Source organism: Pagrus major, chromosome 20 (genome assembly GCF_040436345.1).
Source record: "Pagrus major chromosome 20, Pma_NU_1.0".
In the NCBI taxonomy this organism is placed as follows: Eukaryota; Metazoa; Chordata; class Actinopteri; order Spariformes; family Sparidae; genus Pagrus; species Pagrus major.
Genome location: NC_133234.1, coordinates 8,814,018 through 8,958,196, shown reverse-complemented (window position 1 = coordinate 8,958,196; position 144,179 = coordinate 8,814,018). Strand labels below are relative to the sequence as shown.

The 144,179-nt window shown below is 41.0% G+C and overlaps 1 long non-coding RNA gene across 1 annotated transcript; it reads right to left on the bottom strand.

Annotated features, from left to right (window-relative positions):
• Nucleotides 1-41,199: 41,199 nt before the first annotated feature.
• On the bottom strand, nt 41,200-138,510 carry LOC141016071 (uncharacterized). Its single transcript, XR_012180574.1, has 5 exons — nt 138,412-138,510; nt 134,370-134,500; nt 129,630-129,773; nt 63,580-63,780; nt 41,200-42,704 (listed from the first exon to the last, which is right to left on the bottom strand). It is a non-coding gene; the product is annotated as an uncharacterized lncRNA (long non-coding RNA).
• Nucleotides 138,511-144,179: the final 5,669 nt, after the last annotated feature.

Sequence of the window (144,179 nt, the reverse complement as noted above, 5' to 3'; positions counted from 1 at the left end):
TGTGATTAGCCAGCACCTCGTGGTCAGAACGGACCATGTGCTACACTGATAGGGAGAATGATGTCAATTCATTGCTGCAGAGCAGATATTTAACCATCCACAGACACAGAGCTGCATTTGACAGCTCTGAGTCGAATGTTAGCTCGAATTTTATAAATCAAATAATTGATTAGATGTCAATTATTGTGTAATAAACTATTTTTCTGACTTTCTGACCATATGTTCAGACAGTAAGTTATATGTAAACAAGACATTTTGGACACGCATCACGCAAATGAAGCAATTCACATTCCTGCCAATGGTTTCTTTCCCACTGATCTACAGGTTGCAGGAACGTGCCAAGAAATGCAAGAAAGGTATTGCATCAGTAAAGAAGAGGACAGTAAAGAAGAGCTAGTTAATGCAGATGTAAACAATGCACATGTCGAGCCTTAAAGAGCAATTAGCTTTGCAAATGTTTTATGAGAAAGGTAATGCACTCAGCATGTTTGCTACATGCATCATGGTGAGTAACACTGGATGTAAACAGAAAAGTACTTTGGTTACAGAAGTCAACTTCTGGCAGTGTTAGCTGTCATGTCCTTGTGTCTGTTGCTGCTGTAGCGCTGAGAAATCACAAAAAACTCATGGTTACTAAGCAACTGCTGGCCAGACTGAACTTTTCTTTTCATTACATTTAACAGAGCATGCTTATATAATGTAATCAATATTGTTTCTGCCTTTTTAGGCGAGTCTTTCTCTATGATGAACATAAAATGTTCAAAGATGATTTTGTTGTCGGGTGCTGTTTCACATTGTGTGAAGAATGACCCAATCCATCATTCTGAAGGCTGGAATTTATTCAATCCATCAAAAGCTTTATTGTCAATCCAATATGAGCAATGGGGTCCAAACATAAACACACAATTTTCAGCCAAAGTTGTAACGGTTTTGATTATTTCTCATGTGAAATTTGACTTTTTTTTATTTTTCACTGGCAGCAGAGGAAACTGATGGCAGGATGTAGCAATATCTGAATCAGGATTGGTAGAGAGATTGCATGTTACCGCGTCACTGTCAGTCAAATCTGATTAAACCCCACCCACACAGACCTGATGAAGCAGATTAGCTTTGTTCTAAGTATTAAATAAAAAAAACAAACAATTATTTTCTCCTCAAACTAACTGTGATTGCTACATATTTTATTCATTACTATTTGGTGTTATGGTGAATTTCTTAAGATTTAAAACAGTTACATAAGGTAATACTGATAAGTGAAGCTGTCAATTATAATTTTAGCTCATTTCATGCAGCCCAAAGTATTATTCATTTATGAATTCCATGTGATGACTTTTATTGGCTCTCAGTGGCAACAGCAAAAACACTGAAATTCCCGTTTTCCTGTTTCAAATTGTGGAGGATTTGCAGGTTACAGATTACAAGCAACAAAATGCCCCTCCCCTCACCCTTCCCTATGGTGGGAAAATGTAGAAGGCCCTCTGTAGAGCCGGTGTTTTGGGTTTGTCCATTCTGGGCTACTGTAGAAACATGGTGGTGCAACATGGCAGACTACGTGGAAGAGGAACCACTCCCTCTGTAGGTGTGAAAGGCTCATTCTATGGTCAGAAAACACAAAGCTTCTTAGTCTCAGGTGATTATACAGTAATGAAAACATAACTATGAATTTTATATCCCCTTTTTGCAAATCGATCGCCCTAAATCCTGCACGCTGAACCTTATAATCAAAAGGAACCAATCGTTGAAGCAGCCAAAGAACTGAGGAGTTAGAAAGACAATAATTTGTGCATTCATCTATCTGTATCATGAAGGTGGAAGATAATTCACTGGTGCAACTTGCATTAAAATGACTAACTGTTTTCATTTGCTTCCATTTGTTTCGAATGTTTTGCCCAAAGTAGCAGCGCTGCCTTCTCAGGGTCAAGCCAATTTATTCCACACAGCGTGCTCCGCCTGACTTCATGATAGTTCAGCTTACTAATACAATAATCCATAATTCAAAAGCTTGAGGGAAATGACTGCTACACTTGCATATTCAAACCCTCATGAAGCCACACACACACACACACGCGCGCATGCATACACAAGATTGATTTGTCCTACCGCAGATAAAGCCTGCTGGGGAGGTTTGTGGTCCCTGTGATTGCACATACATGAACACACGAGTATGCTGCTTATGTAAACACTTATTGGTAGCCAAGGAAACAGAGGGTCAGCTGGTTTTGCTAACCTTTCCCTCCGCAGGCTAGAAAGTGCCCAGCCCTCGTTTTGATGCAAGAATAAGAGAATAGGCTATTCATATGCACACCCATGTTTTCGCAGAGTTTGGGATGTGGCCTTGAAACTCACCAGATGATGGAACAACTCACCCAAAACAACCTCTGTCCTCGTGCGACCTGTGCATGGCAGAGGGCAGTGGCAGCCATGTTAGAGGGCTCGGTGCTATTAAAATGTATCAGTGGGCACGAAAAGTAGAGCCTGAATTTAAACGGGGATTCGGTATATTTACCTTATTTGTCCATATCAAACTCACCTTGTATATTTCATCATATTTTTACACTTCTATGGTTTCTTCTCTCCCTTCTTCTGAGCCATAAAAGTACCAAAAGTTCATGTAGTATTTATATACATCTGACTGATATATATCTACTCAAAGAACTTAAATATCATGATGTACCCTCCTCTCCTGGAGCCCTGCCTTCATGAATATAATATGTGTCTGACAAATATGTGCATAAAAGCCTAATCCAATACATCCTTCCCTTGCCCGTACAATTTAGCCCTACCCCTCTGTTTAGTGCGTTCACGCCTAGTGTAGGGTGTCCCGATCCTTGTTGGGATGGAGGGGTAGGGCGAAGTGTTCGGGGTACATGGCCCTCTAAAGGAATATTTCAGAGTCACACGTCAAACTGAGGGTTATAAGAACTCTCTGTGGTTTCGATTTATAATGGTTCTTTTCTTCACACAAAAACATAAAACAATCACTACTAGTTAGCTGATGTCTCGGTAGCTAACTAGCTAGCCAGCTAACTAGCTAGCCAGCTAACGTTATATTGTTTTTGCTGATTTGCGAATGACAGTCCGGCATTTTGACGTATTTCAATGTGGCGTAATAAAAACAGCAATGGCGAGATAATACTTGATGCGGTATGTACAATTAGCTTTCAGTAATAGTATTTTGAGAGGGATGTTGCTTGTCGCTGTCACAACTGGTGTCACAATTTCAGCCAAACTGCACCAGATTGACCGCTGAAGATACTGTGCTCGCCTGATGTTAACATTAAAGCTGCACGTACATTAAGAATGGGTCAAAACACCATGTGTAGCTCATTGTTTCGGCTGTATGGCCCGTTATTAGTTTGGGTCAACCGTACCGCTCTCATACAGATTCTAGCAGTAGTAACAGTTCTCAGCAAAAAAATAAATAAAAATAAAATTAAATCTGATAAACCCACCGAAACCAACTGCCCATCACTACACTGCAACCAGATGCCAAAAGTTAGCAACTAGCTGGTAAAGCAGACTCCATAAGGATGCTAATGGTGCTCAATGACTGCTGGATGTTTAAAGAGGCAGTTACAGTCGTGACAAGTCTACAGCTTGGTCTGCTGCCTCAAATAGCCAAAAAGCACTAGTGTGGTTATAGAAGAAATAAATCATGCTGGGAAAAACTCAAACAACAATTCTGTTATTAATGTGGTTTCTGTTATTGCAAAAGGACTGCAGATTCATAGCAGATGAACTGGGGTGACAACCTGTCGATATAAATATATGAATATAAACACACACACATACAAGATCGTTTTTGGACACTATTAGTCTGACCAACAGAAGCCTGAGGCCAAATCTCCAGTTTGGCCATCGGTCAGTGTGTATCTGCAGATGTGGTCCCTGCAGGATTGTGAGGTCTGGCCAGTCCACTCTGATGTTTGAGGCCAAGCAGCGGCCCACTGATATAGAAACCATGTGTGATAAAATGTCCCAAACCATCAACATGACATCACCGTGCTCTAATAATCTCTGGACGGCCCGCCTTCCACCGCCCCCTCCATCCACCCGCTGTTGTTGTTTTGTTTTGTTTTTTTTACCGTAATTTCCCAAAAGAACACAGACTAAGCGCACATGTTCAATCTCAGCATCGGCCTGATTTACAGTTACACAACTTCACACCTGGCTGCAGCCAGCACAACAACATGCGTCAATGCAAAACACCGATGTCTTCATTGAACGTGAGCTTCCAATTTGATTGAGAAAGGAGCATTGCTCATCAGCTTAGTCAGCGCTTCCAGGAACCAGAAACATTACAGTAACAGGTTGGCTTCGCTACAATCTGACACTGTCTCAGAGCCAAACATACAGTAACTGCTACCTCAGTGAGGTCCGCCATCAATACCACACACACTGCATCACACGTCTCTTGCAAGCAGACCTAATGCCCTCGTCAATATGTACTGGAGGATGGACTTCTCTTTCATCATATCCAAAGGACTGATACTATACACGAACATGTGATTAGTATATTTGGTTTATCTAGAACTTTAGTTAAGTTAAGTTAACACAAAGCAAACACCAAGTCTATTAAAGCTATTGTTCTTCCTTTCCAATTTGGTGCCCCAGAGTGGAAGTGCAATTACATAATAATAAGTGTAATAAAAGAACATTTGGGATGAAACATCGCGTGCCTGCTGTAGACAGCTGCTGTATCGATTAATAGAAAAAGGAATCTGCAGCGTCAGGCAAACGTGTGGAGGAAAACTATTTAACGCAAAAAATAAATTATCTGCTCACAGCCTCTGTTTCCAATGACCTCCAGGGGGTCGTCCACAGGCAACGTTACATCATGCGAAAGGCCTTATTAGTTGTCTCAGTTACAACGGCTTCGTACTGCAGAGTCTAACAGTCACTAGGCTGTAACCACTTACTGTCCTCCAGTCAACAGTGCTGCTGCTCCACATGGAGGCTGACTTAAGGCTTTATTGGAGGCTTTTCAAGGCCAGGGGTTGAGCCAGTAAGCTAAACAGATGTTCTCATAAAGCAAATATAATGGTGATATGTCCAACCTCTGTGTCAGGGAGGAGGTGGAGATAGATTGATGGATTGTGGACGGGAAGGAAAAGATCGGAGGGGGCTGGATGCAGAGTGCCAGAGATGTGGATCGATGGACAGACAGATGATGGGAACGGAGGATCCTGAAGAAGCTCTGCGTATCATCACGGACGAGGAGAACAACAGGAACGAGAACAGAACAAGCAGATAACGGTCAACGCAGACATAGTCCAACACACCTACACTGTTCTTTTTTTCTCTGCCCCTCTCTTCTAGCTTTTTCTTTGGGATCTTTATTTCCCCGGGCTCTCTTCTCCTACCCACACACACACACACACATATAATCACACACACACTCGCAGAACTACAGGCCCTGTTGAACTTTCTCCCCCAGGTCACGCGGTGAAGGAGGACAAAGTGGTATCTATGTTCTGCAGTTCATATTTGTGTTGGAGGCGCCACGCGGCCTGAGCTCCATGTTAGCTTGAGGTAATTACACCTATACACCACCAATATCCCCTCCCATTACTGCACACTAATGGGCCTTACTGCTCGCACACACACACACCAATACAAATACAATCACAGTCACACACACCACTTTGTCCGGGCGCTAGGGGCCAGTGACAACATCAGTTAGCTTCGATCCGTCACGTCAACGTTGCTAGTGTTTTTTCTGCGGTCAGCCTCAAATCCCCAGCAAGATTTCTACAAGTGTGTGTGTCAGAGTGTGTGTGTGTGACAGTTTAATGAGGGATTTCTGCTTGTCACAGTGTTCATAAAAGTTACATTTTATGTTTTGACCTTTTTTTAATATTCTTCACCTAGAAAGCTGCACAGAGGAAGAGGAACGGGACAAAGATCCCACTAAACTAGTGGTGGAAGAAGTACTCAGACTAGTAAAAGCTACAATACCATAATGTAGGATTACTTTACAAATATTATTACTACACTATGATGAATAAAAGCCCTGCATTCAAATTTTTACTTAGTAAAAGTACAAAAGTACATTCTTTTTTTCTATATATACTGTTGGGTAGCTTGTGACTTTTACCCCGGGGATCATCTTCTCTAATACATGAATATCAGTGTCATATTTTTACTAAAAGTAAAGATACAGTGGTAAAATATTACTTTGGTAAATCTAAAAGTCACCCATGTGAATAGCACTTGAGTAAAAGTATCTGATATTAAATGTTTTCAAGTATCAAAAGTCATTTTCTGGACCAGATTTCAGGACCAAAACTGAAACTTAATGATGGACCACAGGCCAAGAGCACGCACCTATTGCATTGTCCTGTGTTGTAAGGAGGTGAAATGGTACTGTATGGAAGCCCTGAGAGGCCAAAATTGTGAAAGACAAAAAGATTCTGGTGATCCAAGTAAGACTTAAATTGTTTTCGCTCTGGTGTTTATGATTTAAAAGACATTTTCCTTTTTTCACTTGCTATTCAGGGTCCTGTACTAGGATCCCAAGTTATCTGAACTGCCTGACTTCTGCACAAAGTGTCACTCACACACTGCTTAGATTATGTAAAATAATTAATAATTATTAGGTATCCTTGAAGTGCATATTATCTCACAAAAAAACTTAATAAAAACAAAAGCAAAAACTGTGTTTCGTATTTTATTTTATAAAAAGTTTTAATTGTTGTCGTGACAAACATCTGGGAGGCCATCTGGTGGGCCCAGCCCTGCAACCAATTATCTGCTTGGCTGATTATCAGGTCCAATATTCAGCATTTTTCTGATTATTGGAATCAGTTTTTTTTTTTTTTAATATCCAATTGTATCAGGAAAAAGACTCCCGCACAATGTCCACTTCACTTGCGATTAAGTTTATTGACAACAACGTTTTGGTACTTAGACCTTCATCAGGTTATCTCAATCTAGATAACTTTTTCCTGATTTTGTCGGCCTTCGGTCTTCTCCTAGGCACCTGTCGACTTTAAGGTGTGCAAAAGCTGCACTCTGTAATATCCAATTGTATAAAATAAATTATTTTTAAAATGCACCAATTTGGCTCTGATGCAGCATGCAATCTGAATAGTAACTAGTAGCTGAAGTTAGAATAAATGTACTGGAATAAAAAGTACAATATTTGCCTCCAATTCAGTGGAGTGGAAGTATACAGTCAATGGAAATACTCAGGTAAAATAAAATTACCTCAAAATTGTGCCTGATTACAGTACTTGAGTAAATGTACTTAGTTACATTCCATCACTGATTATTATCACATCATAATTTATTTGTTGATGATATATTGTGACATTAATCTAAAATACATGTAATAAAGTCAAAAGTATAATATTTGCCTCTGACATGTAATGGAGTAGGAGTAGAAAGGAGAAGAAAACGAAGGTGTGCCTCTAAAAACAGCACTTAAGTAGATGTTGCTCTCCGCAAACGCACTAAACCCAAGTATACAGTGATACATCTCTTAACAAAAATGATTCTTGATTTTAGTTTTACTTGAAAAAGTCAGACTTATAAAATAAGAACAACAGTAGCAGCAGCAGTGGTCGAGAATGCTTGTGTCATCCCTCTAACAGCACGAGACAGGTCGTGAATCTTTATGAATTCATTTGTCATCTGGGGAAACAAACTGGAACAAAGAGCACGAGTGATTCTCGATGCGCTCGCAGTTGCCAGCATCTCATTCTTGGACTCCTCCAGAAATAAACCCATTTGATGACTTTATGAACTCTGTGCTTTATGGCCGGGGAAGCTCTGATCAGGTAGTAAATAACTGATGATTTATGCAGTCGGATCCCATCGCTGCACCTCTGCGTCCCCTCCACAAGTGGGGGATCAAAGCCAGGTATGTGCCGAGGTTCAGCCGCCCGCCGTCTGATATCTGTCAGATTCATTCTGGTTGAGCCACAGCAGTAGATCATATCTAGATGATGCTCCCTCGGCAAATACTGTGTGTGCAAACGCTCTGATAAAAACCTCATCTCATATCTGGGCAGCCAGCGGTGGCCGACTCAGTTCTTTAAGAAACTTCTGGCTTTGTTTAAGCTCGGTCGAGCGGTGCGCTTCTTGTTGCCATCGACATTCTGAATATGCATATTTTCACACACGCACACAGCACTGACACACTCCCACTCTCACAGATGGAAGCGGAGCTCTGAGGCGCTCGGATGTGAAAACAGGTTGGAGACGGTGGGGTCAGACTTTTACATGCTGTCTAATGGTGAATCCAGCTGACTGTAACTGATCCACTCCACATAAACAGTAAAACACACGCCACACACGCACATTATCAGGCATGCATGCGGACCGCAGACTATTGATACGCGCAGCTACTGAACAGAACGAGAACTCCTTACAGATGACATGCTGAAGGATATAAGATGCATTTATTATCTCCATGACAACTTTGAAGTGGAACTGTTCTAAAACTTACAGCTATTGCCCGTCACCTCTGGATTGTATGGTCTGTATCCAAACGTCGGGGTGTGCAGCCAGCTCTGCACATTAACTCTAACAAAGTGTTGATCCAGCACTGAAAGATCTGAGCCAGGACGCGACTCAGCGCCTCTTTGAGCTGCATGAGAAAAGGCCCACAAACACAGTCGGATCCTTAATTGCGCTCTCGTGTAAATAAATCTCACGCACTAACAACAAACCGGTGGAGGTTTTCTCTCTCCTCTGTTTAGTCGTGCCCCTCCGCTGTGAGCTCTGGTTAAAGTCAAGCGGGAGACGGTGAGGGACGTTCAGATCGCAGTAATAACAATAATATAGTGTGATCATGGAAACTGCAGAATACATACGCTGCTGCACACGCACAAATTGAAAGGCGTCGGTAAAAGATAGAAAAACTTTTAAGCTGAATTAATGAGCTGGATGTCCTCACAAAGATGTAGGCGTTCTCATAAAAAGGGAAAAATTAATTCCATCAGTGAAATGACTTCTTTTGAAAACCTTCTGACTGGACTGAACTGTGTTGCTGCTTCTGAGGTTGCTTGGTGATCATTTTCACTATCAATCAAAGTTTCCCAGAGCTCAAAGTGATGTCTACAAATTGCAACAAAAAGACTCTTCCTTTACTATCAGTTGTTCAACGATATCCACACTGTTTGCTAACATTACCATCACTGACATCGGGCCAGCAGAAACTCTGCACAGCTTCCATTGTACCTGCACCTCGGGCCGTGAAAAAATACGTATAAACCTTTTTCTCTAACTCTTATTCTCTCATTTTTCTAAATGTAGCACTTGAAGCAATTCAGCATATTTGATGGAAATCAATGTAATGTGACATAATCAATCAATGATTTCACAAGTCATTGATCAAAATAGCTTGAAATGGGCCTTCCGTTACTGGTTTGTGTTCTGTCCTGAGAGTAATTCTTTGAAAATGACACTGAGGGTGTTTCAAGCCTAAGATCCAATCCTATCTATCCAGGTTCGAGCTCCTATCAGTTCATCTGAAAGCCTGTATATCCAGACTCTATCAGGTTCTCTTCATCGTACAACCAAAATGAGAAGCAGATGTTACATGTGTGTGAATGTTTGCATGTGTTTATGCATGTTTGTGAGTTTGGAGACAGGTCTTATGGAGGCCAATCACACTCTGGTTCGGTCTCCGTTGTCCGGTATCATCAGTCTTGTCACTATTTGGTTTAAAATCCTGCATTTTATTGACATATTGTATTACTAATCTGCAGTTAATGCGGTTAGCACTGCCACCTCACAGCAAGAACGTCCTGGGTTTGATTCTTCTGGCGTTTCTGTAGAGCTCGAGAATGACCGGCAGGCGCTGCCAACTGCGTTCGCTGGAACACACGACCGAACCGGAGGTAGCGCTGGGATAAGGTCACACCACAGCCAAAGCTAATAATAGTTAATGAGCTAAGACCTCAGTCAGACAACAAAACAGAGCAGCGCTTTATTTTTTTCCCCCCTTCTCAGTCTGCTACATATCCTCTATCAACTTCCTCCTTCTTTTATTCCATCCTCTTTGTCTTATTAATGCCTTCCTACCAGCGTTTTAGGAGAATGCTGTCTGACTATTATACAGCACATCTTTTGATTTATTCTTTTAATCTCAACCAAGGTAGCTTATGTTTCAAGAGGAAATTAATAAATGGAATTCCATTTGAAGCTCAGTTAATTTTATTGATCTCAATCTTAAAAATGGTACAGAAGCACAGTCACCTCTGGCAGGGAGGTGATGTTTTCAGCCCTCTGTGTTTGTGTGCTAGTCATGATCTTAATAACTACTGATCAGATTTTAATGACCACTGCAACCCTTGATTCAAGATGGGCCAGTAAACAACATGGAAAAATCGTAAGGACTTCGCAGCTGTCCAAGTACATTTTGGTTTGCTCTGTATCGAGCTGAGGTTCTGGAAAAGGCCCGTTGCTCCTTGTAGAATTATTGCTGCGCTCACCTGATTAGCAAATGTTTTTCATCTTATAAAACTTTATAAGCCTGTTTATATAAAGAAGGCCACAGCTTGTGCGAACACGAATGCTACACGAGCAAACGCATGAAGGGCTTTTTCTACAATGACGACCACTGTAAATGTCTGATTTATTCTTTTCATTTCTTCTTCCAGTGACACAGGCATTAGTTGTTTTTTGCTAAGAGGCTTACGGTGGCTTATGGCGGTATTCATTTCAGGTGGAGATTAATAAGTGCAATCCCTGAACATTTGATAAAAAAGCAGTTTGTTTCACTTTGCCCACAGGAGGTAAATGTAATTCCAATAAGAACACATCACTATTCTTCATATGATTGTCAGGCCATACACTGTATTGTGCAATTAAGTGTACATGCTAAAGATTGCAGGTATAAATAGGTTCAAATGTGCTGTGCTGAAACAGTTGAAGTGAAAGCGTGTATTCAGACCTGCATTAAAACTATGCAGCTGTTTACTGACTAGAGGAAAGTTATAAGATTACTTGTAACTTTTGGGATTAATACTTGGATTTATTTTCCACTCCTGTTTATCAACCTACGGCAGCGATCCATGGAGTTGAACTCCATTGTCGGGTGTTTATGTGACTGCTGACTGGTGCTGGAGGGGAAATTTACTTTACTTCATGAACAACATTAGAAAAAGGAGAGGGGGGAAGAGGAGAGAGAACCGGAGTCTCAGGTGAGTGCTGAATGTAGTGAGATTTGACCTGAAACACACACACGCCCTCAATGTGTGTAGTTGCTCGCTAGCTTAGAGCTAATGTACAGTAATCTGGCTGTTTGGGGCAAATAAACAGAAATGATCTGACATGACTCGACTTCCCTCTGCCTGAAGCAGCGACAGGCGACCACATAAAACGCACCGTGGAAACATATAGGATAATGTTGTTTTAATAACCTTTGAATGCAGAATTCTTACATATTGTATCTTTAAGTTATCTCTTACCAGAGATAAAAGCAACTTCTGTGCTAACGTACTGGTAAATTAGCATCGATATAGCATACTATATACTGTTCTCATCTAAAGTACGCTGAAAATTGAAAAAAGCTGTTGTGGGTTCAAAGTCAGCAGTAATGGACCATTTTTACCTTCAGTTCACATACTAACCAATCTCCCACAGGAGTTTACCCTTTAACTTCAGCTTTATTTGTTGTACCTGGGAATTCATTGCTAATTCTGAGATGTATTGAACCTCTTAGACTGATTCCTGTCCTTGTTTTTGTAGCCCTGGCCTCATTTTGCCTCATTATTTTCAATGGAAATAGTGCTCTGTTACGGTGGGCTCCTGCCAAGTGCTAGAAGTTAAAAACACTTTAATGTTTAACACAAAAAAGCACTTTAAGTTGGTTTTCAATAGTTGCTTGGCAACAGCAGCATTGACCGGCACCTCCACAGCCTCGAACACGCTCCTTTTAAGCCAAAAGAAAGAAGTGGCCAGTGGAGACCGAGGCTAAAACTTCCTGTCAGTGAAGGACGTTATATGAGGTGGAAATCCAGGTCGCGAGGGGTTGGAATTGAAATGGAAGTAAAACTGAGGGCACACACATGCACTTCTAAATGAGGGCAAATGTGAAATAGGAATTTTATTGCGGACGAATGAAAATCGCTGTTTTCTTTTTCCTAATATATTTTTGTAAAAGAAAACTATGTGTAATTGCACAACGTAGAAGCAATATTCTGTGTTGTTGTGTTCCTCTGGGCTTTTCAGATTCTCCCAAATTGCTGGTAATTCATAGATTCCTGAGTCTGTGCACAGTTTTTTGCATTATGCATTAAAGTATGTTCTCTCTAAACCCATGGGTCAAACCCATTAAGCATAAACTCTTGGCGTCCACATGGCACAGTGATGTAGCCCGACCACCATCTCTCATTATAATCCCAGCCTTCCTTTCCCTCATATCCTTACAGCATGCTGGGAGTTGTGTTTCATGCCGCTGGAGGCCGGTGCTCATTTCGAGGCAGACATCAAGATTTCCCCCATTGATTTTTTTGCTGTGATAACTTACTCACAAGGTGACTAAAGCGGGGGGATCAAGTGCGCATGTGTGCTTTATACTGAGTGTAAGTTTGTTCATTTCACTGCACACGCACATGTGGAACATAATCTGGCAGGATAACGCGCCGTATTAAAGAGGATCCAGACGAACGACCACCCGCTGTGCAGGTAGAAACCTGAGCAGGTCATATAAGATCTACGTAGCACTGTTTCCAATAATGGCTGTGTTCACACTGCAGCTGAAAATGGCTCAATTCTGGGTTGGTTTGCCCCCTAATACACAATATTCAATAACTCTGCAAAGAACATTGCATTAGCCTCCTCTACACAGTCAAAATATTGCATTTCTAACGTACTTGATATGTGATAAGAAACTGGATAAGTGGAATTCATTTAACATTGTTGTCATGAGTACATTTTAAACCATTCACCTTAAAAAATCAATTTAGAATAATACACAAAATGGACATACAAACAGATGGGACTGATATTTGTGTTCGATTAAGACCTGAAGGTTTATAGCATACAAAAACATATACAAATGTTTGTTGAGATATTTCAGTCTAGTGTGCTGGACACTGACTGAGCTACTTGCTAGCATGACTACAAACATGGGCGTAGGTCTGATGTCCCCTGTAGGATTTTGGAAGTTGATGATAAAGGATGAACACATTCTTCCTTTCACAGATTAAAGGTTACATTTATAAATAAAAGGCACCTTGGCTTAGTTCAGTTTTCTGCCTTGTATCACTATTTTCTGATGGTGGCTAACTTTAGCTAATGTTAGCTAACTTTACACAAATATGTGTATCTACATGTAACATTGAGTTATTCGCTGGCATTATTAGGCCTACTATTATCTATTTACACCACTTCTAAGTCATTTTTTTAGCATTTACCTATCTGAATGGCCAGCAAAAACTACACAGGTTAGCTTTAAAGTAGCATTAATTTATTTTTTTGGCCACTAAATGTGTTAGCAAACAGAAATGTTAGCATTTCTTACGTTAGCAAGTCCAACACATCTTGCATTACAAGTTAAGATTGACATTTACAGATAATAAAAATCACCGTGGCTCAATTTAATTTTCAGTCTTGATTGAAGACTGACAATCTTGTCAGATTGAGGTTAACTTCAGAGGTGGATAACATTTCTCCATGGGGTTGTTAAACAAGTGTGCCCTTTCACCTTACATGTACTTATTTAACCCATAGCACTGATTAGTGCAGCTTTAGGTCTGTAGTGTAACTGTTTGTTTTGATGGGAGATGATTAAGGGTTGCTACCTCCACGTTAACTTAAGTTCACTGTAAATATAAAGAGCTTTCATAGACGGGGTCTCTGTGGTTGGTTGACACTGTAACTCTTTTAAACACCAGCTCAAACCTCTCCATTTCTGACCAGTCACTCCAAAATTATAGCCATATCATGTTCACTATCTGCTTCTGCTGGTTTAGGTTAATCTGACTTTGTGCTCTGAGTAAAAGGAATATGTTTATTTTCATCCCAGACCCGGTGCACGGAAAGGAGAAGTCAGTGCCGACACGTTGTAAACACCCAGATTGGACGTTTGATTGAATGGTGTCACTGAAACCGGACCTCTGCGTAATGATAGGCAATCACTTCATTAACTTAGTAGAGTACATGATTCAGAGACGCCAGTGGAAACCGGTGATAAAACCCAGACCTAGAGCCGACGCACCAAATATATACAAATGCATACAAGCCTAAACGCATGTGCAACCATCCCATACGTCCACCGTAACGGTCGGAACAAATGTGTAAGGTTTGTTTGACCTTCAACCTGTTCACTGATCCAGCTCCGTGTTTTCAGTAGTGGGCCTCCTCTTCCAGTAAACTCTCTCCTTTTCCTTCCCGTAACGGCTACTTTGTGTATACATGGTCTTCAAACCACAGAACGGCACGTGACGGAAACTGATGCAAGAAAAAAAAAATTGAAGATGGAGTGACTAGTCATGTATTAACTGGAAAATAAAATGACATGTGAAACATTTTGTCTGGGTCTTAAAATACAATGGTTAGAAATGGTGAACATGCTGAATCGATTATCACCAACTGTAGTCCTGCCATAAAAGGAAACCTTGCCATAGTCCTGCCTCTATTGTTTTTATACTGGGAGAGCAATTGAAGCTAGTCAGGATCTGTTTCATCGACATACCTGCAAACTGTCAAAAAATCAAGCCCAAATCCCATCAATTCCAATATGGTTTTGTATAAATGCTCCTGATCAGTGTGTGGTGTGACCTCGGTGGCTGGGTCATTAGTAAGCAGCGTGGCTATTGGCTGCCTGTCGCAGCAGCGGAGGGTTATGGCTCCTGCTAAATCTCCTGGGAGGGCTGTAACAGTGCAGAACAACAATAGGGCCGATGCTGTGTTTAGTCTGCGTCTGCGGGGGCTTACAGCAGATTTTGCACTTTGAAACGAGACCCCGGCTTTCGACCAAAGACTTTAAGACTCTCTTGCAGCTAGCTTATTACATCTTAGTTTACTTTTCATCTGTGTCCAAGGCACACACAAACACCATCACACCCAGACCAAAACCAGAAGCATAGGTTGAAATTCAGTGCTTCCTAATCTCTGCTGGCCATCGCTTGATGCTGCTTCACTGTATGAAAATGATTGGGGTGGGGAAGAGGGACTGAACCTAATGCTTCATTTAAAAAAAAAGTATTACCCTCCCCACGATTATTAATATTTTCTTTGGATCCTCCCCTGACTTTAAAAAATATCACGTTACCTTCTTCATCTGAATGTCCTGAAAGTAATATGATTAGTGACTGCTGAACTCAGTTTGCTGTTAATAACTGAAGGTGCACAAAGAATTTGTGATAGTACTAATTTAAACTGATTTTTAAGTGATAGATTAATATAATAATAGTCGTCACATATCACCCAAATCACGCAACATAAGTGGAAGTAGAAGTTGCCAAAATGGTGCAACCTTTCATTTCAAAATCAATAAGCTGTTATTAGTCACTTCAGACCCGAGAGCTGTCACCGTCACTTTAAATGACACATTTTACATCACAGTCTGTTTACAGTACTTGGGAAGTACTACTGCATATGTAAAAAAGTTGTGTAAAGCGTTAGCCTTAAAAGCCTGAAGTGATGTCACTCAAGGCTGCATCGTTTGGGGCTAAAGACGACAAGTTTAAACATTTTTTAAATATTTGGCACTTTGAAGTTAGATAGAAGCTAGCTTCTAGCCTGCTGCTAATCTCTGCTAGAGGCTTAAACCTGAATTTCTAAACCAAATGACCTCTTGCCAGGTTGAACTGTGGGTAACGTAGGCAACAGGTTTTGACATGAAATATGAATGTGTGGAGTAAAAAAGATGATATATCGGTTTTGTTACCAACATCTTGTCCATGTCAAAGGAAAATAAAGTCTTGATGCACCTTTATGACCTGTTATGCATGTAAAGTCCATCTTTGTGATACAATACTTGATCCTTTTATTTTTCAAAATAAAATAGATTCATCTCTCCCCTAGAAGGTGCTGCGTAGCTACGCAGGTATGTATGTCAGACTGAACACACACACACATACAACATTAAATACTTGTCTCTGTCAGACATCTTTTGGTTTCTGTGGCTTCTCGGCAGCCCAGAAGAGCCTTGTCTAAATAAATGTCAACTTGCGACCAGGGTTTTAAAACATCCACAGCAGTAAACTGAGGGAGAATCGGTCTTGTCAATCACGTCACACATCCGCCTGCCCCGGGGTTACGAGCGACGACTCCGGTGGGCCCACCCCCACTCCCTCCGTCCTTCTTCCATAACAATTGGGAGGGATGTGGAAGTCCAAAACACACAAATGATCAGGTGCTGAACATTTACAGCACTTGTTTCTTTCAGCTCAGCTCAGGGTCTCACAGGGTAAAAGCCAAACCGCTCCTTTTTTAGTATTTTTATTTTTGTAGGACAGTTTTCAGTACTCGGCTGATTATTTTTAAGGCTGGGGGAGTTAAGGCTTCTGTCTGACTTCTGGTGAAGAGCCATAATAAAGCTCACCTTTATCCCACAGCTGAACCAGAACAAGAATGGATGGTGGATGATTACTGTTAGTTTGTTCATAGAAAGGTCTTATTGAATCACTGTTAGGGTGTGGTTAATAATAGCATTAGAATAATCTAATGACACCGTTAAAATCCAATAATCTGAATTTAACAGAAGTTCTAACAAGCTGTAATAAATAAGAAAGTCACACAATTGATGATTTAATGTATCTGCCACTTTTTACATTTTTAAATTCTGAGTGAAATTTTCCTAAGCACAATCCATACACCATCCAAAATCACATTAATCCTGTTAATGAGCCCACTGTCATGGATATAAATGTGGAGGACAAATAATACAAATACTTATACACTATGATCCAAAATGATCATACAGTTGAGCTAACTGTACCCAGTGAACTGGCGACTGAGTATATGTTATAATTGTGATCTGCCAATCGACCGCAGATAAAAATGATCTCTATCTATCGGAGTACAAGTAGATGAGACACTGACCCACAGTCGCTATGATATTGAGGGTTTTTTCCACCAACATGGAACCATCTCGTTCCAGTTCTCACAGCTAATTTAATCATTCCGACTCAAAATAAATTGTTTCATAACTCAAACATTGGATCCCAGTTAGAACCGAAAAATAACATGTTTTCCTTGTGTGTGCGTACCGAAGTGGGCCTGCTGCGTTACGACGGTTCTGCTCAAAACAGGTGGAAACGTGGGATGGTTTGGTAGATAACTCCAAGCACACATTGAAATACACAACATCAGGAATGTTATTTATAAAAGATCCAGATAGATTTTCTAGTGACAGGATGTAAATGTATTAAATGGGTGTATTTATTGTGCCACCTATGCTTCTTTACAAACACGAAAAACAAAAAATGTACATGCTGTAACCTGGTATCCACGACCTCTCCGATATTTGCCTGCAGCTTTTCTGTTAATAAGCGTACAGGGTCACATCTTCGATTCTTCTTTGCAGTCCATCCATCTTCTCCATCTCATCAACAGAACTCCACCTACTGTCACATGGATGTGGTTAAATTTGGGTGCAAAACCTGACGTACCTCATTTTGCAAAGCTCTTGTGGAGGAAATGGTCACATTCTTCCTTCCTTCATGGATCTAACTGTCAGATCGAATCGTGTTATTAGTTGAGTTCAGTGTTGTTTTATTGTCCTACGGTGAGATTAATACCCACTATATGGTTTATGTTCAAATGTATCAACGGTCGGCTCGAAATATCCGCTATCCGCAGCTTCAAACGTGTATAAACAAATATGTGGAACACACGCACAAAGTGCACGCTAACAGCCGCACACACTCATGCATGAAGACAACAAACAGGGAAATTACTACCAGACGCACAAACGTTTGGCCTGGCAGCAAACCAACCGCCACTGGAGGTATTTTATACTGAATATCAAGCTGGCTGATCGAATAGTGACAGTGACACCAGCCATGTCGGCCAGGAGACAAAAACACACATAGAAACCTACACCGCGTTCACATACAGCATCATACACACTCTGAATCTGTGCCATGTCCAAGTTTAACTGAACCCTGATTAACAGTGTCACTCTAAATCACAGGCTTGATTTCAGCACTAAACCAGACCTGAGGCTGATTGGAGACGCATGAAGAAAATGACTTGAAGAGGGGGAGAAGGGGGGGAGGACAAGGACAAGAGGGAAGTGGTGCAGAGACAAAGTTTTAAAAAGGAGGGTAGGAGGAAGAGCAGGGGTAAGGAGGGGAGATGGATGAGATTGAATAAAATAAAAAACAAAAAGAGTAACAGCACACAAGGACTTCCTTCAGCACGTCATTTTGTTGTCACTGAGAAACAGTTAAACCAAAACACGTTTCTCTGTGATATTTCCAAAGAGTCCGAAACGTTTACTGAGCAGTAAAACGTTTTTGACGTGAATCGAAGTTGACGTTCTGAATTTAATTAGACGCCGTGAGTTTGCAGCGACGGTAGCGGCGAGTGTTTGTCTGTACACATGTTCCTACTTTATTGTGAACTCCGCTGACCGCGTTTTAAAATGCGCACAGCAGTTGGGCCAGAACCAGGACGCCAATAAAACTGGTCCAGGTAGAAGGAGGAGAGGGAGGAGGAGAGGGAGAGAGGGAGGGTCTTGTGGATTAGCTGTTCGTGAGGTCACAAGTTAGATTCCAACAGAACCCGGACCAGTGTGAGTCCAACATCAGGAAACTCTGTCCGACGACAAGTGCTAATTGCTGCGATGGTTCGGCACTTCATTTCCCAGAGGTCACCTGGGTTGTTCCATGATAGATGTGACATCTCTCTTCCTTTAGTTTAGTTCTCTGTTGATCATCACGCACAAACAGTCTAGCTACTTCTTCTGTTAATACCAAACTTATAAAGTTAAAAATATCTTCTTTTCCGACTTCTCAGAACATATGAATCACCTTCTGTCACTCAGCAGTACAGGCTGAAGTGTTAAAGTGAAGCTCCACAGCCAAACACTGAACAGGGACAACAGTGATGACAGCTGGTTGGTGCTCGTGACAATCAATATCCAAAGACAATGAAAAGAGTAAAGTGTGAAAGAGATGTGAGCCGAGAGGATAACATATTAAAAAAAAAGAGGAGGGGAAAGACCGGCAACAAGTAGGAAACCTCCGGTAAATGCGTCATTCTGGAAGGTGACACCTCTGGACCGACGAAAGGTTCCACTACACAGACACACATACGTACTCGCACACTTGTGTTTGTGTTGCTATGTGTTTGTTGGGCAGGTTGAGAGGTGTGTGTTGTGTGAAAGGACTGGCAGACTTCTAGAAAAGACCTGGTGACTATGTTTTGCGGGTATATAGGTGGGGGCATGGGTGTGTATGGAGTGGAGTGAGTGTGTGTGTGTGTGTGTGTGTGCGAGGGCGTATGAGGGCGTGTGTGAGGGTGTGGTACGTTAAAGTGTGTGTTTATGTCCTGGTGGCACGCAGCAGCCGTGTGCATAAATAGGAACATGTCAATGGTAGGTAGAGTGACGGTGATGTCATGGGTGTTTTTCCAATATGTGTGCTGCTGTTTGTCTGTGTGGGTATTCGTGGGTGTGGGTGTGTTTGTGTGTGTGTGTGTGTGTCCTGTAAGGATTTGCAGCGTCACTTCAACACTCTTGTTTTCCCCTGTTTGTGTATGAGCCATAACCCATCCTGCCTCATCCTTTTCTTTCTCCTCACAAAGCTTTATTGATGATCAACTGAAGACTGCAGCTCACTATGACTGATTTATTCACTTATGTCGACAGAATTTGGTGAAATAATATTGTTTTGAGTGAAGACTGCCATACAATATAGAAACCTAGCAAAGTTTCAAACAAAAAACTTAAAGTTGAGACCATTCATTTTAGATGAAGATGGACGATATAACAAAAAGTCCTCAAAAGTCAGGCCAAAACATCTTGATTGTCTCCTGGTAGCTCACACGTGTCCTTAACGGCTCTGTAAAGACACACAGAGTTTAAAAGCCTGCAACTCCTCTCCAGTTAGTTAGAGCTGAAGAAGCCTCCAGGATGAGAGCTGAAACGTCTTCAAGAAGCACTTAAAAGTACCATGACCTGGATGAACCTTCTTCAACGTATTTCTTAAGTATACTGTAGGTCATAAACCCTGCCCCTGGGTAACGGGCTAAATTAAAGAAATCAAAATCATTTTTTTCTTATCATGATGACGTGTCTAAGTATTCATTTTTCTGACAAAGTCTGATTTTAATTAGTTATTTGATGCTATAAAAATGTCATGTGACGGTTGAGCAGGATATTTAGGTGTTTAAGCAGCGACGGTTGCTGCGTTTCCAGAAAAAAAAAGTTTCACTCTGCGCACGCTCAATTCTATCTCCACACTTCCTGACGTTGTAGCCCAACTGTCTAATACAGGAGAACACCTGGTTTGCCTTACTTAGCCATACATTGAAAAAGTGTTAGAAGGTAGTTATAGAAGTTGTTGTAGGAGTTAAGTCTTGCTTAGTAAAATATTTGTTTTTCCATGATTACAGCAACCCGTTGGGATGTTTGCCAGATGCCGTCCCCGTCCCTCGACCCTCACTGCTTTAAGTCCCTATTGATAACGCGGCTCCACCACCCGATCACCAGCGTTGGGATCATTACTCAAAAAAATCCCCACATATCCTAAGGAGGACATGCACAAGATCTTTTTTTATGCTCTTTAAATGGCATGTAAACTGCATTTACACTGCAAAAACTCAAAATCGAGTACGTTTGTCCGAATTCTGGTCAAAATTCTCCTTATCAATCACAAGAAAGGAGCATTTCAGTGAGCTGAACTAAAATGAAAAGATTTTCCTTTGGCAGTTTTTCTTTTTTTAACTCTTTTTTACTAAACAACTGGTATTCATAGATTTTTTTTTTTGAAGTGGCATTTGTTTCCACTGTACTGGGCCAACTCACTCGCTCGCCCGTTCAGGAAACCATGAATTTATATAAGACTACTCCAGGTGTTCTTGCTTGTTTATCACTAATGCAGTGGTTATATGTCACGAGGAGGGGTCAAATACGAATGTGAATACAGTAATGCGTTACTTCATAGCGTGTTACCTCCAACACGGATCACTACTGCAGCGCAGAGTGGCTCCGAATGACCTCACCGACCCAAGATGGCTGCGTCTGTATACAGGATATTCTGGCTTCATCTTTGAACGGCGGGAGGAAGTGGGGACGTGTTGTCCATCTTGATATACGTCAGCGGTTGAGAAAAACAGCAAGTGGGCAAATGTCTTAAAGGTCATGGTGAATTCCAGAGGTGAATCAACTGCATACAAAGTCAGTGGACTGATGTGAGTGGACTGTGCAGTATAAGCAAAGCAAATTGAAGTAGAAATGTTTGAATGAGTCAAAAATATTTCAGCTAAAGGCAAACATTTGCAAATCTTTAACTTTTATAATAATACATAGACAAAGGACGAAAAGGGCTGTGAGTTAAAGAACAGCAGCGTCACATTCTTATATAATGACCAAAAGTCAGACACTGATTATGTTTGTTTATATATTTCACATATTTAGTCCTTGCCATGTTGTTTTAAAGAGCAACAGCATGTGCCAATCTGAATTCAGATCAACCTCGGCCCTACAGGAACACTCACGTCTTGAATGAAAAGATTAAATTGAATATAATTATTTTGAATTATTTGACTTATGTTTGATGTAACACCATCAAAATGCCAATTTTGGGTAGCTGGGAACATTCACGTGTGCTTACACACCTCTGCAAACGTCCACAAACTCTTAAGACACAAAATTAGCATTTCAAACCACTGCTTTGTTATCATTTGGCGCAGCTTTGTACTGCCCCAGGAAAAAAAACTTGTTACGATCCTAATGTAGATGTGTGACCCTTAATGGCAGCCAGTGTGGGAGCAGGCCTCCCTTGTTGTGCTGGCATGGCACCTCCAATCAGCTGCCTGTAAAGCTGTCAGTAGGACCCTGGAGGTACACAGCACTGAGCCCCTGTTAAGTATCCACAGATCACCCTGCTGGTTTTGTTCCTGAAAAACACAGTGTTTACATGCTCTGAGGCATGTGGTGTGGGGTAAAAGAGGTGGAATTAAAGCAGAGGGTGGAGCAAGAGGACTTAGAGAAATACATGTTGCATATAATGTTGCTAATCTCCTTTTAAAAGCCGTATATCAGAGCTGATTTTGTTTCCCAAAGCAAAATATAGGCCCCATTAGTTGTTTACCACAGGGCGCTCGAGAGGAATTCCACAATATGGAGGTCATTACCTTTGGTTTCTATCATGCCCTCTGACAGATCATATTTCTCCCAGCGTATAATCGTGTCTGCCTGCAGCTAATTATTTGTGTAAACCTGAGCAGGCTACTGCTGCTGGCTTTTATGGGATATATTAGTTATTTTAAATGACGTTGAGCACAGCAGGAAAACAGTAACGGGCAGTTAAAAAAAGGCTGACACTTGGTGTGTGTGTGTGTTTCTGATGGTTTTGGGGTTAGCTTGAAAGCGATGCCACACAAGTATCGGGACTCACAAAGTGAACTAAAAAATATTGGATGAAACAGACGTGTTTACCTGAGTAATAACTGGGATTATGAATAGAAATAATAACGCACTTTATTGCTCCTTTAAATGAATGTAATGGAGGGTTCAAACTTTACATTTTCCATTCCACTTTAGCCCTTTTCAACTTCTTCATACAAAAGCCTGATCATCTTTGTCATAGCTGGTTAAGCCAGTCCGTCTCCATTACTTACTTTAAATGAAAGGTGCTTTAATCACTTCCATTTCACCGACACTTCAACTGCTTTCACACGTTACGCAGCAACTGACACAAACTATTTTTATACCTCAACTTGTCAGTTCAGCTACTTTAAGATCTCAAAGAATCTGAGCTTATTTAACCACTAACCTGCCCCCCCGACACTTCAACTGCTTTTATTCTGAAAGTGCTTTCACCAGTTGCAACACTACTACTCCACTACTCACATTTTTGCCGCATCCATCTTCATTTACATTTCTTCTTTCAGTAGCTGCGTTTACACAGACAATATTCCGATAATATTCAATCTGATTGAAATCAGATTCCAGCGTAACTCTTCACATGGACACGTAAAAACCTGATAAAGATGTTTGTTTACATACCCCCAAGCATTTAATCTGAATTTTTGACATTTGCAAAGTGGTTTCACCCGCTGTGAAGCATCTAATCTGCCGGAAACATAACAGAAGAAGTTGTTTTTTTTAACTTGCTGTTAACTAGTAATGAGTACACCAGGAGCCTCAGACAACGTGCCAAGTCATGTTCGCCAATCGTCACTTTCCCATTAGATCATCCATAAGTACGTCTTGGTCGTAACACTTTTACCATTTTGACTTTTAGCCTTTAAACATCAGCACGCTGCCTTCAAACTTCTCCAGCGGTTCTTGATGTGGTCAGTGGTTTGGTGGACCGCGGCTTTGTTCATCTTTTCAAAGACTTGTTTGAACAACTTACGAGCCTTTCCAACCATCGAGGAGTTCAACAATCTTTAGCTGCTTTAAGTCCTCCAACAGATGAGTTTATCACAGACCGCTTTCTTTTTGCTCCCGCCATGTTTTTGTGCCTCCGTCACAATGACCTTACGCCCACGTGGGACAAGCATGTGCAGAAAGAATATATTTGGGCGTTTATTCTGATCATTGGTGCAATATTAAGGTCCATGATAACACAGCTAGTGTCTACACTTCAAACCCTTTCATGTCTGCTCATCCTGTTGTCTCCTCATACACTTTTAACTACAACTACTTTCACTACTTACACTTCAGCTGGCATTGTCTTTCAGTTTACAGCCTACACCTGTACTGGCACTACTAGATTTTGAGACTTCCACTTCAACCGACACTGTATTCACGACTTCTGCTTTAGTTGACACTTCAACTCCTTTCAGTGTTTGAGATTGAAATGACTCTTTCAGCAATCAATCAACTGGTATTTCCCTTCACTCAGCACTAACACCCTCAGCTCCTTTCAACAATGCTCTTCCAACTTTTTTCCCTATTTGTATTTCTATGGCCACTTCACTAACTTCAGGATTTCAGTGATGTCAAATGTTTCAATGGGAAAACTGCAGCAGCGACCGCATGTAGATTGTGTTTAGAAAATGCAACCGCTCATTTGACCATAGTGGGAAAAAAAGAATAAAAACATTACATTCATCATTCAGTATATCCTAAATATGGAGGTTCCACTCTGTAAAGTGTTATGATTGTACCCACTGAGAACTTGTAATGTTGTATCTCTTCCAAAGCAGATAATTTATTTTATTTTTATACCATCAATCAATTTGTCAGAGTAGGTGTTCCTTTTTCCATATGGTGAACATCTCATTTTAAATGCAACGTCTTGTATATACTGAAAATATAAAACATTTACACGTGTAAAATCACATCAGAAGAAGCCTGTGAGAAGCCGGAGAGTTGTTGCTTTTTGAAATGTGGTTTGGTACAGAGCGGAGGTGGAGTCAGATAGACAATCTGCAGACCTGTGCAGGGCACCACCACAGCGTTGGTAACGCTGCCAGCCAGACTCAGCCTGTGGCTCCGACCTGGCATCAGGGCTGCAGAGAGACCCAGAGCAGTCGCCTTTCATGTTGCTTTCACAGGCTTAGCTCCTACTTGACAGAAAGACATTAGCAGTCATTACCACCGCGCCAGAACCTGCTATGAAGCGATGTCTGCGCGTGTTTGTTCATTTTACGATCAGTTCTTCTCTCCTGTTACTGTGGCGTGTCACTTCACGAGTAGCTGAAAGGTTTGTCACTTGGTGAGGTTTCCATTAAGTGCGAGCTCCGTGCCAATTCAAATGCGCCAGCCGTTGACACACTGTAAACACACACACACACATGCAGAAGAAACCAGCAGGCATGAATGTTCAGCCAAAATGGGATTCTGAAGGTCAACACTGATACGAGTACTTCTGTGTTGTGTTGTTTGTGTTTTGAACACATTGGCAACGTTGCCGACGTGTTCACTCACATTAACCATAACCACCATCATTTAGCAATTTATCTATTAGTTTTAGCTACGGTAACAGCTAAAACCCTACCACTTATCCATTTTCTTTAGCTAACTATTTCAACCACTTATTCATTTTTAGCTACTTTTAGCCAAAGTAGGCTAATGGCAAAGACATTGCTCGCTCATTATCATTAGCTAACCTAGGCTAATGGCTAATGGCTTTAAGCTAACTTTTTCAAGGCTAACATTTCAATCATGTAGGCTATTCATTAGCTAGCTTTTTCGCTAACGTCATACCAGTTATCCATTAATTTTTTGTCAACTATTTCAACCACTTTTCTGTTAAATTCAAACAGACTATTTCAGCCATTGATCCATTTTAGCAAAAGTAAGCTAATGGCTAGAAGTCATTCCACTTAACCAAAAGTTTTTGCTAACTCTTTTGACCATTTCATTAGACTTAGTATTTCACTCACTTGTCAGTTAGTTTTAGCTGACTATTTCAACCATTTAACCATAACGTTTAGCTAATTTGAACAGTTAATACTTCTCGCAAGGCCTATCTTTTTCAACCATGTACATGCATTATTCAAGCTAAATGTTTAGACCCTTGCTAACTATATTTGCCACGCACTCTCAATCTCATATCATTACAGTGTTCAGGTGTTACAGTTAACTCAATAAATGTGCTAATCTAAATATAATTTATAGTTTTTTAGTTAGTTCAGCTAATCCACAGTCTTTCCATTTGGCTACCGGCTGCTGCTGAAGTGCTCCCTGATAGGGATTTACTGCTGTACATGGTCCTAGTTGAGGGACTAATCACATTATTGTAGTTTTCCAGATTAAACAAGCTCAAATTGCCGGAGATGATGGATCAAACCTTGGCTCGGCTGTGTGTTTCCTGTGGCCTGGAGTCTTCTGGACAAAGAAATGATGCAATTTTGTATCATTTCTGAGAAGTGATGCTTAGGTTTGAGGATATCCTAGAAATTCAAGCCTTCATAACATTGGCACAAATACAATTCTTAAAGATCGCCAGGTTTACATTCTCAGAGGAGGAAAGGTCTTACACAGATCAGTGTTCTGATGAACAGCTAGCGAAACAGATCCAGTGAGCTACATACGACTTCCCGAACCCCCAAGTATATAATGTCAATCCCAGCATTTGATAGTGTTTTATTAGGTGATTACTCCTGATTGGCAGGTGTTACTAAGTGTTTACCAGTAGATGCAAGTGTTACTAGGTTGTGTTTGGAGCGTGCACAGACAGAAATTAACAGCTTGCATCCATTCTCCCACTATACTGTGCATGAAGAAAATCATTCCCAGGCAGCGAGCCACCCCAGTTGAAAATAAAGAGGGATGAAGTGAAGATGGATGGAGAGAAGCTTGCAGCCAAGCCTGTATCGCCTGCAGGAGAGATAATCAGAGCTCCTGCTCCCAAACTACTGAGTACTTTCTCTGTTTTTCCTGTGTGGCCGGGCCAACAGTAACACTCATCAGGAGGGGTGGGGCGAGCACAAGTACGAGTCAGATAAGGCAACAGACAGAGTGGTGCAAAACGTGTACGTGATGGTCTACACAGTGAGACACAAATAGAGAAAACGGTCCGACGTTTTTATGTAATCCAGTTGGTTTTGCGCGAATGTGGACAAGATTTGTGCACACACACACACACACACACTCACACGTGCACAGTCAGAGCAATAACACTGTCAGCGTCAGCAGTGAGACAGGCAGGATCGCAGCCCTGCCGCTGTCTGTCTGCCACCTTGTCATATAAATCTTTACAACACAACGTACTGGCACACGCTGGGGTGTGGATGGATGTTCCCTCACTGTGTGCACAGATGGTGTGTGTGTGCAAGAACTGATTCATAATCGAGACCATATAAACCTGTGTCTGTCAAGAACATGTAATTGGTTGTGTGTGTGTGTGTGTGTGTGTGTGTGTGTGTGTGTGTGTGTGTGTGTGTGTACTGACACTGACAGTATTATTGGGCTGGTCAGGACAGCTCGGGATGCTGAGTGATGTTCAGGCCAGAGGTGCTGAAGGACGGGGGGTATGCTTAAGTGAAAGCTCTTTTCTGCTCTCATGTGGCAGCAAGTCCATACTAGAGTTTTACTAGTGTGTATCTCAGATCATTTGAACTACTGACCTATTCATCTCTTATAATTCCCTGCACTGCAACAGGGAAACCACTTTTGGCGATGGTTCCGGCAATTTTACTGATCCACAGGTCGCGGCAGTAACGCACCAAAACAGGTAGCAAGACAGCAGCAAAACTTTTTTAATTGGATTTTGGATTATCGCCGAAAATAAGCTCTGTAGCAAACACAAGTTTATGATACTTACAGGTTTTGTTCAGCAAGATAACCCTCACAGATAAACGCCACCTTTCAGATTTTCGAAATGTAAATTAAAACGCTAGCAGCAAAAAGCTAATGTTAGGCTATAGACGGACTACATTGCGATCACAGCGACATACTACACAATTACTATACACGTTTCGGCCTGTAAAGACGGACTAGTGAGTTGATGAGCCTAAGCGTTCGGTGTGATGACGTAATGTCCCGACAATTTCCGTAGTCTCATTTAGCCACTTGTTAGCGACTGCCGTTTTTCAGACACGTAAGCGCTTTACAGTTCAATTGTGGGACATTTAACGATGTATTTTATGTCGTAGAACATGTTAATCTCTTTAGCTTGGGGTAACCACGGAGCTTATTTCAGGCATTTAAACAAAAACCCGTTCAAAAACCTCACTGACTTTGAGACAATGGAACCGGAAGTGCAAAAATGTGAACTGATTTCTATGTTTTAGGGCTCATTACTACACCGCTCTACTGTGCAAGCGCAACACAGATGCTAAGTGCTAGGCCTCCGGCTCCAAGTACACCTGATGTTTTGGTTTGTGCGTGAAGCAGAGGCAGATGGAATGGGGTTTTTAACAGTTAATGAGTACAATGAGATGAATTTAAAAAAAATTGTTTGGTGAAACAGTTCAACACTGTTTCAGTATAATTGTACTCTGTCTCACATTTTAAATAGTTCATGATATCTTAAGATGTAGTTGAAGAAGAAGTTGGAGGAGGATTAATGAGCGCCAGTAATCCATTGTTTCTCACTAAATAGGCAGAATAGGGACTTCTAGCGGACCCGTGTGACGTGTGTCATTAAATTACAGCAGCTAACAATTTAATGAACACAGTGAATGGTTGTTCGTCTACCGGCTGGGGAGCGCTTAAAGCTGGGGTCGGTAAGATGGAAAAACCGTCAAGCCCAGGCTAGATTTTGAAAGTATCCAGCCGAAAAATCCCGCCCCCGCACTCAGGCCTATATCCACAGCTACTCCCCCCAAACCATGAACGTGCACTGTCTGACGGAGTCCCGAGTCTTCACGAGTGTTGGGAAGAAGAGTGTATTAGTGCATCGTTTTCATCACGAGTGATGGGCGGAGTCAGGTTGACAGGTTGATAGGTTGACAGGTAGGCTGCACTTACAATATCTTCAGGCCGCTAAAATTGATTGGATGAAGTTGTTACAGCCCTGTTGCTGCCACAGACCATGGATTTTTTTTCCTTTTTTGTCCCCAAAGCATTTCATATTTTGATTACTGTCTGGATGTTAATTGATTTAATACATACATTTATCTAATCAGTCAAGATTAAATCTTTCTTTTTTTTTTTTTTTTTTTAATTTAGTTTTTATTGACATTCTGCCACAAATATGACATTTATTTCCATTTAAAATATTCGTCACAAAATCAGCATAAATGTCTTTTTTCTAGTAATAAAAGAACACAAAAAACAAAACTAAAACATGAACATTTAGGGAGTTAGGTATGGTTACTATTACATATACAGCCTATTCATCTCAGGTTAAGCAAGTCAAAGTCCGGTCTGCGTGGTGTGATATAGTCTATCCATTTCTTCCAGCGTGAAGTAAACAAGTCCTTCTTGTAATTCAGATCTGCAGTTAATTTCTCCATTCTGCATATATCCATCGTAATGTCCATCCACATGGTCAATGTTGGACTCTCATGTGAAAGCCATTTTCTCGTAAGTGCCTTTTTGCCTGCCACCAGCAAAATACTAAATAAATGTTTGTCTCTCTTTGTCCATCCTTCAGGCATGAGTCCAAAAAAAATAACTTTGCTTTGCAAGGGCAGGTGACTCCCAAAAATGTCTTGTATTGCCTTATGTATTTCCTTCCAATAATTTTTAATAACATGACATTCCCAAAAAACATGATAATGATTTGCATTCATACTTCCACAATTTCGCCAGCAGGCTGGGGAATTACCTTTATAATGAGATTTTTGGTAAGGTGTAATAAAATATCTAATCAGGCTCTTCCAGCCAAACTCCTTCCAACTCTGTGAGCTGCTACACTTCCATTGATATTCCCAGATTATTCCCCATTCATCCTCTGACAAATCTATTCCTCCTTCCATTTCCCATTTTGTTTTAATGTACAGGGTTGAATGTGCTTTCTTGTTTATAAGCCCTTTATATAAACCTGAAATAATACCTCTATCTTTGTTCGCACCATATGCCCTTTTAAATACATCTAACAGCTGTTTGCTCGATTCTGATATAAATATCAACTTGTTACTGATAAAATGTCTCAGCTGCAGGTAGCGGTAAAAGTCCTGTGCCTCTAGAGCATATTTCTCTTTAATTTGTTCAAAACTAAGTAGTGTATTTTCCTTTATTATCTTACATAAAGCTGTTAATCCTTTATTTGTCCATTCCTTGAATCTCATATCTAATTTATTTGGAACAAATTGTGTGTCATATGCACACCATTTAAGGACCACAATATCCTCTTCTAATTTGTATTCTGTTATTACTGTTTTCCATATTTTAAGTGTCAACTTGAACCATGGGTTTTCTGTATTTTTTATAAATTCTTGAAGGCTGCTATCGGCTATAAGTGCTTGTATGGGAATGGAAGTCAGACCCTCTTCAATATTTTTCCACTGAGCATCGTAGGAAGGATTACACCAGCATATCATAGGTCTCAGTTGTGCTGCCCAGTAGTAATCTCTAAGGGAAGGAAGGCCCCATCCTCCTTTTGCTTTTGTCAATTGGAGGGTTTTAAATCGGATTCGAGGTCTCTTACCTTGCCATATGTATCTGGACAACATTTTGTCCCATTCATTAAATTGTTTTTGGCTTATTTCTATTGGTAAGGTTTGAAATAAGTACAGTAATTTGGGTAGAATGTTCATTTTAATTGAGTCTATTCTTGAACTGAAACTTAAGTATGGGATTAGATTCCATCTTCCTATATCCTCTTTAATTTTTTTTTGTATCGGTGAATAATTATATTGCAATAGTTCTGTGAGGTCCTTCGGTATTACTACCCCCAAATACTTAAAATATTCTGTTTCCCACGCTAAATTATACTTACTCCTAATTTCACCTGGTGGCCTGTAGTTGTATTTAAGCAGTTGTGTTTTACTTATGTTAATTTTGTATCCTGATAGTCGGCCAAAGTATTCTAATGACTGCATTAGTTTGGGTAGGGAATTTGTTGGTTGACCCAGAAAAATCAAAATATCATCCGCGTAGCAGGCCAATTTGTGCTCTTTACCCTGAATGTTAATACCTATTATTTCTTTGTTTTGTCTTATATATTGGGTTAATGGTTCTAAATATAATGCAAATAAAAGTGGTGAACATGCACATCCTTGCCTTGTGCCCCTTTCCAAGATAATACTATTTGATAAGCTGCCGTTTACTTTAATTCTAGCACTGGGTTTATTATATAATGCTTGTATTGTTTTAATTATAGTTTCGTGTAGGCCAAATTTATGTAAAACTCGATAAAGGAAACTCCAATTCACTGAGTCGAAGGCCTTTTCCGCATCAATACTGATTACCATAGCTGCTATTTTATTCTTTTGGATATGATCAATGATTTGTAATGTTCGTCGTATATTATCTTGCGTTTGGCGTTCTCGAATAAAACCTGTTTGGTCATTATGTATCAGATTAGGTAAGAATATTTCTAGTCGTCTAGCCATAATAGATGTAAATAGCCTGTAATCTATGTTGAGAACCGATATAGGTCTATATGATCCACACTCTAATTTATCTTTATTTTCTTTTGGAATAGCAGATATTATTGCTTCCTTCCAACTGGGTGGTGTTTGTGCTTTCTTTAGAGCCCAATTCAAAGTAGGAAGCATCACCGGTATTAACTCTTCTTTCAGCTCCTTATACCATTCGGCTGTATAGCCGTCTGATCCTGGTGATTTATTTGATTTGAGTTTACTTATTGCTATTTTTAGTTCTTTTTCTGTTATGTCCTCAATCATTATTTTATTCTGTTCTTCATCTAACACTGGTAATTCCAGAGAATCCAAGAATGTATCTATTTCAGCTATGCTGCCTCCTGCCTTTTTAGTGTAGAGAGTCTTATAAAATGTTTCAAACGCTCCCAAAATTTCGTTTAATTTATTTTTTGTTGTTTTAGTCACTGGGTCTTTGATTTTATGTATTGTGTTCTGTGCTATTTTCTTTTTAAGTTTCCAGGCCAAAACTTTCATTGATTTGGATCCGCCTTCGTAGTATCTTTGTTTAAGAAACATCAGATTTTTTTTTATTTCATGCGTTGTCAAATTATTAATTTCGTTTCTTGTTTTCGTAATTTCCTCCAATAGAGCCTGTGTTGTTTTCTCTTTATGTTTTTTCTCTAATTCTTTTAATTTATTTTGTAATTCTCCCAATTTCTCATTTCTCATCTTTTTTTTATAGGAGGATATGGCTATAATTTTACCTCTCAGGACAGCCTTTAGGGCATCCCACAGAATGGGAGGGGATACATCCCCCTTGTCATTCATGTCTAAATAGAAATGGATCTCTCTTTTCATCTGTTCTTTAAAGTGAGGATCATTGAGCAGGCTTGAATTTAGTTTCCAGTTGTTAATTTTTGGTTGTAGGTTTAGATCTACGGACAGGTTTATAGGCGCATGATCACTTAAATCTATTGTCCCAATTTCACATGTGTTTATTTTATCTTTGTCTCTTCCAAATATTAGAAAATAATCTATTCTTGTGTATAATGAATGGGGTGAGGAGTAATGGGTATAATCCCTTTGATTGGGATGCAAGTCTCTCCATATATCAATTAAACCGACCTCCTCAAATAATGTATTAATTTTCTTAACCATTGACTTCGTATTCTGTGATTTCCCATTGGAAGTATCCAGTTTTGGTTGTAGATGTATGTTTAAATCTCCCCCACAGATTAGAAGGCCTACTGTCTCTGATACCATCATATTAACAACTTTCTTGAAGAAATGGATATCACTTCCAGGTGGCGCATATATATTTAGCAGTGTTATCGGTTCCCCCTCGATGTTTCCTCTTACTAATATAAATCGTCCCTCCCTATCACTTATCTCAGATATTTTTTCAAAGTGTACTTTGCTTGATAGAAGGATAGCGACTCCTCTCCTTCGTCCAAATTTATAAGAAGAGGAAAACACGCTTGTAAAACCCATTCTTTTTAATTTCTCATGTTCCTTAAAGTCCAGGTGGGTTTCTTGTAGATATACTATTTGTGCTTGTTCTTTCCTCATTTTAGTTATTATCTTATTACGTTTTATTGGATTTAACAAGCCGTTTACATTATATGAAGTAATTTTTATCTTGCCACTAGCCATAATCTATTTGTTTGGATGCTTTTGAGATAGCATAACCTGGTGCAATCCATACACTCCCTGAACAAAAATAAACAACCATTATATGAACTTTAGAGCTGTATAGAACGACAGCTGTAGAAAAAACCTTAAGTTGTCTTTGAACAGATACAGAATATAAAGAAAATATGTTGACTTCCAACTGTGGGGTCATCAATATGACCCTTAGCAAGCCCCGATGAAAGGGGGGCTTTGAGGGGGGGCCTCTCTCACCTGTAGGTGAGAAAGGGCCTTCATGTGCTGTCTGACCGCTGTCCATTCTTTTCACAGCACAGATAGAACACCCGACGATTTTAATTGTCTCTGTTGCCACATATAGTTCCTATATTTAAGATAAAGAAATCCCTTATGCGTCTCACCATAACTGTCTCTTCGGAGACATCTTAAAAAAAATAAAAAATAAAAAACATCTCACCGTCGGTCCTCATAATATGTCAGTTTTTCGCGTCCTGTAATCACTCCTGTTCCTGTCGTCTGAATGCTTGAAGTCTCTCCTTGTAGTCTCGGGTCCGATCTTTATTCACCTGGCCCCTGGTCTTTCTGGCTGTGCGCCACGAGAGATGTCGGATCTGTTCCAGGAAAGTCTCCGGGCGTTTGATGACCGTTACCGGGAATCCCCTCTTTGACATGTCGCTGGTCGCCTCCTCCACCGAGCCGTATAACACAGTTCCCTCCGGATAAAATACTCTCATCTTTGCTGGGAACGGGGTTTGGAACCGGATTTTCTTCTCCTTTAACACAGATTTCACCTCTGCATATTCCTTCCGTTGCTTCAAAACTTCAGGTGCATAATCATGATCCAGGTTTACTTTGTTTCCCTGATATTCAAACCCACGTTTCTGCCAGGCTAGTTTTAATATTTCTTCTTTTGTTCTGAAGCTGGCCATCTTGGCAACGATGGATCGTGGCGCCGCACTTGGTGGGGGCTTTGGCACCAAAGCGCGGTGCGCTCTCTCAACTCGTAACTCAGCTGATTCGGGCAACTCCAGTTTATGCCTTAGTAAACGCTCCACAAAAACAACCATTGACGGTGCGTCGTCTTCCGATCCCTCTTTGACTCCGTGTATTCTAATATTTTCTCTTCTGGATCGTCCCTCCAGGTCCGTCAGCTTGGCATCCATTTCAGTTTGCAGTTTAAGCATCTCAGTTACTGCTTCCTCATTAGTTTGTATTCGAGTTTCGGTGTCTTTGATCCTTTCCTCAGCTTCTTCCACTCTTGTGTTTGTCTTATTTATTTCCTCTCGGATTCCCTTCAGTTGCGCATCATTGTCTTTTCTAAATTCCCTCAGTTCTCTGAGTATCAGCTGACCTAGGTCCAGACTTGCGTTGCTAGCTTGTTCTCCTTCGTCTGTTAGCGTGTCATTGTCCTCTATGGCGCTGCTAGCAGGCGATGTCTGGTCGTCTCCGTCTCTCTCTTCTAGCTCACTCTCTGTAGTTTTCTTTTTGATTTTGGTTCTTGGCATCTTAAGCCCCTTACTTTATCTTTACTTTGGTAATAGTCTTTACGAATTCGAGTCGCTGTGGGCTATTTTTTTCTCAAACGTCGGGAGCACGTTCTCCTATGCTGCCATCCTCTTTCGTGCCAAACCGGAAGTCCAAGATTAAATCTTTCAATGTTATCCAAATCAACTTTGTGTTTAAATGGACAGAGAAGCAATAAATGATGTCATGATCATTTATAGTGATGACAATCTGAATGAGTGCCATAAAACAAGATGGAAATGATTATTTCAGGGAGATTAATTACAGTGACCTTGATGTTAAAACGAGTTTGTTGTTGTTTGTTGAATAAGGAGACCTCGGGACGTCTCCAGCCGTGTTTGTGGCAACAAACGTGTGCTGTTGATACGCCGTCTGATGTTAATTCAAACTCTCAAACTTCTATTTTAGTTTATTTAGCCAAATTACCAAAAAAACAGTCAAACAGCCACCAGATGCTGTGTTGTGACTGGCTCAAGCGGCCACAGATAGATCCAGGGAGAGACACCGAAAATGCACTTGAATGAACTCATTTATCTGGGTCCAGGTAGGTACTGGGCCCCACCTACCAATTACCTTCAAGAGAGGAGCACAACCAAACAGGACAGAGGGCCATCACAGCCTACGCATGCACGTCTCTGTCCTGTTACAACGTAACCTGAATCACGTCCAGGAAACAACCCAGAAATACAGACTGCAGGTAGAGACAGATGATCGGCAGCAGTTCCTCATGCTTGGAGAGCCGAGAGTTACAAAATGAACCTTCTCATATTCAGCTATTTGTCCTCAACTTGTACGTCACTGAGACATGTTGAGCTTTTTTTGTCTCTAGAAGCTGTGAAACTAAATACATGAAGGGGTTATCCAGAATTTACATAAGTAGCTTGTTTCCGTAGTAGTTGCTGCTGTCTGCTCAGTCTAGTGTGTAATAAGCTGGCAGTGCAAGGAGAGCTAATGTAAACACAAGGTGATAGAGGGGATGATCTGAACTTGTCTGTACAAATCACAACCCTATCCAAATTACCACATTACACACACACAAACACACACACACATACACACACATTCACATTTAGTTACAGTGTGTACATATAATGGTAACAGCTTCGACCTGCAAGTTTGTTCCAATTGTGTGTTTGTTTGAGACAGATAGACAGACAGAGAAACAGACAGGATTGTAAAATGAGACGATAAGGTTTCTCTCCAGGAGCAGTAGACAGTAAACAGTAGACGCTGCCATAGTAAATTGTAAATGTATTATAGGATGGACAGAATGAGGCTGCAACATCACATGCAAATGTGTACGACCAACCCACAGCTGTGAACAGTATTTTTATCATTAAGAATAAAAATATGAAATTATTTTGCCGTCAGATGCCAGGAACACCAACTTTTGGAGTTCAGTCCAACATTTCTTTCTACCAGACATCTCTACACTGTAAAATATAATCAGTGATATTAAATCAACACTTCCTTTTGTTATTAAGTCTGTAATTAGAAAAGTTTGTCAGTTTAGACCCAGGTGAGCTCCCGATTCTTCCAGAATTTATGATCGCATGTTGAAAATCGTGCTACTAAAACTGCTAAATGTCCAACTGATGATTGACATAAATTATCAAGTCATTAATTACAGAGCTGCAATCAGTTTTGCTTCTTTTGTGACCCGTTTGAGAGCCATGAGATGTTGTTCCTAATGATAAGGTATGACAATAAGAAACCCCAGAATCCAGCATAATGGACTTCACATACTTATCGGTCTCAGACAATGGAAATGTACTGTTTTAAAATCTGACTTTGCCAAGTACAATTGTACTAACCAATAACTGTTACGTTTTTACACGACAGGCAAAACAGGGAGTGAAGTAAGAATGTTTTTTTTATTGTTCAAATAGTTTGAAATTGAAATGAAATTAATCTTAAAGTGAATTTGCAGATTTCATCGACGCGGAGAAAAGCTTCATTCAAGATCTGAAGTCTGAGGAGCAGACCCAACTTGTCGCAATCAGCGAAAAATATAAGTACAAATAGAGGAACAAGACTGTTGAAAGGATTTGTCCGACAATTGATTTAATTTAAAAATGAGTGTTGTTAATTTTGGCTGGTCCATCAGCTTTTTGTTTTGTTGTTTGGGTTATTTGTCGCTGTTGATGTTTTTTGTTTTAAATGCATTTTCAATGTATTTTTTTTAGCTGTATTTATTTAGTGGCGAACCGGAGCACCCGGAGAAAACCACACGTGGACATTATCAATTCACCCTATATGCCCTGCCCGAGTCAGTGATTGAACTCAGGATCTTGCTGTGAGGCGACAATGCTAACCACTGAGCCTCTGTGCTGCCTGTGATGCTGATGGCTGCTAACCTTCCGCATAAGAAGCAGCTGAAGGTGTCCGTTATCTTTCCGACAAGACGCCATAACCAGCTGTTGCTCTTAGCATTGGTCTCACTGCTATCCTCTGATTCATCTGTCAGGGAGACAGATGGCATCTGCAGCCTGCAGTGAAGGTTCTCTGGTCCTGCGTGACTGACACTAGACTCTTCGGGATCTGGCATTTGAATGCAGACAGAGCTCTGTGGGCGGCTGTGAGTAAAGAATGGATGCTGCAGGACCTCCAGTGGTTTGATGCGCTGAACAGGGTCCAGCTTGAGCATCCTTTTAATCAGGTCCACCAACAGGCGCTTATCACTCTGGTGTTCTGTCTCTGCCATCATCAGCTGCTCAAGGTCGTCAAGACACGTGAGGACAAAGCTCCTTGTATCACTGGATCGGTACCCTGTATCACTTTCGAACTCCATTGGTGTCTTCAATCTCCAGCGCTGCTTGCCGTTGGTCTGTCTCCTAAAATAAAAGTCAGTGCCACTCACGCTGTCCAGCAAGTGATCGGGTGGCTGGCCTTGGGTTTCTACAATGAATCTCAGCACATCGTATTCACTGTCCCCGGGGTACATGGCGTACCCTGTAGCCATTTCTACAATCGACAGGCCCAGAGACCACATATCTATGGCCTCATCAAAAGGAAGTTGTAGCATGACTTCTGGTGCCCTGTACCAGGTGGTCTGCACATAGGCATCGTCCTTAACTTCAAACCTCGGATGTGCCAGGCCAAAGTCAATCAACTTGACTCGTAGTGGGTGCTGATTGCTGTCCACGACCATAACATTTTCAGGTTTGAGGTCCGCATGAACAATTCCCTTGGAACTCAGGTGGGACAGGGCTGTGGCCAGCTGAAGAATGACTGGTTTCAGCTCTCTCATGGGAAGATTCTTAGTCCATCTGTGCAACCTGTAATCATGCAGGCTTTTATCCAGGAGCTCAAAGTTAAGACAGATGTGATCCTTATGGAAGAAAAAACCATTCCACTTCACGATGTTGCAAGTGTCTGGATCCAGACACCGCAGCCGCTTCAGCATGGCAACTTCCAGTCTTGCCTGTTGAGAAATTTGGGGATGGTTGTTGTTAACCTTGATGGCCACCTCTGTACCTGTTACAGTATTGAAGCATTTGGTTACTAAACCAAAGCCACCCTCCCCAAGAAAGTCCATCACTTGGTGGGACTTTCCAAGTGGGCCCCCTCTTCTTAACTCGAGTGGCTCAGGTGTTCTCTGCATTGTCAAGCTGAAGGATGATTTGTTGTGTCTTTCAAGCTGTAATCCAGAAGTGTAAGAAGATACCATGTTCTCACTAGTTCTTCTGGCAATCAAGTTGAAGGTCTGTGTGCACTGATAGACTCTATATGCACCTCTCAGATACTATGATGTGAACATTCTATGACATCAAAGCACATCAAAGCAGGTTCTGGCACTGTCACTGAACATTCTAATGTGTGTGTGTGTGTGCATGTGTGTGTGCTGCAGCCTTGTGTTCTGAGGAGGAGGAGCTAATGCCCGGCACCTTGTCTGAATCATATACATTATCCCTTCTACTGCAGTGCTAATGTGGCTTTATGGGGATATATCTACATATAGATAATTGATATGTCATATGTTTTACAAGGCTGCAGTGGACATGTTGACCTCCATCATGCACACACTCACTCAAGACAGGAGAACATAATCAGACACACACACACCCTGTTTGTCTGAAAGATACGGACCATCTAAGGATTATATTCAACTCTTGTAAAAATACACAGAAAAAAGTGGCGGCGGGCTACCACCAATGAACGCTAATTGTGTGTGTCGTACCTCTTATAAAGAAGCAGTTCACCCATTCATGTGTAGCTGTTATTGAGCGGCTCGCGACCCTTGTGAAAATGTTATGGTAGCAAGGCTCTGGATTAGGTGTCAGCATGGGGGTCTACAGCTACTGGAGGGTGGGAGGGGTGTCCGACGCTGCTGCTGATTGCACTGAAAGAAGTGAGTTAGTGAGTGTGTTGTAAAGCCCGACTCTAGACTCTGACGATTTCATGACCATTTAATAAAATCAATGCAAATGTAATAAAATTATGTAATACACATGAACGGTGTGATTTCTGGGTTACAGGGAATGCTATTAGGCACAAATGGCACAAAGACAGTACACGTACCAGCACTTTTACATTGCCGTCACCATTCTGGAGTACTTGTTGGTGGTTCTTAGTGTTAACACTGTTACCGCTGCTATTGTTACATACTGTGTCACTATTTGAGATGCTATGGCTAGTACCTTTTGTTGAGGAACACTGATGTCTACAGGAAATGTAGCTCAGCTGTATACCTGCGATGTGCTGTGTTTGATGCAAAGTTTTTAATCATGATATAATTCTGTTACAGTAGCAATATACAGTTCAGGTGTTCTTGGAGACATGCAATTTTCTTGAAAAACACACATTGTAATTAATGTAAGCCTTAGTCTCAACCATCTACATGTGATTGCCTGTCAGCAGTCAGTCTGTGGCCAGTTTCAGCGGCGGCCCCGTCAGCAGTCCACATGGTGGAGATGTGCCGTCAAAAATCTCCCCTCTCGCTCCTCGCCTCTCTGACTGCTTAAAACCCCCCGGAGGAAAAGCCTGTACGAAACAGCCAGACTATCAGACTCCAAGAGCACCGGGACCCCCCAGCCCTCATCATTTCCCCCCTCCGCATGAGTCAAAGAGCCGTTCTTCTCCATGCCAGCTGACTGCAGGAGGAAAGAGAGGAGAGCAGGGGGCAGAGGCCTGGGTGGGTGGAAGTGAGGGGGGGTTGGATGAGGGAAGTGATAGAGGGGAGAGTGGCTGTGAACATTCAGTTTTTAGCATCTAGCCTCGGATCTCTCCAGATGGGTTTTGTTCTTTGCTAACTGACCTTTTGCTAATCCACTCCTCTGAACAGCGATTGTCCGATCCTAGCTTGGCAACCACAACTAGATATATTCCAAAGCAGTGTGTGTGCGGCTGTTTTAAAAGTGATTTTCTGGATTTTCATTCATTCATTCAACCTTTATTTAAATCCTGAAAAGTCATTGAGGGCAAGGCCTCATTTTCAATGGTGTCGAGAGCATGAATAAAAAACAGAATAGGTGCAAAAATGTGATAACAAACAGAAACAACGAATATAATAATCACAGATGGAATACACAGAATGGGTACATAAAAATGATAACAGATAAGAAGCAATATGACAGAATACCAATAAAACGGAAAAAAAGTGCTTGAAAATGATAAGAAACTGCAAACGAACATGACAAAACACAAATAAAACAGAAGTGCATAAAAGTTAAATGGCAGACAACCATACAGGACAGCGCGTAGTTAAAAAGTTACATTGCGTAGTTTGAAATCAAAGTCTTAAACTGACCTATAGGTAGTTAAAGAGTCACACATTACTTCAATAACTACATTAGTTTGTTGGGTTACAGGTTAAATAAAAAAAGAGATACTACTAGCACGTTCATTGTGTACAACAGACCATACTCACATGGTGACCGTTTGCCTCTGATGTCAAGCTAAATGCTTAAATGCTGAAATGATGTTTCCGTGTTCCAGGTTGTGCACAGAGTAAACGGTGTTGCGGTGATATTAAGTGGTTAAATGCTAATGTTGGCTCTTGTGTACCGGAAGCTAACGGGTTATCGTTTAAGTGAAGTTTCATAGTCCACAAAACATTTCTGGAGCTTCACAGCAATAGAGCTTGGCTGCATCTGCTAAACAACTGAATTAGCAAAGAGAAAAAAAAGGAAAACACAAAATGGCTACATCTGCCATAATCAGAGGCTTCGGAAGCCTCAAGATCCCCAAATAATTTTTTAAAGAAGTTATTTACAACCTTAACGAGCAGTCGAGTTTGTGCATGCACTTCAGTTGGCTAACACTTTTAGCTTAGCAGCTACAGTGAAGATTTTGGCTTTAAAAAGGGTGTAAATCACCATGGAAACCATGAATTGGGCATGTCATTCACATGGGCTACCGTAGTTATGATTAATGAAACGGGATGAACATACTCATTTCATTTTGCTGTTTCGGGACAAATTTCAAGGTGACACACAATAAAAAAAAAAAGTTGGGCATGGAGCCATTTAATGTTTTCAATGGATTGTTATTTTTACTTTTTAAACAAGTCCCCATCTACTTCAGTTGTTAAGGAAAATGCTGCGACGCTGTTTTGTTGTGAAGCTCCAGAAATGTTTTGTGGACTACAAAACTTCACCCGACTTTCCATCAGCATGGGGGTGAGGAGATAATGACAGAATTTTCATTTTTGGGTGAACTTATCCTTTGAAAAGTCGGCCAAAGATGGCGTTTTTCAACCAGCTAATTGAGCTAGCGTTAGCTTAGTAAGCGAGGAAGCTACAGCTGCAACAAAATGCCAGCAACAGTGGTCATTTCAGCCAGCAAAATCTGTAATCGCAAACTGAAAATAAATTGGAATTGGGATTATTTCTACAAAAATGACAAACCAACATCCATTCCGTCAAATATTGCAGCTAAAGATGCTGTAGTGAACTCATACCACAAGCTTCTGCCTCAGTCTTCAGTAACACACCCACACACCCACCCACCCACACACACACACACCCACCCACACACACACACACACACACTGAGCCTATCCTCCATTTCCCTGTCTCACATCACATAACACCTGAACCTCACACACAAACAAACACACACGTCCAGAGTGTTAAAGACGAGACCCACCTGCTAATTGCTCAGACAGTCTGGCTACTGTAACAGACACATACACATGCGTAGCACGCGCACACACATAATTAATGAACACACGTATTACCAGTGCGCACACTTGCCACGTGCGCCTTCCACACACAAAGTGAGGCGTTTCCTCCCCCATGGGCTGGAACATGTTCCCGCAGCACAGTGCACCCTCACAGCCCTCTGCTGAACAAGCAGCACTATTTCTAATAAGCCAGAAAAATAAATACGGAAAGTCAAATTATACTCTGACTCATATTGCATCGCGTGTTAAATTGTCACACAATGACAAGTCATTCACATGGGCTACCGTAGTTATGATTAATGAAACGGGATGAACATACTCATTTCATTTTGCTGTTTCGGGACAAATTTCAAGGTGACACACAATAAAAAAAAAGTAAAATGAGAAAAGCAGCAAAGAGAAACATTCATTTTTGACTACTAGGTATGTGGAGTCAGATGAGAGGGCTGTGTGTTTGGAGGAAGGGGATGTTGGACGAGTGAAACTCCAGAACAGGATGCATCAGGGATGTGTCAAAGCTGAGCCTGATGGAGTAACTGGCACCCTTTAGGCATGTAGTAGCACCGGGACGCACACACAAAAAAAACACAGAAACACATTTAGCAGAGAGACGGGCAGGCGTCCATCACTCGGGACACTCCTCTCCTCTCCTCTCCTCTCCTCGCCATGCCTCGCCTCGCCTCGCCTCTCCGGCCCTGGCAAATTAGCAGGAATTTGTTGGGGAGGGCCGATTGTTTTCTCTTTAAACGGGGCTTGTTTTCGCTGGGGAAGTCTCTCTCTTGCATGAATATTGTGTGAATGGAGGTGAATGGAGGCCTTCATAAGCTGCGAGGTGGCTGTGGTCTCCGCTGCCACGCTGCCAGCCACGCGTCCTCTCCCCACAACTCTCGTGCTGATTGGCCCCGCCTGGAGGTACGAATCTCCAAGGCCTCTGTTTCAGCATGAGTCAAGCTGCAGAATGACTTTGGTCAAGTCGGTGTAAACAGCTGGTTTACACTTGATTGTGTGGGTAAATCTCAGCTGTCAAAATGGGAATGCGTGATGCTTCACACACTAAATCTGAGATAACACTTAGGAGATGTAACTATGGCAGTTAGATGGTCAGTTAGATTCTGTCAGTAATCTTTGTTTTCATTTTGACTAAACCTTTACTGAAACCCTTGACTATGTTTAACTATGACACTAACACTGACCGAGGCGTTTCACTTGGCCAACATTAAGTATGATTTGGCTCGGTCCAGTCACTGTGTTGACACACAGTTACATCCACTTTGCTGTGATTCACAGGGCTGAACCTCGGATGTTTTAATAGAGCCAGATATGGTACAATGAGTCAGACCTGCTCCCTGTTTGTCCGAAACAGTTTGTCCCGTCGACTGCAGCACTGAGAAGAAAAAAGAAATCAGGTCAAACTCATTGAAGTTTAACATTTCTAAAACTTTAACCATCCATGTCTTCCCTTCCTTGTTTGCTGGAATATCTCTCAGTGTGTTAATAGACCTCAGCTGCTTCTCCGACGCTAAACTCAGACAGTGAATTGGTAATTTAGTGAATGAGCAAATAAATACAGCGTCTGTGTGGAGACCACAGGTAGCTGTAACTATCCTCAATGAAACAGTAGTGGGTTTGTGAGTCAGTCTGTTGTATTACTGCAGAGTAGAGAGACATGAAGAGTGTTTTTGTGAAATGTGATAGTCTTTTATTAAAAAGGGAACTTTTCTGCTGACGATGGCACCTGTAACCATGGTAACTGAACACACGAGAAATGCAGACAGCTGCAAAATCATTCATGATCACAAAAATAAACAGAGAAAAAACTTTACTGACAATAACTAGACTAAAACTAGACAAAAATCAAATGACTAAAATGATAATAAAGCTGTTATATACACATTTTGTCAAAGCTCAGAGTAAAATCAACTAAAAGTCATGTGACTCATTAACACTGCACTGCACCACATGACAACACATTTCTTTTTTGAGATTAAGTTGAAAATAGAACACTTTATAAAAACCCATCATTAATAAATAGTGAATAAATAGTTAATATAGCTTCAGTTAATACCAATGTCACTGTTGAGAAAGCAATGCAATGCTTTATAAACCATTTATAAAGCAGCTGTAAAAGTTTATTGCAACTTTTTGACTGCCATCCTGACAATGTTTATATATATTTATCAACCATTAACGAAGTATTACAATCATTAGTTGGAACTTTACAATAAACAATTGCCTCAAATAATTTCATTGTTTAATCTGAGCTTTGTGGGGGTCTCTAAATGAACTAACCCAAACCCTGACTAATGTTTAGGGCGGAGATAGATAAACAGGCTGATAGCAGAACTGTTCTGAGACAGAGAGTGTTCACGTTTGATTTTACTATCCGTCCTGAGTGATCCGATGTACAAAGCACTTCAGGCACAGAAGCAGAAGGGACGCACTTCAAACACAAAAAACAGACTTTCACAACAACAGAAACATGTTAATGTATTGTATTTAATGCCAAATTTACAGGAAGGAACAAATGATTTAGAATTTGCTGAAGCCGTTTCACAGGTTGGTTAACTTTCTCCTGGTGATGCGACAACTCTTAAAAATCACCCCATTTGTTAAGGGAGTCTGGGATATTGACGTTACTAGTGACTTCACTTCAACTCTTCAACTTCTTGCAACAATTGTGTCACATAGATCACGACAACAGTTATTTAATTTAAATATGTAAAGGTTTGTGAAACCAAAAATGGATATTTTTGACAGGAAGTCGGGACATCTCCAGCTGTGTTTGTGGTGACCAAGGCAGGTCTTCTAAGTCAAAACATGGTCTTGGTATTCGTGGTAACCCCCAGAACAAGTGGACCTCCCATTCTCCCTTCAAAAGCAATATGCTTCATTTCTCTTCGCTTCACACTCACATACTCACCTGGGAGCTGCCCAGTAACCACAGCCCTCTGCTGCTGGACACTGAGCACTAATAGAAGGTTGAGTGCCTTGCTTAAGGGCAACACACTTCCTTCAAACACACACATACACACACAAACTCACACACACATTTCCCCGGCCTGGTTTTCGCAGCTTTTCTTGGCGTCTCAGCCTCGGCAATTCAAGTCTGACATTTCTATTAATCACATTCACATCCTCGCTGAATCTCCCTTTCTTCTGCTCGCTCCAGTTTTCCAGGAAGAGTTGTGTATCCACTGTCATGTTCTCCATGGTGATCATCCCGTGTGTGTGACAGGTGTGTTTACACGGAGGCTCTGAGGCAGCTAATGAGAAAAGACTCAGTGGAACATGACGTTTTGAGAGATTTATGGATATTTTTCTCATAATGTGACACACACAGAGCGGTGCACGGAGTCAGTGCTGTCAGTGCAGGTGATGTCTGTGTGCGTGCAGAATAGAGGCCGCTCATAAGTTGATAGAGAACGGAAGGCGAAATGAATCTAAAGAGGTGTCACTGGTGTGCATTTGCCCGTGTTCACTGTTTATTCTGCGTCTTCTCAACTGTGTTTGAGGGCACTTGTGAAGACCAATAAATGTGTGCATGCTGACCACACGTGGAACGTGTCCACGGCAGTGTCATCTATCTCCACAACACCATGTCTGAATCACAGCGGTGTCTGGCCTCATGTCTGTTAAAACACACACCCGGCTCTCACTTCCAGTAAAAATCCCCAAAACAAATACACAGCTTCTTTCTCAATCTTCACGCTAGAAGCTGACGAGACCGCCAGCACATGTGTGCATCGTTTCAAGCCCAGGTTCTGCTCTGCCATTGGTCAACACTGTCCGATCCGAGCTTACTCATCGGCGAGCCAGACAAAACTGGCCTGTCACGGGTCTAACTGCTGTTGTAGTTTACTGATACCAAACGTTACTAAAACAACCAAGTTCTGTTTAAGTTCGCTTCTTCTTCGGTGGCATCGTTGAACAGCAATGTAGAGCCACAATGATGGCCAAGTAAAGATATAAAACCAGGTCAGTTTCCTAGCCGTGACAATGACATGTGAGGTGAATATATTCTGAACACTCAGTCCAGTAGGTTCAGTGTTCCCAGAGTGCTCGATGGTATCACATGGGCATTGCTTCTGTGACCTATAGGCATTGTGGGTCAACATACTTGAGAAACTGTAATCAAGTACACATTGAAAAAGTAATTACATCACTTTACTTATTACTCAGCAGCAAAGTAATGCATTACTTTACCTTTGTTACAGTAGATCCCAATCACACAGACTTGTCACAACAGGCGCAGCAGTTTTAAAAAACACCTTGGAAGAGCATGTACTGGGCAAACAGCGTGCTGCACCTGTGGCGTGATCAATTGTAATTAATGGAAAATGAGGATCAAGTCTACAACTTGTGCTGAAAAGTTGAGAATACTTCAACTTCCAGCGACTTGTCCCAGTGTGATTGGCCGCTTACTCAACTCAGCTCCATCAAAGCAGCCTTAAAACAAACCCCAAATACTCCTTGTATCACATATTTTCTATTTCAAGTAATGTTAGAGATCAAAAATGAGACAGAGTTTTAAAAAATAGAATGATTAACTGATCCTCCAGGAGCTAGCTTCGCTTTGGTGAGTGCACACTGCTCTTCAGAAGTCCCAAACTCAGCTGCAACAGGTCACACACCCTTAAATCCATCCACAGCTAATGTATCAAAGCGAAAACATCAGGAGTCATTCAGAACTGTAGACCCTCAGCCATCTCTGCCTGATTTTAACCTACGAGTATGTGCTCTGCCTGTGATCACAGGATTGGTTGCATGCATGTACGTTGGTGTGCAGCAATTGAGAAGGAAATAGTGCTAATATAAAGAAGCAATTTTCAGTTTAAGCAAGTCTTTGTGTGGCGTAATAAAACTAAGATGTGTTGTTTGCTGACGCAAACAGTAAAACGAACATTTACAGTAAATTACAGTGAATGTGTGGCGACTGGTCTGGACTGACGTCAGATTCCCGGCCTGACTTATTATCCCAATCTGACCCCAGGGGGCACGTGGAGTTGGGTTTCTACACTAGGCAAGTTCAGTTTACTGAAGACAGGTGTTGCAAATTAGCATCTGCTATAAACACTATGATACAGCTGTTTCAGTTTGTTTATGTATATTGTATCTATCCCTATCAATAAACAGTAAATCAAATAAATAAGAGGGCCATTGATTGTGTTTAAAAGCTTTAGATTTAGAATATTTACCACAGATTTGTGTCCTCAAAGGTCAAAGTGAGCCTCCATGCGCATGGTCCTTACAGTATACACTGCAATATAAAGATGCATTATGAATTTAAGATATGCTATATAACTACTGCGACGAGCCCATGTTATTGTCAGTTGAAAATAATGATGCTGTCAAAGCTGAAGAGAATAAAGTATTATGGAGAGTATAAGGCATAGTAAAATATTAGTGTATGAAAGTTTTTGATAGTAACTGTGACTATTTAATAATGGAAGAAGTATCTATAATTCTATAGTATTTATAATTTTGGACTGCATTTTTTTTAAAAGTAAAACTCAACCATATACATGAATAAATTATATTAAATATACTGACGTATTAAAACTAATTTTCCAACGATAACTGTACTTAAGTAGCCTACAAATATTTACATGTATGTACTGTATAGCCTGCTATGATTTAAAAAAGAGCTACTAACTAGTAACTATAGCAACTATATTTTAAAAAATACATGTGGTGGAGTAAAAGTACAATATTTTCCTCCAGAATAATGGATTGTAAGTATAAAGAAACAGAAAATGGAAATACTCGAGTAAACTACAAATAGACCATATTAACATGGCGGCCATTTTAGGAGCTCAAATGTCGTACTGCTGTGCTCCAGGTTGCAAGTTCAATACATTCTGAAAAATTATTATCATTTCACTGCTCCCTGATTGATCAGTAACTAAAAAGTCAATGGATGGTGAATACGGGAGGGACGTCGGGCAATATTTCATTGGTAAAACAACATTTTTGATAGCCCATTAGCTTTAGCTTCCATTTGACGTCAGCTACCATTAGCATTCAACCACTTCCATGCTGACATTACTTTATGATAGTGTAACACTAGATAGAAAAAGTGTTTATTAATTCTCAAATATCACCACACATTTATTTAGGCCTGGGAGTGAAACGCGCTGGATGTAATCAAACAGTAACATTACCTAGGAGGTGGTTGAATGCTAACGGTAGCTAATGGATTGTCAAATATGTTGTTTTATCTTGAAATGTGTCCCGACGTCCCTCCAGATTGTCACTATTCATCATCTTTCTGTTGCTGATCAGTTGGGAAGTGGAGAAATGATAACAATTTGTCGGATTACCTACGATTACAGGACCCTAACCTGAAACACAGCAGCATAACACTGTGCCAGCATTCAAGCTTCCCACCCTGAGCATGATGTCAGAGAAAAGTGGCCACTGAGAGATTATGGTCAATAGCCCATAAGTATTTGAATAAATGTACTTAGTTACATGACATCGTTGCTAAATTATTAGCAGTGATCTATTGCCATACAGTATAATCATATTACGATATTATTGCTATTGCAAGATTTCTACCTCAAGGCTCTAAAAGTAAACATTTGGTAATCTAATGACCTTCATGTAAATAAAATGAACTTTTCTTTTCAGAATGACAAACACACTCAAAGGGCACATTTAACAGCTCACACATTTGAAATCTGACCCAGATCTTTGACTTCATTCCCAGTCTGAGTCGGTCTGATCCTCACCACTCCTGGACTGTGTGTCTGCCTCCAGGTGTTTCACTGTGACCCAGTCCATCCAGCGCTCAGTGTGGCAGCTGCTGCAGCTGGGCCACTGCAGGAACCAGCTGTGTGTGTGTGTGTGTGTGTGTGTGTGTGTGTATGTGTGTGTGTGTGTCCGTCCGTCCAGCCAGCTGTGAGAAGAGTGAGAGGTCTTTTCCACCGTAGTCAGCAGCACCTGGGCCAGCTCAGGGCAGCAGCAGCAGCAGCAGCAGCAGCAGCAGCAGCAGCAGCCAGACCAGGCCACCCAGCTTATCCTGTGGCCTGTGAGTCCCAGACTGTCTATTGTTGTTTTAAGAACAAATCCCCCTCAGGTACGGTTACACTGCTCATCAGTCTGCTATGTTCCTCCGCATTCCACAAGTTCGTGTGAGATGAAGTCTTGAAACTCACTCCCTCACCTTCCCTCGACCTGCTCCTCTGATGGCCTACATTTCCCAGAATGCTGTTCAACACTTGGTTGATAAAAGCAGGTCAACAGTTTTTGATAAGAAAAATAAGAAGCTGGTTTTGCTAATAAGAGAAATTTGCCCTGATTTGGTTTTTGGAGTCACGGGTCGACCGGGTACAAGTTTGGTACACCAAAAAAACAACAAAAGTCCAATCATCAACACTTCCTTTTCTGAAATAGAGGTTTTTTCAAACCCTTCTGATTTAAAAAATGACAACAAATTTACCTTCTAACTTGTACCTTGAAATGCATAAAGCTAGGTCTCTTTTCATTATTTTTTAACGCTGACAGTAGTGCAAGTTACAGTTTGTTCCACCCAGTGTCCACCTGAGATAGTAGGTACATCCTGTAGTACATTAAGCAGTTAACAGTGAACATACATTTTAATGTTGTTATATATTATGCAGGGCAGTTAAAAAAAAAATGTAAACATGAGGTTAATGTCAATTTCTTCGGTTAGCCATTTAGCATCTAGAGGCTTTTTAAAAACAGACACAGACACATCTGGGTGATGCTGTCTAATACACTATGTGTGAGCATGTTTGAAGTGTTTCCACTCACATGCAACTGTGAAACATCAGCGACACACACTCATCTGATCCACCACTCGCTCTCGCTTTGAAAGAATCAGTTCCTCTATATAATAATCAGTCACAGTGTCTTTCTCTTAGTCTTCTTTTATTGTAATATCTTTTTCTCCTTCTTCTTTTTTTGTTTAATAGTGGTTGGAAAACAGCTTAGGGCCTGTGTCCACAAAGCATTTTTGCCAGCGTCTTTTCTCAATTGTTTTCAATGAGGCACGAGCGTCTGCAACATCAGGCGGCCACCTGGAGAAAAGGCACAGCTTCGAGTTGAAAATTTCTCAACTTTTCAGAAAGGCACTGGTGATGTCACCATCGCTCTTTTTCTTTTTCCTGGCCTAGGCAATAATCTTCACCTTATTTTCTGTTTTTGTCTCCATATCATGTCACACACCCACATCCTCCTTGCTCTGATGTCAAATAAAAAACAAACGGGGCAGTGTCGATCATACAGCGGCGGTTCAAGATACTGTCGCACTGTGTTTCTCTGCCCCCCCCCCCAAAAAAAAAATGCTATGCGGACACCCCTTATTGGTGCATTACTGCCACGTGCTGGATTGGAGTGTGGATCAGAACAGTTTTAATCACGCCCATTGACATAAACTCTCATATGACAGTAAGACGTATTCTGACAACGACAGCTGTACCGTGACCGTTCAGGATGAATCCATGTCCAGTACACCACCAATATTTACATACAATAAAGCAAGGCCTCAAAAGAATCATTTTGGTATCTGCTCCAAAACTCTGTTTCAGATGATACCCAGTCCTACGTCTCTTATGGGTAACTAGCATTGTGCTTTAATGAGGCTTCTGTCCCCTGTAGAGAATTTGAGATGGATTTTGCTTTAACTTGTACAGGATGGCAGCTGTTATATATTGTATCCTAAGGAGATGATGACTAACTCTGAGTTTTTGTAGCTCTTTAAACACACTCTCCCGGGCATGACTGCTGCTAGATTACTTTAAATCCAATAACTACGCATAACGTCCCTCTCTGTGTTACTTCGAAATACTTCAGGTGATGAAATGACGGCCTAAACCCAAATTCCAGGAGTGTCTCTGCCCTTAAATGCATCCCTATAACAAAACGCTGTACTTGAATCACACCTTCAGTTCAGGGGAGCTACAGGCCTGCTGCAGTTGAAACAATTTAATCTCATTTCATCCCTCCTGGTGGAGAATTGTTGCTTGAAGCATGCAGAGGTTAAGGCAACTTTTAGCACCACCAAGAAGCCGTGAAAACCCTTGCTCAGGGAAAGAGCAGCCTTACCTCAGGATCCGAGCCCCCTCTCTCTCTCTTCTTTTACCTTGGATAAGCAGAACACAGCCCGCTATTCACGTCACATCTTGCCAGTAGCCATCACCTCGATGGGAGCCAGTGCTCCGCGAACGCTCTGGTGTTGAGTTCCACCAATAGGGACAGGTTACCGGCTCCCACTGCCAACAATGTCCGTGGAGTGCAAATGTTTATTTAAAAAGTTATGTTCGAGTATTGATTTTATTTCATTTTCCCCTCCTCCTCGGCTGCCTGCTCTTGGCTCAGGTAAAGTGCCTGTCCATCATGAGGTTTTCCCGCCGGAGCCAGGCGTGTTGTCTGTCTCATAAAAGCCGCTACTATAGTATAATGTAGCCCCCGTGCCCCGAAATGTCCGCCTTCCTTCTCCAAGCACGCCGAGCTTCCACGGAGGATGTGTGTCTGCGTGCGTATGCGGTGTGTATGTAGTGTGTGGGCCCCGTCCAAGAAAAATATGTTAGGGGGCCTCACTTCTTATAATAGTCTGGACATAGAATATCTCACCTACTGGTAGGAAAAATATTACAGTTAACATTAATACCTGATATGTCCCCCTGCCCACTTTTCTTATTTTATACCCTGACCCTGTATTTGTATTCAATTAGCTCTAAATGGGTTTATATTTAATATATGGAGTCAAACTAACATTCTCTCTTCCCAAAATATATAAAATAAAATATATTATCTTTCGCTCTTCCTGTAAGAAGGGCTGCACACTGCCGGCTGCAGCAGGTTGCTGGGTTCTGAAATTGCGCCGTCGCCCCACACACGTGACAAGAGCCAGACGTCCTGTCACCCTTTTGCAGACAAAAGAGAACTTTCTAATATCTTGATGAATGAGCTTCTGTATATTTGAGTTTTGAGATGAAATTGGATGCTAGGTATAGTGATTCTTGTGGGAAAATTCAATCCAAAGATCCTGTAATGTGACCAAAGGAAACCCAAGAGGTGAAGAAGAGAAAAAAAAGAGGGATGGCAGGTGATATTTCAAATTTGAGAAAACGACTTAATAATAGATCTTTAAAAGGTCTAGTGTGCAGTGTTTCAGCATGTTCTCACTCCCAACACGTGAAATACAGCCACTTGGTCAGTGGCTCCAAACTATGTTGCTCTCCCTCCCGCTCTAGCGTCAGTTTTGCACGTGAAGGAAGGGCTCCACAGTCAAGTTAGCAATATTATGTAATATGTAATGTTTGGTTAGACTTTCAAAATAAAGCTTGAGGTGAAACGTCTTCAAGAACCTGAAACAAGTCCATTTGCTTACAATTATTATGACCTGGATGACTGAGAACCTTCATCAACATCTTACTTATTAAACACTTATTATGACTCATTTGACTTTTGGACTATTATTAAGGTTGTCGTTGCACTGGTGAGGTTTAGGCACAAAAAAAGGAGCGCTTCAAAAAAATTATGCCAGAGAGGTAGCGTCAGAAAGTGTAGGGCCACTGACCAGGCTGCTGTATTTGAGGTGTTGGAGCTAGAACTGCCTGAGTATGTCGTGGCATCAAGCTCTTCGGTTGCAGATTACAACAAACTGATACCCCTTGCCTCCCTCCTCTCTGGAGCCAGTGTTTGGTTTGTCTGTTCTGGGCTACTGTAGAAACATGGCGGCCTCCACGGAAGAGGACCCACTTCATCTGTCCCAGCTCAACTCATCAGTTATTTTTCAAAGCAGAAAACCACAATGCTGCTGATGGCTGAGTATTGATTCAGACGTCACGTGATTAACAGAAAATACAGAATATGAAATGTCGACCTCTTCTGTTAATTCGAACCAGTGAGGGTGGGACACCTACGGCTTGCCAGGTATATTTCATGTGAAAATGTTGCCTTGTGTACTGCCTTAATTAACCCTTCCTTCTGCATGGTGACCTCACTAAAGCAATCCCATGACTGGCTGCTTTCACATACATGTAAATTCAAGTTAAATCCCTTCACACAGACTTTCTCTGTATGGCTTCGAGGGCATCGCTCATTGCGTGACCTTCATGGATCTCCTCCTCATTATACATCCTCCCTGTTTGCCCACAACAGCAGAAAACAGCCAAGATCAACTCCACGCTCAGAGACAGTCATTTACAGCCATGCCAGCGCCCTGTTTTATTGTGCCAGTGACTTTAATAAGTTTGGAGGACTCTTCCAAGAGTAATCCTAGAGGTCCTGAACCCCAAACTTCTTCCATGATACCATTGTCTCACGGCCTCAGTGCGGCACAAGGGGAAGTACTGTTAGCCTGGCAGCAGGGCAGCGTTCAGGTCCCGCTGTGTATTTTTAAATGCATAATGTACAGTACATAGAGGTGCAAGCATGCATTCAGGCGTGACTACAGTACGTGCATGTAGACATACACTCCTCCATGTACACTGCACATAAATACTGAATATTTCTATCCTGAAAATAAAGACGAACGAGTAAGTAAGCTGTTCTTTTCTTTGGACGGGGATTTCAGTTTTTCAACCATCACACACTATCACACCGATCGCTTTTTTAAATAAATCATTTTGAATCAAAACTATTGCATTTGCAATCGTACTTCCCCTTCAATCTGATTAGTTTACTTGTTTTGGCATAAATACGGAGCACAATACTTCTCATATCTGAGCACTGGCTCATGAATTGAGCAATTACGGCAGCAAAAAATTGCTGTTTGGTCTGCCGCTGAAGCTTATAAACCTATCAGACGGGGTATTAAACAATCTGAGCGTCGCCGCGATATGCCCTCTTTGCTTCTCATTTTCCACAACATTTACAGTGAAAACTGTGTGAGAATCCTGAAACAGCTCGAGAAAAACTGTTGCCAAGTCAACCGTCTGTCAGTTGTAGACAGTACTAAAAGATCATTTTGTAATCTGTGATCACCAATAATTTGTCCAAGAGACAAGAAAGACTAGCACTGTTACTGACCTATTTTCCTCTATTAACTACAGTAGCCTGTACTTTTTCCACAAAAAGCTTGAAGGGCTGATACAAACAGATGATAAATGAGATGAATGCCAATGCTTCCTCATAAACATACTTGATGAATGGTTCTGAAACATTTTCGTGTCAAAGACACCTAAATTTGCACAAATCAGCCCCACCTTATAATAATTTTAATGTTTTATTACAGAAAGTTATAAATATTATAATATAATATAAATATTGAAGCTCTGCAGGCTCATGTATTAATAGAAACAGTGACTACGTGATACGAAGACGTCAGTAGGTTAAATAATTATTGTCAAATGTGCATTCAGTCACTGTGATGTTGATATGTCAGTGCAGGAGATACTTCTTCGAGCAGTATCTTACTGAAAATATCAAAAAGGCTGTTTCTCAGGAGTCCTTGGTGCATACATATATTGAAAACAAACGAGAAGAAAATGACAACGTCTCAGACACTCTCAGTCTGTTGATCAGAGTACATAGGTGCCTTTTTTCTGGCATGGTTTGCTCCACTTGTCTCCCTAGAGGTCAGTCAGGTCAGGGAGTATTTGTTTGAAAGTTATTAGTTTTTTGTGTTATTACATTTATTTCACTGAATGTCATTATTCATCTTATCAATGTATTGTCATACCTAACAGGTTGGATGAATTGGCCAATACTATCATTATTAGACAGATACTAAAACTTTAGTTTTCTCTTTATAAAGACTGGATGCTGTAGGCATGGAGGGGGGCAGCTGACATGGGACATGAACTGCCTTAACTTAAGACTTCACTCGGCACAACCTGTTACTTGCCCAAGACAAAATGACTTGGGACTTGCTTGAGACTTGGACCAAATGACTTGAGTCAGATGTGGGGTAATATCTGCACATTAAAAATGAACAACAAAAGACTGCAATCATATCAAGTACTCAAGTGCAGTTTGTTGATTGGTGTCCATATTTCAGTTCAGAGTAGGCCTACATGTGAGGCATGCACTCTTTGCCTGGCATGGTGCGGTCCACTTGTCCCTTCAGGAGTCACTATAAATCAAAACAGTTATTCTCAGTGATCATGTTTGTCCTGATTGAAGTGACCCCTTCCTGACGGAGCCCACTAACAAAGCACATGGGGGGGGGGGTTATTGAACGATTACACAAGTATCAAAATGATGTAAATCTTGTGCTGTGGCATTCACAGTTACCAGGTCTAAACACAGGTTTGGGAGAGACGTTACTATTTTGTATATATAATTGCAGAGTTGACATCTTTTCGCAGTCTTTCTCCATGTTGACAAGAAACAGAAACGAGGTGATTAAAGTTAAAAAAGAAAGAAAGAAAACAAAGAAACGACAGGGAATAATCCAGTGAGTGTGTTGTAGGTGGGACTTTGTTGAATGGGATGTGGCTCATTGCCTGTTAATCAGATATTACTCAGCCACTGACGGGAGAATTAGGGAGCAATTATGTGTGTTAACCAGCGGACAGGCCTCGCCGGCACAAAGAAACACTGGCTGCTCTGAGCTGGCACACTGGAGCTCTTTATAAACACATTACGCATACAAACAAACAGCCATGCGTACATAAGGACAGCAAGGAAGCCACTTGACCGTGTCTTTATGTGATGATGGTGGTGATGAGCTGTGAACATACCCCGTCTGTCTCAGCCGAGGATGGATGGAAGCAGCTGAGGAGGAAGAGGAGAAGGTGCTGCTGTCAGCCCGTCCTGCTGAATTATGGGATTCGGACTTTGACAGGACAGCGTTTCACAGCCTGGTGGGTTTCAGAGGTATGCAGTCAGAGTAATCTGTGGCACATGTGCCTTCAGGTTCCTCCTGACACTGGGACGGGAGGTTGCAGGTTCATTGCAGCTAGAATTGCCAATACAGCATTTTCTGGTTTTGTTTAGACACTGGAAAACATGCTTTGAGAGGCACTGTGCACATTTAAATGATATAGTATGTAACATTACTGTGTGGGTTTAAAATGATATACTGTAAAGTATGGTGTCTTGTGCTCCTTCTGTCTTCTTCTCCATATTCAGTATTAGTAAAGTATTTTTCTTGTCTAAAAGTAAAATGCATAATTTCCTGTCTAGCAGACTTTTGAACAGCAAATGTGAAAAGCTCGTAAGACCCAGAATAAAAAAACAATAAAAAAAACCACATGCCCCATCTTTTTATCCTGTGACCTGAATTAATTGCCCTGTCAAAAATAAGTCCAAAAATAATTTATGAGTATTTATATATGAAAATCCCAGCAGCCAACCACTTCCGTCTTATAAAACCACACTTGACACAGCGGAGTTATATCATCCGCCCAAAGTGTGTGCCTGCAAGCATTGTTTTCATTTCCAAGACTGTGGTTTTGGTGTAATTTATTCATTTCTCCCTGTCGTGCATGTCCTGATCTAACAATGAAGGTGAATGGACAGGTGAACAGACCTCTACAGTCCTCCACATCCATCTAAATGTCCAGACACCAATGCTAGGTAAGCCACGCCTAGTTTTTCTGTCAAATCCCTGAACGGGTCGATCAAATTTCTATCATACTTTTCTTGCCAATTCCACTTTGAAATACAGTTCATTACTTTAAAGAACTCCAGTGATTTGATAAAATTGTATAAAGCCCTTATAAAGCCCCCTAACCCAAAATGACACATAGCAGTGTACCAGTTTCAGGCATACCAGACCTTCATTGTATGTTCGCTGTTTGGTTAGGTTTAGGAAAACATTGTGGTTTGGCTTAAAAGAACTAGGTTACTTGTGTTGCTTATGTTACGACGGACCTACTTTACGTTTGTTACTTCGGTTACATAAGGTAACTTAACTATGCTAGTAGTCCAAATAAGTAATAAGTAAATAGTCCAAAGTCCAAATAACCCATCCGTCCCTGAGCTTCTTCCCATCGCTCTTTATATGACTTCGCCTGACTCCCTTCTTTGCTGCTGTAATAATGACGGCCACTAAATGTCAAGAAATGTAAATATGAGTTGTGATTAGCTGCATTTCACTCGACACCAGATTCCACAGTATTTGCAGATTCTATTTAAGGTTTGTTTGCATCCAATTAGTGGTAAAACTGTCACTTATTTTTGATTGTGATCAGGTACAAAAATAAAATGTATATTTTTTATTTATAGGAGAAACAGTGATTGCGTACGTGAATTTAGCTCAGTGAAAAAAGAGGTTCCTGAAATGGCAACAGGTTGTGCTAATATGTTTTTTATTTTATAAAACATTTATAGTTTATAATTTGTTCACTATATGTAGGTTCAATTCCTTTACTAGTTATTATTAATGAGAATGTTTTCTGAACTGAAAAAAGTAGTCCTCCAAACTGAGTCCTTGTATGTCTGGTAGATCACTTTGTTACTTAGGTGATAGCATAATATTTGCAGTGGTAGCAATACAACAACAGTGCAACTAGTCTGTTGTGTTGCAATGACCTAACTGAAAAAACAATATGATAAATGTTCCTGTAGTTAAGTTATTAAACAGACTAACAGCAAGTGATGATGAAAAGAGTTCGCAACATCTGATGACAAGTGCTGACAGCTTACTGGTCTGGTCCTGGAAAACACATAATCCTCAGGCTGAGGATGTAAACATGTCTGTTTATATGCCTCTATCTCTGTCTCTTTCTATAAATAACACATATTTATCCCAGAAATAAGTAGCAGTAGCTGTCTTGAAAAGCAGCACTTCCTTTAAATAAACTCAAAGCAAGCTGAGAAAACTTCAGTCTTGTCCACAGCTGGGCAGCTGTGCGTATTAGAGTTGACAAACGTCATTAAAATTCACCACTCCAAATAACAAATCTTTCAGCAGCCACACACACACACACACACACACACACACACACACACACACACACACACACACACACTCACACAAGCCCTAACACACATACACACAGATACAACTTTCAGCAACTCAGCCGAAACGGGGATACGCTAACCTCGGCAGAGGATGTCCGTCGGGACGCCGTGGCCAGACTTGGGTTTCCCTCCTGGGACTGACTCTGGCTAGCACACATGCTAATGCTTGGATGCCTCTCCCGCTTCTCCTTCAGTCTCCATAAAATAATCTGCTTCATCTGGGCCTCCAACCAGGCTTTTCACCACCTATTAGCTCTCAAACCTCTGGTGGTGACAAAAGAAGGCTTTTGACAAAGTGCCCAAACAGATTGTCACAACGCGCTGCTTTTCAAAAAACTCTTCGTCCTGCCTGATTACTTCCTCCGACTGAAGCGGTGCTGATTAGCAGCCGCTTGAGAAAACTGACTGTCAGGAATGGTTTGTGAATGATTTACTCATTCAAATCAGTCAGACAGTTGGTAACAGAGAATGGAGACAGCTTAGGTTGGGCAAGACAAGCTGTTCGTGCAGCTGAGTAAAGCTCGCTCACAATCTCTCATAGGCCAACAACAGGAGTGCCAGGCTGCTCCAACCAGGGCGGAAATTTGGCACTTTGGGAAGGTGCAAGGTTTCGATGTAGAAATGAGGGCTCCTTGCAGCCGCTTACCTCTGCTTTCCCTGCAGGAACTTTGTCATCACTGTACACTCAGCAAAATGATTTTGGATTACTTGGTCTAAAGCTAACAAATTATGTCAATTTTATTCAAATATACCAACCCTGCCTGGTACCTGTAACCAGCATACCCTGGTGCAAGAAGGGCCAACATTTTAAATGGGTCACACTTCAGTTACAGAAAACATTTCATTTCCATGTGTGCCCGGCAACATTTTGCATGAATAGCAATTATTGTCTGAATAAATAGACATTTATGTTGTTGTAGCTGCTCAAAATGGAACTGAAAGAACAGCCATTTATGTTTAACAGAGCTTGTGTGGACAGCAGCTTTATTAGAATAACAGAATGTCTGACGATTAGACAGTGAGCCGCTTCTGCTCTGCTCAGGTATCAGAAAATAGAGCGAAGGTCACAATTTCCTACCAGTTTATTAAGTCCCAATCACGCCAGACATAAAATGGAATAAGTTTGATGCAAAAATCTGTTAAAGGAAAAGTTCACCCAACAATGAAATTTCAACCGCTTTCTCCCAGCTGTTCAAATGTGTAAACACCAGCACTCCGAGTAGCTCCAAGGCTAGGTGAGCTAACAAGCTAACAGTAGCAGTAGTCACAAACAGAATACAGTTAGCAGCAGTTAGCTGCTGTGGTGATATGCTGCCCCAGTGTTGTTTGGAGTTCAACAGGTGGCCAAATCTTACATACGGCACCTTTAATATCATTGAAAACACCAGAGCAAAACCACAACAGCAGAGTTGGTTTTCACACTCCTCTTGCACACATTACAAAGCCTGCTGGCTGTGTAGCTCTGCAGAGGACTGCTCGGCATTCAAAACAGACAGCACGGAGACTGACTGACTGCTGACATACATGGCGCAGGGAACATGCCGGCTTTTGTCAGACTTCCACATGTGTTTCCAATGGTGGGATATTAGATTCCAGGCTGGTACTGAGTGTCGGCTGCAGCTGAGGCGCATGTGTGTACATAGACACACACAAAATATAGTAGGAGATGTAGACAGGTTGTGATAGTGGTGGCAGTGGGTCACCCTGAGTGAACATAAGTGTGTGTGTGTGTGTGTATGCACGGGGTTCAGGTTACTGTGTGGCTGCTGAATGTCTAACGAGGGAGGATGTCAGTCTTGTTTGAGAAGCGGGTGTGACAGCAATGAGATTCAGAGGAAAATGAAACCTCAGCAGAAAAGATTATGTACACAGTAGTAGTCATTTTAGAAGTAAGTGTGCGCTGCTTTTAGCCTGCAGTGCCACTGCTGTGCTGTCTTTTTTTGTGCGGTTACAGGCTACATTAGGTAATCAGTATATTGTAAGTGTTTACCAGGCCAGTCCTTCAAATATTGGAGACTGGAAATGTAATAAAACTGCATCAGTGGGTCAGCAACTAGGCAGAATTCAAAGCTTGATTTCTGCAAATGTAAGAGAAAATAATAAATAAATTATTGGAAACTTTAAAAAGAAATTATATAGGCTAACTATTAGACATGATTGAAATGACTTCTTCTCACAGCTACCATCTTTATCCAAATATTGAACGTTTTCTCAAAGATCAATAGGTCTACAATGCTGTGTGTCTGTTATGAAGGCTTGCTAGGCCTACATCAAGAAACAAGACCTGTTTAGCCTAAACTAGCATGGAAGCAGGAGAAAAGAGCAAGTGGAAGTTCACTAATTAAGTTTTCGTTTTCATCATTTATACAGAAATGGTCATTTAAAAAATTCTAAAAGATTTCCTATACATGCTTCACAATACAAGTCCTCTGTTTAGTTATTAAAAAGCTTTTATTATGAAGCAGAAAAAATAGGAAATGTTGGGTTTTCACCAAAAGTTTCACAAAAAAGTCTTTCTCTCAGGTTTCCTGCACAGACATGAGTTGAGCATCGCAACACAGGCTTGTTTGAAGGGGGTTTTGTCACCGTTTGGCCGTTGGCCGGAACACGTCACTGGACTAGCACGCTTTGACCCCACTCAGGAGATGGTCCATTTCGGCGCCACCTAGCACAACTAAGACACTGGTAATGGAAACGCAAATTAGCACCGCATGGTTTAACTGGCGTGGTCAAATGTGCCAATGGAAAAGCACCATATGGCATTTGATTAAAAGGCAAGACGGGGAAGTCCTGGATAAAAGGGAACACGCATTTCAGTGATGTAAGCTAACGTTGACACAATACCATCGTCTGACTGCTTTGCACCACAATTATCCATCAGATTTCCCATCAGACTAATCCAGAGTCACAAAATGGAAATGCGCCGTAGAGTTAGAGGTTGCCAATTATACTGAGCAACATTTGTGTTTATTTGCAGTCATGATACATTATGTATCCAGACTAATGTGCTAGTGATTTACTGACATTTAAATGCTTCATGTAATGCCTTTAAAAACAAGTGTCTGGATACAGAGTCTTAATCAGTGACAGGACAGAGAAGGAAAACTCAGTTTAAGAAATACAGTCTTGCCACACACACACACGCACACACACACACACACACACACACACACACACACACACGACCGCCATCCCAAACCTCCGCCATGGAAAAAAGCTTACATTCTAATAACACACAGCTAAGTAAAAGTTTATGTTTTCAGCGGCCAACAAAATAAATGAAACAGTGCAAATGTGAACACGGGACGCTAGCATTTCGAGTTGTTTTTATCAAAGCTATGTGAACTTGAGGAAGTGGAGAGAGCAGAAGGGTGGTGGAGCACCTGTATATTTGTACAGACCTTAAGTCTTGTGATGTCATCTCTTGACGGTAAACATTTATCTGTGTTTTATAATGGCAATCCAGATCCAGGGTCATTAGCGAACATAGAGTCAATGAAGGAGACCACCATCTGAGGCCTGAAACTGGCCCCGGGTTACAGCGTCTGGAGGTTTTGCTGCTGCGTTAACATTTATTGAAACGAGGATGGTTTATTCAAGGAACATGTAATGAGTTGTTCTTGGTATCCTGTATGTGTTCTGTGTCAGAAGGTCAGGTTGAGGTCTCCTCTTTGAAACTGGATATTAAAAAACCTCAGTGATGTAATCATAAATGTTGCAGAAGTCTGCTCACTTATTGTCAAACTGAGCAAGCAGGAAAATTCAGCAGAATTGTTAAATCTTAGTAACTCTGAGAATATTAATTGTTGAGTTGGAGGAAAAAAAAGTTTTGTTTTATTTTAAATTGTTTTAATTTTGGTAATGTATATATTCAACAATAATTACTAGTTTGCTGCATGATATCAGGGTATTAGTTAAATCTCATGAGTTGACAACAATGATGATTGCTTTGTAGAAATGTTAGCTACACAAAATACTTTGGTGACTAATAGAAAAAGTTTACATGCTTTAATATTCGAAATCACATTATTTTTCTCATACTGTCCAATGCTGCAGCACCTCTACTCCCCCTCTGTCTGAACACTCGGTTTTAGTGCCTGTCTCTTTAAGGCCCCCCTCCAGAAAATCCCAGTCTGCTCTGATTGGTCAGCTTCCACAGGCCTAAGCAGGCACCACCCACTGTGTTTCTGCATCAGCTCTGGCGATGTATTTGCAACCAAGGTGTGCTGGGGCGTGACTGAAGATCTATCCATGTATGTGTACATGTGACATCCCAATCTTAAAAGGTGCTATGTGTAAGAAAATAAACTGAAATTATCAACAGAATTAGAAAAAAAAATACCAGTTTGGCATTATGTCGAAGTCATCTGCATGCACTGTGTTGCAGAGATATCTATCTACTAAAGTTAGCATGCTAACCAGCTAGCCCCGGCCTGTCCTGTCCCGTAATACCTCTCCGAATTCCCTGTCTTGATCGCTAGCTGCACACCTAACTGACCTGAGAAGCTAACGGCAGCAGTTAGCGGCAGTTAGTTTTGCTACAATTTGCCCAAAGAAGCTCAAACCTGAACCTTTTTTTACCACCTGGAACATACATATCAAAACAACCACATTTTGTAGGTAAACTGGTCACACCAGAAAGTTGTTACTTATATGCATGAAGCACAGATAATAATGAACTCTGCATGTTCAGGATTGATGTTCAGCCCATTCACTATATCTGCAGCAAGAAAATTTGCATTCGATCAATCTCAATCTTGACCAGTGATGAAGTCAGTAAAAAGTTACTCAAATCAAAGTCAAGTCACAAATCCAATGACTATGGTGATTACATTAATTCTGGTCCATTCTGCCCATATCAGTTAATAAGATGATTAGTATGTCACAAACATGAACTTTATGTATCCTGTTGGTATCTCTGATGCTTCAAATGGATAATAGCCAACTCTTCAGATTTTCTCTCAGTGTTATTTTCACATTGTCAGCAGGATTGAACGAACCCAGAGCCTACTCTTAATGACTGGTCAGTGTTTGTGTTCGTTGTGAGTGATCATGGAAGTTGCTTAGTCTGGAAAACCTCTTGACTCTTGTAAATGACACACCGTGTTTGAACAGGAAAAATGTTAAATCCACTTCAGCTGAGATGGAAAACAATCAGTGAATTCAAAAATGCTAAGCAACAACAGAGAGCTCAACATCAAAGCTGAGCACTGCAAATCAAGAAACGCGTGCATCCCAGCAGAGATCTAAATGAGAATTTTTACACTTTGATGCAGTCTGTGCAGCAGTATCTCAGCAAACACTCAGCACAAAGTGTGACAACGGGATCAGTTACATCTGTATACACTCATGGTGCTGAAGATAAAAGTATCTACCGATCGACAAGCGTTGCGGCCCTTTTTACGGCTCATGAATGAGGAATTCTGGTTAGCAAGTCAGCCAGATAATGGTGCGGAACCTGTCCGTACAGTGGGAGGTGATATTGGTGTTGTTCACACTGCTGACAGTAGTTCCACGACCAGTCTCAGCGGGGGTCTGGCCCACACACAGCTTTAGTATAGTCCAAGCATGGAGAAGGTAAACAGTGATGAAGCTCTTGCCTCCCCCACGCGGCATGTCGTCTCACCACAGACAGAAAGAAAAACAATGAAGCCGAAGTGATGATCCGTGTGAAGGTTTGGACCAGACAACTGTAGCTGTAGGACATGACAGGTAGCCAGGACGATGCTGGACAAGTCCGAGTTTACAAGGCATCTGGTTCTTTTCTCAAGAACATCATGCAATTTCTCTCACAACCGAACTGTCCAGTTCTTGAATTTGCCATTGAAAGCTTGTTTTTAAGTCAAATATTTCCTATAATTGTTCTAATTTTAAACACTTGCAGATCTGTGCAGATCTTGTACAGATGCTCATGCTTAGCCAACATTTAATATTTCAAATTAAAGTTGTTGTTTTATCAGGATTTTATGCCATTTTATTAAAAGCCAATAACAGAGTGATGACAGGAAATGAGGGGAAAGAAATGTGGGAAACTAACCTGACTCGCCAGATGGTTGGTTACACGGAACCATCTGGAGAGTTGTCCTTGGACACTGTTTGGAAAAGGGCCAGCACTTTCAAAAAATACATGGACAAACCATCTGTTTAACACCGTGTTTCACAGGCTAACTTTAACCAATGAGATCAACAGCAGGAGAGCTCTACTAGTGAAGACAGTTGGTGAATAAAACTTGCCAAAAGCCGCCCGTTTAGGAGCTGCCGTTGTTGTTGACAGGGGTTGTAGACCCCTTGGATAATAATGGGTCTCAACAGCAGCAAGATAATACTTCTCATTTTTAGGATTCAGAAGTCAAATTATGTCTGTCTTATTAACCAACCTGACTGGTCTGCCACGGTTTGATGTTCCTCTCCAGTGCCATCCTTCTGCAAGACCTGGTTTGCAATTGGCTGTATCTGTGGCAAGTCCTCTGACGGGAGACCTCCAGTCTGTGATCCCGATCTTCATGACGACATCGAGGATCGAGGATCCCCTTGGAGGATTCTGTGCTCTGGCTCACTGGGCTGTGGTCACTGAGGGACTGAGAAAGCAAGTTCAGAGACAGAACAAGAGAGAGAAAGTGGTTTCGGAGTCAGGTTAGTAATGTCAGCATCAATTTTCAATATCAGAGATACAAACATCATATTAGTCAGATTCAAACCACGTGCATGGAAAGAAAAGAATCTGGACGATTAAAGTTTTATTCAACAGTGTAAATTACCCGAGGACTTTCAAAATAAAGCACATCATTTATTTTACTTTTTGCGTCATCGAGCACCAATTGGTGGACCTCATTTTTGACGTTTGTTGGTGTGCTGTCAGGCCGTTACCCTTTAATTAAGAGAAATGGGTCAACCAACAAGGTCAAGGAGGCAAAAAACAGGAAGTCACCCGAAGCAGCACGTCACTTATTTATACGGGAGGACTGTTTCTGTTTCTTTGACACCTCCATAATTACAGCTCATAAATTACACTGCTGTGCCTGGCAGGCAGGAGTTAACCTGGAAGGAAAGTTGTGGGGTTCTGCAGTGCACATGTCGAGGAGGACATCAGCTGATTAGTATGATGTATTAGTAAAAGATATTGTAGATAAGGACAGATGCGGTGGAGGGGGAGTTCGCTTCAGATGGCAGGATGATTGAATGGAGGACTTTTTAAACATGGCTCTCACATGACTGAGTAAGTCTTGTCCTCTAAAAACAAACACTGATAGAGATGAAGCTCTGGGCTTTGTTTTTATATGTTTTCATATGTCAACTTCGAATTTGAAGCTCTTCTGTTGGACTGAAGAGAAAATGTGTGTGTTCTACTCGAGCTCATATGTATCTCTGCATGTCTGTTTGCGCATGTGTGTGTCGGAGGTTTCGGTTCAAATGAGAGGCAATCAAGCAGAGTTTGTGTACCTAGGCAAGGCATGAAAATTTTTGCTTTGCTTCCCACAATACTTCCATATCGGTGTCTCTCCCTTTCTTTCTGTCATGCACACACAAACATAGAGAGGGCCCCCCCACACTGAAAGCCGTTCCTATGATCTACGTTCAAGGGTAAGGACCTTAAATCTCAGCCTTGACCCTCAGATTCCACACTTGTCCCTTTAATCCCGTCCCATCCCACCAACAACCCCTTTTCCTCCCTTCTCGCTGTCCCGGCGTTTATCCGCAGATCAGACAGAAAAACATACATTGCTTCCACAAGCTGAACACACACACGCTAGCTGACACACACACTGCCTCTACCTCCTGCTTTGGACTCTCTCTTCCCTGTCTCACTCTCCCTCGCCTGACCCTTCTCACCTTTTGTCTTTTGTTTGCTTGTGCGATCCGTCGACTTCTCACTCCTCCCTGCCGTTAAACCCACTTCTCAACTTGTTGTTTGACCTTTGACCCCCTGTGTCATGTTTCAATTATTTTGTTTGACTAACTCAAGAATAATGCACACCTACTTTGATAAGATAATAGCTCAAAGGTAGACATCAAGTAGGAAGCCACTATTGATTCAAACTCTGCACATTTTACCTTCTTCTAACTACGAGTGCAGACTCTAAATCTATGTTGTCACTGACTGCATTGTAGACCCAGTGATTTTTAAACACTAAACAGTATATTTCAGTCAGATGATTGCACATTTTTTCTCAAGAATGCAAGAAGTGCCAAAACATCATAATCTCTGGAATTAAAAGATGGTGAGTTGTGGTTGTGCAGAGTTTCCTTTCTTTCTTCACTTATTTAGTTTACCATCCATTTGTATTTCCCAGTTCGTTGACTGAACATTAGTGCTTTTTTAGCCAGCTAGCTGCATGCCTCTAAGGATACAGGCGTACATATCTCATGAGGATGGACTACCCTAACCCTAATCCAGAGGAGTAACCGACGGTTAAAAGTTTTGACTTTTACCTGTGAAATATTGCAAAATCGACTAAAAGGATAATTCCATATTAATTCACCTAGGACCTCTCACTTCATGTCATGGACTTTTTGATGTTTGGCCCTCAGAGCAAAATGTTTTTGAAAGGTTAGTAGTAAGAAGTTTGCAAAGCTTAACAATAGTAGCTCCCTCCTTTATGGCCTCCTCCCTTTTTCACTGGATGAGTCAGAGTCAGGGAGGACAACACACGTCACTGATCCAAGTCAATATCTGCTGGCATGGCAAAAACATAATGCTATTTTTCTCAACTCTGATTCCACCGGCACAGGTTTCAATCTACCAAATTTACGTTAACATGCGCACTTCTCTCAACTGTAGTGCTACCACTGCCACTCATCTGTTTTGCATGGGTTTGTTTGAGAAAGAGCAGCTGACCCCCTTTGAGAAATTGAGTGGTCTGTAAACACTTAGGACGGATTAGGTCAGAAGATGCAGGAGGTGAAGGCGGGGGGAGGAGGGAGGGAGTAGACAGGGGAGGAGAAGGAGGAGATGGTGGTGATACATGCGGGATGGAGGGGTTCGGGAAAATGATAGCAGAGACAGGGAGACAAAGGGAGGACCTGACTTATAGGAGCTTTGTAATGGACCAAGTGAGGTATTGTGGAAGGAGGAAAGAGAATAATAATTCCAAGAAAGAAAGAACCCTATTAACAGTCAAAGATTATTTTTTTTGAAGGCTGCAAGTACAACAACAAATCTAATGAATACAGACTAATAAGCTCCGAATCTGTGGTCCAGACCTAAGTCGTCAGGAAAACCATTATGGATGTGGCAGCACAGCTCCGGACACATTTATTTTAGATTCCAAAAATGGCATGGCTCTATAAGCAGGTCCCAGAAAAAGACTATATAGTCTGTTTTACCTTCCTCAGTGGTGACCGGCTTGTACCGGACCTCAACAGGGCCCATTTTGTCTACTCACAGTGGTATTTGTGATGTGTGGTTTTCATGTCGTGTTCTGGACTGTTTCAAGCATAAACCAGAGATGCAAGTTACAACCTCGCTGGGATCAAAACAGAACAAATGAGTGGCCTAATTAGAATAAGCACGCAGCTAAACTTCCCATTTTTGATTCCTAAATCCTTTAATTGGTGCAACAAGTCGCAAATGAAGGGTAATGCGCGCCCTTTACGAGCCCGGTGTTCCTTTTACCAGCTGGTAGCTTTTCTGCTCTCGTCTATCATCTGCTCCGTTTCCAAAAGCTGATGTTAAAGCTATGCATATAAAAGTCTTGGTTTCCAGCACGGTGCCAGAGTAAACCGGGTGGTATATGGTTTAGAGACATTTCCTTCTTCAAGAGTGAGGGTCCCAGGTCCCTGTTTGTGATGGAACAGTCGACCGCTTGCCAAGTGCTTCTTAGGCCTCTTTGTGGCTCAGAGGAACACTTCGAAAACCGCAAGTTATCATTGGAGCAGGGGAGGCCTGCGGCGCGCAGGACGACCATCACCATCAACCTACACCCCATTATACTCTCCTTCGCTGAGCATACACACCTTGCGCAAACCCCACCTCGTACTCTCCATCTGCTGCCAGTTTACACACCTTTCTCCTTCTCCTCTCCTCCACCCATCTGGCAGTGCCAGCCTATGCACCTTCCGTCTTTCTTTCCTTCCTTCCCTCCGCGCCCATCCATCTACACTGTCAGCACTCCATCAGTCTTGTCCGGCTGAGTTGTCAGGATGAATGGCAGCGCTGGCCGCCAGGTACGTGCTGTTTTATAAACATGGCTGATAGCTCGGGTCTGCTGTGTGGCCCCTTAAACAGTTACAATATGTAGCGGGAAGGTTTTCATTGCCCCGCAACACAAAATGACTGGAGTACAGCTGTAGGGTCGACACCACTGGCTCAACAACTACTCGATGTGGTGCTGGTATTTTCTCCTCAAAGATACATGATTACTAAAATCTGCAAATGTCTCTGCATTTTATTGAACATTATAAAAACACTGTCAGGTTAAAAAAACAATATTATGTCCTTTTTTTAATCCTCAGTAGATGTCATTTGGATCTCTTTTCTCTTCAGATGACCCTATAACCTTTATAAAAAGTATTTTTAAAAACTTTAACGTTCCTCAAATCCACTTCCAACTCTGTTAGTGTGTTTTAAACATTTTTTAGTGTTTTAATTATAGATTTTACAGCAGTTATAACTTCCCCTACTAAGCATCTGTAACTGGTATACACATACTTAATGAGGCACCTTCTTGTATACATGTGCAACTCTTTCACAAGCTAGTTTTAAACAGTTAATAAATATGATCAAAAGTCATGAGCAATCTTGAAGATCACTGACTGTATTTCTCTTTGAGATTTCAGCAGCAACTTGTTAATAGAAGTATTATGCATAGAAGTACTGATAAAATATAATGGATCTAATCTATATTTCATATAATTACAACTACATTATGTTATATTGACAATGTATAATTAAATTCTACATGCCAAATCAGGGGTGTCAATTAAAATAAAGTTAATACTTTTATGGTATTAAACCTCATTTTTCTTACTATTTATGCTCAGTATTTTTCCTGCAACAGCCATTAATTAGTCAGTATTTAGTATTTAAAAACTATTGAACATATTCCCATGAAGCTCTGATTAAGGATGTGTCTCGGCCCAGAAAAGACCCCATTAACTTCTGGTGCGGATCCGGAGAAAGGGACGGATCCAGGAATTCTTTCTGACTTTCTTTAACTTTGCACGATCAATGTTTTTCAGCATTTTCATTAATTTCTCAGGACATTATGCAAGGTTCTTGATAAAAAAATAAATAAAAATCGGGCGCCTTTAGGTGGCTGGTATCTATGAGTGAGTGCAATTTGGTGCGGATACTAGATCTAGATCTGGCGAGATGTTGGCTGCACTGTAAACACATACACCACCTGCTCCTCTGTTGTATTTCTGGACTCAAATCTTACTTAAAGTATTAATGAATATAAGTATTAATTGAATACAACACACATACATAACATACAACATATACAGGAACTGCTATGATACTTCATATTCATACAGTATGAAGATAAGTATGAAGACATAAAAATAACAGCATTTTCTACTTCCCCAAGCTACCTTACACCCCCACTCTGGCGTCCTGCTCCTCACTCCTACTTCATGTACTTACCTCCGTGTACTCGATACAATATTTTCACGGGAAATAGAGTGAGGTCTTAAGAAAATACCTCTAAAAATCATCTTTGTCTATTTTCCTTGTGTCAGCCAGTCACGCGTGTGTGCAAGTACAGTGCCCTGAGAAAATATTATGATTTGGTTTTGCAGTTATTTTTAGTTGCCTTTTCCTGGTTTGTTTTTTTTCCAACATGTATGGTGCACCTTGTTCCACAGAATAACTCTGATTTCTTTTCTGTAAATAATGAAAAAGTGACTTGAATTATATATGTTATTTTCTGCTGATGAATGTGGCCCTTTTTTCTCATTTTTTAATGGAACATGCGAGTTATTCATGGATAATATACATGACATGGAGAGTACACACTCATATTTGGAGAGCATTTAAAAAAGCCACAATCAGTAATAAGCTGTAAAATCTGCTCAGGAAAGCATGAAATATACAGTCATTTTGGAATAATATACAAAGCTGACACTATATAAAGTTTAGCTCAGAGGAATGATGATCCTCTGGTGTTCTACACCCACTTACATCCCACTGTGTTTCATATGGTTATTTACAGGCTTAACTATGGAGTCTGGTACATTGTGATTATAATTAAAGGAACATTGACTTGAACCTGAATCTGAACTTTTATGCTTTCGTCACAAGCAAATGGCAGCAATTATAGAAATTTAAATTTCCTCATTAATGAGAGAAGATGTAGGAGCATCGTGAGTCATGATGGGATTCCTCTGACGACCAAAACATCCCTTTCACCGGACTGCTGGCAGATGAAATTTTCGAGCTAAGTGATCCAGAATATTCTCTCCTGATTAGACAGAGGTTGCTTTCACAGCAGGTCCCTTGGTGCCACTGCAGAGAGAGTAAATATAACTGAGATCTGCGGAGTCCCGGCTCGGCTCCCAGAGTTTTACTGACAACTTCGTTCCACTGGCAAAGAAAAACTGGTGATTAATACCATTGCAACACTCGCTTACTAATTCAGGAAACATATAAACATTCGGAAATGGTCCAAGAGCAAATAGTCCATATTTATCTAAATAAAATGATTTACAGTTGCAGCTAGGTTCGGAGCTAGAATTAGACACAGTGGTCTGAAGGTGTTGTTTAACGTGCTGATAATACCCAAGAGGCTGTGATTATGTGAACAGCTCTGATGTGGTTGTCTCCTGAAACATTGACAGCACTGAAGTAACCATAATCATAGTTAAGAATGTCCACAAGGCTATTATGGCATTATGAAATTGTTATGCATATACACTGCCAAGCTGAGAAAAGAGCTTTTTGACTGATTCTTTTCCTAATACGTCAACTTTAAGTCTTTCTTACCCATCAGCCATTATTTTCTCCTAAAAACCTAGAAACTGAGGCCTCTAAAAATAATCTTAAAACTCCCAAGTTTCAGGACATACTTGTGCAAATCTAGCACAAAGCCGCTGCTTGTAAACACACCATTAAGAGTTGATTGTTTATCTCTGGCAAGCTCTCTGTAGATACAGAACCGCCACACGCTTTTAGTGGTTCATAAATGGACACAGTTTCTGGGTTTGACAAGTTAAGCCAACATGTAAGTGCCTTAAACCTGCATTCTTTCAAATAGCCAGCAGGGGGCAACTCCACTGGTTGCAAGAAGAAGTCTGATTGTATACAAGCTTATGAGAAAATTACCCTACTACCATTTCCTAATGGTCTCAGTTTCAAGTCTTCTTCAATACGGCACGATGTTCATTTTGTAAATCATGATCCCATTTAAAGTGAAAAAGAAGATAAATCAGGGTATGCTTTAGGGCTACATTGTGATTTACATGAAGCTACTATGGCGTTTTTAAAGTCTAGAAGAGCTACAGGATTAAATAATTGTATCCCCATTGAAGTTAGCTGGGGCTGTAGCTGAAGTAGCTGGTTCGGTCAGCAGAAATCTCTAGTGCACACGCTCAATGGGCCACATAATCTGGGAACTCATGCTTTTTGGCTTTATGCAGCACTGAGTAGCTTTCATAGGAATGAATGGGGCTCCACCTCCAGATTCACCTTATTAGATCCATGGTAATGCCTCAGAACAATAGTCCAAAAGCCAATGGGTGACGTAGGGTAGGGTAGGTTTACACTTGATCAAGTGCCGAGCATTCATTTTGGATCCAGATGCTGCACATCTGTCTGCTCAGGCCATTATCAGGCTGATATTGTAGTCTGATCATGAAATTAATTTATTCCCCAGAGACCGGGACTCTTGCTTGACAGGTGGTCACTTCTGACCCTCTTCTGTATGATCCCTTACCACATGACTTTTCAACATAGACTTGCAAGCTTTTTTGGCAGCTTGACTCCATCATCTGAGTACACAAGTGTGTCTCTACTTGGAGCCTGCAGGGAGGAAACCAGCAGCCGGAGTGGTGGTCTGCTATATGGACTCATTGAGCGAGCCCACAGAGAGCTCTGTACCTGTTAAAGAGAGTAGCTGAGACCACTGTGGACGAACCCCAGTCACACATGAAACCCGAGGTGCGCTGCGGATTATGCACAAGCGTGACTGCTTTTGCCATGAAAATGTAGGTTTTGGCCCGGACGTTCGAATGATTTTATTATTACTATTTTTTTAATCCCTCTGCTCCCCTCCGCTGTTTCTGTCCCCAACGTACACGGCGCTTGGACGCTATAAAAAGGCTTTGTGTACTCAATAATTGCTTAATAGTTATATAAAATGTCATTAACTGCTCTTGCTGGTTAGGTTACATCCACTCTAGCCACCTGAGGGACCAGAGGCTACTCACCCCACATCCCTGACTCCTCTGCCCTCCTGCCTCTGTTTTTTTTTGTCATTTTCAAGCAAGAATCTCCTCATATTTTCCACCTTTTATTTACTTCTCTTTCACAGTGCCTTTCCCTATTCTTTCCAGTCATCCATCTCCTCTTCCATCCTTCACCGTCCACCGTGTTAGTGATCCGCCTCTTGACAGGTAAGACATCTGCAGCTCCCTCCCCTGTCAATCTGCGGTGCAAGGGTCAGTCAGAGTGCTCGCACAGATCCAGAACCCTGGCAGCACTGCCTCATATCCCATCACCCATCACTCTCAGACACTGAAGGGGGAGAAGAAGGCCACGTCTTCTGGTATGAGGTCATCACTGTGCTGCTGCGTCCCACCAACGGGCAATTTATGCCTTCCGTTGCTCGCAAGATCCTCAGCCATTCTTATTTCAGCTCCATTAAAAATAATTGGCGTACTGCTCCAGAGTAAATGTTGAGAAGGAAACCGCGGCTGGTCATTCCGGCTTAGTTCAACATATAAAGAGGATGGAGAGTATCGCCACATGGTGTAAAAGTTCACAATGTATTTATTTTTTCCCCCCTATCACTTATCCAAATTGGCGGTCAATATTTGCTCTGGTGATGATCGCTTCCAGTGGCTAATTTTCTGAAAAGGATATCTCTTTACTTTGGTGTCGAATGCTGCCAACTCATAGCAGAGAGCAGGTTGGAAGCATTATTCTCACCGCTGTAGAGTTTCCCCTCTTAATCCACCCAACTAATGACGTTAATGAAAAATAACTCTAATCTAATTAGTTCTTCTCTCCAATCAGTCTCATTTCCCTCTTAGCTTTGACTAATCTGTGGTATTGGCGTACGAGGTATCTGATCCTCTCCAAAAACACTGCCCATTTTGCAGGAGCGTTGCCAGGGTAAGAATTAAAGCCTGAAAACAGACGGTTGAGTTTGTTGGAAATTGATTTTTTAAATTTTGTTTGTATTTTCCTCTATTTTCCTATCACTAATGTCAGGTTTGTCCCTTTTGCTACAAATATCAGTGAAAAGTGCTCCATGTTTTTCCTACTTGTCCATGTGTTTAAGCTTCTGAAACAATGCTTTGATCATCATGGATACCATTAAAAACATGAAATTGTTTTAGTGATGCTATTCCTGTAAGGCAGCATCCACACCTATTCCATGGAAGAGAAAGTCCGAGCTACCACTCTCTCTTTTGATGAAGAATGATTCAACACAGGATGATGTAACTGGCTGATATGAGTTTGTAATAAAAGGCCAATATTGACCTCATGTTTAGTCAGTAACTTCATGCACTCCCTCTTACTATTTATCTGCAGATAATCCTGAGACCTGAGAGCTGTAATCCTGTCATTAAGCTTTATTCACAGGCTCAAACTGCGTTTTACTTTGTTTTTTAACCATACACACAATATCTACACTCCTGACTCTTTAATTTGTACATTCTGTGCTTAAATTAATGCTGTTTTCATTGTGTTGCATGGGTAAAAACAAATATGCAAATTGTGTTTTTTCTATTTGCTCCATTTGATGATCCCAGCATAAATCCAGCTCTTGCATGATTAGCACTCATAAAGCCTTACTTGGTCACCGTCCAAAGCTAGCCTTTGTCAAAGCATGGCATGTGTTGCCATAGGTACAAAGGACATAAACATACAACTGTGTAGGAGTTAGCACACAGCTGAAAACTCTTATAACAGAGGCGAAAAAAGGAAAGGGTGTGGGGTGGATAGTCAGCTGCTCAGCACTGTAGGATTTATGTATTTTTGCGCTGTGAAATCTAATCAGGGTTGTTGTCATATATTGACTTATGCGCTCATCTGAAAAACTCAACCACCCTTGGCAGATAATAAAATTTTGGCTATCAGCAGGTCTCCATCCTTATAGCTAAAATCCCTATTATGAAAAGTAAGGTAGGCTTTGTAATTATCCACCTTAGTATCACGCCAAATTGCGTAATAGACACGCTAGTCCACCCTGTCACTGTCCTCGCCTATCCATGAAAACATCAACAGTCTAATTCTGTGGTCAAGTTGGCAATAACAATCATGCAACATCCCGTTACACTTTCAAAAATAAAGGCACCAAAACAACTTGGTTAGGTTTATACACCAAACTTAACCAAGTATATTTGGTGCCCAAATCTAAACAAGGAGCTTTGGCACCCAGACTTAACTAAGTATTTCTGGTGCCTAAACCCAACCAAGTATTTTTAGAAAACCATCATGGTTTTGCTTAAAATAACTGCTCTCAGTACTATTCAGATCATTGGCTTCACACAGGACTGAAACCCTGTTCACTTGAGTGGAAATCATGAATGAACCAACCGACCAACCGAAACCTCCCTCTGTCGCAAACTTTCTAGTTCTTTCTACAATGCTAATCCTTTACTTTTGTCATTATCGCTGGTGGTGCACCTTCATGCATAGCCTCCATAGCTGATGGACTAAACTTTAGGCAACATTGCTGTGTAACTGACATTATTAAGTCAGACTGCTTTTTTTGTTTAGTTTAACCATTTACCATTTATGCGGTTTGATAACAGACATGTTTCAATTATCCAGAATCTGTATTAATCAGTGCAGCAAAACTTTCACTTACAGTCCAACTTATATAATACTATATTATTTATATAGTATTATTATTATCTGATAAAACATTTGATTGTTTTTGTATTGTAATATATGTTATATATGGTTATGGCTATACTTTCCTCTGTTACATTAACATCATTTGTAAAATAAGTAACACTAAGATTGGTTCGATAAGAGGAAGATCAACACGAGAGTTTATCGTGGAGGTCAACATAATTTTTCAGGATTGAGGAACTGAATATTGTAAGCGCAGGTCCTCACAAGTTTAGTAATAAAAATGTGTGTGTGAGACTTGTATGCCACATGCTGTTTTACAGTGTGTGCCTCATCTTCACAGCAGGATGATCTGCTGGCTCTAATTCCCTTCCATTAATCATTGGACTAATTTGTTTTCACAGCGCTGTGCTGACAGCCAGAGGTTCTTGTTACAGCACAGGGGCTCAAGGAGACTGTACATGCATGTACTGTACATGTGTGTGTGCACGTGTGTGCGTGCTGAGTCGGTCTAACTGGCTCCTGCCTTCAAGTTGCCATGTATATCAGATAGTTTGCATCAGCAAAAAACAGTTGTGAGCACAAATATATGGCATCATAGGAGTGCCATATAGATTTTTTTTATGCTAAAATACATATATAGTTTGAAAAATGTTTGAATACATATAAACAGAAATAAATTAACAAAAAAGGTGAAAAAACATGAAAATGCTTCTAATCATTATTTCATATTTTGTCATTTATCTTTGTATTTTATTTCCCTTTTTAAAATATTCTTTTACATATGTGTCTTTATATTTCCACATATTTCCACATTTGAAATTAATTCATTCATTCTTTAAGTTATTACTCTTTATATTTCCTTAGTTATTTTCTCATTATTTTACAGATTTATTTTTTCGTTACTCATATGACCTCATTCTCCAATGTTCATTTCATCAATACTTGCATCATAGATGAGAACTCGAGTCTCATGACTTACTGTAAGACTATAGAACATCATCACTCAATTTCTGAACTTTGCAAAAGTATTTTTGGATGTTTTTTTTGTTTTGTTTTGTTGTTTTTTGTTTTTTTACACAGCACACATGTATTGAAATTGTGGTGGGCATTATGCTAAACTTCTCGCATGTAATGTATGTATGAGCTCCGGAGCAATGGGATCAACATTACAGGTATCAGAAGAAAAATAATCTAATAAACTATAAAATTCCAGCAGCTGACTCACTGAAGATAGAAACTTAGGGACTATGTTGAGTTTTTAAACCTATTCAGCTTCACAAGAGTCACATCAAGTCTGTGCCACTTTGTAACAGTAAGCTGTTGTTGCATGAACTTCAATATCCGTTGAATGCGTGACTTTGAGTCAGTGCACCTAGATGATGTGTGGGTTTTCAGTTTCCAAACCAACTTCCCTTGAGTCATTGTGGCGTCCTGTGTTGAAGCTGTACCAGCAAGTCTGTCTGTATAAACTGGGACCTCAGGGAACACGGGCAGCATCCCATTCTGAACATTAAGTATCAAGAGAGAAAAACAACATCTCATCCACTTCAGCGTTGGCCACTGAAGAGAAAAGCAAGGCCAGGCAGGAGTATGTCTCTGAATCAATCAGTACTCATCTGAAATCATAAAACAGACAGTTACAGACTTCTGTTAACGACTTTGTGTCTGTCTTAACGCTCCAATACTATCTCATAATACGCTTGCTGCAGTTTCTTTAATCTAAGCCATGCGCCAGTGACAGAGGAGACAACAAGGTTTCCCAGAAAACCTCATTCACGGGACCACCCAGACGGCTTTAGCACTGGGCAAGCGGCATCACTACTCTCCTTGAGGAGCTACAAACCACTAAGCCAATGCATTTCTGTGTCCAGTGGTTTCAGTATGTACTTGTGATAAAAACGGTCATTTTGTCATGGTCTATAAAACCAGTGCAAAACAAATGAGTGGGGTTATTATTTCTGAGCTAACTTTACTGTATTTAATTGGCACTGCAGTGGTTTTGGAGGAGAAAATATACAGAACAACTCATGTGACAGCTCCTCTGGTCAGACAGTTGGCCTGGACATGCTGGCTGATTCAGCCTCTGGCATATCTTTTCTACCACATTCCTTGTTCAGTCAGCATTTTGTGAACTTAAATTTGCTAAAATACAATTGTGGCCTCTATGCTCCAGAGCCTCTTCGGCCACATTATATACAACAGCATTAGTGCTCCCATAATGTTGCCAAAGAAGAAAATGGATCATCAAGGAGGACTAGATGGATACTTAGAGGACATCGTCTATGAAGCACATGATAAGGTTCATTCGATGTGACTGGTTTAGCTGTCCCATATTCTGTACACCAATCGGATCTGGACGAAGTCCAATTATTGGAGGCCCCACCTCACAACTCGCAGGACTCAAAGTCTCTGCCGTCATTGCCTTGGTATCAGACACCACAGGACACTTTGACAGGTTAGAACCAAGTCTTATCCACATTGAGGCGTCCATGGATTGGAATTGTTTTGGCAGGTGCCACAGATGCTCAATCAGACTGGGATCTCTGGGTTTTAGTGGCCAGGTTGCAGTTTTTGCGAAATAGCAGGGCGTGACATTGTCTTGCCGGAGGGGCCACTGCCATTGAGAAGTGTTGCTGCCATTAGGTGGTCTACTTGGTCTACAACAGTGTTTGGGTTGGTTGTGCATGTCAAGTGGCATCTACACTAATGCCAGGCCAGAAGGTTTCCAGGCAGAACATTGGATTGTAGCAAGATGATCAATGTTATTATCTTCACCTGTGCTTTTAATGTTGGGGCTGATTGGTGTAAGTGAGAGAACAAACAGTCATCTTGGATTGTATTCTACTGCCTTTTCACCAGCCCATCACACTAAGACAGTCGTTCCCAATGTTGGCAATGTTGGTTCCCCCAATGAGAGTAACACATTCTCTAATCTTTTTGTTTTTATGATCATTTACCTCCTGAGGCAATGAAAGATTTGTGAAAGGGAAGTCATTTTTAAGTTGATCTGCTCACATCTCAGACACTGTTAAAAAGGACAGTGTGGACAATGTCTCTCTTTAAAATGGCTACAACCCAAAAAGGTCGGGATCATTGTACTAAGAAGAAGTAACTCAGATGCACTGGTTCTTATTTCTAGTTTTCAAAGTGTTCTAAAGCCTTTAAAAAGTTTCTCCTTACTGCCACTTGGGGCTGCCAAAGTGCAAATTTGCTTAATGTAGCTTCAACTTAAACACATACATTTATACGATGTGTGTTTGCACTGTGCAGATCATGTGAAGAGCGAGGCCAGCGTGTTTTTCTCCAAGTTCGTTTGATTATGTCTTTGTCCGTCATCAGGGGGCTTTTAAGTGCAGGAGCAGAACCCCGATCCCATGCTGACATAATGTTAAGACCCAAACTCCACAGGTAATGTATGAGGCTGTGCAGCTTTTAAATAAGCAAGACTTAGATGGGAACAGAACCAAAGAAAGCACTATATATCTAAAGGCCGGGGCTATAAATTTGTTAATGTGGTGGTGGAGAAAGAGAGAATGGGACTGCATACGAGGTTCTAGTTTGCAGATCACTGACAAAAAGAGAGATGGACAGTGAGATTTCCAAAGGACCTTATTGGGATGAGAATTTGCAAATGGCAAATGTATTATGGAGGTCAGAGATACTAACAACAAAGAGCGAAGCACAGGAAAAGGGGAAAAAAGTTTGGTTTTCATATTTTTTTCACTCAGAAATACGTCAAAAATGCACATACTGCACTGCACACATCATAACTCATAAACACATTTACCCTCTTCCTGCCTAATAATTACAACTCGTACACTGTGCTGATTAGTGTAAAACCAGCTGAATCATATAATAAAGTCTTTACTAACCTTGTTTGTTATTTCTGCCCGTGACGCCATTAGCAATTAATTCCAATCAATAAGAACTCTTAAGCCTTTCCTCATTTGTTTTGTTGATTTTATTTCCTCTCTCTGAAGGACTGCAAGGCTTAGCCAAAGTACACAAACAGGCCGCGGCACACAGATCCATGGAACCTGAACCTGCGTCCGACTGGCGCTTTCAATATCCTGCAATGAAAGCTGGCTTCCTCGGAACACTTGCAAACTTCAGACTCTGTGTATGTGTGTGTGTGTGATGAAACGGTATCACCTGGTCACTTCCTCTGATGCCAATGTAATCACAAACAAAATGTTCTCATTTACGACAGTGGTTTCTGTGTGTTTGCGATTTATGAATCCAAACTTGAAAATAATGAAGCTTACACGCTCTCAGTTGCTTTTTTTTGGTTACCACTCACCCATAAGTTTCAAAGATACTCTCTATTCTCTTCTATTCCCGTCTCACTAATCCACAAACAGCCAATCACTTGTGCCCATCCTCTTTATCCAATCAGCTGTAGGGTGCCGCTAATGATAAAATCTAACAGCCGCCTTCCCATCATTGGCGTTGCTAATCAACACTTTATCATCCAGTGGTCAAACCAACCAACAACCAAAGTATTTTACTCAAAAACTGTACTTACAGCACCACTAAAATTTCTCTATGAGCAATGAGTCAAATGACTGTGTGTAATGTGAAAGGTGTCTCTAGTAGTGATGAATCCACCAAGAATTACACCAGGAACATCACCTGATTCTAAAGTTCTCTTCAGGTCTACTGTGCACTTCAGTGTACTTTAGATCATCGTTTTGGTTCAGATCACAAGATGCCCTTCTTTGGTTGAGTTTTGTAAAAGATTGTTTGGTTAGGTTTCGGAAAAAGGTTGTTTGGTTAGATTTAATAAAAGATTGTTTGGTTAGATTTAATAAAAGACAGCTTGGTTAGGTTTATTAACAGATCATGTGGTTACCAAAAAAAGATTGTTTGGTAGGGTTGGTTAGGTGTCACAAGTGAACATGAACTCTGACCTCCTGGGTGAAGGTTCTGTGTGTGACTGACCACTCAAATCAACCTTCACCTCTCTTGGGACTGTGTTGCCCTTGATACTAAATCTGCAATCTTACCTGGTCATCTCATAGTGCCATGGATGGGTGTACATTGGTGTTTAAAGCCCAGTGCCTCTCATACAGACGCTCCTTACATACCTTGTGTGTCTGTATGCGATGCTGAGGGATGTGACAACATGTCAGTATTTGACACCCTGGGAATGAGACCAGACTAAACACCCGAGAGCTATACAGAAACTGCACAAGAAGGTGATGGTTATTTGTGGATTGATCATTTCAAGCAACTCATCCATTGTTGACGTAAAAATATTTCTTGGTTATGTGAATGTTGACTCTGTTATGCTCTGTTGAACAAAAATATTGTTATGGTATTGATATTGATATCTTCTCTCTCTGCTCTTCTTCCTCACAGACAAACTTAAGATATGTAAAGGGAGCCCACTCGGAAAGTCCCACAAGGTGACGGACTTCCTTAGGGAGGGTTGCTTTGGTTTTGTAACCAAATGCAGCAACACTGAAACAGGCAAGGAGGTGGCAATCACAATCAACAAGAACCACCTCGCCATTGTTCGCCAGGCAAAATCCAGCCACTTGCAACATTGTGAAGTTGAATAGCTTTCACTTCCAGAAGGATAACATCGATTCTAACTTCAAACTCCTAGATCAAAGCCTGCATGCCTTCATGGCGTACAGAAAGGATCAGGGTCTTTCCAGAACATTACACTGATTATTTGTCAGATGGCCACAGCTCTGTCCCACCTTAGTTACATGGGAATTGTTCATGTGGACCTCAAACCTAATACTGTTATGTTTTTAGACCATGGGAAGCAGCCACAACATTAAAAATCTGCTTGTTGCATCAGCGATACAAGACATTCTGCATAAGTGCTTTTTTTTATACTTCATTACTTAATTCTATTGCAAAACGTTTGTGTACTTAGTTATTTACAGTGTAGTACTCTTTTTACTTAGGTGAAGGATCTGTATACTCCATTAACATTTTGTATTTGTAACCTGGTCTCTACTGATTTAAATGGCTCTAACTGACTGAAAAGTGCTCTGACCTCTGCTTCGACTTGGCAATGTTTTCTGCTATGCATACTATACATTTCCATTAGTTTAATAATGTTTGTGTTAATACAAAAATATTTGTGTGTGCTCAAAATGTGGGCACACTATTTCTGCTCATAAAAAGACAGGTAAACTAAGTTTTATGTGTAACCCGCCACTGCCTCTGAGGCCTGCATGATTTCTCAATCCGACTGTGCTTAATGTGACATGTTTTGCCCACCTAAACATCACATGACAGAAACCACATAGGAAAGCAAAAGTCCAAATAAACACACGCCGGGAGTGTGTGTGTTTGTAATGCAGCCTTTACAGTTGCTGTATGTATTTACATTATTCTAAAGTTCTGCATTTTATACGTCCGTGTATTTATTGCTTCTGCTCTTGAAGTGAGGGGCGAGTGGAAAGCCAAACAGAGGTGAATGAGCTGCTTGTTTACTTTCCAGTGTGAGTTTGAGAGACAGATAAGAAGTAAGCAGCCTCTGTGGCAATAGAAAACCTCTCTTGGTGCCGGTGTGCAGTTTCACAAAAACCACAAATTCAACAGAAATACAACAGAAGGTGAAGGAGAAAACAGGGGAAAAAGTGAAGTGGTGCAAAAGAGAAAAACATGATATATTTTGCCATGCAAGGATCAGGACTATATAAAGGAAATGTGATTATGTGCTTAATGATATTTATGAAATATAGACCCAATTAATCCTTAAATTCTAACCAACTTCCTGGCTACTTGTTTAAGTGCAAATTCTTTTTCAATACTGAGGGGTTTAACCTTTTTTCCATTCGGGTGTCTGTTTACATGGAGATAAAAAGAAAGGAAGAGTATTTCTAGAGTGAAGTGTCCTTTGAGTAAGCTTTGCAATATTGACACACTGGTGTGGTACACAATTTAAAAACACATTAAAATTAAAAGGAGAGCATTCCAAAACTTACAAAAACTTCACAATACACACACATTATTACCAAAATGTACAAATTAAAGAATATAGTATGTTGCATGAAATCTCCTTTCAGAGTTATACTATATGTTATATATAATTATCATAAATGCATTAATTTGCAGGCTACATTTTAATGCTGTAGCTGGTGGAGGTGGGGCTAGATTTAATAGCTTTTTGAAACTATAGCTATTTCCATCGATAACAATGCGTCATATATAAGAAGCTGTTTTGTTTATAAAACTTTAATCTACAAAGTTACATGCAGTGATGACCTGCAGATAAATGAAGTGAAGTAAAACGTGTGATATACAATAGAAAATGTAGTAAAGTTTGAGTATGAAATAGAAGCATGAGGACAGTAAATTCTGTCACCATAAACTCAATTCAAATTACCATCCATAAGTAATCAAGCCTGGATGGAGCTGAACATACCATGTGATGAATCACCTGATCTCAGCCTTAAAATTGAATCCATCTCAAATACAACAAAATATAAATTATAAAATTGTTTAATCAAATATAATAGTGATAGAATGCATTTGTTTAAAATAAGTTTCACCAAAAATACAATAAGGTTTCAAAACCTCAGCTACAGACAGGGGGGAAAAGGGAAAAGCTTCCTGGGGCCCAGGTGAGAGGGACCCAGGGGGGCCAGCAATAATCATCTTCGTCCTTAATAAACACAATGGGAAAAAAACATTGTATTTGTTGTTATTTTAATTAGATGTGGCCTGCTTTATAACGAAAACCCCTGCTCTAGAAAATGATATGAGTCACGAGGCCCAAGAAATCTACTGATATAAACTAATGACTAGTAAATTATGGGGTTGATTTCTTTGTATGCCTGGACCTGCATATAAATGGGTGCTTCTTTCAGTCACCTGAGAAAGCTGTTTCTAGCCCAGCTGAAGAGGCGAATGATAGCAAGGAGGCTAACATCTACGTTTATAGACAAGTACTGGCTAGTGTCAGTGAAGAAGGGAACAAAACCTGAGAAAGGGGCTGAGAATGTTAAGACAACCAAACAGAGAGAGAGTGATGTTAGTTATGTTTAAGTTTAAACACAGCAGGTACAGCAGATAAAGCATCTTTCACCGTATTGCTGTTCTCGCAGCCCTAAATATTATATTAATTGCCATTTCTTCAGGGTAAAATAGACTAATTCTATTGCCATTCGGTTTCAAGAAAAGCAAATCTGATTGATGTTTCAACAACTGAACCAAAGACAAATGGCAATGTGCTGTTGGTACCTGGGAGACACAGCTTTCACATATTTACCCAGAGGGAGCGAAAAATGTACATGAAACAGTCTTAATCCTATATTGGCTGGAGCAATCACCTCCATAAAAAGGGTGGGGGGAGAAGAAAACTCTTGGCCGTTAGATTTATAGACAGAAAACAGGCCCTGTGTGACAAGAACCTGAAGCTAAGAGCAAGCAAATTCGCAATCCTTAATCACCAAATTGGGAGTTATAAATTCACTGGCTTTTTAATAGGCTGTCGACACAGCAGAGTTTACCAGTGCAGTACATGTATATAATGCCATCTCATGTGGAGGCCCACGTTTTGTGTATGACAGTGACTGTTTGTCTTTATGTCTATGTCTGGATGTGTCTTTTTTATGCCTGTGTGCTCACCATTACATCTCCGCCTGCAGTCTCTTTATATCTCTGCCTGTTTGTGTCTCTTTTCTTGTGTCTGTGTGAGCGGCTGTATTCGTTCATGCGTGTGTGGCCCTGCAGTCAATGGCCCGTTGCATTTTCCCTCGATAGCCGTGAAGGAGGGAAATGACCTTTAATATGCCCAGCCTTCTCCCCCAGTCCATATTAATGTTAATCTATCAGACTTGGAGACTCCCTCGCCATACAACGCTGCCAATGTTCCCAGGGCCTTGGGGTGCAATCAGTGGTGTCGAACCAAGCAGTGCTTACTGTAAGGGTGGGAATAAAAAAAAACACACACACACACACACACACACACACACACACACACACACACACACACACACACACAATCTCTTGCTGATTTTTTTGGCTAAACAAGCCTACTTAAACACCAAAGCTAATGCAAAGGACATCGGTGGGCTTGGAGACGGGTGAGAAGGAGGAGGAGGACGAGACAGGGTCAAAGGTCAGAGACTGAACTGTGCTGGGACCAGCTTGGAAAAGTCAAGGATGTTAAGTGTTCCTTCACATCAGTTGTCAAGTTTTTCTTTTAGTCAGGCACCTTGTTCTCGATTAACCATTTACCATGACTAACCCCCTCAATTACTTTTGTTACACCTGTACAGCTGTCTGTTCTTGTTTGGGCACATAATGCAGTTTAAAATAAAACAAACAATGGTTTAGTGAACAGGTAACCATTGGAATGACAGCTAAATTCTAAAGCTAAAGCTAGCTATTAAGCTGGTTAACTCTATTTTAACGAAAGACACATTTGTTCGGGGGTTGGTCTGGAGTTGAACTTCCCCAAATCCAATATAGAGCAGGTCAGAGCTGTTAACCAGGCTTGACCCCCCAGAAGCTCTAAGACATTGGCATTTTGGGCACCACTGTTTTCATTTTCTGTGTTGTTTAGATTTTTCTGTATATTTTAGGTTAAAAACTGCGTGGTTAGATGGGCCTACGTTTGCTAAGCTATCATTGTACTCTTTACCACAGGGGGGTTTGTGAACGGTCAATTGTCCTCGTGAAGCAGCACTCGGGCATTGAGGTTGCACTGGTTAGCTTCCATGGAAAAATGTTTCTGTGTTTACCTGTGTGAATATTTACCCCAGAATTGGATGCTTAAGAATTTTTTAATCAGAAGCAATCTCCAAGAGCTTCCGGCCAAAGTAAATATGTAAATAAACATGAATTCTTTATTGATACAGAACTAACTAGTACAGCCCGTTCCATTTTACAGGCCTGATGGTTCGTGGTCTCGAGTGACCCTCTAATTTGATTTGAGTAATCAGTTTAGAAATGTGTATAATCTCACTTCTCCATCTTTGACTGGCCTGATTCACCATGGATTCCTGTCCCACCGTTTACTGCTGAGGTAAAACCGGGTTATAAGATAGAGTGGATGCAGCCTTAGAGTTCGAGGTTTGCGGTAAGGTTTAGGGTGGTGTTTGCAATTGTTACTGAGGCCAAATGCAAAGAGCCAGTGCAGAGAAAGTACAGAGCAAAGACAGCTAGAGAGAAAAAAACTACTGACAGGCCGAAGCAAGAAAGAAAGAAAGAAAGAAAGAAAGAAAAACGAATGGCAAAACATCACTTGGGAGGTCATTAGCTGCCGTTCAGTCAGTGCTGTGAGTCCAGCGGTGGATTAACGTTGAATGGGGGTAGAGGTGGTCGAAGAGGTGGAGAGAAAGGCTTCGGTCATTTGGGTAATCTTTGTGCAGATCTGGCCACTTACTTGGAAAGTCTATGCTAAGTGCAAGCTGGGAGCAGCAGTTTTGAGGGAGGTTTGTGGAAACAAACTGCTAATGTGTTTTTTATTTGTAGCAGGGAGATCTTATCAAGATGCATGGCATAAACTGTTTGGACTGTTTAGAAATCTTGCTACATTTCACCCTCTGCCTGTAGTCTCTCCCATTCTCTCTCTGTCTGTAGGTCATGCTTCTTGTTTCTATATTTCCATTTCCAACTGTATTCCTTTGTCTTACTTCTGTTTTTAGCCCCAACTAGCTAAGGAACAACTCAAGGAACAACTCAAGGAACAACAAGATGGACTTGGCTAACATGAGGCATCCATCTTTGAAGAGCTTTTAAAAGCTTTCATATTTTTTTTTTTATACATTGGGGGTTCACAGTTACAAGCACAGTTCTTGGACATTGGTGCAACCACTAGTCAGGAACTTGAAATTGCAGTAGCTGTGTACTTATGTTGACATAAATGGAGCTTAAGTACAGAGCAAGACAGAATGTAATTAGCCTAGCAATTAGCCAAAAACTTGTTCCAGCAGTAACTCCCCTAAAACCACTAATTGTGCTTCTAACATTTCAATTTGTAAAAAGGTTAAATAAATGAGATACAGATCTCTATTACTGAGCTTTAGAGGTGTTTATGCTAGACTGTTTCCCCTCTGGCTCCAGAGTGGAATCAAACTTTTTAACCAACTTTTCAAAAAGTGAATGTGAGTCTCCATCAGCAATAAGATTGGCTGTTTTTGTATGGTTAGTTATTCTTAATGCCTGTCATCGGGTCAGATTTTGAATTGGAGGGTGGATTAAGCGGTCTAACAGCCTGAGGAAAGAAGCTGCTCTGTAGCCTGCTGGTACAGCACTAAAATATTACACATATCTATTTGTTCCACCATCGTCACCTTTTGTCGAAAGGGTTTACTAGAATCAACTAAAAATGAATGTTCCTTGTACAAGCTTTAATAATTTCTTCTTCCACCCCAATACTAAAACAACAATTCATTGCACATTATGAAATGAATTCAGATTTGTACAAGTCGCTCATATGGCCTGACATTCAGCAAACAATTAATCACATTGCCTACACTTCCCTGTCTGGAATCTAACTCTATAAAAGAATCCAATAACAGTGTCTCTTCATAAGTTCTGGTCCCCTAAAAACAGCTCAGCAACAGCTCTGACATTATAATCGATGGCATGTTCTTGGCCCCCTGAATAATAATCACTCTGAATCACACAGCGGACCCTAACTATGTGTTTGTTATTTCTGATGAAACACTTTGTAACAGTCCTGTATGTTCCTCCAGCTGATGTATTTGACTTGACTCAGCCTTGACACATCCTGACTCATGCCATTACTAGAGGCTCGTTCAGACCGCACACACCTCTCCCTGCAGCCTATCATAACACTATTTCTTCATCTTTTGTCTCATTTATTATTTTGTTCCTCATTCATTCAGTATTTGCCTTCCGTGTTGTTTTTCGGACCAAAATAGACACGGCCCTTCCCGTTCTTGCCCCTGTGATTCCATCTCGTACACGTCAAACGGTCCAACCAGGTGGTTCAATACATCAGCTCCCATCTGCCGTCACTCCGCACCTCACTGCGGCTAATGTTGATGTCTGGTTGTCATGGAAACCAGAGCGGCAGGTCCCTGTTTGGCCCCCGCTCGCCGCCGTAGCGGGGCCCTGTGCACCATGTGCCTGCGATGGCCAGGAGCCGGTGGTTTGTTATGGCGTGTCGCCACCCTCGGCGAACCACACGGCCTCCTGTTTGTTTGAACAAGGCCCCCGATGCCCGGCTGTTCTCTCGCTGTGGCGGAGAAAAATGAAATGTAAAAAGCTGTCAAAGCTCAGCTGTCACTGGGAGAAAATAGTAAGAGAAAGAAAAGAGAGTATGAGGAGAAAGTACAGGAGGGAACGGCGACTGAACGAGAAAGAAAGGGAAGAAGATTAAGGACATAAAAACAGGCTAAAGAGAGAGATTTACATAGATGGATAGAGGATAAGAAAGGACAGATGGAGCGCTTGTAACTGTGCTAAAGAGGAGGAGGAGGGTTGCGAATGTATGTCAGGAGGACAAGTGAGGTCTGTCACTACTGCGGCAGGGTGGGCCACTCCCGTTTCCATGACTAATTGAAATCTTCCACTGGACTGTTGAAGCCTTACTTCTTTCCGACGCCGCCCGTCTCTCTCTTTTCTGCCTCTCTGTTATTCCCCCCCTCCCCTCTCTCAGTCACATCTTGTCTCCTCCAACATCACCGCACGGCACCCGTATGTACTATATGTGTACGATGAGACGGAAATGTGGATTCATGACTGGCCGTAAATTATAGACACTATGGCAGACAGTTTCCTGATGAGTGCATCAGCTTTTTATTTTGGAATGACTTGTCATGTGTCACGTGGCTGCATTTAGGTATGGAATCAATGTGAAAGTCTACGCCGTCTACGAATGCTCTAAAACATTCACCAGATTGGGTGATTCCATTTACTGTAAGATAAAAAAAAATGCATGTATGTATGTAAATATTATGTAACTTTCACTGGAAGGAGGGCAGTTACTTTGAACATGGTATCCAGTTATCCCAGTACTTCTGTGGGTTTCTCAGTTTTCCATTATCCATAAAAAAGCTGGTTTTCCATGAGAGCCATTGTGTTCTATCCAAAAGACATATTTAAGTGATATCACATACAGGCACATATATAAATCACATATATAAATACATACTGTACCACAGTCACAAAGAAAAGGGGGGTGCTGATGAATGACTTTCTTCCCAAACCAGGTCCGAGCTCTCCAAACAGCATCAATCATATTGTCAGAATACATTACCCATTGGTCATCCCTAACTTATACTGTTAGATTGGGTAATTTGACGATACCATGGGACAATACAGAGATTTGTCAAATGACAGACATTTTCACACTAGCTATTCAATAAATATTAAAGATTGAAATATTGGATTTGTGTGTTTTCAATGTGATAAAGCCCCTTATTTTTTATTTTTTAATTAAAGTTCTGGAAAATGTACTATATCACAATGTCTATCAATATATTACACAGTGGTATTCTTGTTTGTCCGTCTTTAATTGTAAGGTATCAAATGTTAGTTAGCCTCTCTTTCTGTTTTCCAAGTCCATCTGGAAACGGGGAGGCACTTTAAAAAAAAATGATAGGCAGGCGATTAAACAAACCATCTGTCTATCACCATCTATCATGGGCTAACTTCTATGCTAACTTTTTGTTGAGTTTTTAAACAAACAGTTGCTTCTCGAATGGTAAATGATTTGCTGTCTTGCTGAGAGTTTATATAAAAATGCTAAACGAATTTAGATCCAGCTGCAGATTAGCTTAGTTTAGCTTGCCTTGCTCTGTTCAAAGTTAAATAAATAGCTTGCCAGCACCTTTAAAGCTACAACTGATGAGCATGTTTTATTTGTGTTTAGACATTTAGAGCGAGCCTGGCATGTTGGTGCCCGTGTATCCATCTTAATTTTTTTTTTTAATGTTTCGATTTTGTTGTGAAGCTAAGCTTACCTGCCGCTATCTGTAACTTCATGTTTAGAATACACATTGTTCTTTCACCTGAAGAAAAAGCCAAGAGGCACGTTCCCCAAAATGTCTAACTATTTCTTTAAGATGGATCTACAGTGCCACTGGATGATACTGCAGGCTTGGTCGAGGCAGGGGGCACCCAATCACCAGCAGACCAAATAAAACCCATGTCGATATCTCTTTCCATCTAAAATTGACCATAAACTTTAACAAGATGTTCTGTATGAGCGAGGGGCCACACGTACGTGTTAGTGAGCTGGAGAGTGTGTATGTCAACCCAACAGCACCCTGGTGCTATGTGCTAGCAGGCAGTAGAAGAGGGGTCCAGTAACGGGTCAGTAGCCTATACAGACACCGAGGGGTCTATGTAACACACACCCTGCAGAACACAAGTCCACTGGGGCACAGCTTGATCCTGACTCTGCCTGCTTGACTGACTAAGCCACATATTTATCGCTTACCCCGGTGTGACCGTGGCTGTTGCACCAAACATGTCAACCCCAAGGTGATTCATATCAACTGTATATATATTTTCTCCAGAAATCAGTGATTAATTACCCTTTAATCAGGCTATTAAAAGCCCTGTCAAAGCTATAAGAGCAGCCCCGCTTACTAAATTGAACATGTGTGTGTTGGAGACCACTAGTGGACCGGGTCGAGTTTCTTCAAGCGAGAACCCGCTCTGAGTTTTTCTCGAGTTCAGCAGAGTGCTTGGAGGTTGAAACCCAAACACAGATGATTTGAGAGAAGGCACAAGAGCATGAAACACGATTAGGTTTCAACGTGCTACGAGCAAAAGTTACTATTTTATTACATTGCCTGATCAAATTTATAAATTGAGTTAGGTGTCTTTTATCAACCCAGACAGCTATTGATTTCATCTCAGAGGGGATACTCAGGGATGCGGTGTGGGTTATGTGTGTGGGTGTGACATGATGGAAAAATAGGACAGTTTATGGGGTGTTTTGCTGCAGTGTAGTGATTCCATATGTATTTTACAGTAGTTTTGTTGTACAGGGGTGATATATGAGAGACAGATATGCTTTATAGTCTGTGTCAGATTCAGGCAACTTCAACTTTTATCATACTGAAACATCTGACACTTTTTCTAAGATCGTGGCAGAGGATATTGAAAGTTCATATCATATCCCATCATCAAAACACACATTTTTTTTTCCTGCAACTCTTTGACAACATTTAATGAGAAAGTATGTCTCAGGAAATATATTTGACAGGACAGCAATATGTGCAATGTGTGATGAATTTAGAAAAATAGAAAAGATCTCCAATTTATGTACCTTCATCCCACCTCTGCCATATATTCACAAGACTACTTGAGACCACACACAGTATTTACATCATGTGTGTCAATCCAGGCTATGACATCACGATACCAACAGGTTTTCATGGTATCATGGATCGGCTGAAAGCGGTTTGTTTGCTGTGTTTACTCTGCATCTGTGTTGAATTGTAAATGCAGGATGTCTTGTCAAAATGTTTTTTGTGTTTGCTGTAACTTTTTACTTTGCTGTAAGTTTTTATAACATCATATCTGACTCCAGCTGGTCTTTATGCATTCAAAATCAAACACATACGTACCTTGTAACATTCTTCGTAAGGCTATAAAGGAAATGTATTTTCATTTATGAAGAGATTAATCAGTTTATTATTTTCTTGATTCAGAGTTTGGTGAAAGCCTAAGGTGGTGTTTTGAAATTGCTTGTCTGATATTCATCTTTTTATCCCTAGCAACACAGAAAAAAAAACTAAATGAACACAACTGAGAAGCTTCAACCAGAAAATGTAAGGCAATTTGATTAAAAGAAAACGCAAACCACTCTCTGAGTTTCTTTTTGTATTTCTGTAAATGTTTTTCACGGCTGCTCACTACAAGGTCTTTGGATAATCCTGGAAAGAGCCATTGTTGAGGTATTCAGATGGACTTTTTGGCTATGACAAGCCGAGTGTCATCTTGTTGCAGTATATTTTCGAGCGAGGACAGATATCTCTCTGGCTGGTATCTCCAAAATTCTACAACTCACATCCAAACAATCTAGATGGATAAATAGCAAATACAAATACAAGTGAAATACAAGGGACAAAATACAAAATATTCTGCCTGTACTGATCTTTTTTTTCCCCAGAATGGCATGAAACTGAACTGAAGAGAACTGAAAAGGAGAGGAGAAGAAGAGAAGAATAAGGAAAGTGAAGACAAACACACATAGAAACACACATGGCGGACACACGGTACCACACACACAGCACACACACACATACATGTGCACTTCCCCCAGCCCTGTGTGGCATCGAGGGCCCCTCCACATTGCTCGGGTAGCCACCTCGCCACCCCCTCTGAACTCTGATTGGTCAGCAACGCGTGTGTGTGTGTGAGTGCTGCTTTAGCGTGTGGCAGTGCGTGAGTTGTCATGACGTGGTTTGCACAGCTCACTGCTCACATACTAAACTGTACCTGCCACGTTATAAATCTTTGGGGAGAGAGGCCGAGAAGGTAAATAAGAAAGGTAAAATATGGCGGACTGGGGATGGAGTGCGGCTGTATGTGCGTTATTATGTGTTGCATTGGTTTTATGCGGAGGTGTATCATATTCTTGAATTATCCTGCAACAAACAGGTGGAAGCTTTTTAGGCGAAGCGGTTCTGCTGGTACCTGGATTCCAGAGGGAGCGGCTGTTGAGTCTACACGCTTTTTTTTTTTTTTTATGTTTTATTTTTTCTGACTTGCTCATTGGAAAGAATTCCTGTGTCTACCTGCCTCGCCTGCCGTGTAATGAGGTGAAATTATTCTGCGACTGACGACGGGATCATTTAGTCCGTCAGCGTTGGGGATCTGGCTCCGTGCCTGTGAGACGCTCAGCTTTTGCTAGCCCCGCACTCACGACTGCGCCTGTGTTTTCACTCAAAATACCTTTTTTTGAAAAAAGCAGAAATGGGGCTCACCAATTAATTGCCATTTACATATTCCTGGCGAGAGTTTCCAGATGGGGTATAAGGGTGGAGTTAAGGTGGGGGGTAGGTGTTGGCGAGGAAATGAGACGCCATTTCAGTCACCATGTCAATTATTTGTTTAGGTCATTAATAACTCCCAACGTGCCGCGATTAATTTTGAAATTAGCCAAATGAGTGGAACTGCAGGGAGGGAGGGAGGGAGGGAGGACAGGAGGGTGGAGGTGTTCTCACCATGGCTATGACACACACTCAAGCATTTACGTTTCCGCTGTGGTGACATTTACTGGTAAACAGTCCCCAGATTAGTTGCAGTTTGTTTTGCCTTCAGATGACTAATGCAGTCACTTTGGACCTGAGCTCCTTGGATAACCTGCCTTACACTGTGTCACCTGCTCCACTGAGGGAGAGAGGGGGAAAAGTGAGACATACAGAGTAAAGAGAGGGGGGTTGGAGGGATAACAAGGTCAGAGACAAGGAGGGAGGATGAAATGGACAAAGTGAGAGGAGACAGAAGAAGAAGATTTTCTCCCAACCTGGTTTTGGGTTAAAGGTGCACTATGTTTCGGGGAAGAAATTTTACTCAGAAGAGAAAGATCTTTATTGACTGATTTCATTATGTCCAAACAAACTAAATAAACAAAGTCTCTTTGTTTTTGTGACTGAATAAGCTTGTCAAACAAACAAGGACAATGCAATTTCATACTGTTTTACTTTTTTTCTTAAATTTGGCGGACCCTGCCACCTTTCTAGCTTCAAACAGTGTTCTGGGACCTTATTTTTCCTCTGAGAACAGCTTGTTTATTCACTTATGGAAAAAAATGAACATTTGAGTTTGTATTATTACCTCATTAATATTGTAAATATTACAAATTCTGAGTATGAATTTCTTCTCCAAAACCACCTAGTGCCCCTTTAAAGCTGGTTAAGGTGATTACTGTTATATTCCACATTTAACTGTGTTAATCTGGGCTCAGATCACAGAAGGAGAAATCTAGTAATGTAAGGAGTTTACAGATCCAGTCTTAAACCTCCCAAACTGCCTGCAGACTCATCAGGGCCACCACGATAATTTCAAACAGGATTGATATTGAGGAGTTAAGATCTGAATGATCACGTCAGAATTTACCTCGACAGACCAAAAAAGCCAATAAAAGAAACAGCTCAGTAGGCAGCTGACGATTCTGCCAATCAATGGTTAACTTTTTGTTTCAGGCACAGCAGCTTCAAACACGGCGGCGAATTACTACAGCAAGTTGATGCACCATGTCTGTATCCACTTTGTTTACATCTGCGTGCCCGTGAGATCAAGTGAGGTGGTACATGCTCCCTCTGGCACGATAATCTTAATAGTATCTTGTGTGATGTGCCTTTACTGTAAAATCTTGTAGCGTGTGCATGTTTAAGATTAGAGAGAAGGACCTCTGTGAAGTTTCTCCTCATGTGCGTGATGCAACCCAATTTTTAAAACTCCTGTAGCCTCAGCCTGGCTCAATCTTACTTTTTGCTGTAGTAGCGGACAAAAGAGCATCCGTTTTCTGTTAACAAACAACATGTCAGACAAGCACTACATACTTCCAGAATCACTGTGACCTTCCCCTGTGGTAACCTCCTGCTCAGCTAAAAATGGGAGGTAACAGCTGCTGCTTTTTCAAACTTTCTTACTGGTGAGGTTGTTCTATCTGTCATTTATTTATTTATGGCAGAAGGGTTAGATCCAATCCCCAGGATATCAACAACGCATGTAAATAATCCCAAGTAAGACCTTAACTGGAGTGTGGCCAAAAGCTGGCTTTCTCTATGCACGTAAGCTAGAGAGGGAGAAAGAGCAATGTTGTCATAGAACATGGAGTCAATGAGAACCAGAATAAGGAGGAGGAGGAGAGCAAAACATGAAGTCATGGCCCTCACAGTGAGATCCCAGTTCTCCACTCCAGGTTTAGTTCCTGTGGGAGCAGAAGACAGCGACTCTCCGGCTCCACGGCTGACTACCGTACGGTGACTGTGATGTTCCACATGTGGCGGCAGGCCCTGTCTTCTAGCCGCCGCCGCCACCGTCGGTCAGTGAGAGCCGCACTTACAAGGTAGACATACAGGGACACAGTCACAGCCAAGAGAAGCAACTGCCGAGGTGTTGACAAGCAAAATGATAGTTTCCATTTGGGCTTCACTATTGTAGGTGAGATTGCACTTTATGGGCAGGGAGGTTAGAGTAAGTCTTTCCAAACTCTTTCATGTCCTCGACCCACAGACCGGCTTTGACTACGATCCCTTACTTGACAGCGGTTTGTCCAAAGTAAGCCCATCCGAGAAGATGATGTAATACTGTTGCATAACTGTGTTTCTGCTGGTAGGGTGGCAGGGCTCTGTAGAAACTGTCATCAATACGCTCATCCAGCCAATTTGCGAAGACAGAATTGAGAATTAAACTTATTAATCAGTTAGAGAGTCAGGTGTTAGGTTATAATGGCTGTGCTGTCCACCTCCATGAATATGGTTGGCTGTTACATGTCCACATTATAGACACGCAGCTGTGAATGAGCCAACTTCACACAAGCCCCAAGATCTCAAATTGATTTAAGAGACGTTATTTAAACCCTTTTTAAAGCCAAAATCTTCACTTGAGCTGCTAAGCTAAAAGCGCTAGTTCACACCCCGTCTGAAGTGGGCGCACGAGCTCGACTGCAGGTCGAGGACGTAAAGAAAGTGTTTTCAAAGCAATTTGGGGTCTGTGGACTTCCAGAAACTTGGATTACACCTGACAAGCTGTATTAGCCTTTTTTTTTTTTTCGTTTTCAGTTGTTGTTTAACATCAACAAGACATAACAACATAACAACAAGTCCCCATCTGCTTCAATTGTTAAAGAGAATTCTGCAGCGCTGTTTTGCTGTGAAGCTCCAGAAATGTTTTGTGGACTACTAAACTTCACCCGGCTTTCCATCAGCTTGAGGGTGAGAAGATAATGACCGAATTTTCATTTTTGAGTGAACTTATCCTTTAATATGACATATTTTAGCAGTATCCAGCTGCAGGATTGGCACTGTCGGATCACTCCACTGACATTAAGACTGTCCTCTGTTTTTTCTATGCTAAGTTTTAGCGTGTGACAAGTGCAATCATTTTAAACATATAGATGTATTTATCACAAGGGTTAAAAACAAGGAGTAAACATGCAGTATCTCACTAGTCTCACTCACCAGATGTAGACCATGGGTATATGCCTGCCAATGACTATTTCAGTCTGCATTTCCCTCCCTTCCGCTATCAGTGTACTACTGTTTTCAAAATCCCCGTCTGTATGTGAAACAACAGCCTCAGAGCTTGCAAATTACAGGCTGAAAACGGCAAGTCACCTTAACGCTAACACGGTAGCTAACGGTACAAACATAAACAAAATAGCAATTCTTACCTTTACTTTTGCGGGGATTTAGCCATTTCAATCCCAGGGCATTCCCCCCTGAACCCAACACTCTTTTACATTTTAAAATTAGCTTGCTTTAAAAAAGTGACAAAATGTGCGAATAGTGAGGGAAAAATTAACATAATGTTCATATGTACACACACAAGAGTAATAGGAGTTGTTCCAGTTTGTTATGGCCCAGGTTAGCTTTTCTTAAGATTACAATATATCATATGTGGGCTACTATGGTGAAGTTATATTTCTGCGAGCTTTGTGGCTCAGTTTATTTATCAGTTGAATACTCACACTGGTGTTAGCCTTATAAAACTACTATCAGTCAGCCTGTGTTGGGAGTGGCAACAGTAGTAGTGGTGGTCATTACTTTCCACTTCCACAAAGGCACTCAGAAATGAAGTGCCCACTCAAGTGCAGCTCAAGCTGAATTGAGTTTCAAGTGTGTTTAGAGCAAAATGAATGTAGTCAGTGCACAGAAACACACTCTGGTACTGAGTCATCTGCTTCCCCGTGAGGCCGTGCCATTGCTCTTGGCCGACCACCAGGGAAGCTGGCTTGGTAAGAGCTGCGAGACCCTAACAGCACTCCTGTGAACCTTAAAAACACACGGCCCCCGTTCGACGTGAGAGCGTGAGACCAGGCCCCTCCATCGCTCCATTTAGGTGACTGATAGCTGGGCAGATTTTCTTAAAACAGCCACCAATTATCAGATGCAATTAAGGACCTGTGCACAATTACGACAGCCCTCCGAGTGCGTGTGTGATGGAGTGTGTTCCACCGTTCCCCCGGCCAAATGACTTGTAGAATTGGGAGATGATGAAGGATGATTGTGATCCTCGACTTTGACTGTATTCATAATAAAGCAAAGTCGGTTGGGCTCTAATTTAGGATTAGGGTTTGAAACAGTTCAGTAACTTTGAGTTTAATATTAAAAACAAAAATTGTGTGTTTTGGCTGAAATAAGGCCAACCGAAAAACAGATGTTACATTGCAGGGGAAACGGCACTTCACCCTCACCTTACATTCATTTAGCAGAAACCTGGGTGATGGCATGCTCTGTTCTTAGCAAATTTAGCATCACACCATTTCATCTAGTTGATGGCTACTTTAATGTGGACCACATTACGAATTTCTGCTGCTGTGTTTTTTTCTGTCACATTAAAGTAGTTTTAATAGCTGTACATAATTTGCTGGCAAGCACTCATTTATCTGCATTCATTAAAAATCAAAGGCGCCCTGTGGAGTTCTTCTGTAAACAAACAAAAGCTATGTTTGCATTTAGGTTCTCTGAGAAAAATGCTTTGTGTGTGTCCTTGTGATCGTACAAACATATTGACCGCATTTTGTTCCTTACAAGACATTTACAAAGCCCAATTAATCTACATTTTGATGTTAAGGAACACATTGTTTACATCAATGATTGCTAGCAGTCTTCTTGTTAGCACACGCTACGCTTCCTGTCAAGGTTTCCATGGTCAACTTATTTCTTGTCTGCCCTGCATTGACTGGTCACTCAGCTTCATAGAGGGCTCCAGGGTGTGACTATTTTGGTCGCACAAGCACCCCAAAATCTGTCCAGTGCCACTAAACATTTTCACTGGTTGCACCAGTGCACCAAATATTCAGCAGGTCAGATTTAAAAAACATAATCTATAAAACTATTTTTAATACCAACTGGGTGTGTAGACAGCTGGATTTTTAACATATGTATTTACACAATTTGTTAAGAAATTAAATTAAAATGTATTATCGTGTACAACCTAAATTATGTGCTGGTGCTCCTAAATGAAACACATTTCCACATTTTGCCCTACTGCTTGGCCTTTACTCACTAGTGTGGTGTGTCCTTGGTACAGAGACCGGCAGCCTCTGGCGCTGTGCTCGCATTGCAAGCCCAGTTTGAATAAGGACCACAGGTAAATACAGAGATGAAGCAAACAGATGCGTCATGCTCCCTCAGTTTGAACTTCGATTAAAGATATTTTCGTTCACCTGGCAGAGGATGGAAAGACAAATACAGGAGTGGTGATCTTTAGTGAGTAAGTAGAGATGTTTAGGAGTCACTCTAATGATTCACTGACTCTGGAGGAACTTTCTGCTGTGAAAAACCAACTGTGATGCATCAAAAGTGTGATACCACATAGGAGAAAACACTGAATCTATTAGTCTTTGAAGTTCACATAACGTGAAATTCAAACTCTGCTCAAGACTTAGAGTTTTTGAGAGTGGAAGCACTCTTGGACAAACTCCAACTTGTTGAATGAGACACTTTTTCTGAGCTCCACAAGAGGGGGCAAAACCCCCATGGGGAGTGTCGTTACCGGGCCAGTAGCTCTAATGAGACCGGCTTATTAAATCAGTCCAGTTGCTTCTATTGTTCGAATCACAATAATGATCCACTTCAGGTCACACAGGATCACATTCCATTGATGCTTTACAGTTTGATGTTTTCATCATTCAATCTCTTTATTTCTCCTTCTGCCTTTTATCCTCCACCATCTCCCTCCCTCCCTCACACACCCAGCTACACCCCCCTCTCCTCGCCTGCACTGGCTGGTGTGTGTTTCATCTAATTCTCTTTAATGAGCCTCATTTCACTGTCAGGAGTCTAATGAGGCTAATTAATTAATCCGCCCACCCGTGGTAAAGAAAAGTCTGTCATCCAGATCCTGCTTTAAAGATAACATATACAGTATCTGTTATGGTAGAGAAAATAAATCATATAGTTTATAAAGAGTGTTTTTATATACTTTCAGTCTCTGTGTTGCATGTGGCCGCAGGCTCTGTGTTGTACATTCACATTAAAGCATTTCACTGAACCTAGCTTTGATTATGAGCTATTTACTGTGAGTGTAACCGTAGAGTAAATTTAAACAAATGTTTGCAGGGTCTGAGGTTAACCCAGTGACCAATTGTAGATTATGTGCATGTCTCCAGTCAGTCAGGGAATAGTTCAGAGTCAGTGGGTGAGCTGTTTGTGTTTTGAGACCACGCACAGGCTAATAAAAAGTCACTGCAAGCTGCAATCTGTCAACATTTAAAAGCTACAAACCTGATTCCTATTACCAATGAAGCAGTTTACTTAGACTTGTGTTGCCCCTGTCCCAACTTGTTTGAAACGTGCTGCTGGCATCAAATTCAGAATGAGCATATATTTACAGAAATCAATTAAATTGATAAGATAAAACATTAAAGGTGCAATATGTAAGAAGATTAGTTTGAAACATTAGAACAACATCAGTTTGATGTGTCAAAGACATCTATGTATTGTATTGCAGGGATATCTACTGAAGTTAGCATGCTAACCAGCTACCCCCTGCCAAAACTTCTTAGCCAGTGGTGTAAACAAGTGCAACAAGTGCTCAGAGCTCCCAGTATGAACGCCTAGCTGCACGGCTAACTGAGCTAATACGCTAACAGCAGCTATGGTTAGTGATTTACATGCTGTACCCTACCGTTTAGAGGTACCAGGTGGCCAGGTCTTATATATTGCATTTTTAATATATCATCTTTGTCCTGTTTTCAACTGAGAGTATGTCAGAAAGGATTAGCAAATTATCACATCCGTCAGCGTCCCAACTTTGTCGGTTGTATTAATACTGGGAATGCAAAACTGTTCTGAATATTAAATGTTTAAAAGAAAAAACTACATTTGCGTCAATGGTTTGACTTCTTTTTTTCAGACAATGAAAATGTAACATTACCAGCTTCATCAGCCTGTTAACATGATGGCCTTTTGCCATTCAGATGTAGGTTTCCTCATGTTAATGTTCTTTAAGGCTTTAGGCCTTATTCAGACCAAAGTAGGCATTGCGGCAAATGCCGGTCCTCCCATTCATTTCAATGACGGTAATGTGTTTAGGCTTGACATTTTAAGCAACTGAAAAATTGAAATAAAATCAACTATGGAGAAACACAACCCAAACGCAACCCAACGTAGCCGATCACATAAGCCGGCAATCAGACCAGCAGCATGAATAACCAAAAACACAATGAATGGAGTGTAAAGCAGTGTTTAACATGATACACAGACTGTAATCAGGTAAACACCTGATTCCCTCTGAGGCCGTATTCACACATTCCACGATTTTTAGGAGAAAGATCCACATGCCATATTTAGCATCTGGAGAGGATGTGGTTTCCTGCTAGAAAACAAAACAGGATGGAACATTTAATGATATAAAAGGAAGAAGAGTATTTTTTTCTCTTTTCTCACATGGATTTTAAAACTTTGTTTCTGTTGAATCCTCATTAATGACCACTGTGAGCACCAGGGACGCTTGCCTCTGGGGAATTTCCAAATGCATGCATTTCTAATCAATTTAATAAGCAGTGTAAGCTTTAACCATCCCCTAAAATCCCACCTCAGAATAACAAGCACCAAAGACTGCAGTGTAACTTGGATGTCAGTAAAACAAACTACTCCAATGCTGAACAAAATGAGACTGTGAGATACAGAACTGCATGGAAAAGATGAAGAAAATGATCTCTGAAGATATAGAACTTTGACAGGCTTAGACGCTAATCAATAACCCTAATCATAAGTCATGCATTCCTCCATTGCATCATATGAGAGTTCGATACCTCCCAAACAAACATCACAAGCATGGATCTACAGTAGAAATGCTGAGTAATCCAGAAGAAAATCCCCGACATTCTCACTTACATCCACAAACCTCAGAACATCAAACGCCACTCAATATGATGCAATGATGAATGAGTCAGACTTTTTCTCCTCCGCTGTTTATTTTTGGTAATCAGGGTAGACCAGCGCTTCTCTGCAGGTTTCAATGTGAAACATCTAAATAAAGCTTGATGAAACGCTTTGCTCCGTGACTGCTCGTAAGATTAATACATGATCGGGAAAAGTCCAAAATATGATATTATGCACACTATTCCATGTTTAGCAGTGCTAGTACTTGATGTTGGCTGGCTTACTTTTCAGGAATAAATAAAGGTAACTGAAGAAGAAGTTTGTGTGTGTGTGTGTGTGTGTGTGTGTGTGTGTGTGTGTGTGTGTGTGTGCACGCATGTGTGTGTTTCAACAAATCCTACCACACATTGTTCTTGTTTGCACAGACCTTAGCAATTTGTTTGACTCTACTGCTATTGAGGCGAGACATGTTCGCAATCTCTGCATCTGTGTGTCTGTGTGTGTGTGTGTGTGTGTGCACGTATGAGTGAGAGTGCATGTGTTCATGAGTGTGTGTTTGGGTGGGGAGCACTCATGTCAAACATGTCCTACTGTAAGCCCTGGGACAATTTTATGTGGTTTGATTTGTGAGGGCCGGAGAGCGCCGACTGGCCTGTGTTATTCCTCCGTTCTGATTTCCTCTGCCTTCAGACCTTATTTAGAGCCAGTTTGTTTCTTTTCATTTGTTCTCAGGCAGGAGAGGGAGGGACGGCGTGCTTGACAAAAAAAGAAAAGTCCTCCAAAACCGCCAAAATGACAGCTGAAAAATCTGTCCTTTTCTGGGGTTTTTTTTTTTAATGGGAATTCGTTAAGTTGCCTACTCTGGTTTCTTTGCCAAATGTCTGAGACATGTCACTTCCCGAGAGAGCAAGACATTTCTTTCTTTATTTTTTCTTTCGTTTGTTTTTTACTTGCCAAGCAGTGACAGCTGCAGAGAAAGGCCAGGGTGGCATAGGCTCGGCGGTTTCAGTGGCACACAAGTTGCATTTGATTGGCGCCTGGCTCATGGACTGTGGCCGCTTGCATGAGTCAGCGCTAGCATGCATGCACATGCACCGTACTGCAACATCGTCATGGCAACGCAGGCTAAATTAATAGTTATATGGTAATGGTAATATGTGCTTTGTTTCTTGAACATTAATCTAAATGTCTTGCCCTAATCAGGGTTGAATGTTTGGAAACGTACAGATTAACTCTTTCTGATGAGATGGAAGTCAAACAGAACAAACGGGCACTAATGTGGCTTCAATTATCACAAACATATCATTCTGCTCACCTGAACATTATGTTCTGAGAGCAGTTTAATGGAAAAGCAGGGGTTTGTGCACCATTAGAGCATTAAGTTTTAGGAATGAGCTTTGTAAATAAATGACACCACCTTGGCAGATAATCCTCACCGCTGTCCAAGCAAATGTAAGAGGTGCTGCTTACATCATGGATCTGTCAATCACTCCGAAAATTACTCTATTTGCAGAGGCGGACGGTGAAAAAGGTAAGAACAGTGACGGTGACATCACTCCAGCCAGATTCGTCTCCACCGGTCCTGAAAATGGAAAAACGACTCAGATTCCTTGGCTTTGCTCTTGAGTCCACTGAACATGTTCGGTGCCTAAAGAAGACACTGAGGAAAATAAGTGGAGCAGAGGCACGTAGACCTGTTTTTCCTGTGCGTCAGTCGTCGTGCCTAGTCAGCAAAAACACAAACATGACGGAATGCAGGTCGTTGCGTAAATAGCAAATATGGCGCCACGGGGAGTTTCATCCCAACACAAACACAGACGAGTCTCAGACTAATAGGGCACTCTAACACACACATACACACACAAGCAAATAAGTAAATAAACCTCTGCCATTTCTGCCGATGAGACCGTGTTTCCAGTATTCTGCTGAATCATCATGTCATAAATTAATGACTTAACACTGTTGAGAAAGAAACAATCGCCAGAAAAGAAAAATACATCATATTCTGCTATCAGACAGGAAGTGGATCCACAATACAGCCCTCCTTCCCCTCAGCTGGTCATATTCCTGCAATAACACGTGTTGCATATCTCACTTATCATAATGTCAGCAATTTGGCTGGTAAGTAATCACTTTTTGAAGTGGACCTTCATTTGTTTACTGCTTTCATTGATTGTTGCTTCTGTGTTTTAGTCAACTGCATGGAGTCACTTGTGTTAGGAGGAAGAAAATAGACTGGAGGCCAAGAAATACGCAAAAAGTCGCATGCATGCAAACGTGAGATGTTGCTTGGCCGGTGAAGATGGTCGCAATAATTAAAATTAAAGTGTAAGGTATGTGACAGATGGGCCACACCACTGCAAGGGACCACTGATCGAGACGGCATTTCAACATTTGTAAGCGTGACACCACTGGATATTTTCAACCATGGCGTTATATAAGCAGCATCCGGCTGTGTGGAAATCTATCTACTATACAAATACACATAAACGTAGTGCTGTTTTTGAATTTGCCTCTGGGTGAACGTACACCGCAGCAACCCACTGTGGTCCTGCCAGCTATTGGCTCAGAACCTGGTCCACCCGTTGAGTGTAACACCTTGATTTGGGATGTTGTGGTGAAAACAGGTCTCTGTTAAGATGTGGGCACAACAGTCTCTGATTTCTCATTGTATGGTTGGCCTGAGTCCCATTTGACTATCATTTCCCTGCAACATTAGCCCGGAATAGCCTAATATCCTTGATCTTGTCCCTCTCCTCCCAGGGACGGACCGGCAATCATCAGGTTGGATGGTAGAATGATGTCGTGGGCAGTGATCGTCTCAAAGTCTGCTGCTCTTAATCTTAAAACTGCACTTTCTTAGCCAATGATGTCTTTCTGTCATAGATAACACGTTTCAGCAATAAGCTGAAAGAAAAATGAAAACAAAAATGTAGCATACTCTGAAGGAGCTACCACCTGCTGCATCTGCATGCATCGCCGTTGCAGATGAATGAACACATTAAGACATGACTAATGCATCAATGCATCCGTTTTAAGTGCCATCTCTGTCAAATCCTGTTTGGAGGATAGCTCTGGTAGATGAGCAGTCCACAACACATAGTGTTGGATCATTTGTTGCAAGTGAATTGACGCCTTTAGCACACACTGGATGCACTCTGTATAGCCTACAGAATGTGGCTATTCTGGAGGTGAATGCAATAATAACGCTGATTTCTCAACGCTCATTGTCACTTGTAAATAGAGCAGTGGGACAGTGGTAGCGGCAGGGGCAGGATGAGGCATAGCGTAATGACAGCAGCAGTAAGACACAACACTCAAAGTGACTAAGGGAGTTCAAGAGCACTCATTTACTTATTAAAAACCTAGTGGGAAGCCTAGCTCTGCCCACTGAGCTTCACTCTGATTCAAACTCCTAACCCTGGCAGCGCTGGTGTCGTGGCAGAGCCCTTACTCACTGCTGATGCCTGACATCAATCTCAGTTGATCCTGCAATCCAGGTCTGGACGAGAGTCAGCAGCTTCCTGTAAGTGCTGTTGTTTCACCACTCCAGTAATCACCGCTGTCAAACCCAAGTCACTGAATACCCACCATTAACATCTTTATTATAGTTTCTTCCACTCTGTCCATCTCACTTTTTCCTTCATTCACGGGACTCACAGTTTCATAGCAGCACTAAATCAAACTTGTATTGGGGGATCTGTATTGTTTGGAAAGGGTCATAAATCTGGAACTGATCATGGAAAGTGTGTATAGAGATTTAATTTGGCTGCAGTCAGTACTTCAGCACAGGAGAAGTTCACATATTTAAAACCTCTTCTACTTTCAGAATTTACCAGAGAAGTAAAATGTACGTCCTGAAGTGCTGTTTCGTGAATATTCATATTTTCTGCTCAAACTATTTTGATGTGAGAGATCACAATGTAGAGGAAAAGTAAGAACTATTTCTAAGAATCTGAAAGTTCTCGGCTGTTTACCCACATGTGTGAGGGTGCACACCTCTCTGCTCTCTGATCTGCAAATGGAAGCGTTTACATTTTATCGCCTGCTTACTTTGACGGCATGGTAATTTCAGTGGTCTAAGAAAATAACTGACCAATTGCCGATAATTGTTGGAGGTGGCAGCAGTGTTGGATGAGGGGTTAGAGGTCACTAGCAACGGGCTGCTAACCAGCTGTGGATGGGTCAGGAGAGATTATGTTTGAGGAATGGTCAGCAACAGAAATATGAGTTGGGAAGGAGTTGTTTAAAACAGGAACAATACATATTGAGTTAAATTATGTCCTGGGTCCAACTATGCTCGCATGTGATGTTTTTTTTTTTAAATTCAGGAAACAATGTTAATCTCTTTAACTCATTTATCTAATTCAAAGTGAATAACAAATAGAGTTCGACCATGCCTGGACCAGAGAACTAGAATTTGTCTTTGTTTCTGTCTTTTTGGGTGAGCCAACTGATTGGACTGAAAGCATTTCAATTGAAGATTTAGAATTGTCAGAAGGGAAGGGTATTTTAAAGTTAAGCAGATAAGCTTGAAAACTGAAAATATTTTTTGCTGTCAAATTGGTAATAGGTGGAAAGTAATACGTTGCCAGAAAGAAGGCCTGATTCTGCCAGAGTCCAATAGTCCCCATTAATTCAATCAAGCCTAATCCAATACCAAATAAAGCGCATTTAAACCCGCAAGATCCAGATTTTTGTAAAGTTCAGGCCCAAATTAGTTCAGGCTCAGTATGGTGTGTATGTCACCGTTCCACAAACAACATGACCATTGCAACGTACCAGTGACAGGCATACCAGAAGTTTGTCGTAGGGTTGCAGTAGGTTAGGTTTGGGCAAGAAAATGACTTGGTTAGGTTTAGGAAAACATTGTGGTTTGGGTTAAAATAACTATGTTTCTTATGTACATTCACTGATGAACATCCCTAAGTTACATATGTAACTTAAGTTATATTGGTAAGTTAAAATAACTCACTGTTTACTTGTTGTTTCACACTGGACATGAACAGCGGCCTCTTGGAAGAAAGTCTTGTGCTTCTTTATGCCAACCATCCACCCCTGTCTGTGATAGACATCTCCAGAAAAGCGCCAATTCTGGGTTGAGACCCATCCTCCATTTAAATTTCGTGGAAATCTGTCCAGTAGTTTTGCAAACCAACCAACCAACCAACCAACCAACAAACAAACAAACAAACAAACAACCGGACATGGGTGAAAACAGATGGAGGCAATTATGTCTATTTGGCAGAGAAGCAGGGTTGCATGACCAGCTAGACAAAGTAAGAAAAACTGCACCCAGGCCCTATAACTGCAAGTTAATCAGTATTTGTTAATGTAAAGCTGCTACAAGTACATTTCATTTTGTCGATTCAGGTGGCCCCTGTGGACAAAAGTGGTAAGAGATGCCTGCCTGCCTCATGTCTTGACCTGGCTAGCACATGCATTTGTTTTGAAAGCAAGCGAAAGAAAAAGGCAACATTTTTAATGCCACTTTTCTTTTTTAAACACGGCTGGTTTTAGGATGCAAATCTATTAGTGGCTATGTAAGATAAACAACTGCAATATGATGATGGTGAAGCAAAGTAAACTTTGCTTTAGTGCTGTACCACCAGATTACAGAGCAGCTTCTTTCTTCTTCTTTTTTTGGTTTGGTGCTCATTTCTTTCTAAGTGAAATGTTCTAATCAAATTCCAGCATAGCAAAAACATACAAATAGCCAGAGAGGCGAGGAATGGGGGCTAATGGAAAGCCAGATGCTTATTTATGCCTTGGGGCCCCCTTGGAGGCGTGCATTTATTGAGTGCTAAACAGTAGAACCAAATTAATATGTTGTAAAACAAAATCCTTCAATGTCTAAACCATTTCTACCACAGACCATTCCTTTTGACGATAAGTGGTTGAAGAAACTTGATTTTTCAGTCATTTTCCTCTTAAAAATGACACATTATTATTTCAACATATGATGTATGCAGTAAACATTAAAAGCTTTATTGGCAAAATGTGCCTCAAACTGTGGTTTTACACTGAAATGAATCAGGGAACATTATACTGTGCCATACACACATTCAGGGCAAAGCAGTTTTTCATTATTTGGATGATTGCAGCTTTTAAAATGTTTCTTTTTTCAAGAGATCATAAATCAGTTTAAGAGAATAGATGCCACATTTGCTGGATAGCAGTTTCTACAGTGAAACAGAACAGCAACATGGACAGTAACATCAGCCATACTTTGTGCCTCAGCTGGTTAGATTTGGTGGGCACAGAAGAACAACTGCAGAGGATGAAGCTCAAAAAACTCAAAGTAAATGTGACAACAAAACCACCCTGGAAAAGAAAACGGCTCCCTCTCTCTCTATTACTGTTTGAACGTCAGCCACCTCTGACCAGCGTGTGGTTGGAGGAGTAATCCCACACTGTGCAACACTGTAATCAGTGTTTCCATCAATGCAGAGGCAGAGATGAGTGTGAAGAGGATTTTTAGTATCTCTTAAAGTCTTCCAGTAGATTTGGAAAAAGTGTATAAACAACACAATGGGAGCAAACCGCACTGTAATATCAACATCTCAGTGAAATGGAATCCCTGATTATCAGTTTGGGAAAGCTGCTTTTCATGAAAAGGCAGAGAACTGTAAATTCTCTCCAATGACATTTGAGTGTCAGTCAACTCTGACCACTGAGTCTGTGAGGCCGGGCCCACAGCGAGCTGCGGAGTGTAATCAGCACTTTGATTTTCCTCTGGCGGCATAGTGTAATCACAGACTGCGGCACCACAGCGTGGTCGCCTCTCCATCTGCTGCTGACGGCCCTGTGACAGCTAAATTCCCTGGTCCATGAGCTCCCATTAGTCTCTTTCTGATTGGCTGGCTCAGTGTGGTTAAGCTGCTTAATTCCACATCATGTCTGGGCGGTTGGCCGGGCCTTCGACGCTCCCTGTTATGTGGTGGGCAGTGTAGGCATTAGAAACAACAAACAAACACACCAGCACAGGCTTTAAGTACAAACTGCTGTGCTTTGAACGAAAAGTACCCAATTTCCTGTTCAGGGAATGAGTTTCTACTTAAAAATTATGTAGAAATTGGTGTGTTGGCATCTTCAAGTGACTCCTTTTCTGTTGGTTGAAGGTCAGTGCAAAGCGTGAGATCAGAGAGAGACATGTTTTGGGATTTTGAGGACAAAACCTGATGCCATGGTCACTATGTTTGTCAAGTTATCAACAGGAATACAGAAAATATGTCATCAAACATACCTGACTCAGGAATGATACGTTCATTGCTAAATAGCCGTTTCTAACAGTGTTAATTCCCAGAAAGTCTGCAGACCATATACCTCATCAGACTCAGACTTTTTATGAAGCTGAGAAAGGACGTTGCTGAGGAGTGAGACATCTCGGTTCTTTCTCCTCTCTGTTGAAAGCTGCATATGCGCAGTACCAATCAGCTAGCAAGGATCTGGTAAAGATATGGAAGCCACTGACATTAGCGTGTCCACCGAGATGTTGTGTTTCCATCACAGCTGATCAAGTACTGAAGCCGAAAACACCCGTCAGTACTGCAGAGTCATGTGACACGGAATAAGTGCCAGACAAAGACCAGATCTCAGTGGGTGTCAATGAGTTTTTTGTCCAGTGAGTAAGGGGTATTGAAGAGCTGATTTGCCGCGTTATGCAATCAGTTGCCTATTTACACCATTAACAGATTTGAGTAAAGCTAGCATTCTTTTGGAGTCCTGTTCTGGCCACCTGACAAATGCAAGTCCAATAATTTTTGCTCTGTTTTGGTCTCCACCTCCTCCACTTTGTCCACCGTCTAGTCTCTAAATTTGTCTGTCAGCAGGTTGGTGTTGATCAGGTAGTGTACAATGGGTTTACCTGAGCGTTTTTACTGAAAAGGCGGTTCACACTGCCTCCTAACTGGAAGCAATGCAAACAAGCAAACATCAGAATATTTCAGTTTTTCCCTCTGAAGAAATCCTAACTTGCTTCATGCACCAGTGAATAGGTTTAACAACGTATCGCTTCTTTGAAAAAAGCGCTCACCTATGTTTCATCTTAGAGAAGTTTGGTGCACTTGTTCTACCTCTTACTATTTTAATTGAACAAAATCAAGGCCAATGATATTGCGATTTCCCACAAGTCAGCAGTCAACGAGAGATTAATTTACGTGGTTGAGAATTGGTCAATCTCATATGATCCATAGCACCCTTTGTCAAAATGGACCAAAGAAATCAGGGAGCTGTTAATATGAAACTATTGATTAATGCACCTTAAAGACAGTGTGGATATACTTCCTTCACCCAGCAGGTTTGCTTGAGGGTGACTCACGAGGGCATGAAACAGCCTTTCTCTGATGTATTTGTGGTCAGAACTGAGAGTCTGTTAGTAAACCCTAGCAAAAGTGGCAGCGCCAAAGTTCCAATGTCCTCTCGAACATCGGACGCCATGCGCAACACAGTAACATAACTACAAGTACAACTCTTCACCTTGGTGAAATTGTGGCGTCGAAGTGGAACTCCTCATGAAAAAAAGAACAAAAAGTCAAGACTCCTGAGTCTGACTGCTGACAGGCTGCTGTTAACACCACAAGAAGCTTTTTCCACATTTCTACATGAGGTTTTGTCAAACTTTATGCCAGTGGATCAGTATCCACAATGTTATGATGATTTTGGTGGAACTCTTGAGTACATTATATCTGTCTGCACATGGCAAATTTTGGGCCACAGTTTACCTGAAATTACAGGCTCCTGCTAAATGTCGGTGTTCAGCCTCCTTACACCATCTCTCTCTGCACTTGGGAGTCCAAGCACCAGGGAGACACAGACGAGGCAGCCTCTTGGCACTTGCTCCCCAGTCTGGGTGCCTTGAGGACTGGGTAGCTCCCAGACATTTGGCCCCTGTGGCTCCAGAGCTTCCAGGTTCGTGTCAGGATCCAGCATAGGAACAAAACTACCCCACCCTTCGTTTCTGAGAACGAGAAAGAGTGGCTTATGTTTCTGGGAGAGCAGAGAATTGAAGGGAATAGATAGAATTACTCCTGTGCTACACATCATGCCTGCTGGCCCTCGTGCCATAGATGTAGACGCTCGATAGTGGTTTAGTCTCGCTGGTTAGTCACGGCCTGACTCACCTTGCTGACAGGGAAATCATGAAGAAGCTTGACCGCTGCTGTTGTCAGGTTGGCTGGCAGCACTGCTGCCCATAAAGGTTGCAAAGTCACGGCTTCTGACATGTAATTCAAACTCTAAATTAGTCTCAATGCACAACTATGAGACTACAAGTCTGGGAAAACATTAATTCAATGCATCTCTTGCATTATGCCATGACAAGTCATTAGCTATTAGTCCTCTGGATGAGTTATGAGTCATATCTCCTGTAGTAGACCAGCCAAAGGTATGACAGTATCCATGGTTTTGTTATGAAAATGCTTGTTCCTTAGCCTAACATTTACCGGAGTTAGCTTTTTAGGCTATAATATTTGGAGATCTTGGAAAGAACAATAATCCCTGAGGTAGCAGTTTGATGACATGTTGTTGCAAACAGTGCCAACAAGGCCTAATTGAAGTGCATGGCAAAAGCTTTGGAGGAAAGATTCTCATTTTTTAACTGATCCACTTTCCCCATAGTGGTGCACCTCTATTACTCACTGCTCTTCAAAACCCATTTCCCCCTTGAAGGAAAATTGGATGTGTCCAATTACTAACTCCCCAATTATTGTGTTCTGTGTTTGGCATGTCAACACTTTAATTCACTCTCTGTGCTGCATTACCTTCCTGCCCTCCAACCAAGGTTACAATGCCATCACTTTGTTCAAACGCATCCTCATAGGCGATTTTGTTCATTTTTACCAGGGGGGATAGACACAGTTTGTGTCATTTGCCCATGACTCGTGAACTGACTCTTTCGCTTTCAAAGCCATGGCCGGGACCATAGAATCTAATTTGTACAGACCTCAGTCAGATAAAGGATCAATGAGTCCGGCAGACTAGATTAACATATTCAACTAAATAACTGTTCGGCCCCTGCACTCCCTGCTGCCAGGGAATGGAGAGGGAAGATGGCAGGTTTATAAGGAATGCATTTTGGTCATTTTGCTTACAAGGCAGGTGGCATCCCCCCTCACCCCCCCTTAAATCGCCTACTGCTCTTGCCAAAACAACTGAATAGGTCGATTGCCAGTGACTCCCAAAACGAGGTTGAGGCTCTAAAACTACCTGGTTAGGTTCATGAAAACATTGTGCTTTGGGTTAAAAAAAATACATTACTTGTGTAACTTAAGTTAGGAATATTGTGTACATAGGTTAAGTATTGTTATATACATGATGTTACTAAACTGCATTGGTAAGTTACAAACAAAACTCACTGTTGACTTTTGGTGTCACACAGGACACAAACTGCTGTCTCCTGGTTGAAAGTTTGTTTTACACAGCCATCCACCCCAACGTCCTCATTATGATGATTATATCACCGACTTCCTACTTTGTTCCTGTAATAATTACCACAGCCACTAGAGGTCGCCTTGAAAAAGAAATGTAAATATGATTTGAAATACGTTACTTGCACAGTTGACATATAGGGTCACTTTTCTGATGAGGACTGGCTGCTTCGTTTTAGTTTTTTTTTTATCTATTTGCATTTTCATTGCTTTCTCATATGAAGGTTGCATTGTCATCTTTTCTGTTCTCTCCTATCAAAGATCACAAAGACATCTACTGCCCCATTTACACTTGTCATTTCAAGTGTCTTGTATCCAGCTAAAGACCAGATATGATTCAACACACTTTTGTTTACCCTTAACCACAAAAAATACATGTTAGCAAAATTACAAATGTATTTTCTCTTCCTTTTCCCAGGTTTAATTCCAACAAGGGTGGGTCCATCGGCCCAGAGTAGGGTAGTAATGCACTTCTGTTCACTAACTGAGTAAAAACACCAGACCACACTTGACTTTTTAAGCTATCAGACACCAATCCAATCCTACAACATGCACGAAGGTCCATTTTCATGGTTAAAACCATGAGGGAAATGAAAAGTGAAGTCCTACCTTTAAGTTGTGTGTGACTACTTTTGTCCTTGGGACTTAATCTAACCAAAAGGTTAACTACATTTTGTCAAGTTTTTTTATGGCTATAATCTGATTTGTTCATTAGCACAGCAGTGTTCTGGTCCACTTGAGCATTATTTCTTTTCCTAGCTCTTTCCCAGCTTTGTTGAGTCACAGGAACACAGTGTGTTATTTCATGTGTAGTCAGAGTACCATGGCTCAGACTCTCTTCTCAGTTTTGTTGCTAATAATATTAGTGTTAAAGGGATTTTGGCTTTTTATCCTGAACTTAGTCACTCTGAGAAGGGCAGCTTGATGTCAGAAAGACTAAACACTGATTATGCATGATGTATGTTGAGAGTTTCATATGTACTACTTCATCTCAAAGGCCCAGTCCTTTACCAGTTTACAACACCTTTCTGCCCAAGCTGTCACATTGTAGCGTAGTCCACACAGGCTGAATTCTAATATAAACTTCACCTCATAAAATGTGCCAAATTATTACAGATAATGTAGTCACCAGTTGAGCTGGAAAGTCTCCTGTTCACCAATTGATGATTGTGCCTTTAAGAATAACCTTTTAATGTTTTTCCTTTTTTTCTCCTGAGGTAAGACTTACTGGTAGTGATGTTTTTGCAGCTTTGTTTGGTTAAGTTTAGTATTTCCTCTATTTTCCCAGGCACTTTCACATTCATTGTTCTTTTTAAACAGGACCTTCTTGACCCTTCACGGATTCTTGGCTTTTTGTATTCTGGGAATACTTCTTTGCTTTTATTTTCATTTAGCTGTATGTCTTTGTCTACGTCTTTATCACTGGCTGCTACAGTCTATAGCATCATCATTCACATGATATTTGCAAATGTAATAATATGGGCTGAAATAAAGGTCAATAAGATCCTGAGCTTGTGAAATGATAGAAGTAACACATTTCGGCGCGGAGTGGGATGGGACAAAATTCAAACGAACTAAATGTGTGTGCATTAGTAACTTCAGTGCCACACACAGCATGGGACCATTTGAGTGCTGTGTTTCACACAAAATGTTCTGCATTGAATCTGTACTCAAATGACCATAAAGGCAGTTCAGTCAGACAACTCACATTTGAAATGTTTATCAGAGCTGCAAAACATAGTTAGAGTTTGACATCCAGGCTCCGACCTCATCACTCCCCGCAGATATGTTTACATAGAGATATTGGGGAGTGATGAGCAAAACATCTTGAATCCCTACAGGTGGATGCTGCGGTGGTGGTAGCGTTCAAAGAACATGCTGCAATACTGACGCAGGGCAGTGGTGGCATTGGCAGGCAGAGGGAGAGATGGGAGATTTTTGAAGTTTAAATAGACCGCCAAATTGACAGGGTGCGTCTGGTAGATGAGTGTGGAGAGTGGGGCATGTCATGTGTATATCAGTGCAGCTCGAGTTGTTTGCCTGAACTAGCTCGCAGGCGTCGCTCCATTTGTTTTTCTCACAGTGTTTGAGCAACCATATCTTTGATATTATTTGCACACAAATTTCAAATGCAAATTTCTATTTTTAAATGTTAAATTTAGTGTTAAATGCAGGCTCTGATGATTTCTAATTCATGATTTTCTTTTTGACAATCTGAACACTGATTGTATTTTGGGGGGAATATAAGAAAGGTCAGATTCAAAGATCAGGTGATTTCACCCAGATAAATATCTGCATTTGCCGTTAACAACCCCTATCAGTCCAGCTTTATTAGACATAAAGTAGCACCTGCTCTGAAAGAGACGGATCTCAGCAGACCGGCTTGGAGGATTGATTGGTGCCTCAGGTTTGCTGATGGAAACCAGACAAATTGCAGAAGAAAAATGCAACTCCCATCTGAATGACTCAAGAAGAATACTGATAATTCCTCACACAATGAGAACACCATTCTCTGGTCTCGAAATGTGACAGCTGCTCCTCCGTTAACACTTCCCTTTAATAAGCCCCCCGGTCGGCATTAACAGCAGCTTTGGATGACAGAGTGAGTGCTCGTGACAGATGGAGGAAAATTAGGATAGGGGTGAAAAAAAAAAGCAAAAATCACTTCTCAAAGTGACCCCAGTGGACCAATGTGTTCCTGATCTACCGGCACACTGCTTTGATATGGGAGAGAGACAGAGAGACCCCACAATTGGAGGGAAAATGTTTTTCCCAGAAGCGAGACATGTGGAGCTCACCGCTGGAACAGCTGCTGGAAGCATCAGGAGTTGTGGATGCTTGTAGGACTGCTTAGTTGTCCCTCAGGTACCCTCAAATACACCCCCCGGTGGGCTACCCCGCTTTAGTTTATATCCAATCCAACATGTCTGCTTTACTCCCCTCCTCTTTCAGCCTTCTTCCTCACTCAATAACTATCCATCTTCCTCATCTTTCACCAGTTTTAGCTCCTTTCCAGTATCCGTCCCCCTTATGGAGAACTTTGCCCTGCATCTCCATTCTCTCTACCTTTACCCCCATCCATCCACCTCTCTCGTCTCCCTCCACTCCTGTTTATGCCTTCCCCCTATCTCCCTCCTACTCCCTCTCCACAGGGGTGAGGAGGGGGAGGAGGCAGCAAGGGAAGCTTAATGCATCTACCATGACAGGAGCTGGATCAGGATGTCTGGCTGTTTTGCAGCAATGACTTTTTCTTGACTGGTGTTTAGTGCAGTCTGGGGACAACAGGACACATTTAGCTAAAACTCGTATTTGTCACACTGACAAATGACGCTGGGGAGACGAATAGAGGGGAAGTGTGAGGAAGAAATGGAGAGCGCCGAGTAATACTTAACCGTAAATGTTTATGACTGCAACAGGCAACTTAGTTAAATTATATAATGTTAAAATAAACGATTTATCCTGCGCTGTTCACTGTATATTATTTCAGTTTATTTAAAGGTGAAATGTATGAAATTCATTACAATTAACCAACTATATCAAATAGTTGTTTTTTTATCGATGTTCAAAACATATTTTTAACCTTTAACTATAATATTCTATGATAAAGGAGACATATTATGCTCATTTTCTGGTTCAGAATTTTATTTTGGGTTACTACTACAACAGGTTTCCATGCTTTAATGCTCAAAAAACACATCAGTTTTCTCATGCTGTCCAGTGCAGCAGCAGTGTATTCCCCGTCCCTCTGAAACGCTCTGTTTTAGCTCCTGTCTTCCTCTGCCCTCCCAGACGAATACCCAGTCTGCTCTAATTGGTCATCTCACACACGCCTGACCCAGCATCGCTGGCAATAACAAAGCAGCGGTGCTAAATCAATTCTTATTTACCAAACTAGCCGCTAGGCATAAGTTATGTAAATGTATGACATGGTGACTTAATGTGATGTCACAAAGTCACAGAATTAAAGGCAAAATGACGAGGAGCAGTGTTTTCTGTGGGAGAGAGGAGCTTCTAATGGTGCAGACTTTGACTTTTATGACTTTCAGGATATTTTACTTGCACAAGCACCTATATAAATCACTGGAGGAAATTAAAAAATTAAAGACCTACAATTATTTTCATAATGAATTCATAAGTCACATTGACTGAGCTACAAAGATTGTTATTTATTTGGAGTGCCAACAATCAGTCTGTTAGCCCTAAAAAACACATCCATAAAATCATATTGCAGTCATAATTCTAAATAAATTCATAATGAATAGAAATGCTTCTCTGTACTCTGTAAACGTGTCATTTAGCAATTACAAAGTGATGGAAATAGTCAAGCAAATAACCCCCTTGTTGAACCACAGTTTGTGTGGAAAGCGCTTGTTTTTTCTGATTGTGTAAAGAGCCAGGCTACAGTAGCTGTTTACCTCTGCTTCCACTCATTATGCTAAGCTAAACTGATTGTCTACTTGCTCGTGGTTCATATTTATTGGACGGATATTAAGTGGTATCCATCCTTTCCTCTAACCCTCGGCAAGAAAGAGAGCATGCGCATTTTTCACAAAAAGTCAAACTAAGTAAGAGCAGAATCGGCTAAACTTTCAGTCTTTCAGCTATAAAACAAAATTCTCAAGTTTGTAACGACTAAATTATTAGGAGCACCAGGTAAGCCAAAACACGATCATTTCCTAACACTAACCAACTGGCTTTTGTGTCTAAACATAACCACACCATGAGCACAGTGTTGTCACAACATAAAATTGCAAATCAAACCTGAGGAAACGTTAAGTTGCAACATAAAGAATTATAAAGCTTTAACGTATCCATGGTTTGCTGAAATGTACATTGCCAGTTGTTCAAGTGATTTAAAGTTCATGTCCTATAACAGATTGTGTCTCCTTATTGTACAATGCTAAACTATTTAGCTATTAAATAAGTATTGAAAAATCAGATTATAATTAAACTTTATGACCCAAACTACTCTTTCCTGCCCCCAAGGTCCTTGTAAAGCTATAAAAGTTAGAGTTACTAATACTTGCCAACAAAAATGGCAAGTGCATTCATAGTGTATTGTTTGATGGTTAGGAACTGAAAGATATTTCAGCTGAAAAATACAACAAGAATGTTCTCTTGGGACTCTGACAAATCATTCTGCAGAACTCACAGACCTATGAGTTCATTTCCGCAACATCAGAGAGCTTAAAAATGTGCATGGATTCAAACAGTCAAGTGTCCGGGCTTTCTCAAGAACAATATTTATATTTTCCCCTCACTGTAAAAGAGATACTTTAAATTCAGCCGTCACGGCCCATTGATGGGACCATTCTGTCCGTGTCTGTCTGACTGTTGGCAAAGATTTGTGGGCTTCTCTTTCCTGGAGATGAAATTTACCTCAGCGAGGCAGATTTGGGTCAAAGAAAGAGAAACTCTTCGCTACCCCACGCTATGCCTTTTATTTTTTTGCCTAGAATCTCATCCACCACAGAAAGCAAAATTTCACAACTTAATTCCTTATTGTAACAGTAAACAACATTTGTTTTATTATTTTTGTTCAAATCCTTGTTATTTCTGCCTTTATGGACCGATTGCAAGAAGGCTGCTTACTGTCACTGCCCCTTACACTGTTACTGTTGAACTAACAGCTCGTGTAGTCGCAGAATTAGGCAAGGTGTCTTTGTTAACTTCTGGTATCATGTTACATTCCAAAGATGGTTGGGAGACAGAAAATCTAACCAAGGAATAATACAGTGGAACAAGAAAGTCGATTTTCCAAGAAGTGAAATGAAAATAACCGATCTGTTAACCACAGAGTTTCTGATGAAGTGGTGGGACTTTGCTTGAACATTCAAACTAAAGCTTTAGAACAATCCTTAATAAACTATACTGTAGTTTTCAGGTGTAAAGGAAGCGGGTCAGGCCAAATGGCTTAAGCCACCATTGTAATACAATAAAGTAAATATCAAATTCGTGATTGTACTCAAATGTTAGTCTTCAAGATGACTGCATTACATTAGATTTTGCAAGTACATCTAATTAATGTCCTCTTTTATTTGACATTTGATATAAGGGCCAACGTTGACGTAATCTCTCAACATATCTACGTTTTTGGCTTGAGACTTTGTGCTGACAGCAAGCTTAAGGCTTCAGGTTAGGAGGAGGTTTTCTTTGCTTTTACGGGATCTCAATGAATCAAACACAACCCTGACACAAGCTACATCGGCTCCCGGGACACTTTGGATATCCGATTACATCGCACCTAGTAAACCTGCCAGTCGGTTGCCACCAAAAAACTCTTATCCTCTACCTTCACCCAATAATATGCAGCCTGTTTGCCAAAAGCCTCTCTGAAATTGTGCATTTCAGATATCAAATGATCAGATTGCACTATTGTCTGGAAGGCCTGGGGATATTGTGTTGCGCCGTTTGTCAAAATAAACTTCTTTTATAGATTTCTTTGAATTATTTTGGCTTCCTTTGACAGTATAGCTCAAAGCTCAGAGAGGGAATTTGATATGAACTGTGTACACCCTGTGTTAAAGCAGTAAGTCTTTTGGCCAAACCTATGAAGATGTCATGTCAGGTAGAGCTGACATATAAAGCTGTCATGCGGCCTTGGGTATACCACGCGTCTGGTTTTAAGAGGGTGACATCACTTTCTTGGTCATGTGGAGTCTTGAGGCAGTGTGATAAAGACACACAGTAAAGGGAAAAGCATGCACACACAAAACAAAAACAAATATGATTTGGGAGTGCGGCTTTGAGTGAATTTCTGTGGTGTCTGCTGAATTTCTCTGTGAGTGTGTTCATGTGTTTAATGTGCTATAAAAAATGCTAACTTGTACTATTTTCAGTTCATCACTATGATAATAATTCTGACTCTGCATGTACTATTCCCTGCATATCAATGCAGTCGTGTTACAAGTCATTTTAATAAAAGGAGGACTGAAGAATGAAAGAAATTAAAATTGCACCAGAAAGTTAGTTCAAGCAATAAAAAGACTGGAAGTAGAAGTTGTACACATGAATGTTAAGTTTACTGAAAGAATTTCAACTTTGAGTTCAAGTGTGAGCACTGAAGGACATTGGCTGTCACTTGAAATGTAAACACTGACAACAACTGAAGGAGTTGAAATGTCATTTGAATTTGGCGTCATGACCAGCCTTTAAAAGAAAAACTGCATGGGGCTACATTTCTGGGGGCTTTTCTTTTGGGTACCAGTGAGACAATAAAAATGCGATCCAGAGAGTAAAATTTTAATGTCAGATCCACAAGTTTGAAGGCTCATCTGATGCCACAACACTGTACAGGGGTTTATAATATTATCAGGTCAAAATTGACTCCTTCCAAGAGTTATGACAGGGGCTATCATGTTGTCTTTCGTCACGTAGATTGCAAGGTAAACATATGAAATACGACCCTCATGTTAAAAAGTATCGTAGGCTTTTGGCTAGAATAATCACTCCATATGATCTATTACTTTTTATTGGTTTTATTTCCTTGTTTGTAGATGTGTCTCTGCCCTCACTTGTTTTGTTATTCGCTGTTATTTGAACTTGTCAGCCACCTGCTGTTTGTCACTGCTATTTTTCACTTTTATATATTGCTTTTAATTGTATATTTACCATTAATGTAAAGCACTTTGTGATTTTGTATCTGTGAAAGGTGCTATACAAATAACTACACTTTCTTTCTTACTTTGACTAGTTAATGCAGTGCCATGCCAGATGACATCATATTGCGTTTAGGCCAAAGTTGAGCTGGCTTCAGCTGTTTTTCTGGATGACGCTATGTTTTTTGTCCGAAGCCCTTTGTGTTGACACCGTGGGTGTGTCAACAGATTGCTCCCACTCAAATAAATAAAGGGCTGCATCTTTTCATGCAGGGCTAACGTCAGTCTAAACGCCACCTCAGCACTGAAATGAGCTTAAAAGTGCAATATGTAAGAATTGGCCACCTGTCGAAATCATACTTCAAACAATAGGGGGACTACCGACTGTAACTGCTGTGCTATAGATGGCAATCCGGGAAAAAACTCCTGCATCAAGCATCGGTTTACATACAATTTAACTGATTTCATTTCATGATGTTATTTTAAAGTGTATACACCTTAATAATCAAAATTGCATGTTTGGTGCTATTATATGTCTTTAATAACAACACTTTGACTCCGGTTTGGTTGGAGACGTAATTTTTCAGTTTGGCCACAGACTAAGGAAAGTGACAGCTTGAGTTTAACCAAACTAGCAGTTAGCACAAGATGTCGCTGTTGTGTAGATATCAAAGATACTAGAAAAAGCAACATGGCAAGTACATGAAATTAGCACAGATTTTAAATAGGTCGGACCAACATGTTTTATTACATATCTTTACAAGTTAACGTTACAGAAGAAAATCACAACGGAAATAAACAAGTCTGCCGACTTCTCATATCTCCACAATGCAAATCAACTGCCAGTTTTCCACCCAGAAGTGGGTGCTGTTGCTAGCGCGATGTCACTGTGATTCGGTCCATTATGGTTCCCAACATTTTTTCAGTGCGATTGGTTAGGGTTAGGGTAAGAATGTCTGGATAGTAAGTCAATCAGAGGCAGAACAGCAAGTCAGAGGTAGATTAGGTGGGTCTTTATAAGAGAAGTAGTGCGATCCAAAATAATTGGTTAGCTTGTTAGCCTGTTAGCCATGTGGCTAGCGGTCCTATTTGCTGACTGGAGTCTACCCAAGCTGTGAGCTTGGAGCACTGGGGGATTGTTAGTGTTGAGCATCAGTCAGTGCCCACCTTCGAAGGCTGGAGCTATACTAACAGACTATCACCTCTTGAGGTACAAGGTTATATGAGGAGACAGGACGGGCCTGGCTCGCAAGTCAGTATGCATCTTGATATCTCTGCTGCAAAATACATAGACATCTTTGACATAATGTCTAAATTGTTATTTCTTCACATTCTGCCAATAAATTCAAGTTATTTTTGAAAGTTCTTACATATTGCACCTTTAAATGTACTCAAAGGAGTTGTGGCCTCTTAAAATACATTAGCTGAACATTTTTAATAGAATAAATATATACACTCACAGCCAAACAACAGCATATTGTGTACTACTGCACCTTCTCTTTTAGAATTCAGTATGATTACATGAAACTACATAATAGATGAAGTGAAGGGTATAACATACATCAAACAAGGTGCAATCATACAGAGAATAAAACTGAATCATATATTTTAAAACATTAAAACATAGTTTGTTTCTCTTTGTTCCAAAGTCACATACAGTTAGACTACAGACAAGCAACACACCCTCTGCTCCTCTCAGCATTTACAATTATGATATTACGCCTCAGCTATTAACTTCCTCCTGCCTGTCATTCAACACTAAATCAACAATCTTATCCCCATTTCACTGGTGATTCATCAGTGGAAAAAGCTATGTATAACTTGATGCAGGACATGTTGGACAAAGGGTGAAGACAGACATGACGGGTTGAATGTCTAAAAATTAATGAATTGTATGCTTGTCTACCACCCTCTCGTTGAATGGCTCAGGGGAATAATCCCTCTCTTTCCATCTAGTCGAGCATGTTTTGGTAGAACATCTTGACAAGTCCTTGGGCACGTGCACCGAAAACAATCTGAGCTGCACAAGTGTGTAACTGTTAAGTGCCAAATCAGCATACACAAGAAGACATGGATACAACATTTTTATTGGCATACAAACGACCAAAATGTAATAGTGTGACTGACTCCATAAGTCTGTCGGTGTGGACGAAGAACTGTGCAAATATACTGATGTGCCAAGACCCCAGTATAGCAGTGAAGGCATGTGTAGTCTTTGGACAATCCTTGATAACAATCTGAAATCTATCCCTCCTTCCATGTGCAAAATAACGTACCCACAGCAGACTCAGCTTACTGGTGCATTTTACGAGCGGGGGCGAGCTTTTATTTCAAGTTGCGTGAAATCAAATCTATGGGAATACGAGCACATCTGTCTCTGAATTATTGAGCAAATATTTTGAAATAACACAGCTTTTGCGCTGTCAAACATGGCACGTCAAAAGAGGCACTGGCCTGAGATGGGTGTTAGAGTGTGAAAACTGAATGGGAGACTCAGCAGTGAGCATACCAGTGCTGACTTTGCACCAGTCATTCAATCAGTTTGAATTTAGCTGAATATACAGAGGCTGTTTAAATTGGCTTCAGTGTTGATTTATGATCGCAGGAAGCTGTGTCATGCCCAATTGTGACTTTGCTTTTATGATGCTGAAGCATCTCATATAGTAAATTCTGAACGATGTACGCTCACAGCTCCTTCCTGCATTTACATGTGGGGTAAATGTATATTGGTCCTCTCCATAGGGATTAAAAGTAGATCATCGTAAATAGATAGTGACTCCCATAAAGCTGTTCCTGTGCCATGTTTCAGTCTGCTTCCTCCTTCTCTCCACAGAAAGACTAATGTAAATCTATAGGCCCAGTGAGAGGAAGGGGGTGCAGAGGGGGTCAGATGTAAATCAATAGGCTCAGTAGACTTCCACTCAGCTTGCGTAAGCATGTACTGCGTGAATCACAGTCCACATAGCTACAGAATAACAGCTCAAGGGGTAGGACTGTTTTCAAGTAAAGAGTGATAATGTTCGTGCAAGTTCAGTATCAGTCTGACAAGGTTAGCTGAGCATGAAGACTGAAGCAGGGGACAGCCTGCCTAGCTCTGTCATGTACAGAGTTTGGCGTTGGTTTCAGTGAAAGGTTGACAAACAGACAGAAACTAGAATAGCACTCAGTAGAGCGCATACCTTCCCTAGGACCAAACAGTTACCTTCAATTCATTGACACCTACTCCTATATTAAACTTGATAGCTCTGTATCACTCTAAATTTTAAAGCACCCATTACTGCTTGATATTTAAAAATTGTTTTATTGATAAGCAATGTTCTATTGACTGATGAAAGTGCATGACTGTTTTTGATACGGCAATTTGATTTGACCTACTGTAAATTCTAAATATGGAAAATGCAGGGAAAATTATTTAAAATGTTTAAATAGAAAAAAATATTTGTGATACTAAAATTTGTGTGGCTGCGTCTATCATTTTTAATATAAGATGGAGTTTTCTGGAGTCTGGAGTTATCTAAAACATTGCAGATCAAATAACTTTTTTTGTAATCAACAAGAAGAGGCTTCAAGGATGTAAACTCCCTCACCTCCAATAATAAAAAGATTACAGTCACTTCCATAAACTGCAGTTGGTTATGTCCGACTGTCTTCCACAGAATTTATGATAGAGACTCAGTGAGGGCGAGCTTTGGGTCAAGGTTGAGGTCAGATAAAGGTTAGGGCTAAGTAATGATTGCCATTAAGGAAGTTCTTCACAAGTAATGTAATATGTACGACTGTAAGCACGTTCTTCTATATGTCTCTCTGCATACATGAATGTGTATTAGTACAAGTGAGGACAGTCTCAAGAGAATCTTGGCACCAGCATTCCTCTGAATTTTAATGTCCATATCCATCTTCAGATATGGTCGCATTATTAGGCTGACACAGCTCCCCTATGAGAGACTGCTTCCCTCCTGCAGATGTCCTGCTAGGAAAGACAATACTTGGGTTTCACATTTACATTTAAGGTGTTTATCTGCTGTTTTGACTTACAATGAAGGAAACTGTTAAACATATAGATTTCAAGATAACTATTCTAAAAGAAAGTTAAGTCATTTTTTTTTTTCATTTACACATGAATACTAAACCCTATAAAATGTATTTGTGTATGTCATGGTTCCCATTATGAATCTTGATACATTTTCTCATTATCCCAAGATATCAGTCTGTTTTCTCAAGATAACTACATATGTTAACCAGTCAACCATTTTCTGAAAAACCCTCTTTGAATATTTTGATCAGTGGGCCCTTACGGACTAAAGGAATTAAACTTATTGAGGAAAGCATATAAATTAGGACTTCATGACCACTTCTAAGGTATTGAGTCATCACTTTTTTTGTATCTTTCACTTACCATGCAATGCAAACCTGAATGAATTATTCTTCCTTTCTTGTGGTTTCCGTAAAATGAACTGAACAGAAGAATTGTGGAGAATATAACCAATCCAACCATGTATAGCATGTCCATATTCACATAAGTTGAAACAATGCGTTACTGGACTGGACCCCAACACTGTCGTTAACACATGAAATAGCTTTGCTATGTTGAGATAATGAAATAATGAACTTGTTATTTCGATAAAATGGCATAAAAAAAGATTTCAAGCATGATCATTTTTGTCTTCTGTACTTAAGTTCTCCACTGAGATGCGTTCTTTATTTCCAATATCCATGAAGATTTAACCTCACAAATGTAACCTTTCACTGGTAGCCTGTTTTGTAAATGACATCCATTCTGGCTCTGTATGTAAAATGATTCATGGATGTATGTATAGATTACAGACTGACCTTTACCCTTTCATACAACAAACAAAAGGCACTTTGAGACAGGAGGGAGGAGAACGTCGCTCATTCCAAACTCCTCTAATTTCCAGCAGCGTTTTCCCTCAGTGTTTGTAATAGATAGGTCACAAACACACACACTCGCCACAAGTTCTCAAGAAGGTCAAATTGGCCATGCAACCGACACATTTAAGTTGTTCCGTGGACGCCCAAGCATACGTCTGCTGGAGATCCAAGTAAACACCTTCCACCACAAGTGTTTATGTAGCACCGAGATCCACTGAAGGACACCTACACAGGTCTGCTGTTCTCTCTAATGATTCAACGCAGGGGGAAATGTTTGCTTGGACACGCCAAATATTTGTTCATTGGGCTTTACCTACCACTAAGCTCTGAAAATATGCAGTAATTGATACTATAGCACAGGAGGTCCCAAACCTTTTTTCATATAAAGGAGCCTCAAATAGATGCACATTAAATCATGATTGTTAGCTGTTAGGTTTGGTACAAATTTAATCATGAATGTATTCTATTGATCAGGTGAGATATAGATCACATCTGGTACAGCCGCTCCTAAATATGTCTGTTAGTATGCTTTAAGAACAGCATCTTTAGTTTTAAATGTAGAAGTGGTGTTTAGAAGGCTTCTTTGCATTGAAAACCAGACATTTCTACCTAAAACAGCATCCACGGCTGTCTCTTTACAAAATTAATAGCAGCTACTGTGGCCAAAAGTAACAATTATGGGATATATCTAGATCATAGTGCAGCAGTAACAGAAGTAGTCAGGAAAATGACTGTCCATTACACAGCAATATCTATAAGTTTGTTAACCTGAGGTTACACTGGCCCCAGTCATATCAGATCAAGTCAGCTTGTATCAGCAAAAGCCCTGAATGTATTTCATTAGAAAGAGGTATGTCTTTAAATGTACCATGTGAAACACCCTATCTTGGATGTGTTCAGATTTATTCTGGCAAAGCTGCCCCTCCTTTTACAGGGATTCATGTCTATCTTCTTCTTAATCAGCAACTACCATTAGAGCAATAACACCAGCAGATACTAAATCCTTTATAAAAATCAGTTATCAGCCAGCTGGAGAATGTGACTTTATTTTTATTTTATCTTTCAATCAGCTTCACAGACTGTAATTTAATAGTTTTACTGGATGAATGTACCTCTATTTGTATGTTGCTGTGTGCTTTGTGATTGGTATTTTGTAAGTGTGATAGTCTATGTAATGGTTTTGTTTGTAGTATCTAGTGATTGTTCTGTGTGTACCTGCCCAGTGACTGCTGGAATGAGCTCATAGCTTAATCTGCCACAAATAATCACTTCTCATTTTGAAATTCACATTTGTTCAACCATGGTCCATGTTTTATACAGCCTGTTCTCACTCCCAGTGTGTCAAATACAGCAGTGTGGTCAGTGGCCCTACGCTTCCAAGTTGACTCTGTTGTTAACCCTCTAGTGCCCCTCTAGTGCAGTAGCATAAAGAGCAGGAAAAGACAGAGTTAGGGGGGGTGATTGGGGTGGTTGACTGGGTAACACTAGACTTCCAGAGACCGGGATTCCATCTGTGATCCAAGAGGGAAGTGATTTGTTTAAAATGTATGTTATGTAAGAAAGTTAATGTCTGTAAATGACAAAAAAGTTACATGACGTGAATTACGTCACTTGCGTGAAAGTCTAACTGGACGTTGCATATTGCATATTATTGCTAAATTGACAGGTGGAGCCCTTCCTGTGCAAAACTATCAGAGGGGAAGGTAGAGCATCACATTTTAAAGCTTAAGGCCACTGACCAAGCTGCTGTATTTGATAAGTTGGGAGTGAGAATGTGTCTGCCATAAAGTATCTCTTCTTATTTGTGCATGGGCCTTGTTGTATGAAGATGAATAAAAATAGACATGGGTCTGTAAACATAAAATGAAAGTTGTCTGAATTTAGGTTAAGCCTCTGACCTATTTTTTATTTTTTTATTAGGAGTTTCAACTCAGAGTTTTAGTCCTCCATGATGGTTTAATTCCAGCTTCATAGGTTCCATCCTGATCATATTTTTGTAAATAAACAAAAAGGTCATGCTGGATATTAGCATCTTCAGTACTCAACTGGCATCAAGTGGGCTTCTTGCCTTGGAATCCTTAATTAACCCTATACTAATGACCTCATTCTGAGACCTTTATAAGTATTTTGGCATTTCAAGATCACTGAGGAACCTTTGTACAATATTCACAAGTAAAAACGTCTAATTACTGAAATTTTTCTGCCTAAATAATATCCTTTGAGAATAAAACCTCTGTTCCTGGTTTTACAAGCTTGGCTAATCATGCAGACAGAGCACTTATAGCTCTAATAAAGTGGCTAAAATGTTTCATGTTTGGCTGCTGTGCAAAAAAGCAAGCTTAGCAGAGAAGGTACAATCAGAAAGCTGGATTGTGAATATTAAGATTCCCATGACTGTTGAAGGGAAATATTCCAGCTCTTCTTGTTCGTGACGCGCTGCGGTCTGGGAACCATGACGCAAACATATACAGTCTACGACTTAAACCCCTCGACGACTCTCTGCAACCATCACAACGCATTTTCCTCCACCCTGTCACTGAAAATTAGACGTAATTATTTGGAACGCGTGAGAGTGCTGATGAGTTTACATGCAAGCAGGCATGTTTACTTCAAAATAATTTCCCTCGTTGTTTCAATCCTCGTGTTGTTGGCAAACTGCTCGGACAAATTGGCTCTGACGGATCTAGGAACACTGCCTTCCTCCATTGCTGTGTTTCTTCTAAACAGACAGTGTGTGTGCGTATGTGTGTGCGTATGTGTGTGTGTATTTGTGTGTATGAAAGAGGGAGAAAAGAGAGCGAGAGAAAACCAACACTGAGAGGTAGTGAGGCTGCTGGCAATGAAGCCAGGTTGTCCATCATGGTTGGACTGAATATAGAAGTGGTCACTCCTGACAGCTCTACAATCTTAGATTTTCCAGTCTATTTGAGATGAAGGGAGATCACAGGGGGTGTTAGCCTGCTCGGCAGCTAATGGTGGCAAAAAACCAGAGTTATCGGCACTGAAAGACTCATCCATCTTCTCGCCACTCCAGTGGCGAAAAGCAAACACACGGAACAAGACGCCCATACAGCATCCAGCTCTCACACTCTTGGCCAAACACACCTAACAGAGATAACAAGACGCATAAGAGGCTGGGGAGGGCTGGGAGTTACCCACTGGGCTGAAATGTAAATAAATCCTGCGTGTTGAATAAAAATAGGCTATGAGCAGTGATATTAGGTGTCGATTTTGTGCTACAAATCTAAAAATGTATCACAGTCTACTTTATATATATTAAGGATCTAAAGGACATTGATGTAGAGTACAATGTAGGTTGTTTTAGAAAGTGTGCTTCGCTGTTATTATACAATTAATGTTGCTATTTTCAACATGATATCATTCTTGATGTTAATTAAGTACGAAGTACAAAGTATTTTAGGCAACTTTTAGGCTGTGGAAAGCTGTGAACTCTTGTTATTTCTAGCAACTAATAGCAGTGATTTCCACACTTTTTGACTTGTGACCCTTGAAGACCCCTTGTCAGAGTAATCTGTTTGTTTAATCTGTTTTTTCCACATTATTTCATGTGAAGGATTTTAATAAGCCTGAGGGGTTTGAAAATTACAAGACAAAAGAAAATAAATTTAAGTCAAATCAAGCAAAAAAGCATTTTTTTTTATTAACAAAATAAAATCATTTAAATCATTTTGTGGCCAACACCATTACAAGACTTTTAGCAAGTTAATGATGTTTGGTAGTAGTTTTTTTATGGAATATTTTAAATTTAAACACTGAAAAGCCACTGATTGGGTTGGGTTTTAAATTCCTGAGGTATCAATCAGTATTAATGGAAACCGATACTATTTTCCTTTTAAGGTTTTTATATTTAACTGCAAGATTAAAAACATGTTTAAGTCTTTTCTCTTTAATTCGGCCAATCATTTCCCAGCCCCCTGGGTAAATGATGGCCTCAGGAGAAAAAGGTCAGTCTATAGCTGCAGTTCACTGCTTGAGCTTGTACAGTCCCTCCACGCTTTCCCAGCCAAGGACAGATCCTCTCATCGAGGAACGTGCCATTACTTAACGCCGGCTGCCCCATATCAAGACTCAGGGCAGCGATTCCGATTGACGATGATAATTTAATCACCGTCTTTCAGCCGAGCGGACCACCAGGGAGGTGCACAGATGTCCAGGCCAGTCTGCATGGGAGTATTTGAGCAACAGAGTTTAAGAGCTTTAACTATGATATATTCCACCAGGGATCGTTCTAATGGTTCCACCCCTGTGTGGGAGGATTTGGAGGGTCAACATATTGTATTGTGTTGACCCTCAGTTGGTGCTTTTGGCACTAAGCCTGACAAAGCAGGACGACTCTTACATGCAGACCATGTGAATATAGGTTAAATAAAGAGTCAATTATCAGAAGGAGTTTTGTGAAGTAATCCATAGGAAAATAAAAATAGACTTTGCAATAAATGTTCTAAATGTCCTTGTGTACCTATGCCTACTGATCTAAATTGATACAAATTACATATGAAGGGATAGAACAAGGTAAACAGTCCTCCTTTAGTATTCAGCCTCTCTACCATCAGTGGAAAATTAAACATCTCTGAGCTTTATTCATAAGCTGTAAGCTGATATCATCTGAGGTCAGGTTTCCTTCTAAACAGGCTTTCCCCGCTACCATTGTTGTCGCTATATTTAGCAGCAGAGGGAGAGGACACACGTGCCAGTCATGAAGGGCCATACAGGGCCTCTGTTTAACGAGCCGCAGTCACAACAGGCCAGTGTGCTGCTGCTGCACAGAGGACTCTGTGTCCCACTGACACGGTTACCACACAGGACAGCAGGTCACCAACAAGTACACCGGACCGCTGGGGAACTCCTGTCTACGACTGGTGCCAATACACAGGATCTGGAAGATTGTTTTTCAGACTTCATATTGTGTAACATTGTAAAGGTGCAACAAGCAAGATATTTATCACAAAATGTCCCTGACATTGTAGCATTTGGTTGATACTAAGACTGCGCGATATACAGTATCATTTCAGCACTGCATTGCACAATAGTCACGTCACAGCCACAGGTTTTTGCTGCTTGATACCAAAGGAAAACTTGCAAAAGCATGCTTTTAATTTTCCATGACTTTCTACAAGAGATTTAATCAAAATTTTAAACAAAATGTAATCTGACTTAAGGGTTTTTGGATATACAGTTTGTTGCTAGTGAGTGACATTCAGGCTCTGTAAGCACGACGAGTGTGTCTCAGATCAGCCGCTGTTTTTTGGTAAATGGAGGAAAGATTAGGCCTAGGCGATAAAACGATAGCGGTGTGTATCAGCGATAGACACATCATTGATAGCCAAAAGAAAATACTGCGATAAAATGTTCGATAGTTTCAAATGTATGCATTTCATGCAAACCAATGGAAAACCTATAAGGTATAAGCCCTGGCTTATAAACAGCCACATCCCTTGTCAATTTACTTATTTATGTCATTTTATTTGTGGGTTTTTCCTTGTTGTGTGCCTTGATAAAGTGGTCAAATTCAGAATAAAGAGGTTAAATTCAACCTTTTTTTTACCTGGTCTTTAAAATGATAAAAATATGACAGGTAATTAAAATAGATCAATAATTATAGATATCTACCCATATAAAACTTCACTATCGTGATAGACTTTCAGCCATATTGCCCAGGCCTAGGAGAGATATGCCAGCTTTGCCCTCGGCATCAGATCACGTTGCAAAGTCAGCGTCATTGTCACCAGCTTGTTGTAAAACATAAGTCTTGTCTCTGGGGTATTGTCTCCAGGGGATATTTCTCCATGAACTCATGGAAAAACATCCCCTGACCCTGTCACATCCCCAGACTGGCCCTCCACTGGCTAGTGTCATGTGCATATTACATCTTGCAGACGCAAGGCATTAATTAACGTGCACATCTGACGCTTTAAACGAATGCTGAATATGCGAGTCAGCCATCATGCGCACATGACTCGTCTTTCTTTTTGTGGTTGTGAACTGGATTGAAACTGAACTGTTATGAGGTTGTGGGGAAAACAAAACTGACTATCTACCAAGTGGATTGAACTTCTAAGTAAGTGTTTCACATACTCACACCAGTATTGAATTGAGTTGATACTGCAGGACTGTTAATCAGGGGCAATTAGTGATTGGCCAGAAGCTGAGGTTTCTGAGATTCAAAGCTTTTGGGATCACACTGTAGACCAAAACCTGCATGGGAAATAGCCTTGAAATCAGGGACTCCCCATTGTTTCTATGGCCAATTATTACGACATCCCAATGGTCCAACAAATGTCCCATTGGACTGAAAGTCCATTATTCTGACGGCCAGTTATCCCACCCATTGCTCTGAAAATACACAGTCTCTCTGCAGTTAGGGTTTTCCCTCAATAACTTATCTGGCTGGTCTTAAACCAAAGAATTCAGGTCATTTTACTGTCTCAGACAAGTTAACAATATTAGAATAAGAGCATGAGAGTTTTTCTTTAGCTGGTGCACGCCCCTATCATGTAAGTCATTAGATGTAGGCCGATCTAAAAGCAGCAATACAACACACTTTGAGAGGAAAGGGGTCGGGGTTAAGTTTAAGAATTGACAACCTCATGGAGATGGTGTATTTTTGAAGCAATGGGCCTTCAGAGCTTTTAGTCAAGACTTGCCACCTCAGTTTGGTGAATAATTTGATTCTGACATACACAAAAAATTAAATCTGTGACTAAATAGAGAATTACATTTAATATGAGTCCCCCCTGCCTGGATACAGACAACCATGCTAATAGCTACATGATTAATATGGTATATTTTCTGTATGGGGAGGCATTTCCATGAAAAGCCATGAGGCTTTAAAATGTTACAACCTAGTTTTTAGTAGCTTACACCGATTTTCCAGCCATGTCTGCAGTCTAAAAATGGTTCCTCGACTCTCGTGCGCACCTTTAAAATAGTGGTTGTGCCGTAAAAATGTCCCCTTATCTTTCCTGTGTGTGTAAATCCCGGCTTGTCTAATCCAAGCTATATAACCCAAATAGAGAATGGCTGCGGTGAGACAGGAAGGATAAGTGGGGGGAAAAAGAGAGAAGGAAAACAAGAGGGAGGTGAAATCCCATCATAGGAAAGAAGAAAAAATCAAGTAAAAACAGAAAATTAAGTGTTGACTTTAATATTTTATATAAATAGTAAGAAACGTGCCTGTGCTGCTCTGGCTGTTTCTGCTCTAATATGTAAAATGAGTTCAGCATCTTCATCCCTGGAATTCAGACTCGCTGCACTCTGCATTTGGACACCAGACGTGTCATCTGCTGCCACTTTAACAGGATTTAGTAATAAAATTTGAGACAAAGCTTGGATGCCAACTGAGTCTTTGACACAGCAGTTCTACAGAAAAAAAATAAACCAAAGAAAAGAAACACTTTGAGTGACATTAGTGTTGCTAAGAAGTGTATTTATACTAAGTATGGAATATGTGAAGGAATCAGAAAATGAAAACAAGGGTCAGAGAAACAGGTTCAGAGAGGCAGGTACCAAATCACTCATCCTAAGTAGGTAAAAATGGACAGATGAAAGCTATATGGACCTTACCTTCCACAGATGATGATGATGTTAGTGTCGATGATGGTGACGGCGGCGGACGGCTGCGGTGACGCTGACGTCTCGCTCCCATGGGTGTCCTTCGGATGCCAGGGCAGGAAAGAGTGGGCTGGCTGTTCACCGGCGGGTGCACCCCTGCCAATGACATCAGAAGTGAGAACATTAGTGTTTACTCATCGCCTCAGGTGCACTTTCTCCAACCACTGACTCCCCCTCCGCTCTCTGCACTTTGTTGTTTCCATTGTACGTTTTCCACTCGGTCTGCTGTGTGGTCATTTATACAGTACATTACTGTAGTAGACAATGCTCTTTTCAATCTCATATGGTTGAATGAATTATGTTGTAACACGGATGTGGAGTGACTAACTGGTCAGTGATGCTTGTACTGCCAATGCATGCGATATTGCAGCTCGTCTGCTCTTAACCATAACCATTTTATCTTTACTTCTATTCCAAAAGAAATCTGAGTTGCAAAAACACGAAGGTCACAGGAATGCATGATCTTGAATTCATAGATGTCTTGCAAAACAAATGAGTATTAAATACCTTTGAATAAAAATAAATCCCACTTGAAAACACCATGTAGTTGTTTTTCTATATGGATTCAGACACCAGCTTTAAAAGCCTTCTAGCTATGTGTGATAATAGCTAAGCCACTGATTGTTCTCTTTTTGGTAAGAATATGAAGGCTTTTGAAAAGAAAAAAAAAAGAGTAGCAGAAAATGAACATTAACTCCTGCAATGCCCAACATCAAGGACATTTCTCTGGTATCATGTGGCAGCATTTTTCTCCCCATGTCTAAGCATTTCAACTCCCTCTGTGTGTCGATAAAGTATCTTGCAGGAAGCCGAACAGCTACCAGACCACATTTGCTCGATCTTTACACCATGTGACAGGTCGCTTGTATCTTTTGATTCAATAGACACATTCTTGAACCAGTGTCTCACAGAATTAGGGCTAGGGTTCTGTCATTTTATATAAGATAGTGGAAATGAGCAGAGGCATTATATTACATAACATATTACATTTGTGATATATATTTAAGCCTGGCAACTGTTCAGACAGTCATTTAGTGACTAAATTGATCACAAGAAAAGAGAAACGATTAATCGGAGCAGCATATTGTCGTCAGGTTAGATGAGGTCAGACATGATGAACTGAACTTCTGTTTAAAGGCAGGCGGTCTGTAATGCATCAAACGGAGAGTCACAGCTCTCCCTCACTGTTCTCCTCTGACCCATCCTGTAGCCAATATCCATCATATATCATACTGCACATTAGAACATAGAGACTAGACATATAAATGTGAACACACCATATGAAAATGTTTTTTTTCTGGTAGCAGAGCTTCCTGTCTCAACCAACACATATTTTATAAACAAGTGACATTTTAAAAATGCTATTGTCCACCATCATCAGGACTGGAGAAGCAGAAAGTTATGGTGCTGCAGGACTCCATTTCCATCACCCAACACCCAGTATGTTTGTCTTGTGTCCCTGAATATGAAGCGACACACACACACACACACACACACACACACACACACACACACACACACACACACACACACACACACACACACTGTCTCAGTCTTAATGCAGTGGCATACTGGGGACATGAAGCAGAGCCTTTTGTGTGAGTGACTGGGGGGACTGCAGTGATGACATGCTACTGCTCGTGACCCTCGGGGTGAAAAGGCAGACATACCAAGTTTGTTGCAGGCTCTATTCTAAAGTTAGTACCAGTTATAAATCCAGACTATACCTCTCAGTGAGGAGGGGCTGAGATAAAGGGAGCAGGTGGAGCAGGACATTGTACATTAACATTAAGCTGCCATTACACACGAACTGTGTTTAGATCTGAGTTTTGTACCTCCTGCTGATTCTGGGTGCTACATGTATGTGTTAGCCATTTGTAAGCAGCAGAAATGGCAAAACTGTTTGCTCACTGAGATCAAGTAATGCTAACCTTCCATGATAATCAACTAGGTAATTGAAACTTGCATTCATATTACATTTTAACCATATATGTGACTGTCTTTTTTGTTTTCTGTTTGTCTGTACGTATTTGCAAACATGACTTGCCAACTAAATCTCCGTCTAGCCAGATCAAACTAGGCCATATAACTATAAAACCCTCCGTCTATTAAATAAAGGCTTGTTTAAATGTATTAAAAATTATTTAATATTCGTGGTTGTTTCCCTCAATGCATTTCCTGCAGCTGGTCTGCAGACACATTTTTGTGTGTTTTACACTTGAGCCAATGTTTGCTGAAATGGAGAAATTAATTTTCAGCTGACAAAGTTCTAGAGTAAGTGCTGAATGCTGACAAGGCAGCAAAGGTCGATCCCCCTCCCAGTTTGTCTTGGGGATGTTGAATAACATTAGCAATATTTCAACAAATATGCAGTGTAAAGTGAAATCCTTGTGAGAACACACACATGCACACACACGGACGCACACACAGTTGTTGTATAAACACAGGTTTGTGCAGTCAAATTTGTTCTTTTCCGAACTGAGGTCGAATACAAAATGCTGAGTGACAGCTGACAGTTTGTTACTTAAGATGTACTGTGCCATTAGCTGCGTTATGTAACGGAGACAATTTCACACTGTCTGCTTCCATTATTTTGGTAGCCTACTTGAATTTGCAGCAAATAAAAAATTTAAACGACACATAAACAAGATAATGATATACAAACAAATCTGTTGTCCAAAATCCACTTTCGCACTCTGCTCCGAGGTTTGAGTGCTAACCAGGCGAGACAGTCTAAGCTTTATTTTCATCAACTCTCTGTTTTCTCTTTGAGTCATCGGGTTTTGACATTATTCTTGGAGCGCTGCTATGATGCAAGTATCTCGTTCGCTCCAGATAAAACAAAGACTCTGGCCCTGTCCCTCTTCCTCCTCCCTGCTCTCGCTGTCTGAAACTGGACTCCATCCATCCCCGATTGTATCATGTTCAGCCCGTCCTCTCCCACTCCTCTCCTTCGTTTCTTGGCATACGGCTCACCGCATGAGGTCCTGGCCTGGGAGGCCTCAGGTTGTAGTAATGACAATGTTTTCACTAAATTGCCCTCTCAAGGCAGACGCAGCCCATATCAGGTTTCATACCATGGTCCATTAGGCTGGTGACTCATCAGCGCTACCCTGACTGTTTAGTTTTTCCCTCTGTTCATGGCTACAACATCTGGGGACCCTGTGGCCAAAGGACAAGAGGGTAAGAGCACCACTGCTTGAGTGTGTAAGGTGCTAAACTGAAGTCTGAGAGGAGCATGGACACTTGTGAGCAGAGATCTTAGCTAGTCTATCAGACACTTTAGTTGCTGTAGATGAGGGCTGCCCAAACTTTTTCCCTTGGAGGGCCAAAAATTTAAGCTACAAGTAATCTCATAACTTGCCTCCAGTGATGTCACTCAGTGAATTAGTGGGTAAAGTAGGCAGCATGTTTGAAAAGTGTGGAATAAAAAAGGTGATATCGCTCGTTCTGCTGTATCGATTTTGATCAATTGTCTCTAACTTGTCTAGAAGTCAAACAGTGCTATAGCAAAACCTGGCACCTAAATTACCCACAATACAACTAAGCCACTGTTTCATCCCTAGAGGCAATTTATCAGATTACATGCAGCTTCCTCTGGAACCACAAGAGGCTTTATAATACTTTTTTCATATGTGCAGTAGTAGTGTGTAAAATTGCTAGAATTAATTGCATTTGTACCTCACCAAAAAAATTATTGTGATATTCTTTTTCACTACAAACATCTTGCAGGCTACACTGAACCTCATGGTGGCCAACTTAGGCCTCACCTCCAGCAGCCCTGTTCCAGATATATGTCTAGTCTAGTCTTTTTTTTGCCACTGACCGTTTGCTTCCTGTCCTGCTACAGTTAGTCTAGTTACTATTGTTACACACTTTCTCAAGCCACACGTATGCAGTTTTGAATGACACACCTGTGGATTTTGTCAGCTCAAGAGATGAACGCCACTCTGATTTTATTAAAGCTGTAACCCCATGAGATGGTTGAAAAACATCTCCAACTGAGTCTTTTATGTTGCCAGGTAATTATTTTTAAAAGAAACAAAAAAAACCTGTAAAAGGGTTTTTTCGAACATGCAGATGATGGCATACATGATATAATGCTAAAAGACTGAGGTTTAGGCTGTTCCCAAACTCAAAGCTTGTAAATTGCATCCACACATAATATGTAATAACATTGACACCCGGTGCCTTTGAAGACTAGCTACAATGGGTAGTGCTGGTTAGCGGGCATGCTAACAGCTTACATTAGAGCAGATTAACTTGTATATGTTACATGTATATAGGTTTTTAATCATAAGGTGTGTAGCTTTTATAATTAATACCATTGTTATGAATTTGGCTCAAACCAATCTATTCCTTACAGTTTGCAGCATGTAGATATTGAAATCTAAAGCTTGACTCACCTTCTGTGTCTACTTATGTTTGCTAAACTTTGACTGGGGTGAAGCAAAAGTTCAATTAAAAGTACAAATTCATACAATTGTGTAATGCCAGAAAAACTCAATCATAATTTGACATGCTCTACAAATAACTTCACCCATGCCAGTTATTCAGCAACAATACGAAGCATGTTCACATAATCTCACCCTCACTTTTCTGTTCAGTGTGTCAGAAGGTAAGGTCGACCCAAAACACTCGGCGATAAATTGTGATCAAAAGACAACAAGAAGCAGGGGGAGCATAACTCACGCTAGTGGGCTCGCACATGTGGTGATCTTCTATAACTCACGCAGGGCTGCTGCTCTCTGTTGCCAGTAACTGTCACAGTGGCTTAAAGTTTTGGCTGAGTGGTCCAACAAGCAGCTTCATGCAGGAACATCCTGGAGAGAACAAAGAACATGAGCTGTGGCCTAATGGGCAGAGAGTCAAGCCTGTGGCTGGAGAGATGCTAGTTTGAGTCCACGCTGGAAAAATCTGTTTGGGGAAAGCGAAAGTGACATACTCTGACCTCAAGAATCTCTAAACTGGATATATGAAGGTTGACAAAATGGACAGAGCAACATCTGTTATCGATCAGCACTTCAAACAGTGTTCTACAGAAAGACAGAACTAAGGATCAAGTAAAATATGTTTTCACAGCTTAGTGATGCAAATGTTCTCATGGCTTCTCTTGTCAGTAAGGAGATGAACTCTCCCAGCACCTCATGCATCCTTAACATTGTAGGCCAGTGCACAAGCTAGCACTACACTATATACAATAAAACTGTGACTGAACCTTATTAACACATTTAAGTACAATGTGCTGTAGTGTGTATATGAACAAAAATGTCTTATGTGGAGTCAGTAAAACAGAACAAATGCATAGTTAGTGACGTACAACTTCTGAATTTGCATGCAACCTAACAGATGAGATAAAGTTATAAAGTTTTATACACGTTGTGTTGAGTCACATTTGGTGACTTTCTTTCTGATGTATCATCAGATGTTTCCCCAGAAGTTACATATTTCTCTGGGTTTGAACATTGTTGGAAACATTTGGGTTAATTTTGAAAGTATACAATGCCGCAAAATATAACCGAAACATACTCGTCATTTTTAGACATTTAAATGCTGAAATGTTATGTATAATATATTGAAGTAATCAAAGAAAGAAGTCTATTGAAAAAAATGGGCAAGAGAGAGAAAAAAGGTCTGTCTAAGTTAGCATCTTTAGCCTGTTAGCGTAGCTGATTGTGCTCCAGTAAACTAGGATTAGCAATAAACGTTTTTTGTAATTGTGTGCAATCTGTATAGCTTTTATATCATGAACTGAAAGGAATGTGCTACGTACAATAGATACTACATATAAGCCAATATAGTTATTTCAACCTCAGTTTTGCCCTTCTAGATAAACTGAAACAACCATTTGGCTCAAACAAATGAACTTATGAGAAATATTTGTATAAATTCATCTTTCAATCCGCAATTTCTTTCCCCCAAATAATTCGTCTGGAGGACTGAGCCAAAGTACAGCGGTGGCTCAGTAAGCGCGCAATAAAAAAGTGATGGTTACAGCTACATTGTACATCTCTCAAGGCCTACTGTGCACCTATCCAAACAGTATCAGTGGATCCAGTTCAAGTTCACAGGATGACCTCAGTTATTCCTTTCCAAATCAAGCTTATTGATATCAGAGCCAGAACCAAATCAAAGAGGATTGGAGGAACATTAGGATGGAAGCAGCAGGGATGAAGATTCAGCCTTAATGTTTTCAAGATCCCAGGAAGTGACATGGAAAATATAAATGTGGGGAGCTGCACTGATGTATTAGGATGAGATCAGCCTTTTATTAAACCATAAGTCAGCTGGTCGGTCAGTGTCCACAGTGACATAAAAAATGAGTTAAATCTTGCAATGATATTTTATTTTCTTTGGCCCGTTTTTTTATTAGTAATTTATTAGCCTACAGCTAACTGGCATGGGTTCCTTTTCCTGCCGTGGCCACCCATGCTAATCTAATCATTTAAAGATGGTTTGGATAAATACTGTGAAAAACAGCATGTCATGTAATTCTCTCACTTTATCCTTTACATAGCAACCCCTAAATCAGATTACACCAAAGCGTTTCAGGAAGGATGAAGGTAGACAAGTTCTCGTACAGAAAGATAACAATAGCTTGCTGTCAGCTAACACCACCCACTGCAAGTACATCCACCCAGGCTAGCACAATGCCTATCCAGAGTATATTGGCTCTGGCTGTGGAAAGATGATCAACAGGAGGGAAGACGCGCTCACATACTCTGATGCATGCTCGTACACACACACTCACAGGCGCAGGGAAGTGAGTTATTGATGGTTATGGTAGCAAATATGTCAACGCTTGTGGAACGAATGGAGCTCATCATCGTCAACTTACCTCTCTGATTCGGGCCATGTTTCCTGAACAATGAGCCTGGTCGGCAGGCACAAAAGGAGATTAAAGAAGAAGGGAGGAGAGGAGGACTTCTCATTAAAGTGTGTTTAACCTTGGAGGCAATATCAATCACAAGGTAGTCCAGCTTTTCCGTGCAAAACCTCAGTGTGTGTTCCTTGTTTTTCAGCTGCAAACAATAAGAAAAATGCATGATATGCGGCGGGTTATATGTTTGATTTTGGCCTTTGAGATTAATGCCGCGGACCCTATGCATCGTGAGGAGGACAAGTCATAAAAAGTCTCAGTCACCTCATTTCAGATTTCCTCTGTTTCTGTTTATTGCCAGCACGGCATCCCATAATGCACAGGAAGTGCCGATATATCTTGGCTACTTGCGGTTAGCGGGGGCATGAACCAGACGTTCTGCCAAAGCAACCCCGTCTCTCTCTCTCTCTCGGCTGGTTTGTGTCTGGTTTTTACTTACACACACACACACACACACACACACACACACACACACACACACACACACACACACACAGACTGAACCAGATACAGTCGAATAATATGTAACTATGCCAATTAGTCCTTGGCAGTATTATGTGCGACTATAGAGAAAAAAAGCCGGTAGAACAACGCGAGGAAGAACATTACGACCCCGTGCAATAAAACTAAGTGGGGGAGCTGCTGCGGTCAGCACACGTGCACGTCCAGACACCCCAGAGAGGTGTTATGGTGAAAAATGTTTCTCAGCATTTCTGCTTCACCCATCAGGATCGGGTTAGCTTAACTCTGCCGAGAATTCAGAATTTAGCCAGAGATTGGCAACACCTAGAAATGATTTTTTTCTTCCGTGTGTTTATGTACGTGTCAGCGCTACACTTTCTACATTTTCAATTAATGTTGTTAATAAAAAAAAAATTTAATATTCAGGGTTTTCCTTGTATTTCTGGAGGGTTTAGGTGCTGTGTAGCCAGGGGAAAACCCTGCTAATATTTTTCCTGTTTTCACCAAAACAGTAAAGAAGTGTTTTTATGGCCGGTATTAAAATGTACATAAAACAATAAATCTTTGCTTTTATTATTTTTTCAAAATATTTTCCTTTGCTTTTTGCCTTGACTGATTACCAAGCACTAGGCTGGATAACAGAGTGCTGCAGGAATGAGTCCTATAACCCATGAATCGGTTAGCATTTTTGCACTTCCAGTTTCCTCGTCTCAAAGTCAAATTGTTTTCGGTTTGATGCCTGAAATAAGGTCTGTGGATGACAGAAGCTTTTTTTAAGCAGATATTTTCATGTCTTGTTCTACGACATAAAATTTGCCAGTCAATACCCCGTGCTTAAAGTGTTCAGGTGTCTTAAAAAGCTGCTCACAATTGTTAGTATATATGTATGTTGAAGTGATAATCTCGAAGATTTTCATGTAAATAAATATCTGTTAGGTTACTATCTATCGCCGAATGAGGTAACACAATGATGATTGCGCCTGTGGCCCTCTGATGAAAGCCCTTGTATCTGCTGTATTACCAAAGATGTACACTCGCTGTCGGTGGCGACTTTCCTGGAAAATACCACAAATGGTGCACAGTTAGTGACGCGGTCAGTGGTTGGTCGGCCAGAGAGAGCAGGTGGTTCGCATCATAATGACCGGAATAAGTTTGCCGCAAGAATTGCCGCTTTCGGACGTCTTTGAGATTTATTTTTTACTCTTTTACCCCTAAGTTGGTCCTTAAATCCAAGATGTATCAGGCAGTAAAATTCAGTTGCTTCATTGCTTAAGTCTTGCAGGAGTAAAACATATCATTCAAACAGTAGGCAAGTAAATGTTCTTGTTAGCAAATAAGAAACTACTTAAATGTTATTAACATGGGTCTGGTGTGCTCAGGCTGTGGCCTCACCTGAATCCGTTCCTGCTGGTCACTTCTCCTTCATATCTGGGCTGCATCCATTCTGCTGTGACACACTTCCATGTGGACTCAAGGGGCAGGACAGCTTCTTTGAACATCTTTGTGAGATAGGACATTGTTGGTTACTCTGACATACAGGAAATATAATAAAGAGGCACTGTCCAATATGATAAAACAGAGCACTCTTACTTTTTATTCACTGTTTGTTTCCATCATAACATAGAAGGATGGACTGAACATTACAGTCATTTTTAATTTAATACATATACATTTATATCTCATTCTGTGAGTCTCAGTTAGACAACTATTTAACCACATAAAGTACATTATAATTGAATTCCCAGTACTTACTATATAGGTATTATCCAAAACAAAAACAATGCAGGTCTGAGTCCTGTCTCAGGAGATAACTTTAAGGCTTGACAAGGGCTGCTTTACCTGCTAGTACCACTAGCTAACACAAATGTCATCCCCTCAGTCACATTGCTCAACCAAATGCACATACGCACTTTATCATACTGGGGTAATTTTGGCTTCAGGTGTTGGCTAACATCACCAAATACACTGCCAATACACAGCAGTGCATGCTGACGCGCTAATTCCGGTTAGCGCGCTAACGTGCTAACGCGCAGGCAGGCATGCTAACGCGCTAATCGGAATTAGCATCCTAGCTAGCTAATAATAGATTGCCATCGAAATGATACGTATTAAAACATACATACGGGTATTTTCATTCTGCAGATTGCATTTTGACCATAGCCAGGCGGTGTTACTCTCCATTAACCAAAGTTGTGGATTAGCTACTTCTCTGTTAGCATCATGTGTGAACATAGCACTAGCTGGCTCCTCTGCTTTGTGTCTGAGCAGCCTGCAGCTCACCTGGTGGCGTTATCTTCACAACGTGACTAAAACTTGAGTGAAAAGACAGCAGAACAGTGGCTACTTACCCCTGTCAGGCAGAGTATAATCCTTGGAGGACTCAAGGGACAGCTGAATGACACAACGAAGAAGCTGCATCGCCATAAAAGAAAAAAAAGGAGTTGCTCTGCTGCTAGCCAAACCCCATTCAAACTGGTTCTGTCCCTTCAGGTGCAGAGCTGGTCATCTTAGTAACCTTAATTTCAAGCACTTCCAAGGACATCCAGGACTTCATTTCATAAACAGACTTAAATGTCATAAAACACAATTTAATTTCAGGTATTAAAGAGCTGTTTGAATATGAATAATTCTTAATTAGCTGTTAATTTCATACATGCAAATAAACTAGCCTACTATAGACACATGTAAGGGGGGTTTGTGTCAGCCATGCTGAACTTGACCCACCCAAGGCCCCTGAAAGAGTTTTCCTAGTGGCCAAACCCTGTAATTACATCCTCAGTGGCCCACAAATACTTTTTCCCATAAGCTTAAATTGTGAAATAAGTGTCTCTAAAACGGTGGATACATTTTTTTGAGCATCAGGCCACAACCGAAATGACTCATTTCACATAATTTGAGCCATTCGGTTCACTTTATCTTACCGAGGTAGTTTTAACTTTAGGTGTTGGCTAACAACACCAAATACACCGCCAACACACAGTAATGTGGACTGCTACCACACTAAGGGCTGTGCTAATGTTGCTAGCACGCTAACATGCTGATTAGGATTAGCGACACGGGAATGAAGCGCTCTAAAACAGGAAAAACCAGGACGAAAAGGAAAATAGTGTGGGTCAGAGGATGGATCATGAGGCACGGACTCACATTGTTTCTGAGTTTGCTCAGGCACAGTGCCTAAGCCCTATAATGGCAGTAATATTAATTTACCTGGTATCATTTTTGCTCGCAAAATCATCAAATCCCAATAAAACAGTGCTTCGTGACAGTTTCCTGATGCATAGTCAACAGCGTGACCTTATAATCCATCTGCTGACGCCCTGGCACCACTTTAAGCATGGACATTTTCTGTTTTATGATGTTTTCAGAGCGGAAAAATAGACCTTGGGGATGTCTGATGGAGAGTGAATTGGCGGAGGTGTGGTCCGAGAGAGCTGACGGTGAAGAGCTATTGACAGTTATCATGGTAACACGTAAACAAGCAGAGTGGATGGAGACGGAGACACCGGGATCAGAGACCAAGTGTCTGCACCGCAAAGGGGAGGGGACCGTGTTTCAGTGTATTTAAATGCATAGGGGAAAAGCCACATTGTATTTGGGTGATTGTGTGGATGGTGCAGTTAAATCATCCATGAGGGGACACGTGATCACTTGCACCAGCAGCCCAATGCTAACGTGCTAAAAGTTTGAGCACAACACCTTTATAAATAAGCTTCATATTAGACGCTGCACTTTGTTTACTGCTACAGAAACAGAAAAGGTTCAAAATAGCAACTGGCTCCGAGGTGCACTTCCCCTCACAATGTCTTCACTAAACCTCACAAGGTGGAAAAAAGCAGTGTGTCTGCCAGACATGGTAAGAAAATAAATAAAAGTGAGCAATAAAACTAAATTCGGCGTCTCTAAAACATCTGTGTGGGCCAACAGAGAGGGACATAAACCGGAAGGTGAACACGTCTGCCTTTTCCAGGTGCATCTGTTGTTTAGACACCGCCACCCACGTAAACAGCCCACTGTTTTCTCCAGGCTTGTCACGGGAAAAATACCCGCAAATATCAGGCCTGTGTGGAAAACAGATCTAATGACTGTGTGGTGTAACCCCGGGGTTAAATCAAATTCTTTAAAACAATAATACTGTAGAAATGGAAACCACCATCTGAAACCAGAGACAGGTAATAATAAAAATAATAATAATCTCTTTCTACTTTCCTCTGACATCTGGCAGAAGTGCAGATAACATGAGCAGTGGATGAACCCAAATAAGAACATTACGAAAGTGCTCGTACCAACTGTTCACACCTACACAGTTAAAGAGTGGAAAAAACACAGGTTTCCAACAGTCATAGCTACCAAGACTTAAAGAATCAAAACAAGCCTGTAGAGCTATAAATTGTATGCAAATGACCTTTAACATGCGGGAGCGGCAACCGATAGCATCTTTACCATTTTCTTCCATCTGGCTGCAGAGCAGAAACAGGACCGCTATGCCTATCTTGTCCTGTTATGTCATTGTTGTGTGTCACTGATGTATTATACAGTTAATAACACATATGTGAGTTATAGAAGTTTAAATAAATAGCAGGGGGTGAACCTTTTTATCGTGCGTGACATTAATGTTCCAAGGAAAAGCAACCCACACAGTGTTCATGGTTCCTGAACCAAAGAGAAGACATTTATTTCCACAGAAACACAATAGAGAAGAAGAAGAATATTAAAGCTGCCCATGCGACTCATTTCATCGTAATGACCACACATTGTCTAGATGCTCTTTCATTTACCCCATGTAACATAGAAAAAGACAGAATGGCACCCAGTAGAGACCTCTAAAAAAAGGCCCAGCGGTCCTTCTTTAAGTCAGTCGAGCCTAATCCAATATCAAACTGTAAATTTGAAACCACCCATAACTGTTGAACCATAATCTGAGCTCACCAGATGTAGGAAGTACTCACTCCTAGACACCAGCCATCTAAATACACCTGAGAGATATATGAAAATGTTGAAAGTCTCATAATATAAAAGGAAAGGGAGAAAAAGTTCCTGGATCCGTCCTTTTATCCAGATCCACACCCGAAGTTAATGGGGTCTGTTCTGGGCCGAGGCCCATCCTCCATACAAGTTCCATGTAGATTCGTTCAGTAGTTTTTGTGTAATCGTGCTGATAAACCAACCAACAAACAGAAAACAGCCTCTGAGAAATGTAGTTCTGGTAACTGCTTATCAAAAGTCGTTCAAATGTTTAAATTTACAACATACGTGTGATCTGATATTATAACAAAAATATCTACTAAAGAAGATGCTACTAAATTGAATTTATTGCTAAAAGTGAAAGGAGAAAGTGCAAGAAATGTCAGCCATGAATTACAGTAGAGACGTAATGGCAAAATCTTACGTGGATTATGCGCTCAACTCTCCGTTCTCCCAAAATGTTCGGACACAAACACTTCACCGAGGCATGCAACTGGAACCCCCTGCGCCGGGACAGCTGGGTATATTTTGGCCATTAAACCGTACATGAAGCAACAAATGTGAGTCTAATATGAACATTGTCTGCTCGGTGTTATTCTACATGAGCTGCGTGTCGGGGATGTGGAGCGGTGCGGGCCCGCCGGAGTCCGACCTTCACTTGGCTTCATCAATCACACCCGCGACAGTGAATGGCAGAATAATATTGTTGCTGGTGGTTGATTGGGAAGTCCCCCCTGTGACTGTGTGTGTGTGTGTGTGTGTGAGACAGAGAGTATGAATGTGTGTATTTGTATGTTAATATGCACCTTCTTGACTGTGCATGAGTGTTATTTTTGTCAGTGTCATGTGTGCGTGAGAGTGTCCATATCTTCTCGTGCGCAGCTGATGTGTCACACACTGTACACACACACACTCGTACACAGTAGGTGTGCTTTAACTCCTTGGCGCCTGGGTCTTCCTGTAGTCCTGGAGCTGGGCTGGACAGGCTCTTCCCGTTAAGGGCCCTGTGGTTACGGAGGGACCATGTGCCCATTCACCACTGTTTGTTTTCTATGTCATTATGAGTCCAGCACGCCTTCGCTGACCGGCCCCATCGAAATAGTCTCCTTTGTTAGACGCACTCTCTCCCCCCGTCATGGAACCATATAAAGACGTTTTGGCTAGATACACTTAGGTGTGCTTAGAGGTGTATGTCCAAATCACACACACACACACCCACACACACACACACTCTAATCCACATGCATGCACATCCACACACACAAACACACAGCTTTCCATTCAGCCCTCCTCTCATAATGTTTCTTTACTTAACATTTAAAGCTCCTGAAATAGGAATGTTGCTGAAAACTGTTTCTCCAAGGGAGCGCTCGCTGAAACGCCGATACCGTCTCGGCCCCGCGGTGCATTCTGGGTTATTTTGTTTGGGCAGCCACGGGCCGTCTCCGGCACACATCAAGTCATTAGAAGAAAAAAAAAGTGATTTGATTTAATTACGATGCAGTGGCACGCAGGACACAGAGGACAGGAGATATTTTGTCTGTTTGGCACCCTGGCAGCATCTTCCCCCCGCCGCTACTTTTCCCTGCAGAGAAATTGGAGTGTTGTTTTGGAGCGAGAAACCATTTCAAAGCCAGTTGGTAAATCTGGGCAAATGTTGTGCTCAGGATATGAGATGGGGAACGAGGGATAGACACTGGTAATTACACAGATCCTGACAAATAGCAGGTAGGCGGAGGAACACTTGGGTTTGGGTTTTACAGGTGGAAATAGGCCATAATATCGTCTAAATCTGCGAATGGAAAAGGAATAAACCCTCACTAACCTGTCCGCTGTGGTCTAGACAGACCCACGTATGCATACTCAGGGGTGAAACTAAAGAGGGCAAACAAAGAGCGGTCGAGGAGAATGTGTAAGAGAGCGTTTAATGGAAAGTTTAGAAAATTTAGCCGCGGGTAGAATATTTAAGGAAGATACACGGGGTCAAAATAATGTTTTCTTTTCTTCTTTTGGTTTACTCTTTTCAGAAAGCACTGACTGTGTTTTATAAAAAAAGAAAGAAATAACTTTATATTTACATAGTTTTTTTTGTTTTACCACTGTTATTCATATACAGAAATGTACATTAGAATTAAAAGCATTATACTGGAATCAGATTCTGCACATGTACTTGTAGCCCCCTCACTTGCCTAAATGAC